This window comes from Myotis nattereri (genome assembly GCF_964212035.1).
Source record: "Myotis nattereri genome assembly, chromosome: 4".
Classification (NCBI taxonomy): Eukaryota; Metazoa; Chordata; class Mammalia; order Chiroptera; family Vespertilionidae; genus Myotis; species Myotis nattereri.
Window position 1 is genome coordinate 40249693 of NC_138079.1, and position 144179 is coordinate 40393871.

The 144179-nt window shown below is 41.0% G+C and overlaps 2 protein-coding genes and 2 pseudogenes across 6 annotated transcripts; 3 read left to right on the forward strand and 1 right to left on the reverse strand.

Moving 5' to 3' along the window:
* Positions 1-1110: 1110 nt before the first annotated feature.
* On the forward strand, positions 1111-45234 carry ANKDD1B (ankyrin repeat and death domain containing 1B; the record flags this gene model as incomplete). Its single annotated transcript, XM_081090249.1, is given in 18 exon segments — positions 1111-1198; positions 1280-1723; positions 1813-1965; positions 4599-4702; positions 7346-7444; positions 15759-15857; positions 15964-16017; positions 16021-16068; positions 23387-23485; positions 30864-30962; positions 32275-32317; positions 32320-32372; positions 35626-35724; positions 40488-40583; positions 41114-41260; positions 41264-41315; positions 43787-43918; positions 45167-45234. Coding segments are annotated over 18 exon segments (1977 nt in total).
* POC5 (POC5 centriolar protein) lies at positions 44793-82963 on the reverse strand. Of its 3 annotated transcripts, XM_081089757.1 has the most exons (13): positions 82848-82946; positions 81473-81585; positions 79362-79457; positions 77640-77781; positions 75663-75740; positions 71509-71714; positions 69680-69856; positions 67158-67262; positions 65375-65554; positions 64087-64240; positions 58361-58593; positions 53374-53550; positions 44793-48288 (listed from the first exon to the last, which is right to left on the reverse strand). In XM_081089757.1, the coding sequence occupies exons 3-13, from the start codon at positions 79443-79445 to the stop codon at positions 48145-48147; spliced, it is 1680 nt and encodes a 559-aa protein (XP_080945883.1). In that variant the 5' UTR covers positions 79446-79457; positions 81473-81585; positions 82848-82946; the 3' UTR covers positions 44793-48144. The 3 variants fall into 3 exon arrangements, with proteins under 3 accessions (XP_080945883.1, XP_080945882.1, XP_080945884.1); XM_081089756.1 differs by lacking the exon at positions 81473-81585 and having other exon boundaries at positions 82848-82963; XM_081089758.1 differs by lacking the exon at positions 81473-81585 and having other exon boundaries at positions 77727-77781; positions 82848-82930.
* Positions 72399-74380, forward strand: LOC308518052 (large ribosomal subunit protein uL22-like; annotated as a pseudogene). Its single transcript has 3 exons — positions 72399-72432; positions 72819-73042; positions 73995-74380. The product of its transcript is annotated as a large ribosomal subunit protein uL22-like (transcript).
* Positions 82964-142645: 59682 nt separating the features above from the next.
* On the forward strand, positions 142646-143614 carry LOC308518472 (serine/threonine-protein phosphatase PP1-gamma catalytic subunit-like; annotated as a pseudogene). The gene is made up of 2 exons: positions 142646-142698; positions 142831-143614. The product of its transcript is annotated as a serine/threonine-protein phosphatase PP1-gamma catalytic subunit-like (transcript).
* The last annotated feature ends 565 nt before the right edge of the window (positions 143615-144179 follow it).

The following is a 144179-nucleotide window of genomic DNA, read 5'->3' on the forward strand; positions in this document are numbered from 1 at the left end:
CACCCCTACTTCCTGCTATCACTGGCCAGGGCGGCAAAGGCGCCTGATTCTCTGATCATGGCTGGGGGGCAGGGCAAAGGCGGCCCCAGGGCCGCCTTTGCCCTTCCCCCCAGCTCTTAGCTCCCCCCTGGGTTTCTGATCACTGTCAGTGGCAGGGGGCTTCTTCCTGCTTTCCCTTTCGCCTCCCTGCATTGTGCCTACATATGCAAATTAGCCGCCATCTTGTTGGCAGTTAACTGCCAATCTTAGTTGGCAGTTAATTTGCATATAGCCCTGTTTAGCCAATGAAAAAGGTATCGCCGTACGCCAATTACCATTTTTCTCTTTTATTAGTGTAGATACCTGGATACACACACACACACACACACACACACAAACACAACCTCTGCCAAACTCATGTCTACTGAATTCTGCCTACCTTTGTGAGGCCTCTTGAAAACATCCACTACTTTCTATACCTTTTATCAACCCCTTTGCAGTTACCTAATCTCTGGCTTTCCAACTCATTTTTCAATTTTCTTCAGTTTCTCTCCCTTCTCTCTCTCTTTTTAAACATTTAATCACCTTTATTTATTTATTGTTTGTTGTTTTTTTTTGTTAATCCTCACCCAAGGATATTTTTTCCATTGACTTTTAGAATGGAACAGAGAGGGAAAGACAGAGAGAAACATCGATGTGAGAGAAAACACATGGATTGGCTGCCTTCTGCAGGAGCCCTAACCAGGGCCCGGCTGGGAGGAGCCTGCAACCAAGGTACATGCCTTTGACTAGAATCAAAAGGAAGAGCAGGCTGATGCTCTATCCACTGAGCAAACCGGCCAGGGCTCTCTCCCTTCTCTTAGGTCCTGCACCCGAGCATCTGTGTGCACACATACCAAACAGGTGGGGTAGTTCTGGGGTCAAATCTAGTTTTGTTATGAGGGCTTAATTTTTTTTTTCACTCCTAGACTATGCGACACTTCCAGTGTGCCTGCCGGAGTCGTCCCACAGGTGTGAGTGGTTTGGTTTGGTTGTAATCCATTAGGCACGCCATGGGATTCCGGGCAGAGGTCCTGGTTGCCCTTCAGTATTCCACTTTCCTTGCATAGTATTAGAACTTTAGCTAGGCACATGGTGGCCAAAGTAGATGACTGTGTCTCACCAATTCGTTATTGTACAAACTACCAAGGAAGTGATAATACCCAAGACGAGGAGCCCAGTAAGGTACAGCCGCATTGAAATGGGACACCAAGGCTTACACCCAACGAGAAGAACTTGAGAGTGTCCCTCTATTCCAAAGAAAGTCCTGGAAGCCCATGCAGAAATGGGTTAGTGCTGAAGTTCCGATCCAAATCGTGCGAAGAATTGCTGGAGAACGAGCGGGTTTCCTCCGAATGTTTTCTTCAGGGAAAACCGAACCATGTCACGTGCGCGCCACACCTGCGCGACCTCACACCTGTGCAGCCGGCGGGCTGCCCACAGAACCCGGACCCGGACCCGGACTCGGACTCGGGCGGACCTCACACCTGTGGAGCCGGCCGGCGCCCACAGAACCCGGACCTGGACCCGGACTCGGACTCGGGCGGACCTCACACCTGTGCAGCCGGCCGGCGCCCACAGAACCCGGACCCGGACCCGGACTCGGACTCGGGCGGACCTCACACCTGTGGAGCCGGCCGGCGCCCACAGAACCCGGACCTGGACCCGGACTCGGACTCGGGCGGACCTCACACCTGTGGAGCCGGCCGGCGCCCACAGAACCCGGACTCGGACCCAGACTCGGGCGGACCGGCCTGCCCTTCCCCCCGCGCCCTGAGGCCGGCGGACAAGCAGCCCGGGGGGCGCACCCCGCGTCGCGGGGCCGGGCGGGGCTGCTGCTCGCCGCGGCCGCCACCGTGAAGGCGGCTCGGGAAGCCGTGAGGGCCGCGTCCCGGAGCCCGAAGCGGGAGGAGCGTCCAGAGGAGGCGGCGGCGGGACGCGAGCTCCGTGAGTCCCGGGCCAGGTCTGCGAATGTGGCGGGGCTGGGGGGCATGCGGTGCGGTGCGGGCTGGGGAGCCCTCCCTCCCCCGCCACCCCCCCCCCTCCCGCGGACCCCAGCCTCAGCCCTGCGCTCCCTGCACGTGGGCTCAACCTCGGCATCCACCCAGCCCCGTTCGGTTCACGTTTCCCAGGCTGGGCCTTACTGTGAGTGGAAGGAACTGTTCTTCCCACATAAGGAAGAGGATTTTTGTAGAAATGATTAAGCCCTTTTACAAATAAGGGTTTTACGTGCTGTTACCTCAGAGCCTGACTCATGCGCTGATTTATTGTGTGACTAAGTAAGTTGGTTTTCCGTACTAAGTTTTTAAAGCAGGGAACGGATCAGCTGTGCCTGGGAATCCATTTGTATTATAAACTGAGACGCGTTGAAAGGAAGGTGAGGTTAAGAGACAGTTTGGGGGGGTTGCACTGGAGGGATTATAGCATCTGTGTATTTTGAGGTGAATGATTAAATGATTCAGACAAGACAGGAGAGAATGTCTGGGAAACTGATATGTGAAGTGATGGATGAGAAGGGGTGGGATTCAGAGCCCAAGTGAGATGTGAGAAGTAGAGTAGTTTTTGAGGATGAGCAGGTCAAGGGTAAGATGATTAGGGCAGGGAGCAGGGAACTGAGACTAGGTGCTTCACGGATGTTGGCTTACAGGGTGGTAACAAGAGGAGGGGGGGAAGGAGAGAGGGATCAGGTGATGGAAAGAATGAAGACATTCCCTGGTCTTTGATTGGACTTGGTGGCATTATAAAGAGTCTTTGGTAGATGCTAGGGAAGCTACTCAGCAATACACCTACAAAACCTCTCTTAGGGTCCTTTCTTTTTGGAGATGGTTTATTTCACATTTTTCCAATTCTGACTTTATCCTCCAGTGTTGGGATTGTCCCCTGTGAGCTCTCTCCTCCCCTACATACCAATCTATATATATAAAAGCCTAAGCAACGGCAGACCGTTTGACTCTTCGACCGGTAGCTATGATGTGCACTGACCACCAGGGGGCAGACGCTCAATGCACAGGCTTGGAAACATGGAACAGACTGATGAAGCTCAAAGGGGGAGGGGGAGGGCGGGAAGAGATTAACCAAAGATCTTATATGCATACTAGAGGCCTGGTGCACAAATTCATGCACTGGTGGGGTCCCTCGGCCTGGCCTGTGGGGATTGGGCCGAAACTGGCAGTCTGACATCCCCTGAGGAGTTCCAGATTGTGAGAGGGCGCAGGCCAGGCCGAGGGACCCCACCGGTGCACGGACTCTAGTTGGTTAATAAAATTATACAGGTTTCAGGTATACAATTTTACAATGTATCTGTATATTGTATTGTGTGTTTATAATCCCAAGTCAAGTCTCCTTCCATCACCATTTATCGCCCCTTTACTTTCTACCTCCTCCACTTCCCCTTTTCCTTTGGCAATCACCATGCTATTGCCTGTGTCCATGAGTTTTTCTTTGCTTAATCCCTTCACCCTTCTCACCCAGTCTCCATTCCCCTAACCTCTGATGGCTGTCAGTCTGTTCTCTGTATTCAGGAGTCTGTCTCCACTTTGTGAATTTATTTTGTTAATTAGATTCCACATATAAGATTCCACATATAAGTGAAATCATATGGTATTTGTCTTTCTCTGACTGGCTTATTTTACTTAGCATAACACTCTCCAGGTCCATCCATGCTGTCACAAAAGGCAAAATTTCTTTTTTTTTTAATGGCCCAGTAATATTCCATTGTGTAAATGTACCACAGCTTTTTTTTTTTTTTTTTTTTTTAAAAAAATATTTTTTATTGATTTTTTACAGAGAGGAAGGGAGAGAGAGAGAGAGAGAGAGAGAGAGAGAGAGAGAGAGAGTCAGAAACATCGATGAGAGAGAAACATCGATCAGCTGCCTCCTGCACATCTCCTACTGGGGATGTGCCTGCAACCCAGGTACATGCCCTTGACCGGAATCGAACCTGGGACCTTTCAATCCGCAGGCCGACGCTCTATCCACTGAGCCAAACCGGTTTCGGCCACAGCTTTTTTTCATCCAGTCATCTACTGATGGACACTTGGGCCACTTACATATCTTGGCTATTGTAAATAACGCTGCAGTGAACATAGGGTTGCATATCTTTTGAATTAGGGTTTTGGAATGTGCTACATTTTAAAGTTTTGTTTTGGCAGCCTGGCATCTGCACGGGGTTCTGCAGACAACAATTTTATCTCTGTACGGAGCATTTGGGCTTCCCCCTATCTAATCTTGTATAAGCATTTTACAAACAACGTCCCTTGGGAAGTCCTTGGCCACCGTCCAGCCTCCTAGAGCCAGATACTACATTGCTGACTTCAGGGTGGTCCTCGGGAACCGTTATTTGTTGGGACCAGGATATTTTTAAGCGTGCGAAAACACTTGTAGAGCGAGGAGAAAGCAGCATGTTAGCACTGCAGCTTTATAAAACACTGAAGCAAAGTTCCTTTGTTCAGAATGGCAGAATGAGAAAGGCTCAAGGCTGTTGTTCCAAGTTTTCAGAGTTAAAAGGTTTACCAAATGAGGTTTGCTTTTTCTTCATCCTCTTTGAATCCCCCCAGTCATGCTTGCTTGCTTGCTTTCAGTATTGCCAAATGAGAGAAGCCTCCAGAGTGCTGCTAAAAGAGATAATTTGGATCTTATGGAGAAGCTGTTTGAAAAGAAGGTTAACATTAATGCTGTGAACAACGTGAGTGGAATTCACTAACGTGACAGTGACTACTCTTAGGGTGGCTTGGGTTTACACAGGTCAACTGAAATATAATAAAAATAAAAATGATTGTGCTGGATAAAATAAGGGAGATCTCTGTTGTTGGTAATTCCAGAGTGTTTATGCTAAAGGTGAAATCAGCACTGGAATAGGCTCTGGGAGTTCCAATTTATCTTAAAGAGGGGAAGTGCACGTGGTCTTCATGCACATCTGTGCAAAGTCTGTGGGTGGGCAGTAAAGCCAACTGTCAAGGCTATGGGCCTGGGCTTGGTCCTCGATGGTAGCCTGTGGATGACTTTGGCCTCACACATTCTGGGAAGGCAGAACTTTTTTTGCTGCATCTCTGAGTTGTTTTCTCCCCAGTTATGTCCTGTGTGTTCGGTTCTTCCACATTTAAAATCTAAAGGCAGCGTGGGTTTTCATTCTACTGCTTTTGAAATATAGTACATGTTGGGCAATGGAGCCCTTTCTGAAACCTGGCTCTTAGTTGTTCTTCGAGTGGTTGGGTTTGGGGGAGAAGCCCACTGCCAGAATAGAAATTTCCTACTGCTTGGTTTTGTGGGGATTCCCTGAGAGCCCCTCAAAGTAGGGTTTGTTAAAGTGAACTGGTTGGGGACTGTGTCAATTGCTTAGGACAATTTGTGGAGTGGTGCAGGTTAGGGATGTAGGAGGTAAATTTAATGTTAAATGAAACAGAAGTTCCAAGGCATTCAGAGGGTTCTAGCAAATGTTCCCATGGCAATATGATTTTGTAAAATATAAAGAAGTGAGAAATTTTAACTACCATCGGTTAAGTTTTCTGATTCTGGCGTCAAATGGGGCTCCCTAAAGAGTGTAAACTTCAGGTTCCACAAAACCTGGATCTGCTCCAGGCAGTGAGGTCATAGAAACTGAAGTCTTGCATCATATGCAGGGGAAGGATGTTGAGCAGTTATTCATGTGTGTATGTGAGGAGATATGTGTTTATGTATATATTATGTACATGTGTGGGTGTCTGATGTGTTATGGGTGTATATATATTCATTGTCTATATACCTCTTAGAAGAGCAAAAGTTTGCAGCATAACAATTTTAGTAACAAAAAAAAAAAAAAAGAAAAAGGAAAGGAATTAAGGAAAAAAGGAGAGGAAAAAAAAAGCAAGGATCTTTGAAACTGTTGTTTAGGTTAATTGAATATGTAAAGCAGTAAGAATTTTTTACTGTAATCATTTTTCCAAGTAGCAGGAAATAGATTCTTCAATATAATTTTATAACCATTTCAGTTTTTTTACATATAACTTCCTGATATTTTAAACCATATTTTTATATTAAAGTATTTGGAGAAATACTCCTGGTGAATTGTATTATTCCTTATAATGACATCTCTATTAGGCCTGTTTATGGTAAATTGTTGACATGGTTACTTGTAATGTTCCTTAAAAATCTGAGATGATAGAGATGAAAAACTGTAGGTGGTTTTATTGAATTATCTTGGATGTTGTTTTGACTTGCATTTTTATTCACAAATAAAGTTAAGGGGCTGTATAAGCCCAAATTTGACATACTTCAGCATAGCTCTAGATTTCGGGTAATGTCAAGATAAGTAATGTTTTGTCTAACTTAGTTTATCACCAGTTTAGCTACCAAGGAAATCAGATGTTTAATTTAAACAGTTCTCATATTTTTGCAATAAATTTTTTTATATGAAACAAAGGATAGTAAATCAATGCCCAGGCACCTTCTTTGGAAGCAAAAACAGTGTCTAGAATATGGGAAATCTGAGACAAGTTTTATTTGCAAGCAAAGCATCCGTTGTTTGAAACACATTGAGCTGTCTCTGGACATCTCAGGCGCACCATGGTGGCTTTCCTTCGAAGCAAAAGATATTTATAGCTTTTTTGTTTTTATTCTCACCCGAGGATATTTTTCCCGTTGATTTTTATAGAGAGTGAGAAGGAGAGAGGGAGACAGAGAAAAACACCAATATGAGAGAGACACATCGATTGGTTGCCTCCGGAATGCCCCCCAGAGCCTCCAACAGAGATTCATGTCCTTGACCAGAATCGAACCCATAATCCTTTGGTCTATAGGCCAACACTCTATCCACTGAGCCAAGCCAGCTAGGACCACAGCTTGCTTTCTCTGTGCCTATTTCTTTCTCCTCTCTTCCCCATTCCCTCCCTTTCAGAAGAATTTGTTTGCTTCAGGAAATTTATAGTCCAAAAAATCACAGAAGAAAGAACACATATGTATATATTGAAAATCTAGGAAAATTTTTGTTATACATTATCAATATATTCTAGCCAGGAAACATTTACCATTTTTAATGATTGCATATGGGGAAAATACAACTTCTACTCTAATTTGAAATTCATTCTATTGTTACAAGCAATGATAAGTTATGCAATGAATTTCAGCATGGGGCATATCCTCCAGTGGACTGCCGAATTCTCTGGTATTTCTGATAATAGATGAAGGCAAGAGTATGCTAGATACAATTCTCACTACTTTCAAAGACAGAAACGAGTAGATAAATAATAAAAGTACAAGCCCCTGATAGAAAATTATGGTCATTCTAGAAACAGGAATCTTAAAAAGGCTAAATAAAAATCGGATTACTGAAAATACAGTTATGTTTCCTCAGATGAACCGCACAGCCCTGCATTTTGCAGTGGGGGCAAATCATTTATCTGCGGTGGATTTCTTGCTTAATCGCAAGGCCAGGGTGGATGTTGCTGATAAGGTAAGCTCATCTTCCTTTGGTAGAATGAATTGGAGCAGAATGAATGTGTGGGGAAATCTGGTCACTTCAGTTATCTTTTCTTCACATATGCACAAAATGTTTCCATTGGCAGTATTCATTTTGGAAAGGTCTCTTTGAGAATATATGTATTATGTGCTCTGTATTTGGCAACTAAATTGCTTATCCATTGCCTTTAGGACTTAGGCTTTTATTTATTTTCCCATATTCACATTATGGCTAGTAGCATGCATTTGTAAAAATAAAATGGTTGCTCAGAGTATAATTTGGGACATGGGCGATAGAAGCTAACTGGCCTCAGGGACATTAAATATTGACTTTGCCCTGTGAACTCTGATAAAGAAATAAGGGTTGTGCTTGCTTCGGCAGCACATATACTAAAATTGGAATGATACAGAGAAGATTAGCATGGCCCCTGCGCAAAGATGACACGCAAATTCGTGAAGCGTTCCATATAAAAAAAAAAGAAGGCTTAATAAACATATAGGATGTACTAGGTATCAGTCTTAGGATTTGAATATTTAGTTCCTCAAACTTGTAGGAAAAGTAATACTATAATAATCAATTTACAGATGTGGAGTCTGAGAAAGATTAAATAGCTTGCCCCCCAAAATTACATCTAAGAAGGAGTGGAGGCAGGATTTGGACCTTGCTTAACTGATTCCAGAGACCATACCATTACCCATAAATCAGCCAATGTGTCTGCTCAGATATGAAAACCATTGTGAGGATTTTCCAGCCACTTTTCCCAACTTTATCTAGTACTTTACTGTGGTACAAGGAGCCCATTTGGGCTGGAGAAATCCAACATCATGTTTATCATCTCCAGTTGCAAAAAGAGATGATAGCCTTGGTTTTTAGTTAATCCAGTGGACCATGGTTTTGAAGTTAAACTGTTCAGAAGATTCCCACAGAGCTAGTCTATTTTCTCTCTGAAATGACTCTTTGGAGGGTAAGGCTCAGCGTTGCTCTACCTTCATGTCTTACAGAACTTGGGTTTAGTATGTTCTTAGTAAGTCTTTGGAAGGTAAATGAACTAGGTCCGTTCAAACCAATTGATCATCTTGTTGGTTTTGTTGGCAATCATAGACGTGGTCTAGACAGATAATGATGAGAATTTCTCCTTGTTCACCAGTAGGGTACATCCCTCTCTATTTTATTGCTCTGGTTTTGTTGGGCAAGTGGATTGATCAGTAACAGAAGCAGAATGAAGAACGATACAGAGGGACACCAGAAGCACTCCAACATTGTGAGTGTAATAAGTTGTGTTATGGTAATGGTACTTAAGGAACATGTATTTTAGGTCTGGAAATTGTTGTTTATTTTTTAGTGTTAGTTAGCCTGCAAAAGATACTTTGGTCATAGACCTGATTACGAAGAATCTATTCTTCTTTTGACATTGAAATCCTGGTACAATAACTTTTTTATTTTATTTTAATTCTTTTTTAATTGATTTTTTAGAGAGGGGAAGAGAGACAGAGACAGAGAGAATGAGAGAGAGAGAGGAGAGAGAGAAAAACACGGATTTGTTGTTCCACTTATTTATGCATTCATTATAATTCATTCTTGTATGTTCCCTGACCGGGTATTAAACCCACAACCTGGGACAATGCTGAACCAACTGAGCTCCCTGGCCAGGGCCTTTACTTTAATTCTTTTTTTTTTTTTTATTAGATAAGGTATTACAAATGTGTCCTCATCCGCCCCATTAACCCCCAACTCCTGCCCCCCCCCCCCCCCCCGCGACCTGCACACTCATGCTCCCATCCCCCTGTTGTCCATGTCCATTGGTTTGGCTTATATACATGTATACAGGTCCTTCGGTTGATCTCTTTAATTCTTATATTAATAGACTATACAATTAAGTTTGGGTGTGTGTGTGCGTTTTTGGCATACAGTGCTATGAATTTTAACACATGTTCATAGATTCATGTAGCCACCACTCCAATCAAAATACTAAACGTTTGCATCATGCTGCTCTTTGTACTCAACCACCCCCAACCCTGGCAACCACTTATCTCTTCTCCATCTCTATAGTTTGCCTTTTTGAGAATGCCATGTAAATGATATTGTATAGTATATATAACCTTTGACACTGGCTTCTTTCACTCAGCAAAATGGCTCTGTTGTATGTATCAATAATTCCGCCCTTTTATTGCTGAATAGTATTCCACTGTATAGCTGTAACACCATTTGTTTATCCGTTCACCAGTTGAAGGACATTAGAGTTGTTTCCAGTTTTTTACCATTCCTTGATTTATTTATTTTATTTTACATTATTTTATTTTATTGTTGACAGTATTACAGATGTCTCCCATTTTCTCCCTTTTTGTCCCCCTCCACCCAACCCTTCCCCACCCCAGGTTTTCCCCATGCTATTGTCTGTGTCCATGGGTTATGCATATATGTTCTTTGGTTAATCTCTTCCTGACCCTTCCCCCACAACCTCCCACCCCACTGAAGTCTGTTATTCTGTGTTTCTGGGGGAAAGGGGAGGTTGTTTGTGTTAGAAAATATTTTATTAATTTTAGAGAGGGAGAGAGATAGAAATATCAATGATGAGAGAGAATCATTCCTGTCCCACACTGGGGATCAAGCCCACAACCTGAGCATGTGCCCTGACCGGGAATCAAACCATGACCTCCTGGTTCATAGGTCAGTGCTCTACCACTGAGCCACACTGACCGGATGTCCATTTTTTAATTGTTACAAATAAACCTTCTAAAAACATCAATGCATAGGCATTTATATAAGCACTAGAGGCCCAGTGCATGAAGTTTGTGCACTCAGGGGCAGGGGTGTTCCTCAGCCTGACCTGTGCCCTCTAATAGTCCAGGACCCCTTGGGGGATGTCTGGGAGCCCTCGCTCCTTACCGCCTGCCTGCTTGCTGCTCCTTACCACTTGGCTCGCTGCTCCTTAGCACTGCTGGAGGCAGGAGAGGCTCCCGCCACTGCCGCTGCACTAGCCAGCCGTGAGCCCGGTTTCTGGCTGAGCAGTGCTCAGCATTGAGCATCTGCCCCCTGGTGGTCAGTGCGCATCATAGCGACCAGTTATTCTGCTGTTTGGTTGATTTGCATATTAGCCTTTTATTATATAGGATAAGTTTTCATTTCTCAGGTGTAAATACCTAGGAGTGAGATTACTGGGTCATATAGTAAGTGATGTACAAGAAGCTTCCAGACAGTTTTCTAGAGTGGCTGTTCCATTTTCATTCCCACGAGCCATATAGCAGAGTTCCAATTGTTTCACATCTTCATCAGAACTTGGTATTGTCATTGCTTAATTTTTGCCATTCTAATAGGTTTGTATTGGCTTCTCATTGTGGTTTTAATTTGCATTTCTTTAATGGGAGGTTGTGTCTTTTCTTGTGTTATTTACCCTTCACATATCTTCTTTGGTGATATATCTATTCAAATCTTTTGAATATCTTTTTAGAAATTGGTTGTTTTCTTATTGTTGATTTTGAGAGTTATTTATGTATTATAGATACAAATATTTAGTCAGACAGGTGATTTGTAAATATTTTCTCATTTTCTGTAGCTTTTTCATGTTTTTTCAGACCAAAGTTTTAAATTTTGATAAGGTGCAGTTTACTTATATATTTTTATATAGTTTTAAAAATTGACTTTAGAGAGAGAGGGAGAGGGAGAGAGAGATAGAAACATCAGCTGCCTCCTGCATGCCCCCTACTTGGGTATCAAACCAGTGACCTCTTGGTGCATGGGGCGACACTCAACCAACTGAGCCACAGCAGCAGGGATACTTATCCTATATAATAAAAGCCTAATATGCAAATTAACCAAAGGGTGGAACGGCCAGTTGCTATGACGCGCACTGACCACCAAGGGGCAGATGCTCAATGCAGAACAGTGATGGCGAACCTTTTGAGCTCTGCGTGTCAGCATTTTGAAAAACCCTAAGTTAACTCTGGTGTCGTGTCACATATAGAAATTTTTTGATATTTGCAACCATATTAAAACAAAGACTTATATTTTTGATATTTATTTTATATATTTAAATGCCATTTAACAAAGAAAAATCAACCAAAAAAATGAGTTCGCGTGTCACCTCTGACACGCGTGTCATAGGTTCACCATCACTGATGCAGGAGCTGCCCCCAGCCTGCAGGCCCTAGGCTGGCCAAGGCGGGTGCCAGTGGGGGCACCCCTCCCAATTGCCCCGCCAGTCACCCTGCAGAGGGAGGTGACAGGTGGCAGTGGGGGGTGGGGCCAGTGAGTGGGCGGTGCCAGGCTGGCCAAGGTGGATGCCAGCAGGGGACCCTCCCCGTTTCCCCCCCGCCCCCCCATTGCCCAGCTGGTCGCCCTGTAGAGGGAGGCGAATGGTGGTGGCGGTGGGGCGGGGCCCTTGAGTGGGTGGTGCCAGGCTGGTGGGGGGGGCAGCGGGGGCCCTTGATCGCCCCACCAGTCGCCCCACAGATTGGCCCTGATCACTGGCCAGGCCTAAGGACCCTACCTGTGCACGAATTTCTGGATCTGTTTCACCTGTACAACATTCAGGGGCCAGTCTGAGACTTGGGCAGTTGTCTAGCTGTTCTCCAAGCTTTTGTCAAGCTGTTTAGGTTCAGGTCCATGTACAGGTCAGGGGTGAGGCCAGGAATACATACATAACTTTATGGGATTGCTTTCTTGAGCTTCACTTCTCCAAGACCATCTCCCCCTATTTTCCAGCTTCAGGGCCCCTCTCCCCTTTTTCCTGGTCCTCTGACTAGAGAGCTAAGGGTGTGGTCTCCCAGCTTCACTATGTATTCTCACAGTTGGGTCTGCCTCCAGGACTAAGAGAAGAAAAGAAGTAACATGAATTCCCCCTCCCAGTCCTGCCCCCTCTCTGACCACAATTTCTCTGGTCAGAGAGAAGGATTCCCATGGTCAGAGATTTAGGTGCTTGCCCAATCACTGCTGCTACCCCTCCTACCACAGGGTTACAGCTTTGGGAGTGAGGCTTGCCTAGAGCAGGGCCAGAAGAGAGAAAAGAAACAGGATTTCCTTTCCCTTTTCTGTCCTATAGGGTCCCCCTTCCGCTCCTTAGACCAGAGAGGGCTTCTCTTGGAGCTTTTTCTGTCCCCGCCCAGGGTGTAGTTCTGTGATTTGCACTTCCATGAGTCTAAGTGGGAAGGTATGAAAGTAAAAAAAAAAAAATCAAAAAAAAAATCAGCAAACCCTAATTGTTTATAGTTTGGGTTCTGGTTTTCTTCCCCAATCTACCTGTTACCATTTACTTTTCAGATTTCTCAAATAGCTTCTCCATGCATTCTGTCCAGAGATTCTAGTCACATTTGGTGAGAAAGACAGGGTCCTGGTTCCCCATCTTAACCAGGACCGAAAACCCACATCTTTAATCCTATACAATAAAAGCCTAATATGCTAAGTGTCTGGTCATCTGGTTGGTTATTCAACCAATCAAGGTGTAATATGCTAATGGTGTGCTAAGGCCACTCAACTGCTCGCTATGATGTGCACTGACCACCATGGGGCAGATGCTCCAACCAGTAGGTTAGCTTGCTGCGAGGGTCCGGCCGATCCCCGGCTGGCCAACCTCTCGCATCCCTCCCTGGATCTGATCATGCACCAGTGGGTCCCTCGGCCTGGCCTGCGCCCTCTCGCAATCTGGGCTGAGGGACTCCTCCCACTACCACCACCCAGTACATGAATTTCATGTACCGGGCCTCTAGTGTGCTATAAAAGCAAATAGAATTGTACAATAAATACCTATGTGTTCATTGCTTAGGTGGAATAGCATTTTTCTTTTAAACACAGTGTTTCTAATATATTAAATATACTACTGGTTTATGTCAGAGTATAAGTCAATTATTCACAAAATATTTTACCAACTTATTCTATTTGAGGCTTTTCCCATTTGGAAGCTTCTTGTAATTTGCTTTATGAGACTGAAGTGCTGTCAGGTAAAAGGTATAGTAATTTATGATGTGTCATTATACTCTGCTTTGACAGGTTCACTAAGTTAAATATTCCTATAACTAATGTAATTACAGTGGCATTAGTATATAACTAATAAGATGATTTTTATAATTCAAGCAATGCCAGGTTTGGTCAAACCTGGCAGCTTCTTTATTCAGTTGAGAATCCCTGACTTTGACTTGGCAAATCTGTTTTGTAAGTTCTAACACCTATTTGCAGAGTCAATAATTGAAGCTCTTCACCATCAGTATTTACTCGGTGCTTGTTGTGGGTAAGTCTCAATGCCAACTTCTGGGGATTCAACTAGATACAAGTTCTTGTTACTCAAAGTGTGGTCCTGGACCAGAAGCACTGGTATCACCTGGGAGCTTCTTAGAAATGCAGACTCCCAGGCCCACCCTTCACCTTTTGAGTTAGAATCTGTGACTTAGCAGGATCCCCAGGTGATTGTGTCTGGAAGGACTGGCATGAGATACAGTCCCTGCTTTGAGGGGCCTGTAACCTCCCAGGGGAGCAAGGACCAGGACTGTCACAGATGTGTACTGTTTGAGGCACTGCATGACAAGGATCAAATGCATAGCCCACATGCTGAGGACTCCAGGTTCAACGTGGGTAGCATTCCAGAGTCTTGGGAAGAGGCAGAATAGGTAAAAGGAAGCTCTTCTTCCAGATGTGAGCAAAGGATCCCGGGTGGAGGGCACATGATGTTCAGAGAATGATGGCCATCATCTGCTCTCAGAGCTTCTTTTTCTGGGAAACTTTTCAAGAGCAAATGTTCCCAGGGGACGTTGTTGACCTCCTCACCTATGACCAGACTGGTGATGAGGACAGGCTGTTAGTGGCGGTGGGCATTTCATACTGTACAGAGCATCGTGTACTGACAGTGATGGTAATCCATGACACATGCTCATAAACTGCCTCAGGCATATCAGTTTGATAGTACAAGACTTAGTTTTATGACGGTTCTCCTGGGGGGGGATTAACATCTGTGAGCGGTGATTCTTTGCCTCTGAGGAACAATGGTTCCACCCCGAATTTATGGCTTCTGAGACTCAAGTTGTTTGTAGCTTGAATTCTTGGCTTTTGGATTTTATGGTCAGTGTTTGAAATCTTTAAGTGTTGGTGGATTGGAAATTAGGAGTGACCTTTTAGGGAAATTTTGAGCTCCTATCAAAATGTGATTTATACTCTATCCCAAATATTTCTGACCTCTTTTTTTGACCATATGTGAAACTGGACTTAGTGCTATTGAATATAAAGCATTAATTGTAAATTAATGGGAGGAACTGTGTTTAGGGCACATTTCTTGGAGAACCTCAACTAATTATTGTACATGTTGTTGTTCTTTGAGGAAAAGAGTACAGAAATTGGTAAACATTTTCTTTATACTGGAATTATAAATATTTAAATAGACTATGTAGGCCTAACTGCATAATACACATCAGCAACAATGTAATATTTTTTATCCAAATGTTTTAAATTTATAGTTTGTTGAATACACAGATGTGGAACCTGCAGATATGAAGGACCAACGGTATATACATATACACATATGAGTTTTTCTGGTCATTGCTTGTTTTATAAAAATGGGATTATGTTATATTTTATCTGCATCTTATTTTTTACATTTTTACAGCTACCTCATGGAAAGCACTCCAAGTCAATTGTTGTAGCTCTAATTCACGATTTTTAATGGCTGCATGATGTGTTCCCTAATTTGTTCAACATTCCTATATTGATAGACATTTGCTTCGCTCCCAATTTTAAGGGTTAAAATTAATATCCTTGTTGATATAACATTAGGTCTTAAAACTTATTTTCATGGGATAGATTCCCAGGAGTGGGATTGCTGGTTGTATTTAAAATTTTAATAGAGATTGACAGATTGCTTAAACATAATGGCTTCATTTTCCGCTGATACCTTTCTTGGTACACTTTTCAATTGGTTTAATTGTCTTTTTCTTGTTGATTTGCAAGAGTACTTATATATTAGAGAAAGTAACTATTTATCTTTATTAAGAAACATTTAGCGAATCAAACCTTTGTTATGGACTTTGTTTATCAACAGTCTTTTATAACTTCTGGATTAAGATATTGTGCATTGCAGTCTAGATTTTCTCCTAAGGTATTTACTGTTTGTGTGCTTTTGTGTGTTTGTGATAAGATATAGGACTTAATTTTATTTTCTTCCAGATAGAGAGCCACTTGTGCCCTGCACCATTTATTTGTTTTCCCCATAGAAACGAAATATCATCTTTGCTGTATATGAAAGTCTCTCCCTGTTTCTTACTTTTCAACAGTTGACTGTTAACTTGGCTTTTGGTGACTTCACATGCGTTCTTTTCTTCTCTCGGGAAAGCATGGCTTGACAGTAATTCACCTTGCAGCCTGGTCTGGAGGCCTTGAGATCATGCTCATGCTGGTTAGAGCTGGAGCAGACCAGAGAGCCACGAATCGGGTCGGTATGTGGGTCACTCCTGGACATAAGCTCTCACCTCACAGTGCAGGAAGGGGAGGTCTTGAGATCACTATGTGATTACCTCCTCTAACCTGGCTGTTCTCAGGATGGAATGGCTGCCCTTCACTTCACAGCTCAGAGCAATAATGTGCACATTGTGTAGTACCTCACTCAAGATCTGCACCTGAAGGACCTGGACCAGCCTGATGAGGTACACTTGCTGTGGTAGGACAGGTCTCCCATACACCCCTATCAACTTCCCCTTTCTTTCTGCCCCTGCTGGAATGCCAGTGCAGCCAGCACAAACCTACAGCCAGCTCTTCCATCGCCCTGGCAGAACCATGGAGCAGAAGGGAAGTGCGGGTGTTGGCCATGGCCCTGGCTCTGGTAGTAAGGAAGCCACCAGATCCCTTCTTCCCTCTCTACTCCCTCATCCTGGCAGGGGTGTGGGCAGCATCCACAACTGTTTGGTATTCACAATGAGTAACCACACTTTACCCTATGATGCCTGGCCTTTTAGGAATGTACTTGACCCAAGGCTCTACAGTGCCGGAAGCCAATTCCAGCATGTCATAATTGCAAGAGTTTCATCAAAAGGTTGATGAACTTGGGGACTCAACAAGGGCTGAGTCACATGTGTTGTCACCTGTTGAGAATGGCTGAGGGCATTTCCCCAAACCTGAAAAGGGATGATTGCTTAGCTGCCAGACAGCTCAGGGCATCTTAATCTACATGTTATTGCCTCCTACTGGCCAAACACCTGAACAGCCGTAGGCAAATTCTTCCAATCTGACAATGGGTTCTGTACCTAACCCTACCCTTTGAAGTGTATATCTACACCTCACCTTAGGACAAATTGTGTTAATAAAAAGCAAAGGGTCCTGAGAAGAGGAGATCTTAGTTTCTTTAGCTAAGCTCCTCTGACTCCCAAATGCCTTTCAAAATTATGCTTCGTCTCTGGACTCTTTAAGTTACACACAGCCCTTCTCCAGATTGCTGGACCCTTCTAGATGCTGGAACAAGAACCCTGGCACTACAGTAATGAGCCATGGAATATAATGCAATTTTATCATATTTGTCCATGTTTCTTTTGTTTTCATAAGGAGATATAATAACAGCTTTTGAGTAGTTATTAGTGTGCTAGGTACAGAGGAAAGCTACTTACATTCATTATTTCAGTGAGAGACTAGAGCCTGGCACACATGGATGTTAAACAAATCATTGCTGAATGAATGAATTATCCTATTCATCTGCACAATAATTTTATAATGAAGAAAATAGTGTGCTCATTGTTAAAGGTAAGGAAGTTGAGGCTCAGAGAGGCTAAGTACTTGATCTGAAGTCCCAAAATGAGAAAGTGAAAGAGCCAGATTGTGTGTTCAGGTCTGGCTGACTCCACTTACCGTGCAGTACTGTGTCCCTTTTCAGATGACAGTGGCCATTGCCCACGTGCTAGGGATTGTCTTTTCTCTGCAGTATCTCTTAGGTGTTATTTTCATAGGATAGAATTCTCTGTGAGGTTGGCTTTTGCGGGGGGGGGGGGTGCATTTTTATTTTGAATGAAACCACCTTTTCACTGTACCTCCAGAACATTATTTTCCATAAAAGCCTCTAAAAGTTAGTCAGCAATATTTACTTCATTTTACTTCTTTTAAAAAAACTCTTACATTTTTTCCTGACCTCAGTCTAAAAACAACAATAACAAAAGCTATTTCTTCAAATAAAGTCTATAAATTTCTTTTACTTCCTCTGAGTATGACTAAGCAACTATACATTTATAGCTTGGAGGTAGAGAGGCTTGGGCTATGGTCTGGGCATATATTATCTATGTGGCTCTAAGCAAGTTCTCCAACTGCTGAAAGCCTCAGTATCTCCATTTGTACAATGGGAATAATAAAATCTACTTCATGGTAGCACCAAGGGAATGATTGGAGGGAGATTGACCTCTATATAATTTTTTTTTCAGCAACACCCCCATTTCTTGATGTAGACAACTGGCATTTTGTCAATTTTTTATGTAAAAATGGCTATGCTGATGAGCTTCATGGTGAGCCATTCCATCACCCCTTTCCAATCAGACATTACCCCTAAAACATTTTTATGTAGCAAATATTGGAGCAGCCACTATTGGAATGCTTAAGTGAGTTAATGACTAAAGCACTTAACAAAAAGCACTTGACACATGGTAAGTGTTCACTAAATGGTAGCTATATAACAATTATTATAGGATAAAGTCCACTATCTGATTTCCTCAAACCGATAATTACAGTCAGATAGCATCTAGTGTCAGGGAAAAGTTGGATCATTCTGGTTTGATGGATGCTGAGTAGGGGTGCAGCCTCTGAATGAATTCTATTCAGTTCAGTTAGCAGGTATTTGTTGAGGGCCTGTCATATATAAGACACACGACTGTCTTCCCTTTTTGTGGACTCTGGGTGCTTTCATGGGAGACAGCAATGTGTGGGGAGGACCAGGTGGGCTGAAAGGGCTCAAAGATCAAAGCACATTTGTGGAGACCCTCCCCTATTTCAAGAGCTTCTTCTGGCCAGCAACCTTTGTGAATGTGGAGCAGTCTTTTCTATCAAACTAGAGGCCCGGTGCACGACATTCGTGCATGGGGTTGGGGGGTTCCTCAGCCCGGCCTTTCACAGTCCAGGAGCCCTCGGGGGGATGTCTGACTGGCCTAAGCTGCAGTAGAACATCCTTAGTGCTGAGCTCTGCTCAGCTGGGTTTGTGGCTGAGCGGAGCTCCCGCTGTGGGAGCACACTGATCACCAGGGGGCAGCTCCTGCATTGAGCGTCTGCCCCCTGGTGGTCAGTGCGCGTCATAGTGACTTGTCATTCTGCTGTTCGGTCAATTTGCATATTATCCTTTTATTACATAGGTTGTGTTTCATTTCTTCAGCTGGTCTGAGTTTGTCCTGTTCCACCCTTCTTCCTCCTCCTCTGACTATCTGTTGGGTAAAAGGCTGAGGAGCCTCGGCAACGGGCTGTGCAAGCTACATGTCCAGCTGAGAGATCTTCAAAGAAAGATGGCTCTAGAGATATATGAGGAATGAACAAATAATGAGCACACTTGGTCATCTAGGGAGAGAAGAATCTCTGAGTCCACTTTTAGTACTGTAAGAAACTTGGATTGATCAATTCCAAAGACAAAGTCTACTCTTTTTCTAAGATCTGTAGGTGGGGTGAAGGATGCTGGCAAAAGCTAGTGGGAGCACAGGGTCTATGAATTTATCACTAGGTTTTCTGTCAGTGTTTGCTTGAAAGTATTGTGGAGCTCGTGAACACATTTGATAGAAAAGACTGCTCTACCTTCACGGTCAGCCCTCTGGCATAGTGTCTTATCAACAGAAAGTGATTAAGAGCCTGCTTATCTGCCCAGCCTTAGTCAAGTCCTTTCTTTAGCATGGAGGGAACTCCAGATGCTAGCAAGGAAAGCTCTACTGTGCAGAGGTCTTATTAATAAAATGGATTTGTCTGGGATTCCCGTGGAAATGGATGGTCAGGTTGGACTTTGGGTGCCCGTTAATGACTGTTTATTAACATTTTTGCTGAATTTGGTAACTTGTCAAATATGATGACCCTGACAGTAAACTTAAAAATGAAAAATAGAGATTAATCAAAGAACATATATGTATATATGCATAACCCATGGACACAGACAATGGCATGGGGAAGACCTGGGTAGGTTGGGGGTTGGGTGGAGGGGGGGAAAAAGGGAGAAAATTGGAGACATCTGTAATACTGTTAACCATAAAATAAAATTTAAAAAAAGAAAAATAATTTCTAATCAACAATTGCAACTCTTAAGACTTACATGCAAAAAATTTAAATGCACTAAATTAAAACGTGTTAGGTTAAATATACATTAAGTTAATACAGGAAAAAAGGAGCAGGCATTCTGGGCCCTCCTTATTTTTGTTAGTAGGGAAGGGAATCAGTAACCTGCGCTGGGAAGGCATTGTGATTTGTCTGGGCCCCGAAGTCTGGGGCTCTGACACCAGGCTCTACTTTTCTCCTGGTGGAAAAATCTCCCTGCTCCCTTGCCTTCAAAGTGAGAGGTAGTCCTATGAGATGTAGTTGATAGAGGCCTATCCAGTTAAAAAGGGTCAGGTGGCTAAAAATGAAATGACATAATCAGAAACTATATTTAAAAACATTTATTTAAAAATTCCTGTTGTTATTTTGCCTACATGTACTAGGATGGTAGAAAAGATTTATATTGCATTTTACCGTTTCTTTAGGCTACGTTTGGTTTTTTCTATTTACTAGATGGGATGCTGCTGCCCGATTCATGAACTGTTGAATAAAGCCATTTAGATCTTTAACTTAATATACATATACTTTATGATATTTCTGATGTTCATAAGGTACAGATTACTTTGTATAAATTGGCTTTCACTTGTTGTTGTTGGTCACATTTTTAAAGGGCATTCAAAGTTTAAAGGAACAACTGTTTTGTTGGCGAGGAAAGATGTTTCATTTGTGATAACCTCCCATTTCCTGCCAGGCTATTCTTTGTGGGTGGGTCCTCTTATCACTTTGTTTCAATATGCAGAAATGCAAGACTTATGGCAAAAGTAAAAGAATAAGGCCATTTGAAGTTGAACAGAGCCTCTGAGATACTCCTAGCAGTGTCTGTCCCCAATTTACTAAATATGTATTAGTTAGAATTCTTTCTGTTATGAGTTGGGGGAGAAGGGGGAGGGGAGCAGCTTAATCTAGATTAAGAAATAAGGTAATTTATTAACTCCTAAATTTGAGGGTATATCTGGCTAGCTTCAGGCATGGCTGGATCCATCTCCTGGCTTTCTCTGTGTTGGCATTATTGATAGGTATACTCTCCACAAGGTGGGAAAGACAGCTGCTAGCAACCTCCAGTTTATACTCTTATGGACATTCTTAAGTATTTTATTTATTCACTTATTTACTTTTATATATGTTTTTATTGGTTTGAGAGAGAGAGGAAGCGAGAGGGAGAGAGAGAGAAACATTGATGTGAGAGAGTAACACCAATCAGTTGCCTCTCATATGTACCCCGACCATGGATGGAACCCATAAACTGGGTGTGTGCCCTGATCGGGAATTGACCAGCAACCTTTTGGTGCCTGGGATGATAGTCAACCAACTGAGCCACACTGGCCAGGGCTGAACAATGCCTTCTTTCTTGATTCCATTTCATATAGACCAGCGGGTCGCGACCCCTTTGGCGGTTGAACGACCCTTTCACAGGAGTCGCCTAAGACCATCCTGCATATTAGATATTTACATTATGATTCATAACAGTAGCAACATTACAGTTATGAAGTAGCAACGAAAATAATTTTATGGTTGGGTCACAACATGAGGAACTATATTTAAAGGGCCAGAAGGTTGAGAACCACTGTTCTAGGAGCATTTAAGCCAGGCTTTTAGCCAAGGACCCTGGCCAACAGGGGAGCATCCATTTGTTTATGTGTGTGTGTGCACTCTTTTCTGACCATCTGGCGAGATGATCAGGATTAATGGATTTAACTTAATTAAAGACGATCCCAGGAACTTGGTTCTTTTGGATGAAAGTTAGGACGGATGTTTTAGAAACTCAAAATGAACATCAATCACCTCGGGGGGATTGTAGGTGTGCTGTGCCTTCAGGAATCACTATAGAGATGGAGTCCTGAGGTCACAGGGTTTAAGTTAAAGTCTTAGTCGTGCTTGCTCTGCTCTGTTTTAATGCTTGGCCACTGGAATGTGTGTACTTGGGTTTCATCCACCTTTTGGCTATTTTTGAGTCAGGGCCCATTGGGGAGAACTCGTAACATCCAGCAAACTGTAATTACAGGTTATGATAGGCTTCCTTGCACAAAGTAGAGTGTCTGTGATATTGCTAGCCTTTTGGACAAGGCCCATAACATCCATACCGTCGCCGGCTGCCTCTGTTTCTTGGGAGAAGCTGCTGCCAGAGCAGCTGGAGTGGCCTGTGTGAATATGCTCTAGACTAGAGCAATTGCCTCCAAACATGATTGGTAGCAAACCCATGTCGGGAAACACAGTTTGTGCGTGTGCCGGCCACATATATATTTTTAGTTAACACATTACAAAACATATGCCTGAAATAGACATTTTAAAAAATTGAGATAAGAATCAAGATAAACAGCAGTTCTCATATTTCCCCGACACTGAAATGATTCCCTTGTATACCTCTCGTGTGTTTTCTTGCCAGTTTTCTTTGAATTCCCATGCATGTATACATTGTAGTGGATGCCCCAAATTCATTTAGTTTATTATTTAGTTAGTTTATTTCAGTTTTCCTTTATTATATGCTATCATGAACCTCTTGGTGCGTAACCCTTAGTTTGAATTCCTCACTATTTCCTTTGGGTGTATTCTTAGAGGTAGGATTGTTGGATCAAAGATATGAACGTTTATTAGGCTCTTAATATGTTAAAGATGTGAATTCTTTCCTTCACATTTTGTGCAAATGTTTTTCCACTGGGGTTTGCCTTTTGGCATCTCTTTTCCTGGGAAAATGAGAAGGTAGGTTATGAGGAGAAATTGTGTTGTAACAGATGGCTGTCCCAGGCACTCAGGTGAGGCAGCAGGGACACAGTTTTTCCATCTGGTTGGAATGGGAACTTATTTCGATGCTCTTGCACCCCCATTACCATGATTGTTCATATCGAAAGAGCTACAAGTAGAACCTCTGAGCTGTCCTGATGCAGTTCTTAAGGATGTTTTTCTTAACATCCAACAGGGGAAATGGTTTTAGGAAAGAATCTGCACGTGGAGGGGAAACTGTCCAAGTAGTTGTTATATGAGACCAGTTTCTTTTCTCTCTCTGTTTTGGCCTAAACTAAACTCACTCTGTCCTGTTAGGTTTGTCATAAGTTTCAAGAAACTTAATTATTACGGAAATAGCATGTTACTCTTAAAAAAATGACATACAACATTTTAAGTCATTTTTAAAGGTTAAAGCTGCACTTGGTACACATGTGCTTCTATTTTTGTGTTTCACTGCATCATAAGTCCTTGTTTCTGTGATTATCTTTCTAAAAAGCTGTTACCGTCTGATGGGTAGGGTCTGTGTCATATTTGTCTTTTCCATCCCAGTGCCTAGCAGTGCCTAGCAGTGATAGATAGTAGGTGTCTATTAAATGTTTTCTGGATAAATTAACAAAGGTTAAGGTTATGAGTGATGGAGGGAAACAGTTTGAAAGGAGGCAGCATAACAGAGTAAAGAATGCAGGTTTGGGAGCCAAACAGCTGGACTGCATCGTAGTTTTGCCACTTTCCAACTGAGGCTCAGTTTCTTTATCTGTAAAATGAAGATAATATTAATTCTGATCTCATGGGGTTGTTGTGGAACTTAACTGTGCCAAAGCATAGTCTTGGCAAAATATGTTGGCACAGAGATGCTTAATAAATGCTATCCATTATCAAGAGTAATGCACAAATGCTATCCATTAGTAAGAGTAAAGCACACTGTTTCTCAAGCAGCTTCATTCCATGACAAGAGGTAATTAATTTTTACATTTTTCCTTTTGTTAGAATGGAGAAACACCCTTCTTCCTAGCTGTTGGAGGAGGTCATGAAGAATGCAGCAAAGTGCTGGTGGCAGCAGGAAGTGCTATCAACATTCCAAATAAAGTATGTGTTCCACTCACGCAGTGGGAGGGGCACTCAGGATGCTCTCTGGGTAAGCTGGTCCTGTGTTGGTCCCCTCCCTGGGCTTCTGTAGCGTTAATATTTATAATTGGGTTTGTCTGGGGTAAACAGTATGGATTTACCTCTGAATCCCCTAGTTAATGTCTCCTCAAGAGCAATGCCGTTCTCCCTAGTTATTTTTTCATTTTTTCATTTAAAAAAAGTTTTAGAGAGAGGAAGGGAAGGAGGGAGAGGGAAAAGGAGGGGGGAGAGAGAGAGAGAGAGAGAGAGAGAGAGAGAGAGAGAGAGAGTAACATCAGTGTAAAAGAGAAACATTGATTGGTTGTTTCCCTTATGTGCCCTGACTGGGGGTTGAACCCAAAACCCAGGCATGCACCCTGACTGGGAATTAAACCTGCCACCTTTTTGGTGTACGGGAGGACATTCCAACCAACTGAGCCACACAGGCCAGGGCTCTCCCTATTTATTTGGGGAAGGAATAATTGAAAATGGGGCAAAAGGAGCAGATAGTTGTTACTTCTCAAATACAGAGACACTCTTATTTTGCTTTATTTTCACCCTACCGACTAGTGCGTGCCTGGTTTTTGTCAACCCATAGTAGGGGTTGCCAAAAATAATTTTTTTTAATTGTGTGCAAGCCCAGGGGTCAGTCTGGAGCAGCCGTGGGCAAACTACGGCCCTCGGGCCGGATCCGGCCCGTTTGAAATGAATAAAACTAAAAAAAAAAACAGACCATACCCTTTTATGTAATGATGTTTACTTTGAATTTATATTAGTTCACACAAACACTCCATCCATGCTTTTGTTCCGGCCCTCCGGTCCAGTTTAAGAACCCACTGTGGCCCTCGAGTCAAAAAGTTTGCCCACCCCTGCCCTGGAGAAGGCAGGAAGGTGCCTTCCTGTGAAGACAAAACACTTTGGTGCTAAGAACCTTTGACGTCGATCTTCATTTTTTAGCTGAGAAAACTGGAATTTAGAAAAGCTAAGGAAGTCATGCAGGATCACATGACGAGCTAATGGCAGTGCGAAGGGTACAGCTCACGTGCTTGAGCTCCTGGCCACTGCTTGGCCTTGTCTGTCGATGATTTTACTTTCCTTCCCTATTTAAATTATAATGAAAATAACAAAAGCTTTTGAACAGTACCAAGAGGCATATGATGGAAAATGTCTTATTCCACCTCAACTTTGAAATCTCACCTCCTCAGAATTAACATTATTAATAGTTTACTTAATCTTACATGGAAAATGTGGTTAAACACACACACATAGCGACACCGACACCACATTTATGGTAGCCGTATATACTGCTCTGCACCCTGTTTTTGTTTAAATTGCCATAGATCTTGGAGATCTCTCCGTATCTGCACAACGGATAAACAGGTCCTCTTCAGAAGTGTTAGAGGATAAAGCCCCAAACGGGTACTACTCTGTACCCTTTTATTCTGCTGGCAGGCGTATACATTTATTTGACCCTCTTGAAAAGCAATTGGTCACTTTTCTTCCACCCAAGTTTCAGGAATTATTTATTTTTAAAACACCTGAGGATGTTTTTCATGGATTCTAGTGAGAGAGGGAGAGAGGGAAACATCGATGTGAGTGAGAAACACTGACTGGTTGCCTCATGCACACATCTTAATCAGGGATTGGACCTGCAACCTGGGTATGTGCCCTGACTGGGAATCAAACCCGAGACACTTTGGGGCACGGGACGACACCCCAACCACTGAGCAACACCGGCCAGGGCAGAGAAGTTATTTTAAGGGGATGATCTAAAAGGGGGAAATAAGCCTCATGCGTTAAAATAGATGTTACAGTTGGCTTTGTAATGTCTTTTACAAGCTCACTTCTCCCCGCCTGAAGCTGCAGGCCCCACGTCCACATTCTTAGGGCCTTGGCCTCATCTAGGCGGTCTGGAAACTGTCCTGAGTCCATTTTTTCAGCTTCTATGTTATCTTGAGTTTTCCCTCTGAGCTCACTAACGTACTTCCTGGATCTACAGCCTCAGCCCCCACTGGCATTCCGTACCTGCCTCTGCCCAATCTAGTGAGGACCGCAGGGATGCAGGCCGTGGATGCAAGAAGCCAGCGGCATGGATGCACATTACCCACGGGGCACGGCTAGACTCATTTTACTTTCACATCTGTGGGTGATTACTGTGTTTGCTCTTGGAAGTGCTTCCCCCGCTGACATTGATTAGTCTTGGTCTCCAGGAGATTGCTTTTGTGTCCCCACTCCCAACCAACGGGGGGTGGTGGTAAAGGGTTGAGTCATTGCTGAGGAGGTAATTGAAGTAGATTATGGATTTAGCTGATGGTCGACTTCCTCCATTAGTGCTGGATGGAGAGACTGCCCAGAGTTGGGCAATAGGCTCTCTTCAGGCCGTACTCACTGCCTGGGTCCAGTACAGACTTCTGTAGACCCTAAGAGCTCATATTTCTGGGGTTCCTCTCCTCACATCTTATTAAACAGATTTAAATTGCCCCACATTTCACATCAAATAATTTTTTTTTCTGAAACTTATTTTTAAAGGCTCTTTTATTTGCGCTTTCATAATTATTTGGATATGGTAAACTCCCCTAATTTATTATTGATTTCTTAAGACCTCTGTTCATACTTGGGAATTTCAGGAAGGTGAAAAAATGTAACCTACAAATTGCTTACAAATGTAATGAATATTTTATGAATATTTCATTTAACAATCAATGAAGTATGAATATGTCACTTAAATATTTATTTACTTCAATTTCGTGGTTTTCTTTTGGTATCTTGGAACTTTTTTTTTTTTAAAGATTTCAGATATTTCTTTGGCTCTGAAAGGTCTGGAGGCCTATGAACTGTGCCTGTGGCACCTCACGGTTACAATGCCGCAGATGCTCACAGCTCTTCCTCTATAGCAGTGGTCGGCAAACTCATTAGTCAACAGAGCCAAATATCAACAGTATAACGAACAGTATAACGATTGAAATTTCTTTTGAGAGCCAAATTTTTTAAACTTAAACTATAGGTAGGTACATTGTTATTAACTTAATTAGGGTACTCCTAAGGCTTAAGAAGAGCCACACTCATGGGGCCAAAGAGCCGCATGTGGCTCGAGAGCCACAGTTTGCCGACCACTGCTATAGGGTCCCTGGCTTTGGGTTCTTCACAAACTTGTTTCTGCTTCAGATCTCCCTGATCTCAGTCTAAATGTCACCCCATCCAAGAAGTCTTTCTTGACCCTTTACTGGAAAGTAGTCATCCAGTCCTATTTTACTTCTCATTGTAGCACTTATCCTTAGCTGATATTAGTCTTTTAATAACATCTAGAGTCGAATAAATTCATTCTTGACTGATCTACCAATCTATGAACCTATAGATCAATTTATTTAGCCCACTCCCACAGAGATCTAGTCAGTCTCCTCAAACCCCCCCAATATCTAACATAGTGCCCGACACAGAAAAAGTGTGCAATAATTTTTTATGAAGTGAATAAGATTATAATTATGATTACTATACACATTTACTAGCTCATTTATTGTCCCAGTATTGCTGTGTTTTGAGAGAAAGAGATAGGGTGGTGTGATAAGCAGAACAGTGGCCCCCCAGCCTAATCCTGGGAATCTGTGAGTACGTTATGGTACCTGGCAAAGGGAAATTTAGGTTGCAGAGGAAGTTAAGGTTGTTTGTCACCTGACCTTATAATGGGAGTATCCTGCATTATCTAGTCGATGCTGATGTAATCACAAGGGTCCTTTAAAGCGGACGAGGGAGGTGGGCAAAGAGGTCATGCCGGGGTCCAACCCCAGTGGGTCCAGGGGTCCCCAAAGGTGTGGACGGAGTCGGCGAAGAAGGAAAGACACGGAGACAGTGTTCAGTTGATCATCAGCCTAGCCAAGATCTCCAGCCAGGATCTCCAGCCAAGTTCTGGTCTGGATCTCCAGAGAGGTTCTGCTTAGGATCTCCAGCCAGGTTCTGTGTCCATGTTCTCTTGCTAGGTTCTCCAGGTTCTCCAGCCAGGTTCTGTCCAGGTTCTCAAGCCAGGTTCAGTCACCAGGTTCTAGTCAGGTTCTCTTGCCAATTTCTGTAGTCAGGTTCAGTCCAGGATCTTTTGCCATGTTCTCTCCAGTGAAGTTCTTCTGTCTCTAGGTTCTGTGTAGGTTCTGTCTTCTAAGTTCTGTCTTCTTAGTTCTGTGTCTTGCTGTCTTGTTACATCTGTATTTATACCAGTTGATTCAATCCTATCAATCTCTATTACAAAGGTTAGGGCGTTTCTTATCTCCATTCCAGGGAGTAAAGATTATGTAGCTTAAGCATGATTGTTCATAGTTAAAGTGATTAATTACCCGCCTGGCACTTAGTTAAGGGGTTTTATTCCCTCCCTAACTTCAGGGGAAAAATCCCTACCTGGGGAAACAACCTTTCTCAGAGAGGTGACCTTGGTTAAAACACATAGTGCCAAGAAGGTGAGCAAACATATCAAGAACAGTATGCCATATATGCCAGGTCCCTTGAAACAGCAAGGATGGGCCGGCTCCCGGCAAATTCCCCCTTTTTTATTTTTTAAAAGCAGGCATTAAAAGAAAAACCCCAAATGCTCTCTTGTATCCATTTTAAGAGTAGGATTGGCTCTTTCCGCTATTACCTGAGTCCTGATCTATCACCCCAGGGAGAGCTTGCCAATCCTGCACTTTCCTGGGGTGGAAAGGCTGCAATGGGGTTAAGGATAAGGCTCCTTGGGCCTACTCCTCCCATGCCTTTACATTTACCTTTCCTTCCTCAGAAAAGCATAGACATACTTCTTGTATAAAACGTTCTGTCTGACTGGGAGTAACCTTAATTCTTCTGCTAGCAAGCATATGTGTTAAAAGATCAATACAGAGTCTTATTTCTTTAGACTCAGTATGGCACATCTTCTCAATCTAAGAATCAATACAGAGTCTTCTTTCTTTGGACTCAGTATGGCACATCTTCTCAATCTAAGTTCTGAACTATCCACCTTCTTACCCTACTTATCCTCTGTAGGGGGGTCTGCAGTACCCTGGTGGAGTCCTATCTGTCCCGAGTGTGGGGTTCTCAATGGGGGGGGGGGGGGGAGCCTTACCTAGGGGAATCCTGTTCCAGGAGTTCCCAAAGGTGTGGACGGAGTCGGCGAAGACTATCCACCCTCTTCCTACGGTGGAGTCCTATCCATCCCGAGAGTGGGGCTTACCTAGGGGTCCCTGTTCGGGCACCAGATGCCGGGGTCCAACCCCAGCGGGTTCAGGGGTCCCCAAAGGTGTGGACGGAGTTGGCGAAGAAGGAATGACATGGAGACAGTGTTCAGTTGATCAGCAGCCTAGCCAAGATCTCCAGCCAGGATCTCCAGCCAAGTTCTGGTCTGGATCTCCAGAGAGGTTCTGCTGTTTATTGTCTTGTTACATCTGTATTTATCCCAGTTGATTCAATCCTATCAATCTCTATTACAAAGGTTAGGGCGTTTCTTATCTCCATTCCAGGGAGTAAAGATTATGTAGCTTAAGCATGATTGTTCATAGTTAAAGTGATTAATTACCCGCCTGGCACTTAGTTAAGGGGTTTTTTTTATTCCCTCCCTAACTTCAGGGGAAAAATCCCTACCTGGGGAAACAACCTTTCTCAGAGAGGTGACCTTGGTTAAAACACATATTGCCAAGAAGGTGAGCAAACATATCAAGAACAGTATGCCATATATGCCAGGTCCCTTGAAACAGCAAGGATGGGCCGGCTCCCGGCAAGGTCAGAGGGAGGCAATATGAGAAGGACTCCATGCACCCTCCCCAGCTTTGAAGATGGAGGAAGGGGGCTGTGAACCAAGGGATGTGAGTGGCTTCTATAAAACGGAAAAGGCCAAGGTATGGATTCTTCTGAAAGCCTCCAAAAAGGCCTTTATTTTAGCCCAGTAAGACCCATTTCAGACTTCTGACTTTCAGGCCAGTAAGATAATACATTTGTATTGTTTAAGCCACCAAGTTTATGGTGCTTTGTTAATAATAGCAATAAAAAACCAATGTAGGTGGTAATGTCATTTCTATAGAGGAGGACAAAGTGGCTCATATCTGAGAGGCCACTTATCCAAGGTTATAAAGGCATTTGATATCAACTCATGCTACACTAGTTGGTCAGAATGTGTATTTTTCCTGTTAGCATCTGTTCCACTTATCTATTGCGTCATAACAAACCAGCCCAAAGTACAGTGGCTTAAAACAATGCGTTATTGTCTTTTGTGGCTCTAAGGGTTGACCGGGCCCAGCTGGGAGATGCTTACTCTAGGTCTATTATGTGGTTGCAGTGAGATGTCAGTCAGGCCTTCAGTCATCTGAAGGCTTAACTGAGGTGGGTGTCCACAGTGGCTCACTCGCATGCCTGGCAGAGGACCAGCATGTGGTGTCTCCATATGCCTTGGTCTTCTCATGGCACGGCAACTGGCTTCCATGAGGTAGGAAGCAGAAGCTGCCAGGCCAGGTAGGGGCCGCACCTGGCACTGGCACGCTGTCACTTCTGCCATATTCGATTAGTCAAAGCAGTTACAGGGTCTACCCAGATTCAAGGGGGCGAAGAAATAAACTGCACTGCTTGATGGGGGAGTGGCAGGGTCACGCTGCAGAAGAGCATGTGGGACAGGAGATACTTGTGCAGCCATTTTAGGAAAACATACTCTCCTACAGCATCCTTGGGCCCAAAAACTTTGTAGCAACCCTACAATGAATTAAACAATAGCTATGTGCTGGCCTTGTATTATTGCAAGGCACCTGCTAGGCCTTGTGGAAGATGGCAGCATAGTCAAGAGTAGGACCTGACCTAAAGCAGTTTGACAGCTAGCGTGGGCACTGGGTGAAGACATTTAAGCACAGGGAGCTGTAAGAGGCAGCTGCTGGCAGTGGAGGGGAGGAAGTGCTAAAGGGGTTGGGAAAAAGCGCCATGAGGAATGCTGCAGCGTTCCCTCAGCATCGGTCACGCTAAGCTTTGGCAAAGGGGAGAGCTGCTAGCAAACAGGCAAGGAGGCAGGAGAGTGCTGAGGCGTTTCTTGGGACCAATACCACGTCAGCTATTTTGGCTCGAGGGGGCGGGGTGGGGTTGCAGGGTGAATAGAGAGAAGACTTGGCTCTAGTCTACTTTGCGCTTCCTGGAGAAGGGAAACAGATTTAACCTATATTTGCCTGAGGCATGTATTCCTCTGACTCTTTAGTGGAAAACATGTAGAAGCAACACAGAACCTCCCCAAATTATCAAAACACGTTGGATTTTCTTTATTAAATAGTCATACCACTTCATTGAATTAATTGACTGCCATGTGACGAATGCCAGAAAGCATGCTGGATTCTAATGGGAAGCCCTTCGTGCCCTTTCCACCTGTTTCTTGCAGCTCAATACCAGTGCCTTGCAGATAGCAACCCAGAATGGCCACACAGCCCTTGTCAGCCTTCTTCTCAGGGAGAACGCTGATCTGCACCAGAATGTGACGGTGAGTCTATTCCGATCACTCGGGCTCTGATGGTGGCGCTGGGAGGCTGGCCTCTGGGAGATGCTCCTCGCAGATACGCGGTGGGGACGGGTGCTCACAAAGAAGGGATTCTTTCTGGGAAGGCCGACTGACTTCTTTTGGAGACTGAGTCTTAATCTTGAGAAATAAAATCCGAGGAATGAAATTTAGAAAGTCATTGAAGTTCCTGGAGAAAATGAAATCTGTGTGGTTTAAACATTTATATTTGCTATGTGTCTAGAGATGCCATTCTTCTTGTATTAAATTCATCAGTCTGGGCAAATGATGAAGCTGCTGTCAATAGGAAGGAGAAAGATCATGTTCCCTCCTTCAGGAACAATCTTGTTTTTCTTTTGAAAGTCAATCCTTTAGGCTGATTTCGGTTTTCTGAAGTTTGAATTGGCTTTGGTAAAACTTACAAAGGTTCTCTGTGCTGGAATTAGATGGGAAACATTCCTCTATTTTTCACCCTGTTTTTCTTTCCTCCTGTGAGAATATTATTTCCTCGGATCTTGCTTAACCATTACTATTTATTAACTCCAGAGAAGCGATGTGCTTTCAACCATGGCTGGTAGTTTTGGGAGAAGGGCGTTGAGGAATTGGCCCTGAACTTGCCTGGCCCATCCAGAGATGCTTCCTTGTCCTCAGGAGGGGCTGGGCCCCAGCAAGGCCGGTGGTCCAGCAGGAAGGACACTGCCCACTCCCTGGGAGGGGGGATACTTGTTCCTCCTCTCTTTTTTTTCGTGCTCAGTGTGTCAAGAGGGAAGGTTCTTCCTGAGCAGATGGGGCCTGTGCAGAAAGCCTTCCCTTCATATTGCCCCCTCCAGCCCCATCTGTCTCCCATTTCCCTTGATCACCCTCTGCCCACTCCCACATATGCTCTCCAGCTGCTCTCTACTTTCCTCCAAAGCCCTTACCATAACATGTAATTGTATATTTATTTTGTGACTGAAAAACAAATAAACAAACACCAGTTAATATTTGCTTCCCCTACTAGATTGGAAGATTCCTGAGAATGGGCCATGCTCACCACTCAGTCCCTAGTGTCCTGAAAAGAGCCTGGGCTTCAGGGTATAGTTCTAGAATGAATGAAGGGGGAAGCTGGTCGCTGGTGAGCAGGTTTGCTGCCCAGCCTTGGGATGGAGATGACTGCTGAGCACGGACTAGGGGTCATCCCTGTGCTGGGCAAGTCGATACTCAGAGTATTAGGAAGTGTCTGCTGAAATGAGTCACTTTTTTATATGAAGGAGGAAGCCAGAATGTTTTTATTTGAAATTTTTGTTTCTTTCTGTAGCCTAAGGCGTCCGCCCTTCATTTAGCTGTTATCAACAACCACATCGCCTGGTCAACAGCTTATTAAGTGCACAGCATGACACTGACATCTTAAATCAGGTAAGTCAGGCAAGTCAGAACCTGGAGTGTCTCATATGTTCCAGCACAGTGTGTGTTTAGGGGTAGTTTTGATCAAGTTCAAGGCGCTCTAAAATGTCCTGAGAGGAATGTGCACATTCTTTTTATCCTTGTTTTCTTTGTAACTGTTATGCCCAGATTTCAAGATCCCCAACAGACCACGCGAGGGAGCCAGCCGTGTCCGATGCAAAAGCAAAGAGTCCTTTATTCGAACTAGTTCGGCTTCCCGACCACACTCACCGATGCAATGGTAAGCCCAGTGGCAGAGAGAGACCTAGCCTGATGGGAAGAGGAGTTTTATAGGGGGGTGGAGTAAGGGGTGGAGAGGTGACTGTAGGTCCTGTCAATTGGCCAGGCGCAAGTTGGTGTCTCGTTACACAGGATGTGATCATCTCCATGGCGTGCACTTCCCTTGATTATCATTGGTTAGTCCAGAGAAATCCTGGGTGTGGGTAGCAGAGGCTTGGGCTTCCGGGAAGAAGCCTTGCCGAGCACATGGCTCTGCCCAAAAATGGAGGACCTAGGGTAAGATGGAGGGCGTAGTCCTCGCCCTTTCATAACCTGCACACAAATACTTCGTCTTTTTCCAACACACAAACGGGGCTCTGCCAGTACGTTTATTTAATGGGCCTGGCGTTTCTGATAGATGATCAGTAGCTCAGAGGTAAGTTCCCAGAGGCTCTTTAAATGAAAAGCTCTGCCCCCAGTTGAGATGTTGTAATTGGGGGCGAGGGAATGGGGGGGCGCTTTGCCACAAGAAGGAAGTTTTGTTTCTATATTATAGACAGTATTTTAGCCCAGAGGCAAAATCTTGGAATAAGAATCGCCATGATTTCAATCCACGGGAGCGGCATCGAATACCCCATTAAAGGAATCCATCTCTGGCTGGAAGTGGACAGGTGGGGGTGGGAGAGTGAAGAGGGTGGGGATGGGCCTGCCCTCAGGCGGCTGCCCTCTCCCAGGAGCTGCTGGGAGGGAATGGGAAGGGAAGCTCTCCGGAGAGGAGCCCTCCCAGAACCCTGAGGCTGCCTCTTCCCAGAGAAGCCTGGGCTGTGCCCTGGGGTGGAGCCGGCCAGGTGGGCGGGCGTGCCAGCTAACCTGCTGCACATCTGTCCACAGGGGCACCCACTCAGATCTGTGTCGTCTTCTCGGAGCTCACCTGTGCCCTGAGCTGATGGAGACCATTGCCCTTCTGTGCCTCCTTACCCGGGGACCTTCCTCCTCCCCCATCTTCTATCCCAAAGTTTGGGGGAAGAAAAGCTCCTCTTGTTCTTAAATATACGTATGTGCTCAGCTATGTTAATGCCTTTCCTACTAGATCCACTCCAGAGAAGGAGGGTATGCTAGCTACCATCCAGTTATAAAACCAGACTTGATTGTTTTAATTTGTTGTTAGACCAGGAATGCATTTAGTATATGAAAATAAGAAAACATAAATAAGCTAAAAACTTATAATTTATTTGTAATCTCCCCAAAGAAGGAGAACTCTTGTTAGCATTTTGGCGCATCTCCTGCCTCCTAGACTTACAGCAGCACTGTCACATGAGATTTTACGAGGATTTGACGTTTTACACGTGTGTCTCCCTTCCACGTTGGGTAGGCCTGTGGTAGGTTTGTCAGTGTAAGTGCAATGTCTGGGGTGATGATCCCCCTGAGGGGCACACAGCCATCCAAGAGTCTTTAATAAGTGCACGTTGATATTAATTATGGGAATGCCCTACGCACATTGGCCTGTGTGCTGGTAGGAAGAGTACTGGGCTCGATTATTGCCCAGCTGTGTAACCTGGGGAAGTTGCTTCCTTTCTCTGGTTTAGGGGTGGGGCTACATCACAACCAACATTCTGTCCCAATATTTTAGAAACGTTTCACATCAGCAGTACTTTGGGTGGTAGATTAAGGTGGGTGGCTGCTCATAACTTCAGATATTCTTTGAGACACTCTCATCCTCTTAATAGGAAAAATGATTGTTCCAGAAAGAAATGAGAAGTCCTATAGTCTCTTATATGTTACAATGCAGGAAACTTACAAAATAGAAGAGGATGGAAAATAAAAGCAACTTCTGATCCCACTATCTAGATATTATCACTCTTAAGATCATGGATGTATTTTCTTATATAAATTTATATATATATTTGAGCTCAGCTAAATAAAATGTTGTTTCCTTGTTTGCTAAGGCTTTTAACGTTAAGTATTTTTTCCATTTTAAAAAATAATATTTGAAACTATTTTTTATTGTGGCAAAATATGCATAACATTTACCTTTTTAACCATTTGTAAATGTACAGCTCAGTGGCATTAAGTATATTCACATTGTTGTGCAACTATCACAACCATTCGTCTTTCCCAAACTGAAATGCTATTTCCATTAAATAGTAACTCCCCGACTCCTCCCCTCAGCCCCTGGCAACCACCATTCTGCTTCCTGTCCCTATGAACCTGACTGTTCTAGGCACCTCATATTGAAATCACTTTTTAAAAACTAACTTTAATAGTTGCTTACTATTCCAATATATGGGCATTCCATAGTTCATTTAATGCAGTGGTTCCCAATGTGGGGCACATGCCCCACAGGGAGGCAATTTGATTTTGAAGGGGGGCAATTGGAGAATGAGTTATTAACAGTGAATTTTGTGCATTTCTTATGGTTCTAGAGGCCTCATATACAGTGTGTAAAAATATATTGTGACATATTTATGCATTTCAGCTCTCTATTATATGTTCTGAAACTTTATTTGCTATTTTTTCATGTCACTTCATATTATTATTTTTTTAACAGTTTCTTAGTGATTTCTTCCTCAGTACTTCAACTGTCCTTTCATTCTTTTATTTTTTTCTTTTATGGATGCCATGTTCTTTGGAAGCTTGTTTAGACCAAGTTAATGGCCTTTTAGGCTTCCTCCACGTGAATAGGAGTTCACTTTTTGAATAATAAGAATTATATGTCACGGGGCGAGGGGGTGGGCATCAGGATTTTAGAGATGCTTAGGTGGGCATGGCCAGAGAAAGGTTGGGAACCATTGATCTAATGAGTGTTAAACATGCAACTTCCTATCCGTTTTTCACTGTCATAAACAGTACTGCCATGAATGTCCCCTGCGCGTACTTAAAAATATGTGATCTTATCTGTTTTTCCTGATGTTGATATAGAACACTATTTTCCCTTTGTCTTGTCACTATGCAAGTTTTTCCCCTTCTTAACAAGCTCGGCTCACAGTTTTGAAATTTCTCATGGCAGAGGCAGCAGACTGCTTTGCACGTAGCTGCCGACCTTGGGAATGTGGATGTGGTGGAAACCCTGCTGAAGGCAGGCTGTGACCTGAAGGCTGTGGATAAGGTAACTTCATGGACTTCACTCTGCAGCTGCATTGGTTGCTGAGAACGCCCTGTTGGCTGGAGGCCTTGAGCAGCAGCATAGCCTTTGTGAAACGGACACAAACTGGAGAAACCTTTGTCTTGATAATCAGTAAAGCATCCCAAGATAAATCAGTAAGAATTTTTACTCTGAACAATAAAATGTGTTTTTAAAATTCAAATTATTTATTAATTTTTTGAAAAGATTACAGATTCACATGGTGCAATATATATAATTAGTAAAGGTTTGACAGTAAAAATTTCCCGCCCACCCCTGTCCCTGTTTGTCTGGTTCCCATACTACCCTTGACATATGTATCCATTATCATACATTTCTCTGTTCTTTCTAGAGTTTCTTTCTGCATAAGTAAGCAAACATAAATATATTTTACTCTTCTTTTATTCCTCTGTCCTTTTTACACAGTGGTGATATACCTCTACATATTGTTCTGCATGTAGCGTTTTTGCTTTAACAATATAAAATGGTGATGGTCCCATATTAGTACGTGGAGAGTTCATCCTTTTTTACACAAGTGCATAATACAGTGTGGTATGGACATATGGTAATTTAGTCCTCAGCTGATGGCCATTTAAGTTGTTCCTAAGCTTTTACTGTTATAAACAGAGCTGCAATAAACATACTCATGCATGTCTAAACTTTTTATTTTAAAAAGTTTTTAAATGGTAAAATACACAAAACATAAAATTTACCATCTTGATCATTTTTAAGTGTGCAGTTGAGTATTGTTAAGTACCTTCTCACTGTTGTGCAACCAATCTCTAGAACCTTTTCATCTTGCGAAACTGAAACTCTATGAACAACTGTCCATTTCCTCCTCCTCCCTTCCTCCCTACCCAGGCCCTGGCAACCACCATTCTACTTTGTCTCTATGAATTTGACTGCTCTAGGCACTTCATATACGTGGAATCCTACAGTACTTGACTTTTGTAATTGGCTTATTCACTTAGCATAATGTCCCCAAGATTCATCCATGTTGTAGCATGTGTTAGAATTTCTTTTATTGTATACTAGAGGCCCAGTGCATGGATTTGTGCACTGGTGGGGGTCCCTCGGCCTGGCCTGCAGGAATCGTGGACCTCCACACTGCCACAGCCCAGCCTTACCCGCTAGCTCGTTGGGCTCCAGTCTGCTGTCCACGATGATCCCGCACAGCATGAAGTAGTGCACGAAGTGGCATGTGGCCAGGGAGGAGCCCAAGCCTGAGCCTGGGCTTGGTGCCAAGCCACTCCCGCTCATCCTATCCCCGCTGCGCCTGGGTACGCAGGGGGTGTTGGTGGGAGAAGCTCATGTCATAGCTGTGCTCGCCAGCCATCAGCCCGGGCATCTGATGCCCATCTGTCAGCTGAGCAGAGCTCCGGCTGTGGGAGTGCACTGACCACCAGGGGTCAGCTCCTACATTGAGCATCTTCCTCCTGGTGGTCAGTGCGTGTCATAGCGACCCGTCAGTTCCGCTGTTCGGTTGATTTGCATTTTAGTGTTTTATTTGAACATTTGGGTTGCTTCCACCTTTTGGCTATTATGGGGACTTGTTTGATGAAGGAATGCAGGCTCAGCCATTGGAGGGTAGCGGGATGACTGGCTATTAGGTTCCAGCTTTATTGAATGATGGAAAAGCTACAGACTGCTGGTGGCAGCCCTGTGAGTTGCTCACACACGCCATCTTCCTTCAATCCTCACATGTCTTCTGTGAAGGGGACAAAAAACCCTACTTTTTAAGACAAGATTTGAGAAATGTTAATGACAGCAGGGGCCCACACATAGTAAGAGCCTGTCTTCAAAGCCACGGCTCCTGGCTGCTCGATTGTCCGGTGCTTTCCCGTCTTGTCTTCACCCAGACGGTTCACCAGCTCGGCATATCCCTAATTCCCAGTGCAATCACCCTACTCTACTTCCGAATCACACATTTTACATTTTAGGATTGGAAGTAGTGATATGCTATTTTACTCTTCTCTGTATGTCACTTTTTTAAATTAACTCTTTTTTCTGATAATAAAAATAATACAGTTCCTCTGTCGACAATCTGGAAAACATAGAAAAGCATAAGGAAAACACAACCACCCATAATTCCATGTCCTAGGTGGCACCTCACGAGTTGTAGCTCATTAGCTTCTAATAACATTTAGGATTAGTATTAACAGCTAGTGTTAGTATTTTCCTATGCTTTCTTTTTGTACTTTATTCTACTCTTTCATTAATATATAACACCTCCAGGGCAGTCTTGGGGGGTGGAGAATCTACATAGCATTGCAGGGACTTCATGTTGGGTCCCTTGGTGATAGTGGACTGGCTATTTGAGTAAACACTGTTAATACTACGTCTTGACTTTGTTTTCAGAATAGCCCACAGTTTACTAGACCTCACAATTGATTTCCCCAGATTTTCCTTCTCCTCCTCTTTCTTTCCTCTCAGGGCCTAGAATATAGTTGGCACCAAACACATATTGAATTAATAAATAAAAGCTACCTTTTCTATCTGCTCCCACAATTTTTACCAAAGATAAGTGACTGTTTCCGACTCAAGTAAGACCTCGATGGGAAGAAAGGAGCCAAGGTTTGGTATACATTTGACTTTCCCAGAAGCCTGTTCTCTGGGCCTGAGATATCCCAAGGCTCCCCGGGGCCTTCCACCCTCAGTGGCATAAGTGTTTGGATTTCCACTCCAGCACTCACGCCGGGGGAAGGGTTTCTTTATAAAAAATAAGTATTTTTAATGACTTCAGAGAGGAAGGAAGAGGGATAGAGAGATAGAAACATCGTTGATGTGAGAGAATCATTGATAGGCTGCCTCCTGCATACCCCACACTGGGGATCGAGCCCTCAACCTGGGCATATGCCCTTTCCAGGAATTCAACCGTGAACTCCTGGTTCATAGGTCGACACTCAACCTGGCCATGCTGGCCAGGCCCAGGAAAGGTTTTCTACGAGCCTGAAAACTGGCTCTCAGAATGCTGCCTTCCCCAAATAGGCTAATTACGGTGATGCCAATGGCTTTACAAGACAGAATTTAGACAATGTATACTTAGAGGCTTGCTAAATGCCTGCAATGTGCAGTTCTTCCTAATTTCATTACTGTCTCTTTTGATTAGAAGGTGATTACTTTCAGCCCTAATTTTTAGGCTCACCTGGGTCTTAGTGCCTGCCCTAACAGCCAAATCATTTGGGTTGCTGGGAGTTGCAAGTAGTCAGATGTAAGAGAATTATTGGGATAAATTTCTGGATCCCTAAGCATAGAAACATAGGTTCCTGTGATTGGAACTTCTTCTTGGGTTATGTCTGACCATTCATTTTAATTTTTGTCAGGATTCTTGAGCAAATTTTTCATGGGTCATTGGCAAAACAAAGGGAACTGCCCCTTTTTGCTCAGGAAAATAAAATGTATAGATGTCTAGATTGTGTACTGCATAACATCTAGGAGAAAACATCTAGAGTACACTGCTGTGTGCCTGGCTTTGAGCCATATCCATCCTGACAAAAGGCATGCCTTCTGTAATTTATCTAAGGTACCATATCAGCTCCAGGCCACTCCTGCCCCAAATTATGTCTAGAATAGCCCTTATTTATCAGACTATTTGGTTAAGATTTCCAACCTCATCCTTGGTTAGAGGCAATATGATATAATAGAAAACAAATTCTAGTTAGGAGCCCAGCAAGCTGAATTCTGTGCTATGAATTAGTCATGTTGTCATGAGTGATATTACTTTTAATAAAATCTAGCCCTTTTCTGTCTTATTACCCTTCTTAACGCACGGCTTCTGCTTCCTGGGCTAAGGTGGCTGTTGAAGCTCCTACCGCCATGCCAGCATTCCACTCAGGAGGAGGAAAGGAAGGAGAGTGAAATCCCTCCTGTATTTAAAGATACTTCCCAGAAGTTGCATGTACCACTGGCCAGAACTCAGTACAAGGGAGACTAGGAATTGTTTGGAGTGGCCAAGTGCCCAGCCCAAACCAAGAGGTCTCTTCCTATAGAAGAAAGGAAGGAAAGGCTATGGAAGGGGGAGGGGGGGGCATGGCCGCCTACTAAAGCCTCTGCCACAGGTCGAGTCTGCCTTTGGAGGAGAAAAGGTACAATCATGTAATTTATTTGCTGAGCACATCCCAGGGCAGTGAGCCAGGGAGAACCCGGGGGGTATTGGAGAAATGTTTGGGTTCTCATTGGTAGAGCACGTGTGAAATATTACTTGTTGATCATGAGTCCCTAGCCCAAACTCTTTCCCTTGCCCAGATGACCAAGCACCAGACACGATCAATATCTAGCATTTCTTGGACAATTTACATGTGTCATGCATGACATGTCCTAAGGGCATTACATACATTATCTTATATACCTCTCACCACGACACCATGAAGTAGTTATTGAGATGGAGAGCAGCTAAGGACTGGCCCAAGTTCACCCTGCAAGGAAGCAGTAGGGTTAGGATTTGAACCCAGGCTCCCTTGTTGTAAAACTAGAGCTCCTACCTACCCAGTGGTTCTCAACCTTCCTAATGCCGCAACCCTTCCTCATGTTGTGGTGACCTCCAACCATAAAATTATTTTCGTTGCTACTTCATAACTGTAATTTTGCTACTGTTATGAATCGTAATGTAATTATATATGTGTTTTCCGATGGTCTTAGGCGACCCCTGTGAAAGGGTCGTTCGACCCCCAAAGAGGTCGCGATCCACAGGTTGAGAACCACCTAGTAACTAGGCCATCCCACCTGACACTTTTATTTTCAACTTTCAGCAAGGGAAGACTGCCTTGGTGGTGGCCTCCCAGAGCAGCCACAGTCTTGCTGTGGACATGCTCATAAAAGCAGAAAGATACTATGCCTGGAGAGAGGCAAGGAAGGACGATATATTAAAAATGCATTTTTTGTGGTGACATTTCCCTAGCCAAGGCGTCACCTCTGTTTTTGGGGGTGGGGAAATAGTGGGTTGTGACAGAAGCAAGGGACACAACATTGTAACATCCCTCACATTTCCTGTGTCAGGCAGACAGTACTCACATTCTGAGAACAGCGCGGTAGTAATGAATCTGACAGTCTGAAAAGAAAACCCCAGGATAGACCTAGGGGGCTCCCGCCTGCAGGAGGTGTTGCAGTGTCTGATGGGCCTGCTGAGAACAGCTCCCTAGTAAGGGAGTAGTTGCAATAGTGCTCTCTTGTGGACATTCTGATAACAGCACCCTATTAAGGGATTCGTTGTTTTTTTGTCTCCGTCTTGAATGACAAAAATGATCCAAGGATAGATAACATTGAAAAGGTCGTCCTGGTTACCCCCTTACCAGTTATATCTGAAAATATTTGCTCTGAAATAAGGCAATAAGCAGAAAATATCTAAAATCATTTGATACCATTACTTTCAATTTAGAAGCATGGTGAGAGCCCCAGGGACGCACCAACCAACTTTCCTCTGACATTCAAGCAAGATCACAGCCAGGAGACCAGGCAGATTGACAGTCTCCTCTGCCACCTGGCTTATCGTCAGCTGAAGGCCAGCGAGTGGCAGAGGCCGGCCTGAGCATGGAACTTCACAGATGACCAGATCAGAGCCATCGAGGAGCAGTGGTCAGGTGAGCATTCCCAGGTGATGTGGGCAGAGGCATTCAGTGTTGGGAACAGCAGTCCTTCCTGGTGGCAGATCTTCCAGGTAAGTGCCAGGGACACAGACTCGGGGCTCTCTCAGAGGATGCCAAGACTCCAGCTCTCAGAACTAGTGAGGTCACGTCAGCTGGAGTCCTTAGCTTTGCTTTTTAATGATTTGGCCCAAACCTAGGAAAGATAGAAAGCTTGTTTGGCATTAATCAACCAATTAACTTTATAAACAAAGAAGCCAACACTTTCCTTGGGAAAACTTTCTACTGATAGCAATTCCCATATGTGGGTATCATGAGATGTGAACAAGCCCCATGCTATCGTTGACTTGCACCGCTGATTGCTGGGGACTGTAGACACAGAAGCACATCCCCTGACCCTGTGCTACTTGTACAACAAGTGATGGTGCTTTTTATGGCTAATTCTGGGACACATTTTCATGTGAAGAAAAAGGGAAAATATTGAATATTGATTATAGTTTCTGAAAAGAATTCTTTGTTATTTCTCCTTTGTTGCTAATTAGACATATATGTTCTGTGAAGTCTTTAGGAAAGTTGTCTTCTGGAAAGCGCTCTTGGCCTAAAGAAATGGTTTGGAAATATAGTGTGCCCTCTGAGTACTTGCCATCAGAGTAGGGGGCGTTTCAGTGTTTCAGGCCAACAGTGCAGAGTGCCTACACAGGGCCTACCTCTGCCAGGTGAGGGTCCATTGGCTCAGTAAGCCATGGCACATGTTCGATGCAGTTTGAACCCTCGTTGGCATGATAACAGTAACATTTACAATCCACTTATACTGTGATTCCGGTAGTGGCACCAGGGAGTTGGTGGACTTTTGAACAGAGGCGTGGCAAGTTAATGATGGTATTTAAGGAAAATTAGTTGGGCAAGGGCAAGATCAGAGGGTTCACCTAGGAGTACGTTCTTTATGTGCACAGTTCACTCTCCCTGAAACACCGGTCCCTCCAACAGTCTGTCCCATGAACTTCCTCCCCGAGCTCAGGCCCAGCTCCTGGGCACACATTCCACTGAGCCAGAAGCCTGTCCTGTGTTTGACTGTGACCTCCTACTGCAATGGCAGTGGCTTCTCATCTCCACATCCCAGCACGTCCCCCACACTTCTCAGGGGTTAGGTATCCAGGGAGTACTTGCCGGGGTTCAAGTCCCAGCATCAAGAAGAGTTCATGAATCTGGAAAAGGCACTGCGCGTAGATGACATAGAAATCCAGAGACTAATAAAGAGTCCGGAGAAGAGATATAATTTTGAAAGGCATTGGGGGTCAGAGAACCTTCAGCTAAAGAAACCGAAGAGTCCCTCCTTGTCTAGGACCCTTGTTTTTTATTAACACAATTTGTCCTAAGGCAAGGTGGAGATAATACACTTCAAAGGGTAAGGTTTCAAAGGGTACAGGGTCCATTGTCAGAATGGGGACTAGCCTATGGCTGTTCAGGTGTTTGGCCAGTAGGAGGCAATAACATGTAGATTAAGATGCCCTTTAACTGTCTGGCAGCCACATTCAGTTTCCTATTCAGGTCTGGGGAAATGCCTTTAGCCATTCCCAACAGATGACTACATGTGTGACTCAACCACAACCCTGTTGAGTCCCAAAGTCTCATCAACCTTTTTTTTTTAAATATATTTTATTGATTTTTACAGAGAGGAAGGGAGAGAGATAGAGAGTTAGAAACATCGATGAGAGAGAAACATCGATCAGCTGCCTCCTGCACATCTCCTACTGGGAATATGCCCGCAACCCAGGTACATGCCCTTGACCGGAATCGAACCTGGGACCTTTCAGTCCACAGGCCGACGCTCTATCCACTGAGCCAAACCGGTTTCGGCTCTCATCAACCTTTTGATGAAACTCTTGAAATTATGACATGCTGGAATTGGTCTACGGCAAGTACTAGTATTTGCCCAGCACTCACTGGTCCAGAGAGGGGAGGGAATGCAGACTTCCACCAGAAACTGGAGTGGCAGGTTGCTACCTGCTGCTGCTCAGAGTGTGGGTAACGGGCAGCAGCAGCAGCAGCAGCAGCACCACCCGAGAGCTTCTTAGACATGCAGGTCGTCACCCCAAACTGACTGAGTCAGAACGTGCATTTTAACAAGATCCCCAGGTGGTATAGGCACTTTAAGTTTGAGTTTAAAAAGCTCCACATCTTATTAAGATTGTCCCTTCCCGCAGGGCAGGGATGCGGCTGTGAGTCTGCTCCTCTGGGCTGTGTCAAGCACAGCGGGTGCATGGCCAGTGCTGGCGTGAGTCCCCACGCTGGTTGCCCTAAAGCAGCACCAGTGGGGGCAGCTGGAAGGGCTCTCCTCCCCTGGGGCTTTGATCTAACCATCACCAGAAGAGCAGCCGCAGAGGAGTTACAGTTAGACTTGAGATCCCAGGCACAGAGACAGCAGCAGCAGGTGGTGTTTTGCCTCTGACCTTGTGTGTGTGGCACAGGACAGGACAGCTTCTGTGAACACGGCCACAGGGCTCTGCTCATCTGGCTGCATGGGGCCCTGATGATGCAGGCCGCGCCGGTCAGGCACCTGTACGAAGACCTGGTCCGCACAGGTTTCCAAGAATTCACTGGGGCTCAGTCAGCATAGGCAGCTTCTTTGGTGAGTGACTCAATGAGTACTTGTTCTGTTTTTTCAGTCCTCAGTGTTAAGTGGGCATTTGAAAAAAGTACAGGAGTATTTTTGTCTATGTGTGTGTGCTGGGGAGGGGGGAGAAGGGAGGAAGGAGGGCAGGGAGAATAGGGGAGGTGACAGGGGGACAGGAACGCTGAACTAGGTCATAAGGATAGTTCTCTACAACCAAGAATTGTCTCGCTCCAGATGCTACTTGGCCCCTGTTGGGATACGGCAAGTTAGTGCATTTGAAAATGTCATCTCCAGGTTGAAAGAAAGAGCAGGCAGCCTGTTGCTTTGCCAGCTGAGGTTAGTGCTAAAAATTACTCTGCCAAAGATTGTCTTGTCAGGGAAGATGCTTTGAAAACTTATCAATAAATTAGGTGGTGTTATAACTTACATGTAATCATAACCATTCATGCAAAATATAGCAACATCTGCCATTTTTTTTCATGATGCGGCTTTACCTGAAGCTGAGACCATACTTCCACAAATCAGACACCTGATCCAATATTGAGTTTCAAGTATAAGGAATAGTGCCTGGAAGATGCCTACTTTCCATGACATTGTCCTCATAGCACTGGGGAAGTGTATCCATAAGAACTCCCAGGGAGTGCCTAGAGGCATGTTCTGAAGGGATGCAGGGCATGGGCTCTGAACTTCATGTCTGCACGCCAATGCTAACAAGCTGTGTGGCCTTGAGACGTTCTGTAACCTCGCTGTGCCAGTGTTCTCATTTATTAACTAGGAAAAAAGGCATCTGTCGAAGGGCTGTTGTGGGATTTGTTATGCCCAGAATTCAAGATCCCCAAGAAACCACGCCAGGGAGCCAGTCCGATGCAAAAGCAGAAGGTCCTTTATTGAGTTAGCTAACCCGACCCGGGCCTCCAGTCGACGCAGCGACCGGAAACCGAGTGCTACTCATGAGAAAATCAGGGCTTTAATAGTGAGGGGAGGGGAGCTGACTGTAGGCCCTCCAATTGGCCAGGCGCCAAGTCGGGTCTTGTTCCCGGGCGTGGCCAGCAGGGGCCTGGACCTCCGGGAAGAAGGCACTCCTCTGCCTCTGCCCCAACATGGAGGATCCAGGGCAAGATAGAGGGCATAGCCCTCGCCCTTTCAGGATTAAGTGTGTAATAGTGCCTGGCACATAGTAAGTGCTTAATAAATGTTAGCCGTTAATAATAAATGTCATGCTATTTTTTTCCAGAAAAGATCCGTCAATTCAAAAGTGAAACTAACTCAAAGCCCAAGAAATGTAGTTTCATAAATGCCTAGAGAAATTGTATTTAAATGATTTTCCACTCAGCATCCAGTCCTTTGACGTTCAGCTCTTGAATGCCATGAAGTCCCTCTAGCAGGATTGATTTTCAGCTATGAGGATGGTGGAAACAGATCCCCAGCAGATGAAAAAGTGGTATTCTACTTCCCAATCACTGAACTGAAAAGTCAAAAAACACTTCTGGCTTTTGCTTAAGGCAAGTTGTATATGATTTTCCCATTTCTGTCATTTGATGTAACATATGTGATAGCATAATATAGGAGGATTTTGTACCTCATGTTTTAGAAAAATATGATGGTGGGAGCGGCATCATGGCATACAGGAAAACCGGGAATTTTAAGATACACATGGTTTTGAGTTGTGATTTTGCCATTTTTTAAATTATGAAACTTTGGGCATTCTAATATTCAAATTTCCAAATCTCCAGTTTCCTCCTTTATAAAAATGGGAGAAATACCTGCCATAGCAGTTTGGCGAGGAAGGGAGAATGCCTGTAGGCTCATGTCCATAGTATTGACCTCATTAACTGTTATTTCTCTTGTGAGTGAAACTGGCTTTGGAAATTATGATCACTGTTGGCTTTAAATAACACATATGTGTAGTATGTATGGAAAGGCCAGAAGTATGTATACCAATATTTTTTATCTCTTGGTGACTTAATTATAGGTGACTTTATTTTCTTTGTACTTCTTGGAACTTTCCAATTTTTTCCACAATGAACATGTATTATTTTTGTAATCTGAGAAAGTTATTAAACATGAAATCAAGTACCAATTTATGGCAGTTTATATGCACCTATTCATTATAATTTAAGTCTCTCCGTTCTCAAATTCTGATTCTAGGTCTATAAGGCCAGAAATAATATCATGAGCAATTTCAATCCAGTTATTCTATCATGAATTTATAGTTCTACATCTTTGGCCCAAATAATGTTATGTTTAGAACAGTTAGTATGTTCACACGATTCCTAAGTTTTAACAAAGGTGTTCAGTGGAAAGTCTTGTCTCCGTCTGTTCTTCAGTCTGGCCCGTTTCTACTGACTTTGCTACTCCTCTTCCTGCCCCCCACCCAAATCTGGGTAACCTCTTTCTAGAAAAATAAATATGAATACATACTCTTATTGTATAAAGTGTTTTAATTGTGGAATTTACGTTAACTTAGGCTAACACTAATTACTTGATGCTTTATACCATATAGTTTCCAGAACTTAAAAAAGATTTACAATATTCTTAATTACAGTATTCATAATATTGACTTCAGTTTGTCCACATGGTTATGGCTCCTAATTGTAATTGAGGTTCTTAAAAAAGCGGAGCCTGAAGCCAGTTTACGTGCCACTGCTTCTTTCAGGAATGCGAACTCAGGGGAGCAGGAGTGAAGGAAAAGGTGATATGGCGATGGAGGGAGAGCCTAGAACAGGATGAATTACCATATTAGCCACCACTTGGTATCAAGCACAACTTATTTGACCTCAAGGGTACTCTTTTCCAAGAGATGAGAGATGGGATGGCTATGCATAGCGGGGAGAAAGGAAAACTTGATCTGTTTACCACAATGGGTGTTAATTCAGGGCTGCATGAGTGGACTGCAAATGGAGCCTGCCTGTCCCTCATGACTGGACTGGGAGGGGAGGAAGCCCTCGGGGAGAGGAAGGGGGCAAGGAGATTGCCCTCTGTACAGGCAGCAGATGAGGTGCTGTTGGTTTGTGTTTGTTGTAACCCATGAGCTGTTTGCCACAGCAGTAGCTGGGCCAGAACCCAGAACAAGTTTGGCATAAGAAGGATCTAATACTCTAAGACATGGCCAGATACTTCTAATAATTCAGAAAAGCCCTGATTTGCCCCTTTAGAAAATAGGATATCTGATGTCCTGTTAACAATGTAAGGACATAAGAAAAACTGTTTCCTGCAACACAATTAGAGCATAGAACTAGGTCATGTTCAAAATGGAAGAGGCTTCAGATTATTAAATCTATCCACTCCTGTTAACAATACGGAAATTGAGGCCCTAGACAGATACTTCAGAATCTACTCATGTTTTATGCACCCATAAGTACTTTAACCCAGGCAGCCAGCAACGAATCATTAGAAGCCTGGTTCTGTACTGCTTGGCCAGTTTTGCCCAGATGGTTTCTTTCTACTGGCCAGCATTGAAAAGCCTCTACGCAGGCTTGGCAGATTTGCCGAGTTGCCCAGGGCTACACCACTCCAGGACACTGGATGTTTAGAGAGAACAACATGGATTCCAAAGAGGCAAGGAAGAATATCAGAAATAGGATCATTCTAATAGAAAATTTTCTTTTGATGTTTCTGTAACTGTGTTTTTGTGCTGGTAAATTTTTTTCCTTTTAACATCAAAAATTATTCATAGGTGTTGCCATTTCCCCGTTTTTAATTGCTGGACTACTAGAAAATGAAGATAAATACACTACAGTCACAAAGAACTGTGATATAAATATCACTACTCTTGGTCTTTATCTTTTTCACTTAAAAATAAAAATACCTTAGTTTCAATTAGTTTTAATAATTTTTAAAATAAACTTCTCTTAAAGTTTACTTAGTAACCTTGGAAATGATTCAGCTTTGTGGAATAATGTCGAGAAAACAGGATTTATATACTTTGATGATATAATCAGCCACAGGCTGAGCCTATTAAAAAATATAGTGCAGTTTTTTAATTTAAAAAAGTTTTACTTAATTGCTTAAATTAAAAAAATAACATTAAAATAATCCTACATATTATTTTACAAAGGATGGTGTGGCTTGAAAAAGTCTCTTATACTTCTGAAAAGGTGAACATGATGTATCCATGATGTTCTAAAAATACGGAAAAATTTGAAACTAAAGACTTCTAATCCTTGGTAAAACCAGAGCACTTAAAAAGATCTTAATATGAACGTATTCATGTCAGTCAACCACTTTGATGGAATGAACGCTTGTGAGAGACTGGGTGTGAGTCGATCTGGTTCCGAGAGATCTGGAAGCTGAGGTAGTACTTTCAGGATGAATAGTCCGGGGGTATTTTGCTGCAGCAGCTTGAGGAATGGTTTGCTGAAAAGATAAAAATCTTTTTTTAATAATCCTATAAAATTACACATATTAAATGTCATTTTATCATTTATAATTTAACCCAACATTTGTTAAGTGTCAAGCAATGAATTGAAGTAGTGGTTACAATAAGTTGTGATCCTTTTCCATAAGAAACCCACAGCCAATTAGACTGATGTGCTCAATACCCGTAATTTATGCGAGAGGAGCACAGAGAGAGCCATGGGAGCATTCATTTCTCAAGGAGGACTCAACTGGATGGAATCTTATGCTTACAGAGGCGAAGTGCAGAAAGGGACTTTGTGGTGTCTGGAAGAAGGGTCCTACCCCCGAAGCCCTCCACTGGGATATGTGGAGTCCAGTCCTGGGGAACATGAAAGGAATCCAGTCTGGTCCTTGCTTCAAACCAGCACAAAGCAGGCCTGTCATATTTCACCTGGGAACTGACTAAACCTTTTATGGTGACACACGAGGAGGACTTCTCAGAGGCCTGGTGCTCCCTTCACATGGACCACAACTTTCTAAAGAAAGAAATAAGTAGAGACTAGGGACACATGTTGAGGGGAGGACATGCACGCTGCCTCCGAGCTCAGAGGAACATCTTAGACATGAGCACTGATGCATTAAAGTCAGGACACAGGGGAGAAACTAAGATGGCGGCATAGATAAACACCGGGAAATCGCCGTCTCACACAACAACTGAAAAATACGGCAAAGGTCAGAGCAAACATCACCCCGAACAACAGGAAGGCTGGCTGAGTGTAATTTCTACAACTAGAAGAAAAGAAAAGCACGCTGAGAGCCAGAGGAGCTGCGGAGGTGAAGTGCAGAGGTATGGCGGCGGCTCGCGCGTGCGCGCGGAAAAGGGGTGGCACCTGAGGACGTGGCTGTCTTTTTGAATCACAAGCTCCCGACTGCTCTGAACTCCGGTTCCGGGAAGTCTCTGGGGACCCAGGACTCATACGGGGAGGAGCTGGTCTGTCAGGCGGCAGCGGGCGAACTTGAGGGCGGCTTTCCCTCAGAGGTGCTTGCAGCCGTTACCGGGACACTGAGACGCGCGACTCTGGGCGCGGAGAATCACCATAGCTGCTTTCTCCGCCCTTTGACTCCCTGAGACCCCGCCCCTCCCAGGCTGCGGCAGAGGCTTTTGCATGTGAATGTACCTAACTACAGCCCAGCCAGGCAGACCCGGAACTTCCAAGAGAAGGCTCAAGGCCCCGCAGCGGCTTGCATTGCTTCACAGCTGAGCCTCTTCGCGACTCCTGCTGTGTGGCCTCAGGCAGGGGCTGAATTAGCACCTCCTTAGATCCAGGAGCCACTGTACCCAGTGGTCAGAGGGGGACCATTCTCCCACTTCAGACACAGCTGATTCCCACAGCCAATTGGCCTGGAGGTCAATTCCTCCCAGTGATCCTACAACAACCAAGGCACCACGAGTGCACCAAGAGTGTCCACCCCAGGTAACTGGGGAGGCTGAGCCACTGGGCCCTACAGGACACCTGGCGCGCAGGGCCACTCTATCAACACAGGGAAGCAGCCAAAATGCGGAGACAAAGAAACAGGTCACAAATGGCAGAAACGGAGGAAAGCAAACGACTGGATATAGAGTTCAAGGCCACGTTTATAAGGTTTGTCAAGAATTTTATGGAAACCGCCGATAAATTTAATGAATCCCTGGAGTATAGTGAGACCATGGAGGACATGAAAAAGGACCAACTAGAAATTAAGCATACACTGACTGAAATAAAGAATAATTTACAGAGATCCAACAGCAGACAAGAGGATCCCAAGAATCAAGTCAAAGATTTGAAATACAAAGAAACAAAAAATACCCAACCGAAAAAGAAAAAAGAAAAGAGATTCAAAAAATACGAAGATAGTGTAAGGAACCTCTGGGACAACTTCAAGCGTACCAACATCAGAATTATAGGGGTACCAGAAGGAGAGAGAGGGCAAGATATTGAAAACCTTTTTGAAGAAATAATGACAGAAAACTTCCCCCACCTGGTGAAAGAAATGGACCTACAAGTCCAGGAAGCGCAGAGAACCCCAAACAAAAGGAATCCAAAGAGGACCACACCAAGACACATCATAATTAAAATGCCAAGAGCAAAAGATAAAGAGAGAATCTTAAAAGCAGCAAGAGAAAGACAGTCAGTTACCTACAAGGGAGTACCCATCCGACTGTCAGCTGATTTCTCAACAGAAACCATGTAGGCCAGAAGAGAGTGGCAAGAAATATTCAAAGAGATGAATAGCAAGAGCCTGCAACCAAGATTACTTTATCCAGCAAAGCTATCATTCAGAATGGAAGGTCAGATAAAGAGCTTCACGGATAAGAAAAAGCTAAAGTAGTTCATCACCACCAAACCAGCATTATATGAAATGCTGAAAGGTATTCTTTAAGAAGAGGAAGAAGAAAAAGGAACTCTTACCATTTGCCACAGCATGGATGGAACTGGAGAGCAGATAAATACCACAGGATCTCACTCATTTGTGGAATATAATGAACAACATAAACTGATGAACAAGGACTGATCCAGAGACGGAGAGGCATTGATTGGACTGTCGGGCCTTGGAGGGAAGGTAGGGGAGGGTGGGGGCAAGGGGGAAGGATCAACCAAAGGACTTATATGCAAGCATATAGGCCTAACCAATGGACACGGACAACGGGGGGGTGAGGGGATGAGCGGGGGGGGGGGGGGGGGGGGTAGAGGGTACACATATGTAATATCTTAATCAATAAAAAAAAAAAAAAAAAGTCAGGACACATCTGCCTTCATCTATACATGCAGATGTTCAAGTTCGTATTATGTACATAAGTTCACATTACATGTATACATCTGTGTAATATGTACACATGTAAGGCTTTCCTGTATTATACCCAATACAGCTTCTCAGTAGGCCACAGAGGGATGTGTTATGCAGATGAGTTCTCAGTTCATGTCACTGACTAGCACATGTAGGTTCTGATTAGGGTCTCCCACTTAGAAAAGCCATCTCTAAAATACTTGAAGTAAAATTATATATATTTGATCGAAACATTCACTATGCATTTCAAAAGCTCTATGATACACATATGCATGTCTTCATTTTAGATTCTGTTTTAAGAATAAGAGCTCCTCTTTAAGGAAATGGAAAAATAACCTCCTTAAATATTTTTATACTATATGTTTCTTTGTATAAAAATTAACTGGGTAATCATAACAAATGGGAGATTCTTGCCACTACTATGAAATTTTAGTTGCTAACCACCTAATCTGACCCTGTCGAAAGAGGTATTTTTCTTTGGGGGGTTTGGCAAGAGGAACTGTAGAAATAGATTCACATTACCCTGGGTATCATGATCTACAAAATCCAGTAGAGAATGAAGTAGCACCAGAAGCAAGCAATTAACCAGCAGATGGCGCTAAAGTGTCAGAGACCTGATTACTGGTTTATTAGTAATAACTTTCTGGTAATTCTGGATCTTGATTCTTGGGAAAAATGAAAAATTGTAGAGAGGCTCGCCATCATGTCTGTCACATATCCAAGTGAGGTAACAATGGGAGCAGTTGTGGCTTTCTAATTCATGGTCAATTATTGGAGAAGCACTGCATGTGCAAAGGGCAGCTTGTGAGATAAACTAAAAAACACGTTAAAAGTCTTTAGTTCCTTATTTTTCTGTAAAATATGAATTTCTATTGTTAAATCTAAAAACAAAGGCTATCTAAATTAAAAATAAACATGTGTAGTCTCTTTAAAGCCTTCAACTTTTTAAAAAAAATTATTTTGTGTTTTTTATTGCTGTTATTTTTCTCCATTGTTTTAGAGAGTGGAAGGGAAGGGGAGAGACAGAGAGAAACATCGATGTGAGAGAGACACATTGATTGGTTGCCTCCTGTACATGCCCCAACCAGGGCTGGCGATTGAACCTGCAACCAGGTACATGCCCTTGACCCGGAATCGAACCCAAGACCTTTCAGGCCTTGGGCCAATGCTCTAACCACTGAGCCCAGTGGCCAAGGTGAGAGAATTCTCTTTGAAAATCAATCCTGTTTCTCTTTGGGAATATCATCTTGTTACTTTTAAAAATTAAACTTTTTGAGGTAATTCTTGAGTACAAGAAATAACACAGAGGTATTCCTGTATCCTTTTAAAAAATAAATATATATTTTTATTGATTTCAGAGAGGGAGAGGAAGAGAGAGATTGAAACATCAATGATGAGAGAGAATCACCGATTGGCTGCCTCCTGCACGCCCCCAAGGGGGATTGAGCCTGCAACCCGGGCATGTGCCCTTGAATGGAATCAAACCTGGGACCCTTCAGTCCGCAGGCTAACGCTCTATCCATTGAGCCAAACCAGATAGGGCTCCTGTATCCTTTTCTAGCAATTTTTATTTGCTTTTGGTTTTACAGTTTACAAAGTGCCTTTCTACAACATTATCTCATTTAATCCTGAATTCTGACAATAAACCATAAGAGCTAAGTACTCTTTGACTCACATTTTACACAAGAGAAAAAGAAGGCTTAACTATTTTCCTTGTTTTATATATGATCACAAAGGCAATAAGTAGCATAATTGGGGCACTAACTTGTTTTGTTGGGGTTTTTTTTGCTTAAATTCCATGGAGGTACCAACTTTTTCCAAACCAGAAATATGATGACAATTGTATTGAAAAAGGGGAAGAATTTAAAATAAGGAGCAAAAATTTAAAAAATTATAAAAGTAGGGAAGTACTTCTTATAATAAAAACCTGCTACATGAATAGCTAGTTAATAAGCTAACAGTTTTTGCCTCTTTTTAAAATGAATGAGAAATCATTTCTATATTTTATCCTTCTCGCCACTGACACACTGTGTTGCTTTTTGTATTTGATCATTTTTACACTGTTGAGAAGAAATAATGTTTTTGAAAATAATTTCTTAAAAGAGGAAAGGCAGATTCAGACAGGTGTGTAATAAGCATAGAAAGACAAAATAGTAAAAGGCAGAATAAGAACCAGTCATCATGAATGTTGATCTTCTCAGCATGTCATTTAAGTGTTTATTGGTTTATAAATTTCAGGACATAGATTTTGACAAAAGGTTCAAAATGTGCACTCACCACTGTGACTGGATGATGTTTTTCCACAACAACTGAACTCATGGGAGGAGAAACTCCCATTATAGCTAAACTGCTACTAATTCTGTTTTTTGAAGCAAAATCAGATCTCCCCGTGATCCGGGCTGTAATTGTTCTTCCAGCTTTCTGTTGTGCAGATGTCACAACTCTGGGTACATACTAAAAAAGCAAAGAAATATTTAGTTGGTAGAAAATCCATTGCAAAATTATAGTACTTTTGGTTCTATAACTTATGAAGAAAATACATAGGCACTTAAAATAATTATATATTCAATCAACTTTAACATGAAAAAAAATAAAAACTTCAAACAATGAGACAAAAATCACAACATAAAACTGAGCACCTCAGAGCATCCCTTTAACTTTGGTATGCCAACTATTTTATAGGACTTCACCAACTTTTAAAAAAACTGTTTTTTAGAAATACTTATAAATTTATAGGAAGTTATAAAGACAATGTAGAGAGAGCCTGTGTATTCTGCACCCAGTTTCTAGAAATGATTACATTTTACATAATTATGACATCAAAACCAGGAGGCTGACATTGGTATAATGCCTGGGTATAGATCTATATCACTTTACTAGTGACCCGGTGCACGAATTCGTGCACATTGAAAGGAAATTAATCAGAACATTTTAGTATTGTTATTTGCCCTTTCTCTATAATAAAAGTGTCAGCCAAATTCACGATTGACAATCACAGATCAAAACACATGCGTGCAATTGGCACCAGCGAGAACTTTATATGTGTTGTGCATGCATGAGTCAACTTAGCCTTTTCTATATATAGATAAACTTACTTAATTAGACCTGCTTTCTGATTTAGCTAAACTTTTTCCAGCCCAGTGAAGCACCCCAGTTTCTCTTGTCAGCACACAGCAGTAAATATCAACATGAAGCAGATTATTACTGTAGATCATGCAGGGAGAACAAAGGGTAAAATATTTAACTGTAGCAGTGTTTGAATATATTCTGCACAGTGAGAAAACCTGAAGTCATTTTCAATGTAAACCAATTCTTACTTCTTTTCAGTCGGGTCAAGTTTCTAAACTTTCTAAATCTCTGTTTTCCTGCTAATGAAAAGAAAATAGGGTTCTACTGTGTCTCCTATCTACCTACTCCAGGACTTCTGTGAGGATCAAACGAGATGAGGCAAGGGAAAATGCTTAACAAACATTTGGTTAAACTGTAAAATGTTTGCACCTAGCTATAAAGCAAGTCAGGTTCCTGGGCTGAAGAAACTGCAAGGAGGCTAGTTGCTAGGGAGAGGAAGCTGGGCGTTGTTACATGATGTCATTACCTGGCTCCTACAGCGACCATTTCCGGGCTGGGCTGGGCTGGGCTGTGGGCCACATTTTGTGCCATGGGGTCTTGGCAGTGTTGGCTGTGATTTGGTGGGGTGTTGCTCTGGTGTGGTGGTGGGGCCTGTGTCCCACTTGGGGGAAGCCAAGTGTTGGTTTGTCGGTGCCAGGTCTGTGGTGCTGTTTATTTTTAAATGGCCAGTGCGCGTCGTGGTAGCTCCTGTGTTGAGTGTCTGCCCCCTGGTGGTCAGTGCGCATCATAGCTACCAGTCGGATGGTCAGATGAACACTTAGGCTTTTATATCTATAGATTACATGTGTAGATTTGGCAATGAAGACACAGAACTATTCCATCACCATAAAGTGTCCCTCATGCTACCCTTTAGTCATATCCATCTCCCTTCCTCCACTACTCCTAACCCCTGGCAACCATTCATTTGTTTTATGAACTCTTTTGATTCTTATGCATAATTAATATCATTATTATAAATACTTCTGTGTCCTGCCTTTTTTCTCATTGATTTGTTAATATACCTTTTTCCCATGAATAGAGAATTGCTACAATTTTGAGAGATTTTAATACCAACAAACTAGTTTATCTAATTATCTCAGTCCTTTTACTAGTATATATAGCAAATTTTTGTGGAAATGGACTCCTTTTCTTTTAAGAGTTATTTCTACAGAATATATTGTAAAAAAATGCAATGATCAGATCCTAAAGTAATGGTAGCTTTTATAGATTTTGTTGCTTACTGCTGGACAAAAGGCATGTAGAAAAAGTTATATTTATATCAGGGGTAATACATATGTGTATTCATTTCCCCCCACTGTCAACTAATTACATTAGCTGGGCAAAAACAAAAGGAATAATAAAAGAAAGAGAACGGACATATTCTACTTTTGTTACTGTCTCCTCAGGCAAGTTACTCTTTCTAAGCCTCAATTTCCTCATTTATAAAATGGAAAAGCAGCACCAACTGCCTAATGATACCCTTTCATTTTCATTCAGATGAAGAGAAAGTTAGAAGACACACTTTACTAAATAGCTTAAAAATCCAACTAAAATCCCTTAATTATTCCAAATGGAGTTAGAAAAAGTTAAGTGCCATCTATTGTCCAACCTCATGAACTGCAATATAGTTGTTTATATAACTTGCCTAATGTGTTTTTTGAAAAATGTTTCCCACCATGAAATTCTGACATTTTATTTAACACTAGAGGCCCAGTGCACGAAATTTATGCATGAGGGGGAGTGTGAGGAGGGTGTCCCTCAGCCTGGCCTGCACCCTCTTGCAATCCGGGACCCCTAGGGGGATGTCTGACTGCCGGTTTAGGCCCGATCCTGCGTGATCGGGCCTAAACCGGCAGTCAGACATCCCTCTCACAATTCAGGAACGCTGGCTCCTAACCGCTTGCCTGCCTGCCTGCCTGCCTGCCTGCCTGATTGCCCCTAACCACTCTGCCTGCCTCCATGATTGCCTCCAACCACTCTGCCTGCCTGCCTCATTGCCCCTAACCATTCGTCTGCTTGCCTGATTGCTTCTAACTGCTCGCCTGCCTGCCTAATCACCCCTAACTGCCTCTGCCTCGCCACCGCCGTTTCATCTGGAAGGACGTCCAGAATGATGTCCAGCTGTCCAGTCTAATTAGCATATTACACTTTTATTATTATAGAAGATATTGAGGACATGCACAGAAAGGAAAGAATTTTACAAATGAAGATATTATTTCACTAGAATGGTAATCCTCCTTTCTCCAGTTATTTGTTTTCCCAAATCTGTACAGTTTACTTTCTACACACACCTTCCTTTAGCTACTGGAAGTACTGAGGAAAACTGGAAAAAGTTTTGAATGTTCACAGGAAGCTTCTGTGATTAAAGTGGAAAGATCACCAGGCCTGGATCACAAGTCTTCTTTTCCTGTTCCTGACAATGATGGTTTCACATTAGGTAAGTTATCTAACTAATATACAGGGTTGGGCCTAAGTAGGTTTTCAGTGTGGAGTATGTGAAAAACAGTTTATTCTTGTATTATTATTTATTAATTATTGTATTATTTTCCATACGAACAACTGTAAATCCTACTTTTGTTATTATGGTTCTTTTTAAAACCAAGAAAGACACACTGAGGTGAATCTGACTATTATAATTATATAAAGAAGGACAAAACTTGTATTACACTTAGATTGCTTTACTTGTGATTCTCCTCTCACCCTAGCCCTAAAGGCTGTCCTTATGTGAATGAAATTGAATGTGTACCTGTTTCAGAAAAGTAGGATGTAGTTGGAGGGATGGAGAAGAGCTGTCTACGCAATACATATTGTGTTTTCAAGTTTCAGAGACTTAAAATTATCTCAGGCAATCCAATTGTTTTAAAAAATCAGTAACAAAAAGGCTGGTAAGTACACTTATTCATTCAGTTTTTCCTATGCATTTTCAGATTTATATATAAATGCAGATTATAAATGGTGTAGTCATATTTTAAGAAGGGAATTTTGAAAAATCTAGTTCTTTTGTGTATTATCTGAATATGCAACATGAATGAGAAACCAGAATAATCTGTATAGGATCACATTTCAAACTTCAAAGAAGTTTTTTAAAACTTCTTTGAATCAAGAGAAAATATGATAAATAGTACATCTCAAATTACTTTCCCCTAAAGTTAATAGTTCCTAAAAGGCAGAAGTTAAGTCAGCTGGAATACTGAAGATGACCAATTGTCTGGTTGACTCTGTGCAATGGCACCTTCTGATGGCCTGCGAGGGGGACTGTCAGACCTAAAACCTATTCTGCCATCATCTTTCCTCTCAGGTAAGTGGTTAGGGTGGGGAAGAGGAGGGAGACAAGCAAATCAAAACCACTGAGACCTTCACAGAACTACACATGCCTTTGTGCCAAGCTAGAGGAGGGAAGGGTAGAGTGTAAAAGAAAGAAAAAAGAAAAAAAGCCCTACAGAGGTGAGTCTGATAAATCTGACTTGTATCCCTATACCTTTCTCTCTTGAGAGACACTGAAGAGTACAGGTTTAACACCAGGAGGCAGAGGAGTCAGAACCATGATGTGCTCTGTTTGTAACTCTTCCACATTAATAGCATGATCAATTCCACTTCCGGCCAATTCTCACACAATTACTCCATCCCCAGACAATGCTCTCCCCCTCTAAGCACTTCTCTAATGGTGACTCTAGGAAAAACTGCTCCTATCTTCATTCTAATTATGAACTAAACATTAAGATCTAATCAAATCAAGATGGAGTTACTACAGAGTTGTAGTGTTAATGATAATGTCTATCCAGGAAAAGGGAAGGCTGTAGTTGAACAGAAAATATACAAAAGAGCCATTAACCTACTAAGTCCTTGAACATACCCACTTGTTCTCTTCAAAATTAAAAACAAAGAAAACCAAACCAACTCTAAAATCTATTTTTCCTGAACAGTTTTTGAAAAATGTAAAATGAAAAAGTTATTTTTGTTCAATTATCACTACTGTAGTAGAACTTTCTACAGAACTTACAAATTAATGTTTTACTTTGTGTATTAAATATTTTCTGTGACTTGGCCTAAAGGCTTTTTTATCCATGAGAAAGTATGTTCTGAGTTCAGAATATCCAACATACCCCCAAGTGGGGAACCCTTTCCTAACCCCAGCACCTGCGTGCCCTGCACTGACCGTTTCTTCTGACGCAGTGGGAGCCGTGGACCCTGCACCAAGAGGAGCAGACACACAGGAGGTGGAAGTAGTCCCCGCAGAGGTGATGGACGTGGCAGAGGGAAAGGCAGCAGTGCTGGCCACTCCCATGGCTGCTGCTGCTGAGGACGGTGCTGGGGCGGCTCCTGAGGGTATCGGAGCCGAAGGATCCAGATGAACAGGACCATACTCTTCCTTCTTACTATTTGTGAAGTCTAGCCGTAAAAATCACAAGTTAATTCCATTTACATTCTTCCAAGTTAAGATTACTTTTGTCTCCCAACAATTTTAATACATAATAGCTACAATTTGGTCTTAACAGAAATGTGTACAAATTTGTCATATATTCTATACATGTTTAGTTAATAGTTTGTCACTGTTAACTGATTAATGTCAGCATTAACTACTGAAGACTTCAAATCATTTCCTTCAACTTGTGAAAGCAAATGAATGACTTGCTCTTACTTAGAAGAAAAAAAATAAATTCTGTACTCAGGTGAGACCTCACAACCATTAAAATAATAAGGTCACACTGAGGATTTATGTCCTTTTGTGTTAATTTATGCAACTATCCTGATAAATGTCCTGATATTTAGATCTTTAGAATAATTTTTTAATATCAAAATACCCTCTCATTTCCTTCTGCTGCTCCTATCCTAACAAAAATAGTGTATTTTTATTGATTTTTCAGCAAACAATAATAAATCAATAAGTAAATCTTGACACTGTAAAAGAAATAAGCTCTTGCAGGTGGATTATTTGAGTCATGAATTAAGAGCATATTTGCACACTTAACTGATTTTAGTGAAACACATATAGTAACTTTCTCTTAAAACTGAACCTTAACCTTAGATCAAAGGAGTGAATAACCTCATATTCTAGAGAAACTAGGACTAAGGATCCTATTTTATTTTGTTAATCCTCACCCAAGGATATTTTTCCATTGAATTTTTAAATTTATTTTTATTTATTTTTTTAGGGAGAGTAGAAGAGAGAAGGAAAGACATAAACATCAATGTGAGAAAAACACACTGACCGGTTGCCTCCTGCATGAACCCCGACCAGGGCCCGGGCTGGGAGGCACCAATAACGAAGGTACACGCCTTGAAGTGGAATTGAACCTGGGACCTTTTGGTCCGCAGGCAACACTCTATCCACTGAGCCAAACCAGGTAGGGCAACTAAGGGTTCTGTTTTATATTTTCCATCCCAATATTAGAATTTGGTTAAAATTTCTACTTAAAACCATATTTTTGTGACACCAAAGAAAGGGTGAGGGTTTTCAGAATATCTGAATGGAGTATGTAACCCTATCTACACTAATAAAAGAGAAACATGGTAATTGGCGTACAACCGCTACCCTTTTCATTGGCTAATCAGCAAGATATGCAAATTAACTGTCAGCCAAGATGGCGGCCGGCAGCCAGGCAGCTTGAAACTAACATGAGGCTTGGTTGCCTCAGTGACAGAGGAAACCAACGTTCCCCCGACTGCAGCTGCAGGCCTCTGCAGTTTAAGAAACATTGTAACAAATACCGCCGGACTTCAGCCAGCAGATTCGCAACACTGTAGGCAAAGGCCAGAAACCTACTTTCAGGAGCGGAGGCCTAAGAGCTGGAGCCAAGCCTCAAGCTAAAGCTGGCCCAGAATAAAAAAAAAAAAGGAAAAAAGGAGCGTTTGGGAGTTCAGTCACCCCCAGCCAGAAAACAGCCCTCAGCCCCTCACCCAGACTTGCCAGGCACCCCAGTGGGGACCCCCACCCTGAAGGGTGTGTGACCAGCTGCAAACAGCCATCATCCCCTCACCCAGGCTGGCCAGGCACCCCAGTGGGGACCCCCACCCTGATCCAGGACACCCTTCAGGGCAAACGAGCTGGCCCCCACCTGTGCACCAGGCCTCTGCCCTATATAGTAAAAGGGTAATATGCCTCCCAGCACCGGGATCAGCGGAGCCGCGAGGCCTCCCGGCACCGGGATCAGCATGACAGGGGGCAGCGCCCAAACCTCCTGATCGGCCCTGCGGCTCTGTGTGTGACAGGGGGCGGGGCCACAACCCCCCCCCCCCGCCCCCCCGGGCCCTGCTCTGTATGTGACGGGGTAGGGCCATAACCTCCCCATCGGCCCTGCCCTGAGTGTGAGAGTGGCGGCGCCCCAACCCCCTGATTGGCCCTGCTCTGTGGGTGATAGAGGGCGGCGCCCCAACCCACTGATCCGCCCTGCTCTGTGTGTGACGGGACGGTGCCCCAACTCCCCTATCGGACCTACTCTGTGAGTGACAGGGGGGAGCTCCTCAATCCCCTGATGGGCCCTGCTCTGTGCATGACAGGGTATGGAGCCCCAACCCCCCAGATGGGCCCTGCTCTGTGCGTGACAGGGGGTCGCGCCGCAACCTCCCCATCGACCTTGCCTTGAGTGTGACAGGGGGTGGTGCCCCAACCCCCCAATCGGCCCTGCTCTGAGCCCGACCAGGGGTTGCACCTAGGGATTGGGCCTGCCCTCTGCCACCAGGGAGCAGGCCTAAGCCAGCAGGTCGTTATCTCCCGAGGGGTCCCAGACTGCTAGAGGGCACAGGCCGGGCTGAGGGACCCCCCCTTCCCCCGAATGCACAAATTTTTGTGCACCAGGCCTCTAGTGTTTAAATAGTTTTCTGTGTTGTCCTCTTTCCATCTAGAAATACGGGCTTTTGTGTAAGTCCTTTTCTTATACTAAATTTATATAAAAAATATAAACTTTGATTAACAAAGTTTAATGAGGACTATAATGCACGTGTCCTTTGAAATCATTTGATGAAAGGGGCTAATTCAATATAAAATACTGCTTTTGCTTTGAAATCAACACATACACATACTGAGTTTTAACATGCTTTTGATAGAAAGTGATTCTGACTATCTGTTTTTAGGTGGGTGCCAGAATTCATATCAGATGTGGGACCAGTACACAGGTCAGGTCTGGCCCTGAAAGAGAGACAGATGACCCAGTTTCCCTTACCTGGGTGGAGTATGCAGTTTGTAAGTTTTAATAATTATTCTTGCTTTAACTGGGATAAATTTTTTCAATTGTTAAGTATTTTTCTACTCTTCCTAAAATTGCTTTGAAAATTGGCAGGTATAATTTTAAAGGCCATTTTTACTGTCACACTTTGCCTTCTCTTTTTAAAATATATTTTTATTGATTTCAGAGAGGAAGGAAGAGGGGGATAGAAACATCAACAATGAAAGAAAATTATTGACTGGCTGCCTCCTGCATGCCCCTCACTGGGGATCCAGCCCACAACCCGGGCATGTACCCCGCCCGACCGGGAATTGAACCGTGACCTCCTGATTCATGGGTCGATGCTCAACCACTAAGCCACTCTGGCCAGGCACACTTTGCCTTCTTCATAGAAACTTCTAACTTACAAATATAAGATTTAGGATATTGCACAACATGAGATACATTGCAGATGATAGCAAAAAATCAGGACAAATAAAAAAAAATCAAATACTAGTTTTTTTCTAACAAGACAGATACATTAGGAACATTGCATTGTTAAAAACTACATTTAAAAAAGCAATTGTTTTAAGGGAGGAAAGGGGACCAGTTGTAATTTTTTTCTTGTGAGAACTAACAGCTGTTATTAAAATGCCACAAAACCTAAATATCACAGAGCAATCCCAGCATTAGATCACAGTGAACTTTGCCTTTGGTAGCTCCCCCAGCCCTACTGCTTACTGTGTGTCTTATTATTCCTGGTATCTTTATCCCTCATTATGATAAACATAGCACAAGGCCACTCAAGACCATTGGGTTCCCAGAACTTGGCATTAGCTGCAGAAGACAGTGGATGTAAAAGCAACAGGAGCAAAACAAATCATGTTGGGTAATTATCAGAATACATTTTCTTCAAATCCTGTTATGGATGTTTGCCTGTAGGAGACATAGCTGTATTTGAATTTAAAATTTAAGATGATCAATTTATAGAGGTGGCAAAATACTCTGTCCTAAGTCAATTCATGTGCATAAGTATGTTATGAAAAACAGATTTCTTGTAATTAAATGCAAGAAGTTCTAATAATAATTTGTCACCTTACTTGTGGAACCTAATATCTCTTCTGAGTAGATAATTAAATTCTTCAATTTAATACATAAAACTTGCTAATAATTGTAACTAAAAGCAGACTAGTCTATTATTGGGGGTGGTGAGTTTGTTTTCAGCATTGATACTTAATTAAAAAACTATTTAGCCTTGATAATCTATAATTCTATGTTTCTAACCTACATATGGGCTATACACCCCAACTGTTTCAGAGAGAAAACAATTTGCTTTAATTCACTGTCACCCACAACATGCACAGTTTATATAATAAAAGTTTGTTGATGTTTTAAAATGAAGCACAGAGAAGTTATTCACTGGAATGAAATCATGTTAATGACGTTACAAAATGAAACTGCCTCATGGGTAAGTTAACCATGAGTCTTGGATAGGATTTACTATCAGGGAATACTGCAAAATGTTCGTGTTTCACATGAAACATGGGAGGCTGACTTGAATGAATTAAGACTACAGTAATGTCCAGCTGGTGTGGCTTAGTGGTTGAGCGTCAACCTACGAACCAGGAGATCATGGTTCGATTCCAGGTCAGAGTATATGCCCGGGTTGCAGGCTTGATCCCCAGTGTGGGGGGTGCAGAAGAAAGAAAATCAATGATTTTTTTCTCATCAATGATGTTTCTATCTTTCTCTCCCTCTCCCTTCCTCTCTGAAATCAATAAAAATATATATTTTTAAAAAGCCACTGTAAAATAAAAAATACTTTAGCATGTAAGATGATAGTCATGCTATAATTACTACAATCTTTTTAAAAAGTGTATTTCAAAAGAATCTCTCTATTAAGCTAAATAAGGTAAAGAAGGTTTATATATTATCCTGTTTGTTCAGAGAAGAAAACCAAAGCCCAATAAGGAAACTAGGCCTCAATGCAAATTGGTGGCAAAGGACTCTTGTCATGTGCTCATCTAAGCCATGTTCATGAAACTGACACAACAACTCAGATCCGAGCCAATACATGGATTTTTCTTGAAATAATTTTCTAATTTTTTATTTCTATAGACAGATCTATATTTATAACTTTTGGAAATGAGTTTTAATTGCGGTTTCTCTTAAACTGGAAAACAAGCAATTTTTAAAAATGGAAAACCATGACTAGATAAGAAATATTTAATCAACAAAATAGTCCAAGGAAACTGGCTACTTAGGGAAAGACAAAAATAGAAATTTTGCACTTAAAGGCATTATACATTCAAAGCATTGTTGTAACTCTGAGCGTATATACTGAGTATATACCCTGAGTAGTGAATTTTCATGATGGATTTAAAACTGGATATGACACTATGAAGTTAAAAATACAGTGCCTGACCCCAGCTGGTTTGCTCAGTGGATAGAGTGTTGGCCTGCAGGCTGAAGGATCCCGGGTTCAATTCCGGTCAAGGGCACATGCCTGGGTTGCGGGCTCCATCCCCAGTAGGGGGCATGCAGGAGGCAGCCAATCAATGATTCTCCCTCTCCCTTCTTCTCTGAAATTAATTAAAAAAATACATATATATTAAAAAGAAAATACAATACCTGGATAAGACATACCTATTGCAAAAAATTAGTACTAAAGACCACACTAATCACTGAAATCTCAAATTCTTTTTGAAAGTAGGCAGAGACTCTAAAGTAAAACACTAACCTGCATCATTTCTGTTTTGAAACATTGTCATGGCTTCAAGATTTAATGCACACACCCCCCGCATGAAAGCTTTCTTCATGGAATCTTCAAAGTGCTCTTTTTCATGTTGCATTCTTTGGATCTCAGCTTTTGCATTTTCCAAAGCTCCAGATAACTAAAATAAGGCGAATTTTTTTAAAAAATGGTTGTAATACAAGGAAGGATATTATTTATTGTTAAAAAGTAGACTTACACTGTGAAGTATTTTTAGGTGAAATACAGGTACTAAAAACACTTTGCCACATGCCTCTTCTGCTATGTGTCTCACTTTATTTTAAACGGTGCATCTTACTTTTAGTGTCTTTCAACAAACCATTTCCATTTCTAACCATAAAGTCAAGGTTCAAACAAAGGGAATTGTATACCGTTTTAATTATACAAAAAGATATACCATTTCTTACCATAAATCTTTTATGTAGAATATTAAACAAAATACATTAGGAGCCACAAATAGCCCTCTCTCCTTTAGTAAAAATAACTAAGTGCCTGTAATATTAACAGCATTTTAAAAAACTAAATGATACTATAGAATTTAAAGTGCAAAGTGATATTAGTTGCAACACATTTTCCCATAGACGAAATATATAGGGACTCCATTTTTTGCATGTCATTTTCAATTGCAGAAAATTGTTTGTATTATGATACTGATTTTTAACATTAAGAACTTTGTACTATAATAATGAAATATTTTTTCCTTTTAGTATTTTATTTCAAGAGGCCTACTGCATTCTACAATACAGTTTTTATTTCATTTTGAGTCTCAAATGTTTTCCCATGGAAATGTTAATTTTATTATTAGAAGTCAATGGGAAAATAATTCCAATTTGTATCTAACTGCTTTAAATCAACCTTATATGAATAAAGTTTATTTAAATTAACAAGAGGATAAACATTTTTGGTTTTGGTCTCTATTCTTGGCTAAATAAAAGCCAAAAGAAGTATAAGAAAGCATGCTTTGAGAGACATAAGGATCTATGAGTGATTTACATTTTCAAGACACACAAGAGTTCCAACGTAAGTTTGGAGGCCAGAGTTATAACTTTTAAAGAATAAATAAGTCTGTAAATCTGACTCATTAGTGTTGTTCTTCCCCAAATAGTCACATAGTCTCATTTGAAGATACACTGCATTAAATGGAATTAGAAATGGGTCACTCTGCCTAACTATAATGTAACAGTGAGTGATGCTACCCATCTTGTTTATTTCTATTAAAGGAAAGTAAAAATAAATTAAAAAACAGAAGTTTTACCACAGCAACTTTGTTTTCATAATCATTGGAAATTTGGACACAAACTTCTTCAGCTCTTGCTTGACAAGCTCGCTCCACCAAGTCCTTCCACTTCTTTTGCACCGTAGAATGCCAGCCTATCCACACTTTCTTCAGTAAATTTCTCTGGAAGTACTGGTCAGCTAGTTTCCCTTCATAAGCCTAAATGAAAGTATTATAACCTTAAAACACAGTGCACTGGTAAATACACTGGCAGTAATAAAAAGAAACCTAACACAGTGGTGAGCAGTGTACACACATTATTACTTAATCCTGTGTAGTTATTCTTATCTGCATAGAGGAGAACAGGCTTATAGAGGTTAGGTAACCTGCCCAAGCAGACAGGGAAAGCCATCCTTGCCTCATTCCAGAGCCTAAGCTCTTTCTTATCCATTACACATCATTGTTTTATGTAACTAATCAAGTTAGGGGAAAAACAACAACAAAAAACAAATGAAAGAAAATGAGTAACTTGCCACTTGCCATCTTAGTTCTGAATTTGCATGACCCTTTAGCTGAAACCAGGACTAGGACAACAGAGTGGTTGGAAGGCAAAAAGGTAACTGTGGCTTGAGATGGCATTATTCTCCCTTCAGCTTGGTGGACACCACCATAAGCAAGATTAATTTAATTTACAGACTTTCATCATATATAGTGCCAAACTGATTCAAACAGGAACATATGCTATTCTTTTTATCAATGAATCTAAATTCTTTTGAAGAAGTAGTTCCAATCTAATTTCAATCTTCTTAAATTTGAAAAGCTATTCAAAAAGTGATGGCAGCCTCAACTATTTCAGCTAACATAAAAAAATATATATTCTCATTATGTCACTTGATAAATAACTTTCAAAATATGGTCTAAATACTCATATTTTAAATAGCTCTTTTCAGTCTGATTAATGTAGATTGATCTTTTGGGATATATTTTAAAAAATGAAAGCATTAGGATGAATCCTATTCCATGATAGTGGAACATTAAATATTGATGTTATTAATACTAAATATTGTTTTAAAAATATTAACATTTAATATTCATTTATTGGAACTAATGCACAGAGATCACTCGATGGCTCACATGAGCATTACCTTAAAACTATATATATATATATATATATACCCACCTCCTATACTCTTGAGTCTTTATACTCTGTCTTCTTGTAGGATATATACATATTCATACTTTTCCACTTCTGAGACAATAACTTAATTATTCTCTCTCAGTTTGCCTGTACTCTGATATATTGATTCAGCTCTTATTTAATTAAAATGAACAGTGTTCAAATTTAAATTATGTACAAACTAAGGATAATTTTTAAAAAGCTATATAGACATGGCTTTAATTCTCACTCTAAGGTAAGTCTACACAACGAACATTTATACAATTTTATAATGTATAACTATAGTGTTGCCTCTTTTTGAGGAGAATGTATTCAGCCATTTTACAAGGAGAAACAATATGGGAACCATATGATATGTTAAAGACTGTAAATTCTTTTTCCATATAACCATATCTGAGTCAAATTTGTTAAAGGGGTTCCATTACCAAGGCATTTGTAATTTAGGTACAATCCCTACTAACCTATTATGACAAAGGAAATGATATATCAATAGATCTATAAAATATGAGGTATTTTCCCCCAAACTATACCAAAATCAAATTCCTTGAAATGAGAGCAACTTTAAATTCATTTTGACTTGATCCTAAACAATTCTGAATCCAGAAGTCTAGTGTGTGTCAGTCGTCTTTTCGTTTTTATACTTACATCCTGTCTGGATTTGACATGGCCAATCCGCCAGTGGAAGAATGTTCTCATCAGCTCCATCCTTTCCTTTTGCTTGCCTATGGCGTGAGACAAGCTGGAAATCACCTGTGAACAGCAACTAGGCCAGTTACTGTGATGTTACAGTATCAGCTGCTAGTACAGTGACTTTTCTCATATATCAAAAAGTGCTGGAGAATATCAATGGATCACTACTATATTCATCCAGTTAACTTATTATCTTTAAAAAGACCAAAAACACTTCTCCACATGAATACACTACATGAAGGGGAACAAAAGAGGAAAGAAATCTCTTATGTGTATCTTGGTAATCACCAAAAGAAATTTATGTACATGAAAATAAAGGATGGGACACAAGTAGGTTTAGTTATTCCTATGGAAAATAATACAATAATTAAAAATTAATACAAGAATAAACTCTGTGTTTCACCTAAACCTACTTGTGCCCTACCCTGTATGGTCAGACATTTAATTCAAGAAAAACAAGCATTCTTTGAAAGTTTTCCTACATATACAAAAAGTCTTTATTGACTAGAATTGAGGGCAGAGGCCTTTCTAGGTCCTAAATACCTTTAGTACCTTGGATTATAAGTTTCTCAATAACTGTTTTATTTAAAAAATATTTTTATTGATTTCAGATTGAAAGAGAGAGAGAGGAACATCAATGATGAGAGAGAATCATTCATCAGCTGACTCCTGCACGCCTCCTGCAGGGGATGGAGCCAACAACCGCCAGTATGGAACCGTGACCTTCTGGTTCATATGTCAACACTCAACACCCGAGTCATGCTAAACCACGCTGGCTGGCCACGCTCAATAACTGTTTAATAATTTTTTTCTGAATTCAACAAACTCATAAAAGAAAATAGTCATACTATGATATACTTCTTCAATGTTGTTATTCTTGTTATTTTATTTATTATTATATTTTAAAATGTTTTTATTAATTTCAGAGAGAGGAAGGGAGAAGGAGAGAGGGATAGAAACATCATTGATGAGAGAGAATCATTGACTGGTTGCCTCCTGCACAACCCCTACTAGGGATCAATTTAGCAACCCGGGCATGTGCCCTTATCAGGAATTGAACCATAACCTCCTCATGGGTCCATGCTCAAACACTGAGTCACAATGACTGGGCTTGTTCTTGTTCTTTAAAAAAAATTTATGGAGACTTTTAAATCCTAAGACAATACTCTCTCTTATCAAGTACTGAGTAGCTGAAATGTCTATCTAAAAATGGCCACAAAAAGAAATTTTGTAAATTGGGCACATTTACTGAGAGATATTTATTCTGGTTTCTTTAAATAATTTTTTAAAGTGGAAAAGGACACACATTCTAAGATATTATTAATATTCTCTTTCTAAAGTTGTATGGTGGTGGCTATCCACTTTCTTTGTTTTAAAAAACTGGACATATACGTACAACTCTTTTTTTATGTGTGATACTTTAAAATTAAAAGCCTTAAGATGGAGTTTTGAGGATAATAGAGAAAATGACTGATATTAATATCTATTAAAAAAAGTAAACTATGAAAAATGTTCAATTTTATATCATACCTTGCAATACCAAAAGAAAAGCATATATTTTAAAAAAACACTGGACTCCTTATCCAGTTAATTAAAACAGTGAGTGCTACATCTACAGAGCAGCAGTTGAGGTGTTTGCTGTGAGTCCTTTCTCTCTGAAAGCCACCATCCCCCTGGGGGCAGCCACTGATTTGTTGCCCACCTGCTTTGTTCAAGATGTTATCTGGAGGCACAAAATTACCACACACCTGAACCTTACTTTCAAGTTCTTAACAGGCTAACAGAAAGTGAAATAAAAGGTGCTGTTTATCAATAAAAAAACAGACTTCTTCAGTGAATAAAGACTTATCACAGATATAATATGAGAAACTTAAAATAACCCCTAAAAGATGTTTTAAAATGTGGATAATGCTGGTTCCCTAAAGTTCTCTTATGGGCAGTTAGGAAGGAAAAATTAGTATGTACATTTAGCATGTACTCTTAAAACTCCAAGCACACTGAAGTTGATCTCAAAGATAAAATGGCATGACCATGGCATGTTTAATAGGAAGATAAATTGTATATCTATGCACCTATTTTTCTACCAGTTTCTGAAGTGATTTTCCCTTTGTATCTTGCATGACCTAAAAAAAAAAAAAACACTTCCCAGCCACTTAGGGAGGAAGGAAAAAAAAGGAGAGGGAGGGAGAAGGAAAGAAAGAGAGGGAGACACACAGGAAGAGAAAGGGAAAGTGAGGGTGAGGGAGAGAGAGATGTGAGAGAGATACATCTATTGGTTGCCATCTGCACTTACCCCAACCGGGGATGGAACCCAAAACCTGGGTATGTACCCTGACTGGGAATCAAATCGATGACCTTCTGGTGCACCAGACTACGCTCTAACCAACTTAGCCACATCAACCAGGGCACTTCCTGACACTTATTATCTAGCAAGACATTTACGGAATCTCAGTTAAAAGAAATATAAAAGAGAACACCTCATCTTTTCTCCCAATGGAAATTTCATAGGCTTTCTGCAGCTCCTTCAAGCTGTTGATCTGGTTGCACAGTTGTTTTAAATGTGCTGCATGTTTTTCTTTCTCTTTTTTCATTTCCATACGGTGCCAGTCAATAAAATTTAGTCTCCATTTAGTTAGTTCAGATATGACGTTTGTCTGAAAAAGAAATATTCTGATAACTAAGCAGTTTGTTCCTTAATAGTGCTTCTTGAAATTACACCGAAATTAAGAAACACTTTTAAAAAATCAGAACAAGCAATCAACATGAAAGCTATTTTTAAAAAAATCACTAATGAAAGCATTTACAAGTTCAACAGTTACAGCTCCTCTTGGTTCACATTCACCATACTAAAGATATGGATTTTTTTAAATTTTAACTTACTTTGTATTAAATCTTGTCATTTAAAAAAATTTCAGGTCTTATTCATTAATTCACTAAATATACAGTTTCTTTGTTTATTCAGGAACTTAAATGTCCATATTAAGATGGGTTAGGAGAAAGGAAATGTAGGGCCATGCGCTAGGGTGAGCCATAGGACTGGATGCTATTTAGATAGAGGTGGACAGTGGGAACCATGGGAGTTGATGCTTTCTTCCCCCAAATAATTTATCACAATGGCTACATTAACAGATTGCTAAGTCTGATCGCTTTTCACTCTACTGATTGGTATAAATAAAAAGACCAAATAATCATGTTATCAAAAATCAGATAATATGGTTAACTGAACACAGAACAATTTAAATGGTTGGTGGTACACCACTCCACTCCAGTTGACTTACACCATGAAAAGAGACTTACACCAATGAAAGAAGTATGAAACCTGTTCCATGAGGAAAATGGTAGAAACTATACGAAAAGATTACATCTGGGATTTATAGTTCAAATAACAGAGAAATATAAATGCCCTAGAACTCTCATGACCACAATTTCTCTATGCATGTGAATATTCAGCTTCGTTTTCTCAAACTACCTTTCAGAAAATTGGTATTTTCTCAACTATATTTTAAATAGCAAAAAGAAACCCTGCCACTTCTTTTTTGGTAATATTTTTTTAAAGCGAGTCTTTAAAAAAAATGTTTTTATTGATTTTTAGAGACAGAGGAAAAGAGAGAGACAGAGAGAAACATCGATGAGAGAGGAACATCACTGATTGGCTTATTCCTGCATATACCCCTACTGGAGATTGAGCCCACAACCCAGGCATGTGCACCAACCAGGAATCAAACTGGCAACCTCTTGGTTCCTGGGTTGACGCTTAACTGCTGAGCCAAACCGGCCAGGCTCTCTGCCATTTCTGTAATACTTTGTTTTACTTAAAGGCCACAACATTACTAAAAATAAAAATCTGTCTTTATAGAGATATCAGTTATACATTGTGGTTGCTATAAGAATGGCTATAAAATGAATACATAATGCTAAAATTGGATTTTGTATTTCATATAAAGGAGACATTTTCATTAGTCATAGCTACAATATAATAAAGGTTCACTGAGTGTCTCAGTCACATACAGGGTTAGTCTTTCAGAACATCTGAGAAATTCACTAGACCATCCCATCAACTATTTAAAACCTTGCTATTTAAAGTATGTTTTCTGAACCAGCAGCATCACCTGGGATATTGTTAGAAATGCATAATCTCAGGTCCTCAAAAACAACTGGGGGATTCATATGGACATCAAAGACTGAGAAGCACAGATGTTAGACATTGGACTGATCAAAAACTAAAGATTAAAAAGAACCTTTTATTTTAAAGAAAAGAAAAACTGGAATTAAGAGCAAAACTATTACACTAATCCAACAACAATACCTTAAGACCTGAACTCCAAAGATCCAGTACACTTTCCACCTTTTGAAGGTTTTCTTCAGAAACAACGGAATTGCCCACAATTATTTCATGGATACCTGCATGACTAGAATTAGACCCTGGTGTGGAAGAGTCGCCTAAAATATTTGAACTGAAAAAATCCATGACCGGGTGAAAAGGCTTCCTTGGTGATGACACTGGTGATAACCCTAGAATGAAAAAAAGTTTAGTGTTTAAGGCAAACTGAAAACAACCGAAAATGGTGAGGACTTATATTGGAAGGCTAGAAGATGTCAGTTACTATGGAGGCTGAGAAAAATGCAGAGAAATGACTTTTCAGTGTAATTAATCTGGATAATTTAAATTTCAGTATTGTCGCTGATTTAGGACTAATTAGCATGAGATGCCTCCTATACTCAAATAAAGATGCTTCATATATCCATCTCCAGCCTGAGCTGAAACTATTATCATCTGTGTTATCATATGAGCATTTTCTAAGTGCTTTGTATGTTCCTATAATAAAAATGTTATAAGGATTAGCTCTCATAATACATGCTACCCTAAGAAATACATAATATTATCTCCATTTTACTGATTCCAAAACTGAGGTTCAGAAAGGGTTAAGGAATTGACCAAGGTCAGAGTGGTTGTATATATGTTATTATTACTTTATGTAGAACACTGGGATAAGTTTTAATACTATTAAATGTCAGCACTATACGTAGAGACTAGTAATTTAATTTGTCAGATACTCAACTATAAGATACCCTGTTTGCCCTCAACATAGAGGTGAGAAATATATATACTTTATATAATATAATATAATATATATATACTTTATATAATATATATACACACTCCCATCTCCTCTTGCCCATATACAGGGTGTAGAGATGGGAGTGAGAGCCAGAGCCAGAAAGAGAACTGGTATCTATCTTTAAAAAAGCACAGAATATTTTATCACACATGTATGTTGGAATTAGAGACTAGTGATCATCATTTCTTGCATATCACACTTTTGTTTTGAGGGTCCTATAACTAAGACTGAAGGGCTTTTCTCTCTTCCTTACTGAATGACTCAAAACAAAGATAAAGATAAATCTACTATAGAACTTGTTACTTAAAAGTAAATGAAGAATATTTGCAAAAGGAGGAAATCATTCTCTAATATGTATGTTTTGCATAAAAATATATAAACAAATGGTTTAAGCTAGTCACACTATGTAGCACTACCTATATATTCTGAAGATGGTTTAGGAACTCAAATAATAAGGCACATGAATAGTATTTTTTTACTAGATTTTACTAACTAGATCTGCACTCATGGACTCTGCTTTTTTTTTTTTTTTTTTTAAATAATACACTCACCTTTAAAAAAAATGGAATCTTGGTTCGCTATTCACTTGACCAAGAAAACCCCACAAAATCATGCAAATTAAGAGGTTCAGATCTTTAAGTGCACTTTAAGAACACTTGTGAAACTGCCAAGGCTATCATGGGGATGGGAATACAAAAAGCCACCATGTATTTGAAGGATGTCATTTTATAGAAGCTACTAGAGGCTTGGGGGTGGGGGGTCCCTCAGCCCGGCCTGTGCCCTCTCGCAGTCTGGGACCCCTCGGGGGATGTCCACCTGCTGGTTGAGGCCCGCTCCCCAGGGGATCGGGCCTAAGCTGGCAGTCAGACATCCCTCTGGAAGACCGGGAGCCCTCGGGGGGTGTCCACTTGCCAGCGGTGAGCAGGCCTAAGCTGCAGTCGGACATCCTTAGCGCTGCTGAGGAGGCAGGAGAGGCTCCCGCCACCACCGCTGTGCTGGCAGCCATCAGCCTGGCTTGTGGCTGAGCAGTGTGTGGGAGCGCACTGACCACCAGGGGGCAGCTCCTGCATTGAGTGTCTGCCCCCTGGTGGTCAGTGTGTGCTATAGTGACCAGTCATTCCCAGTCGTTCTGCTGTTAGGGTCAATTTGCATATTACCCTTTTATTATATAGGAATAGAGGCCTGGTGCACGGGTGGGGGCCGGCTGGTTTGCAATGAAGGGTGTCCTGGATCAGGGTGGGGGTCCCCACTGGGATGCCTGGCCAGCCTGGGTGAGGGGCTGAGGGCCATTTTCAGGCTGGCCACACCCCCTTCAGGTTGGAGGTCCCCACTGGGGTGCCTGGCCAGCCTGGGTGAGGGGCTGAAGGCCGTTTTCAGGCTAGCCACGCCCCCCGGCAACCCAAGCTTCCAGCCTCTCTTTTTTTTCTTTGATTTATTTATCTTCTATAATTGAAACTTTGTAGCCTTGAGCAGAGCCCAGGACCGGCCAGGGCAGGTGGGAAGCTTGGCTTCCTCTATCGCCAAGGGCAACCCAAGCCTCCTGCTCACTCCAGCCCCGTGGCCGCTGCCATCTTAGTTGGGTTAATTTACATACTCGCTCCTGATTGCCTTGTGGGCGTGATTTGAGCATATTGGAGCGATGGTTAATTTGCATGTTTCTCTTTTATTATAGAAGCTATATGCACTATTCTGTCGTTACAATGGTGGAGTTGGTAGGTGTGTCCAGTCCAAACAGTTGTGCTGGACACAGAGTCAGTGGCCCAAAAAGAGTGCTAAATTTTTGCTGCACATACTTAAAAATGTAGAGAGTAATGCTGAGCTTAAGGGTTTAGATGTAGAGTCTCTGGTCACTGAGCACATCCAGGTGAATAAAACTCTTAAGATGAGGTACAGAACTTACAAAGCTCATGGGCAGATGAACCTATACATGAGCTCTCCCTGCCACATTGAGATGATCCTTACTGAAAAAGAACAGACTGTTCCAAACCAGAAGAGGAGGTTGCACAGAAGAAAAAGATACCCCAGAAGAAACTTAAGAAACAAAAACTTATGGCCTGAGAGTAAATTCAGGATGAAATAAATACTGATAGAAGTAAAAGAAGGAAAAAAAAAAGAACTTGGAAGATCCCCTATAAATTACATTGCCCAAGCCTTCTATTTATAAGTGAGAAAACCAAAGGATAGAGGCATTTCTTATATGGTGGCTTAAATGGTCCTTACATTAAATAACATTGAATCACCTAGTATGAAAAGTATTCTATTTTTACTATATTATTTATTCTATGTCAAAGAAAAAGTTTCAATCTGGTGCTAGTATGCTTTTAAAACCTCTGTAACACTTGCTAATCAGGCTGAACACACCACTACCAATAGTATTCAACCAAACTTTAATAACTTTGTTTGAGTTGCATTTATTTTTACCATTGCTTTCTATTTGTAACAAGATTATATTAGTTTTATGCTATAAACAATAATAACATATGTAATATATATTTTTTTAAATAAAAAGCTAAAAATTAATATATATGAAAACACTTAAATGATAGAACAGGTGGAATAAAGATAGGAAGAAAATCATAAAGTCAGTATATAAATGCCTGAAAATTGGGAAATGATGCATTATGAAAAAATTGAAATCGGCCAAACTATCTGAAATCCTTTTGAATCTTTAAAAATATTTGTCCTCTTGCCCTAGCCGGTTTTGCCCAGTGGATAAAGCGTCAGCGTGGGGATTGAAGGGTCCTCGGTAGATTCTGGTCAAGGGCACATGCCTGAGTTGTGGGCTCAGTCCCCAGTAGAGGGCGTGCAGAAGGCAGCTGATCAATGATTCTGTCTCATCATTGATGTATTTTTCTCTCTCCCTCTCCCTTCCTTCTCTGAAAACAATAAAAGTAAGGACTTATATGCAAGTATATAGGCCTAACCAATGGACACAGACAACAGGGGGGTGAGGGCATCAGTGGGGGGGTAGGGGGTAACGTGGGGATAAAGACACATATGTAATAACTTAATCAATAAAAAAATTAAAAAAATAATAAAAAGAGAGCCATAACACAAAAATAAAAAATTAATAATAAAAAATAATAATATATTAAAAAGAAAATTGCCCTCTAACCTAGGAGATTTAAGAAAGGATGTCACATAGTATAATAAATAAACCTGTTTGTCTTAATTGTACTATTTTGATTATAAAATTATTTTAAATAGTATTAGTAAGTTAGCAACAACAGCATTTTAAATTCCTGCCAATAATATGCTAAAATATTCCTCTTACTACATAAATATTCATCAAACCACAAAATGTTGTATATTAATAAAAACAAGCTAAAGAAAGTAATACCTTCTGTCTTTGAATGACTTGAAATATTTAAATCACATCCTTTTCTAACTTCCGTCCTTGTTTCTCTTTCTCTTCTTACTGTAAAGAAAAACACCCCAAAGCACTCTTAAATAAAATATCTATTCACATACACTTAATTTAAGAAGGTTGAGGTATATAAATAAAATTTTAGAACAAAGAAAATATAACATGGTGGGTTAGAGGAACATTAAAAAAAAGAACAAGAATAAAGAAAAGATTCTGAAACTAGAAAAAGTCTTATATTAATAAACTCAATTCCACCCACCAAATATGGATGAAAGAAAAGTCAGTCTACTGTGGCATTCAATTCACACTGAGAATCAGTGGATGAATGACATTAGAACTTAGAAAAGGCTATGCTGTATAATAACATTGGATATTTCCAGGGGCCGCTGCTTTTCACTAGCTGCAAACTAAAAAGACATCCGTTTCCCCCAAAACAGGGACTTCCTTATTTCCACCTCAGGAACCTTTAGTCAATACATGGCGAAAAGTGGGAAAAACCTCACAAGAATGACTTTGCCAACTCTGACACACCTCACTTACACTAAACAATGGCAACACCAAGAATAAAGGGAATGCGATGACAAATTTACATAGTCCATTCTAACCAAGTCCATGTGTAAATCAAGATAATCTAAATTCTCTGCATGTTGTATGCTTAGGTCTCAAGTCCTTTTTGATAAAGGCAGAGCATAAACAAATACTACCCTACATACGAAAAAGAACAGGGGTCTTAAATCTCAAGTGATAACCGTGAAAGGTTGCAGAGTTGGGGCATGGAAAGAACTCCTGTGTTGTGTCACTGGGAACAATAGTACAGTAATACTGTAGCCAAAGAAAAGCAAACAAGCTTTTGGTGACCACCTTAAGGGCAGAGGTTTAGAGGGCTAATACACTAATTGCCTAAATTCATTTGTAAGGGAGTATATGCAACACTTTGGGTTTGCTCAGTAGGAACTCCATGTTGAGGTGCCAGTATAATCAAAACATGGTCAATATCACTGATATAAAAATGAATTCAAGGGTCGTATCTCTTAAAGATCAATAAATTTGGACAGAAAGTATTCAGTGCTAAAATGGTTCAGTGGTAGAATAAGTATATGTATTTTACAATTGTGGTCTACTTGTTGATCCAATGCAACAGGTCAAAGATTGAGAAGCAATGGAAAGGCCATGTCTACAGAGGGAGAAGGACAATAGACACTAGGGCTGTGACTTATCAGAAAACAAGGAGCCTGCTGACTGTGAGTAGGCTGTGTCATGTGCCTTTAAGTAGGGATCCTTAGAGTTTATTGTTGATAACTGCCCATTATCAGAGCTGTTTTACAAGGGCTTTCTGTACCCTTGTTTAGAATGAGCTGTTTGGGATTCTGTACTTTACTAAATAAGGGACAAATAGGTAAAAGGAGCTTCATCCTTCTTTTTCAACCTTTTACTCATCTATCATCATACATCCTGATTTGTATTAGCTCTAGCTCTCAATTCTGTCACTGACATAGGCCAAGGATGGATTCACGTTTGTGGTGATAATTCAAACAGTCCTCTATGCCTATATAAATACTGCTGACAAAGTCCCAGCATATGGTTCATAAACTTAAGGGATTCTGAGGGCTACCAATGACCATCTTTAATTTGGGGGATTGGGCATTTATTTTTAAGATAATCCTGACAAATAACATTAGAACAAATACAGAGATGTTACATATTTTACTAAGAGACATGCAATAGCTACAGTGTTGCTTTAAATTTATTACTTTTCAGAAAAGTAAGTCAAAGGAAGCTCAAAGATCCAGCTGTCATATAAGAGCCAAGAATAACATTAAAACGTAAAGAGTTTCCCCAGATAATAGTGATATTCACCATTGACTGGAGAAGCATTTTCACAATCGTAAGTCAATTGCATTTATAAGTTCAAATAACATCTTAAGAGATGTTTTGAAAAATATACATAACCTTGATTATGAAGAGTATCATCAATTATAGTATGAAATCTAACATCTGGCGCCACTTCTCCCTTAGAATGAGATGGCTGTGAAGTACCTGGTTCAATATTTGGAGTCACTATAGTATAACGAAGCAATTCTTCATACTCTTCCTATGAGAAACCAATAATAAATAATGTTTTATAACACTGTCGCAATGGACACTCAGGCAAAAGAATAACAAAAGCTGTATATATTTACTATGTATAAAAGTGTATAGCTATTTTATATTATTATATTTTGAAATATTTTCAACAATAGGACATGGGTAGCTTTCAAGTGTAGTCAAGACTCAATTTCCAGCCCCTCTCCCCTCCCGGGAAGTTTGGGGGTAGGACTGAAATTGCCAATCCTCTAATTACATGATTGGTTCCTCTGGCAACCAGCCCTCATCTTTAGGTGTGGGTGCAAAAGTCATCTCATAACGAAGGACACCTTTATCATTCCCATCGCTTTAGAAATTACAATGTTTTAGGAGCTCTGTGCCAGAAACCAGGATGAATACCAAATATATATTTATTATAAATCATATCACAAGTATAAATGAGTTAATTAGGTCCCTCTAGAAACACGTCTGGATAAGACAGAGATGAAGAGTACAGGAAAGCACTGAAACCTAAAAAGATGGCATCAAGTAGGAGAGATACCATCCAAAGGGAAGGCAAGGATAAAACATCTGTCACAATTCCCGAATGCTTCTTTACTAGTAAATAATCAGATACTTTAACAGCAGCTTCCCAAAGTCTAAATTTGTAATTTCAATTAAAGGAACACATTTGCTCATAAAATATTTTCTTGAAGCTTTTCTCATATTATACTTACTCAACATAATGTAACAAACATAATGTCCAGCTTTTTTCTTCTTAAGTGATATAATTATAAAACTCAAGATATACCACGTTAGTATTCTCTCGATTAAAACCTACTCTAGAAATATGAATCCATATTTTTGATAAAACATTTAGAAATGAAAGAAATTCAGAAATTTCATATAAAACCCATACCTTCTGCAGTCAATTTATCTGTCACTGTCCAAGCAGCAGAATGTGATGAATGTTGTGGCAACAGGGACTAGAACCTAGAGTAGAACACTAAGGAATCTAGGCCTCAGAACTTTGGATGGTTTGATGTTGTATTAATTGGCATTACAGTGAAAGCAGCATTCATAAAGAGATAGCTACAATGAGAAAATTCCAAGAAAAAAATGTTTGAGATTTACAGCTTCTCTCACTGTGTTGTTTGAAGCCTTTGTACAAAGAGTAAAGAGCTCATGATTATTTTCAGAAAGATTAAAATAATGTAAGGCATTTCCCAAAGTCTGTAAAATAATTCCTAAAGTTTGGTATAATCTGATATACATTATACATTATATACACACTAGAGGCCCAATGCATGAAAATTTGTGCAAGAGTAGGCCTTCCTTCCCCTGGCTGCTGGCATCGGCTTCCCTCTGGCAACCGGGACCCCAGCTTCCCTCCTCCGGCCACCGGCAGGCACCCGGGGCCGGGCGGCTTCCCTCTGGTCCGGGCTTCGTCCGGAAGGACGTCTGGTCTAATTAGCATATTTCCCTTTTATTATTATTGATTATAATTATAAATGTAAATGGCATGAATGAAAAATGTATTCCTAGTTTTCCCTCACAGTATTTGTTGAAAATAAGTAAGTCATAACAAATTTAGACATGTCTTCCTACCTGAAGATCTGAAGAGCTTGAACTGTTTTGGTTGCAGTCATTCTGCATAACTGGAAATGAGTATTTCTCCTCATCTGATGACATTCTGTAAAAATACTATAAAACAGTAAACGTTAACTTTAGTTTTTCCCCCTCAATATTTAAACTAAAATAGAATTCCTTTTATAGAGATGGAACACCATCCAAAACAATAATTGTGATATTTTAAAATCATTCCACATATTTGAGCAACCATAGACAAAATCACTGGACAGGAAAAAATAGTTAAAGACTCAATTCCCAAAATTAGTGAGTTTATAAAGTAGCAAAGGAGATGAAACAAATACATGAAAGGTTAAAGAAAAATGGAGGCTCCTCAGAAACATCCGCACAGTAGAGGGTTGAGAATAATGGATTGTGATCTCTGTTCTTAACAATGTGTGATGACCTAGATGTTGTGCACTTTCTTTGAAGATGCTGAGCCAAGGAGAATGAACAATTTGAGCAAATTCCCTGCTTGGGAAACTTACCTTTTAGAAGTATTATTTTAAGAAAAGTAAGCCTATACAAAACAACAGATTCTAATGCGCACATAGAAAAATTGTTGAAAGTCTTAAAAATAAATAAATAAAAGTACCTTTAGTAACTAGTAAGTAAATTATTTAAAAGACAAGTAGTGAATATTCAAACTATCTGAATACTAGTAACATGTAAGACATTGGTGAGGAAGTAAGATGAGTCCTCAAGGACTTACAATCTATAGGGAGGGGCCAGATAGGTATATAAGTGACTGATGAAAAAAGTGCTGATAGACCCTATATAAAGGAGGTGCAAATAAAGGAGGCAGGAGTAGCCATTTTTCATGGGGTGAGATCCTGAGGGTGTGAAGAAGTAAGAATGGAGCCAGAGAAAATTTTAATAGAGAAAATGACCCCAGTGTTGCGATCTGAAAGACAGATAAAAGTTATCAGGGTATACTAGGCAGTAGAGTTGCATAAGTAAAGACACAGAGGCATGGACAGGTATGCTAGGAACGTAAGTATAGTAGTTAAGGCTATAAGCAAAGGGTGTAAAGCAAGGCTTGGCTGAGAGCAGCCAGATCACGGAAGATCATGATTATGTCATGTTAAAAAGTTTGGTCTTTATTTTAGAGAAGTTATTAAAATGCTTTAAACAAGTGATGACCAGATCATGCTTGTCTTTTAGAATGATCACTCTGGCAACTTTCAAGATGAATTAGAGAGTTGGGTCCTGAAGAAAGAGAGATCAATGGAGAGCCGAATGCAGCAGTCCAAGAAGTAAGTGTTCCCTCTGGCAGTAATCCAGGAGATAAATGAGGACCCGAATCTAGGAGTCAGCAGTGGGAAGTAGATGGAGGGTATGACTATGAGACAGTTGTGTTATGGCAATGAAATGAGAGACCATGGTTAATAATTGGTTCAGGGATTAAAGGGAGGAATTGTTAATGGCTTTCAGGAGTCTGACTTGAGTAACTAGATAGATGATAGTGCCACTCACCAAGGCAAGAAATGTAGGAAGATGAGCAGGTTGAGAGGAAGAACACTAGGTTCAACATCAGATGTTTTGGGTGTGCAGTACCTGTGAGGCACTGAGATGAAGCTGCAGGTATGTAGCATATGGCCACCCTGTACGCTGTGCTCCAGCCCAGGACTGCCACTTACAGTGGTTGCAACGTGAATGGTGCTTCCTGGAGTTAAACAATGTGGGAGCCCTGCTTTGGAGCTTTAGGTTGAAGGTATAGTTTGAGGAATCATCAGCATAATAGGAAATGCTGAAGAACGAGAGGATAAGATCACCGATGAAAAGGAGCGATAGAAAAATTTCTTACTCCGAAGTCCATATACCCAAATTGTATGCACTATTTTTAGTATAAATGCACATGCGTGTATTTTTCTAGGAAGAGGATCCTTAGCTTCCAGTATGTGTTCAGAGGAAACTACAACCCTAATAAAGTGCAGGGCCACTACCATAGTGAGACAAAGGTTAAAACCACGACCACTAACATTTAAAGCGAGGCGAGAAAAGCCAACAAAGAAGACTACAAAGACCAATAAAACTATCAGAAAGAACAGCATCACAAAAGCTTAGAGAAGGAAGTCAGAGTCACATACCAAAGAAAGATGAGAACTGGACAGAATCCCTTGAATCTGGCAGTCAGGAAGTTGCTATGACATTTCCCTGAACAATTTCAGTGGAAAGTAGAACAGGTCTCAATCACAGTGGGCTGAAAAGTAAGTGAGATGAGGAAATTGAAGCAGAAAGGTCGGATCCAGGGAAACCACAATATTAGAAGAAACATGGATTGGGGCTAGATTGTGGAAAGGACAGCTCAACTTTATTCAGTGGCTGTTCCTGAATATACACATGACAAGTGAACTAAATCTCTGCCTGCCTGTCTTTCGCTAAGCCACTTAGGAAGGATAAAATAAGCACATACATCTCAGCAAGGAATGGCTGCTCCACAGGACGTCAAACCCACCCCTGTGGTAACGTGGTCCATCTCTGTTTCCATCCACTTCTTCCTTTAGGATGTGCTTGCTGGTCAGTGAAGTATAGGAGTGGGGGTGGGGTGGGGCTGATTATTTAAAAAAACAAAGGAACTGCACAGTATGGTCGGACTTACAGGAGTCTTTGAATAGAGACACTGCAGACACTTAACAACTACTGTACTTTTGGAAAATACGGGCTCAATCTTCCACCTGCCCTGCTGTGATGCCAACAAGGTATGGCCGTTTATGGGAAACTCTGCAACGGTAGCATTACTTCTCCTAGGTTCAGAAACAAAGGAGGAAAATGGAGCTTGCTTTCACGGGTGGCGGATGTACATCGGCTCACTAAATTTTCAGTGTTTTCTAACCCAAAACGTCAGAAACCAGGGATAAAAGGTTCCGAGGGCTTCTTTATGGCCAGGTAAACCAAAGTACGTCTTGGTAATCACCTGGCTGATGGGGAAAGAGGGCTCCTTCTGGGAACTCAGAAGTAAGCCCTAAGAGGCAGAGGAGGGGTGACAGGTGCAAGCCGGCGGCAGGGTGCGCCCCGCGCGGACCCGGTTACCTGCAGGCAAGGTCAGGGTGCGCGGGCCGCTCCCTCCCCGAGGGCTCGCAGCAGACGGGAAAGCAGTTGCGAGTCGGCAAAGGGCTAGTCCTTTCCGATCACTTTCCTACCCACCCGTTTAATCACATTCTTACTTAAAAACAAGGAAGCGTTTGACATGGTTATTTCCCTCCCTTAACGTTTTAAACGGCCAGAGCCTATGGGACAGTAACCGCTATATTTGAGGCATCCCTCCTTCTGCCCTCTCTTCGCCACGACTCGAAGAGGAAAACCTCGCGACCTGGCCGCCCCGCCGAACAGCAGAAAGGCCGGGTCTAGGGGGCGGTGCTCCCAGCCCGGAGCTCGGGGGCGGAAATCTGGGCCAAAGCACTTTAAAGCCCACTTCGCTGCCTCCGCCAGGGGCTCGGGGTCGCCCAGGGCGCCGCTACCCACCGTCGCAGCTCTCCAGGAACCCCGACTCCTCCGTCCGCGTCCGCCCGCCGCGCCCCTGCTAAAGCCACAGCCAGTACCGGGGCTCCCTTAGCAGCAGCCTGACAGTTTCAAACTGCAGCGAGGAATTAAGGACGGCCCTGGGCATTGGCCCCGACCTTCAGCAACCTGACGTGTGATTGGTCAGCCCGCCGGGGGCGGGGTCTTAGACCGCGGCGGGGAGAAACCGGAGTTAAGTTACTAGGGAAAGCCCCGCCCTCTGGTCCTGAGGGGGCGGGGTCTTAAGGAGCCCTGCGGAGCGTCTGGGAGCGCATGCTCAGTTCCGTTCTGCGACTGCCGACTGCAAGCCGCTTCTGAAACCGGATTTGGGCTGCTGAGCAGGGCCGAAGTCAGCCACGGCGGAACGCTGTTGTCTTTCGTTAATACCCAATCTATGCGTGTGGTCCTCATGCATAAAAGTCATCTGCGTCTACAGGTGCCCTGCAACAGGATCACTTGGAGGTGCTTTTTAAAAAAATACAGATTCCTGAACCCTCTCTCTCTGAATTCCTTGGGTGTTGAGCAGGGCCAGGGAATCTGAATATTTAACTGTGTTCTGGACACTGTACTCAACTCATTTAATTCTCAGATTATCTCCGTGATAGAGATGCTGTTTCCATCCTCATTTTACAGATATGAAAACAAGCCCAAAGAGGTGACTTGCCCATGATCACATGGCTAATAAGAGCAGAACTGGTATTCAAATTAAGGTAGACTGGGTTCCAGAATCCATGTTCCTATCAGTAAGTCTGTTGGGAACAGTGTGACTGTTACGGATTAAATAGTGTCCTCAAAAAAAAAGACGTTCAAGTCCTAACTCTAGTACCTGTGAATGTGACCGTTCTTGGAAGTGGGGTCATTACAAATGCAATCAAGTTAAATTAGATCATGCTGGATTGAGGTGAACCTAAATTCAATAACTAATGTCCTTGTAGATGGAAATTTAGACACAGAGAGAGATACAGGAGAGAAGATGGAGGCAGAGATTGAGTGATGCATCTGTAAACTAAGAAACATAGATGATTGCCAGCAACCACTAGCAGCTAGAAGAGGCAAGGAAAGATCTGCCAGCGCTTTCAGAGGGAGCACGGCCCTGCCGAAATATTAATTTTGGCTTCTGGCCTCCAGAACTGAGAATGCATTTCTGTTGTTTAAGCCACCCAGTTTGTGGAAATTTGTTATGGCATCCCTAGAAAACAAATACAGTGGCCCAGACGTTGAGATAAGAAAGTGCTTATTGTATCTGGGGAATGCATCAAAGCCAGAAAGTAGTCTTAGTAAGGGCAGAGTGGCACAGGATGAGGCTACAGATGGAGGTGGGGACCTGACTGTTAAGGATTTGAGATTTCATTTAAAGCTCAATTATATGTTTTCAGATGTTCCAGAAAGAGATGAAAACAACTTAAATTGAAGGGATGACCAGGGTATATTTCACTTCCATACATATCACACTGCCTGATTAGGCAGCTACTCACCCGGCTTCATTTTTATTTTTTACTATAGAAGGGAATACATTTTTAGTGATGGATAGATGATATAGTGTCTATTTATGTATCCATCCATCCATCCATCCATCCATAAAAAGAACATGGTAGATTATTTTTGGCAAGTGGCTCACAATGCATGTCTCCAAACAAATCCTTTGTAGCTGGACTACAGTGTATTTAAAATCCTTCCAAAAGGATAGATTCATTGAATATGTTTTTTAAATGTTTATTTATTGATTTTAGAGAAAGCGAGAGACATCAATTTCTTGTTCCACTTATTCATGCATTCATTGCTTGATTCTTATATGTACCCTGACTGAGGATGGAACCTGCAACCTTGGTCTATTGGGACGATGCTCTAACCAGCTGAGCTACCCGGCCAGAGCTCATTGAACACATTTAATTGAGTCAGAGGATGTCCTCTCCAGAGGAAGAAAGACTGTCAATAAGCAAAGACACAGGTTGTTGGCAGGAGTCATGGCTGCAGTGGTCTGCAGGTGAGGCAGTGTAGCAGTGCTGTGCAGGGGTGGGTATTTGTAGAGGAGTAAGAGCTTGTACAGAATATTTTGATTTCCTGGATTCCACAGTTGCATTTTGCTACACAGCACTTCCTGGCTCTTTTATTGCAGAAAGGGAGTTTATTTCTTAGCTCTCATCATCCGCCTTCTGTTCTTCCTAATCATAAAGACTCATTCTTGAACCTCTCTGTTACCATCCTCTAGCCATATGAAAAAAGCTTCTTATCCTTAAAATTTTCTTTTCCTGATCAAACAATCTGGGACTAGCTGTGAGGCGGGATTAATTAGTTTTACAGAGAACAATGTTACAGAGTCCCACTGATGTTTGAGTGCTATACAGATGCTGTATTCGTGGGTCTTTAGGGCTTCTGATGGTGGGTTTGCAGATCAGCGTAATTCAGCTCAGAGAGAAAGGAAAGATCTTACATTTTAGAGTGCTTAACCCAAAATGTACATGAGTACTCGTTATGTACTAAGCAATGTGCTAGGCCATTTCACATATATTTTGCTACTAGTCATTACAAAATTCTGCATAATTAAATGATGGGACCAGAAATACATTCACAGTAAAAATTTAATTTGATAATATGCAAAATTATGATGTGATATTAACCATTATTATATATTACAATACTCTATTGCATATTTATCTCTAAAGTTTAAGATTTAATTTTTATAATGACTTTTGCTCTTTAGAATTTTTATTAAGAAAAAAGCAAATAAATAAACCCAGATTAATTAAATGCCATGTATATTCTACAAACTTTCAGAAGAAAAATGAGACTTTGAAACCGTCAAGTGTCATATTTATCTATTGATATATAACATACATAATCCAAATACTACATAAAGCAATCTCTATCATATAACTTAAAAAATATATAGATTTTGTTAATATGAAAAAAGTTAAAAGTTTTTTTTAAATTTATGGGTTTTTAGAATTTTATATTTAAAAAGCATTTTATGTTGGGATTTATTCAATTTATATGAATCATTATTTTCCCAAAATGAGTGGGTATGTATTTGAAGACCATTGTATTGAAAACACACGTCATTGATTTATATCTACATATGACCCTGAACACTTACAAAATTTACAAAATACCCCAGAATTCTAAGAAAAACGTATGCCAAGTGCATACTCACCTATAAAATCAAAATTTAAATTCAAGATTGCAAAATAACATGATAGTCCTGTCTAAACTCTAATTCAAATAACTGAAACAACAGTTGAAGATATTGACATCTACAGTATAAAAGCATCAATTTTACCATGAGAATGAGGGAATGAAATTGATTTCTGGATTTCTATGAATCAACACCCAAGCATCTTTAGAAAAAAACATACAACTTTAAAAGTGAACAGCTATCACCTCGCTGGTATGGCTCAGAGGTTGAATGTCAACCTGGGAACCAAGAGGAGGTCAAGGTTAGATTCCTGATTGAGGCACATGCCTGGGTTTAGGGCTCCAGCCCCAGTGGGGGGCATGTAGGAGGCTGCCAATCAATGATTCTCTCATCTTTGATGTTTCTATCTCTCACTCCCTCTCCCTTCCTCTCTGAAATCAATGAAAACATATTTTAAAAAAGTGAACAGCTATTAATTAATTTATGGTCAGTGACGATATAATTGTATTAACATAATATAAATATATTACCTAAATTATTTAAAATTATAAGTAATACTATCTTACTAAAATGATGAAAAATCTATATGGGAGGGATTTTTCTTTTTTTGGAAGCAAAAGGGATTTGAAGAAAACAATGGATATACTGGTATCAAACACTACCATTTAGAAATTAATTTTTAGGAAAAGCAAAGTTTAATTGTCAGTTTTGCAGTTTAAATATTTTCACCCTTCTAATAGATTCTAATCACAGTTGACTGAAAACTGTAACTTTTCTCTTGTACACTTTGCTGATGATAAAATAAGATAAAAATGAAACAAGACTTAAAAAAACTCTAGAGGTTTTAATTTACTATTTTAGTATTTTTGGTATGAATCTTTTCTCATCCTCTTCAGTTAACCTGTCTCTGACCATAAAATCCCAAATCTCCTTCAAGGCTTATCCTAAATACCACTCCTCTAAGAAGTCTGTGGGGGGTTTTTTTGTTTTTGTTTTTTTAATATATATTTTTATTGATTTCAGAGAGGAAGGGAGAGAGAGAGAGAAACATCAATGATGAGAGGGAATCATTGATCAGCTACCTCCTGCACACCCCACACTGGGGATTGAGACCGCAACCTGGGCATGTGCCCTTGACCGGGAATCAAACTGTGACCTCCTGGTTCATACATCAACACTCAACCACTGAGACACACTGGCCTGGCAAAGAAGTCTGGTTTTGTTTTGTTTTGTTTTGATAGTACTTCTTATGATCTCTTTCTCACTCATGTGCTTTGTATGTTTAACTCATTTTGTATTCTGCTGTAATTACTAGATCCTTTGGGGCAGGGATTGTGCCTTCCTCATTTTTTCGGTCACCTATAGGACCAAGCACAGACCTCACCTGCAGTAGGTCTTTAATAAACATTTGCTGAGTTAAAAATGCTGAATATTTATGGTTTCTCCATCCTCTATAAAATAATTTGTGTTTGCTGTTGATGCAACCTCTTTCCTTATGTCAGTAGGCCTGCAAATTCCACCAGAACAGAGTGAGCCTGCAGCATGACTCAGCAAAGTAGGGTCTGAGTGTGGTCCCTGCTCTCCTAGTTTCCGGAGAATGGAAGTAAGTTTGTTCCAGCCACACCAGGTGGCAGTGTGACCCACACTTGCATGGCCACCAAGGCAGGTGTATGTGGAAAAACAAGGCAGTGATTCTACAAGGACATTTGAAAATAATTTAACATAAAAGGGCAAAGTGAACTCAATTTTCTGTATTCTGTTCAGAGATTCCAAGACTCCTGTGATTTATATAATTGCTGCTGACAGGGAAAAATGAGAAAAAAAAAAAGTTCTATTATTTGCACTGTCAACAGGTACACAGAGAGAAATAAATATGTATCCTGGCAGGCCAGCGTAAATCTAGCATTTATATAAAGAAGTAAGTTAATGATCATATTGAAAGTTAATGTTATGGTATTATTTTATAAATATGAGAATAGCTTTAAAAGGTACAATTATTCTTCAGAGTTCAAACTATCCTACCTATAAAAAATTAAGAGATTGGAAGAAACTAAGATGGCGGCATAGATAAACACCGGGAAATAGTCGCCTCACACAACAATTGAAAAATATCCCAAAGGACGGAGCAAACATCGTCCAGAACAACAGGAAGGCTGGCTGAGTGTAATTTCTACAACTAGAAGAAAAGAAAAGCACGCTGAGAGCCAGAGGAGCTGCTGAGGTGAAGTGCAGAGGTACGGCGGCTCGCGTGCGCGCGGAAAGGGGGTGGCACCTGAGGACGCGGCTGTCTTTTTGAATCACAAGCTCCCGACTGCTCTGAACTCCGGTTCCGGGAAGTCTCTGGGGACCCAGGACTCATACGGGGAGAAGCTGGTCTGTCAGGCGGCAGCGGGCGACCTTGAGGGCGGCTTTCCCTCAGAGGTGCTTGCAGCCGTTACCGGGACACTGAGACACGCGACTCCGGGCGCGGAGAATCACCATAGCTGCTTTCTCCGCCCTTTGACTCCCTGAGACCCCGCCCCACCCAGGCTACAGCAGAGGCTTTTGCATGTGAATATACCTAACTACAGCCCAGCCAGGCAGACCGGAACTTCCAAGAGAAGGCCCAAGGCCCCGCAGCGGCTTGCATTGCTTCACAGCTGAGCCTCTTCGTGGCTCCGGCTGTGTGGCCTCAGGCAGGGGCTGAATTAGCACCTCCTTAGATCCAGGAGCCACTGTACCCAATGGTCAGAGGGGGACCATTCTCCCACTTCAGACACAGCTGCTTCCCACAGCCAATTGGCCTGGAGGTCAATTCCTCCCAGTGATCCTACAACAACCAAGGCACCAAGAGTGCACCAAGAGTGTCCACCCCAGGTAACTGGGGAGGCTGAGCCACTGGGCCCTACAGGACACCTGGAGCGCAGGGCCACTCTATCAACACAGGGAAGCAGCCAAAATGCGGAGACAAAGAAACAGGTCACAAATGGCAGAAACGGAGGAAAGCAAACGACTGGATATAGAGTTCAAGGCCACGTTTATAAGGTTTTTCAAGAATTTTATGGAAACCGCCGATAAATTTAATGAATCCCTCAAGGAGTATAGTGAGACCATGGAGGACATGAAAAAGGACCAACTAGAAATTAAGCATACACTGACTGAAATAAAGAATAATTTACAGAGATCCAACAGCAGACAAGAGGATCCCAAGAATCAAGTCAAAGATTTGAAATACAAAGAAACAAAAAATACCCAACCGAAAAAGAAAAAAGAAAAGAGATTCAAAAAATACGAAGATAGTGTAAGGAACCTCTGGGACAACTTCAAGCGTACCAACATCAGAATTATAGGGGTACCAGAAGGAGAGAGAGGGCAAGATATTGAAAACCTTTTTGAAGAAATAATGACAGAAAACTTCCCCCACCTGGTGAAAGAAATGGACCTACAAGTCCAGGAAGCGCAGAGAACCTCAAACAAAAGGAATCCAAAGAGGACCACACCAAGACACATCATAATTAAAATGCCAAGAGCAAAAGATAAAGAGAGAATCTTAAAAGCAGCAAGAGAAAGACAGTCAGTTACCTACAAGGGAGTACCCATTCGACTGTCAGCTGATTTCTCAACAGAAACCATGCAGGCCAGAAGAGAGTCGCAAGAAATATTCAAAGGGATGAATAGCAAGAACCTGCAACCAAGATTACTTTATCCAGCAAAGCTATCATTCAGAATGGAAGGTCAGATAAAGAGCTTCACGGATAAGAAAAAGCTAAAGGAGTTCATCACCACCAAACCAGCATTATATGAAATGCTGAAAGGTATTCTTTAAGAAGAGGAAGAAGAAAAAGGAACTCTTACCATTTGCCACAGCATGGATGGAACTGGAGAGCGGATAAATACCACAGGATCTCACTCATTTGTGGAATATAATGAATAACATAAACTGATGAACAAGGACTGATCCAGAGACGGAGAGGCATTGATTGGACTGTTGGGCCTTGGAGGGAAGGTAGGGGAGGGTGGGGGCAAGGGGGAAAGATCAACCAAAGGACTTATATGCAAGCATATAGGCCTAACCAATGGACACGGACAACGGGGTGTGAGGGGATGAGCGGGGGGGTGGGGGGGGGTAGAGGGTACACATATGTAATATCTTAATCAATAAAAAATATATAAAAAAATTAAGAGATTAATCTGATTATCAAGACAGTATTTTTGGAGTTATAAAATGATTGGATTTTGGTGCAGGAGAATTATTTGTGCAAAACGTTTTCCATGCTTTTAAATACCATTATTGTCTTAAAGTTGGGATTATAGCTGAAGTCCCTCTGAATTTGGGATATGGTGAAATAAGAGACAATTGCATTATTCTGGTATCGGTACCGTATTCCTCTATGAAGGAGGACACTCTGCAGTACCTGGTAAGTATCATCACTTCCATGTTTCCATTGGTTTTCTGACGATTTGCTGAAACCCTAAGATAGAGGAAGTACTCACTAACAGAGAAATCTCTGCTTGTGGACATGTGTCATTGCGGATATATCTGATTGCCCAGCACACTTTGAACACTCATGTTTGGAAAATGTCTTGTCTTATGAGTTCCACTTCCCCAGACTGAAACTGAAAACTGGCTTTCCCAGGTTCCCTTGCAGCACAGGCACAGGTGTATGCCCTGGATTTTACCAATTAGATGCACTTGCACATGGCTTTAGTTCAGAAGTAAGCAATGGGAGAAGGAAGGCATGGAGAATTTGTCAGCTGGAAAGGATGATAACATTATAGTATTGGGCTTTTTGGGGGCATCAATGCTAGAGTTTTTGGCATCTGCTCCTGAGCTTCACTAGAATGGGCTGGGCAGCATCTGTGCAAGTCCTGGTGGAGGTGCCAGCCAGTGTCAGCAGGGGTGTTGAAGCTGCAGTGGGGCCTGTGGAGTAACTGAACACTTCCTGATTCTCAAGCCCTCTCAGAGCTTCTGTGAGTTACGATTAGCTTTTAAATATATTTTTCCATCTAAGCCAATCAACATAGATTTTATTGTTTGCCACTTAAAACCTTGATAGAAACAAGGAATAAGAAGACCTACTCATTTTTTCTAGACATAAATTTTGGGATAACTTGTAAAAATTCTACCCGGTTATAAATCTAGGGAAATTTCCATATGAAAGTAAGAAAGGAAAAAGAAAGAATATAATAGTTATAATCTGAAACTGATTAAAGATCCAGTAACTGAGATAAAGCAACTACAAGTGAGTAAAAATAAAGCCATTTTAATATTTAAATCTATAACTAGCATGTTTTCTACAAATGAGGAAGAAATCAATTTAATGTTCAAAACTAGGGCTTTTAATGGTCATACTAGGAAATACTTAAACTTGATATCAAAGAGGAATTTAACAAAGTATCAGTCTTTTAAAAAGTAGAACAGAAGACTGTTGCTTTTGTTTGACTAGAATCTTATTTCACTTGTAATTACAGAATTCCTCTTTATTTTGGAAAGCCCTTGGCCTGGGGACTACCCATAAGAAGATAAGAAATAATTGCTGAGAAGGGTGGGGCAGAGGGTTAGCTAAGGCAATGTAGCACCATAAGCCACTTAGTGGTCATGAATTTAAAGTGAGTCCAGTCATCCTAGTTGTGTAGTTCTCTCCAACTATATTCAGCTGATTAGATGCAAGTGTGAAGTAGACAGTGATTTAATCTGGGATACTATTTAGCCAATTGAAATGCAGGGCAAGAATGATGAGGTATGCAAGGGAGTGATTCTAAAGATAGACCATGGAATCTAAGTGGGATAAGGAAGACATGAGGCAAGTGAAGAAGAATGAAAAGTTGGAAGGCCCACTGGGGTCAAAGAATTGTAGTATTGTTAATATACAGAGTAGGTGAGAGAGGAAAAGGTGGAATAATTGAAATTGAGATTTAGAAAAAAATTTATAAAAAAGATTGTTTATTCATCACTTTTCAGTAATACCCTTTCTTTAAATCAACTTTTTAATGTATAATTTGTAATAATGAAGTTCATATATTTTAAGTATATTGGTTGATGACTTGACAAATTTATCTACCTATGTAATTGCAATAGAAATCAAGATATAGAAGACTGCCATCTTTTCAGCGCTCACTTGTGCCACATGGCAGTCAACCCCCTTGCAATGGACTGAGTGTGTGTCCTCCTCCGCACCCCTACCCCCATCCCAAATTCATATGTTGAAATCCTAACCTTCAGTGTGATAGTACTAGAAGGTGGGGCCTTTGGGAAGTAATTAGGTCATGAGGGTGGAGCCCTCATAAATGGCATTAGTGCACTTATAAAAAGAGACCAGAGAGGTAGTTAGCCTCCCTCCACCCTGTGAGACACAGAGAGAAGATAGCTGTCTATGAGCCAGGAATCAGACGTTCACCAGACACTAATTCTGCCAGCTCCTTGATTTCAGACTTCCCAGCCTCCAGAACTATGAGAAATAAATGTTTGCAGTTTAACTCACCCAGTCTATGATATTTTTGTTGTAGCAGCCCCAACGGACGAAGCACTCCCAAACCCTTACCTCAATGAAACACTGGTCTGATTTTTAAAAAAATCACTATAGATGACTTTTAACTTATTCTAGAATTTCATATAAGTGAAGTCATACAGTATGTACTCTCTAACCCTGGCCACTTTTACCCAGTGTAATGTTTTTGAAATCCATCATGTTATTGTGTTTATCAGTAATTTGTTCCTTTTTATTACTAAGTGCCAATTCATTGTCTAATTATACAACAATTTATTTATTCCCCTGTGGATAGATGTTTGGGCTATTTCCAGTTTGGGTTGTTATTGACATTCATATATAAGTCTTTTTATGGGCACACTTTTTCATTCTGGGGTAAATACCAAAAAACTACAATTGCTGTTATGTATTACCTGTTTTTACATATTGTTGGATTTGATTTGCTAATGTTTTACTTAGGATTTTCCTGTCTATATTCATAGGGCTAAGGGAAGTCACCTTAACTATCAGTCAAAGAGCCTAGTCCTTTTGGCTCTTTACCAGTGTTGGAGCTATCATATCAACAGTCCCTTGATCCTAAACAATGGCAAATGGAACCAGAATGCATATAAACCAGGTGGAATCACCCATCACCACAGGAAGAAAGGTACAAGCAATGAATATGGGCTCATGGCAATAAGGACAAAGCAGATATTCAGGGGCCACAACACTCCCTCCTCACAACCAAATAAACTTGCCCTGTACTCTTCCAGTTTCTGTTTTGGGAGTTCTAGTATATATATATTTTAGGCAACCAATTCTTCAGTAGCCCGTGCTTCTTGAATTGACATTCCTCTGCTCAATTACTGGTCATTTGAGTTGGCCTCAGTTTACCTCTTTATTTAGGTTGATAATTTATTCTCAAAATGCAAGTCTACAAATCACAGGGCTGACAGTAGGGGCTATTCTGATAAAAACACAGACAGAGACTCTCCAAAGGGACGCCAAATTTTGGGGAGGCCAATGGTCTAATTAAAAATGTAATGAGGCAGACCGTTTTCAGTTGTAGCAGTGTAACCACTAAACCACTGTACCTGAAGGTGGGTCCAAAGTGAAGCAGCCCCCATGGAATTGCAGCGTTTGACACCTGGATCCAATGCCCTCTTTCTTAAGTGTGACGTGACTCTGGAGGGTAATTGCTTTAAAGACTGTCAAATTTCCCCAGAATAAAAATTACGTATTCCATAGGAAATAATTCAACTTACAAGGTGAGATTTATAACTAATCTACTGGAACTTCTCTTTCCTGTATACTTTTTAAATACCCGCTTGAACCTCTGGCATGTACTAAGGCTATCAGTACATTTTAAAGAAAACAATCAATATTCCAAAATGTCTCATCACAAAATGAAGTATTATGTAAATGTAACTGAAGTAAAAAACAAAGAACACATTGTTCTCTTCACTAGTTTCAGTTCTTCCCTGACAATGAATTTTCATGAACTGCTTGGATTCAGGTAAATTGATATTTTAAAGTCTGTGATTGTGAAGAAGTACAAATTATGAAGAAGTAGGCTATTGATTGTATATTTATAGTTATACTGAATATCTATGAACAATTGTGAGTAAAATACCTTCTGTTTTTAAATTGCTCATTTAGTATAGTATTTGCCAAACAACACTTACATGCATACTTATTATACAGCATGGGGCAAAAATAGGTTTATAGTTGTGAGTACATAAAACAGTTTATTCTTGTCTTATTACTTATTGTATTATTTTCCATATGAACAACTGTAAACCTACCTTTGCCCCACCCTGTATGTGAAACACAAGTGTTTTATGACTTGGCTTTAAAATATTCAATTAAAAAATGGAGGGTAAAGTGTCTTAGAGCACAATATAAATAGCTTATATGACTGTGAGGGAAAGGACCTATTAGAGTAAGTTTTCTGAACACCTAAGAGCTGCCTTTTTTCTCTTAATCAATGAAATAATAGTTTTTCAAAATGAATTGCTTGAATTCCTGCCATCTTAAGCAGAACATATAGAATGTAATCTATGTGTTCTGTAGGTGACAATTGCACATGTCAGTTCACCAAGAGGTGCTGCCCTTGAGGTTTACTGAAGTGCACAGACACAAAGGAGGAGATCAGAAAATAAAGCAACATAACAATTTGGGGCCATATATAAATGATGGGCCCACATATTGAATGCCTCCTCTCTCCCCTGCGCCTCCTCTTACCACACCCTTTTGCTTCTAGTCTATTTATCTAAAGCTAGAGGCCGGCGCATGAAATTTGTGCACGGGTACAGTCCCTAGGCCTGGCCTGCGATCAGGGCCATCTTCCCCCGATCAGGGCCATCTTCCCCTGGCTTCCAGCAGCCAGCCTGCCCCTGCTGCCACCCGCTCCAGGTTCCCCGTTTGCCATAAGGTGATCAGGGCCTGCGGGCTGGGGGCAGCTCCTGCATTGAGCATCTGCCCCCTGGTGGTCAGTGCATGCCATGGTGACCAGTTGTTCCGCTGTTCAGTCGATTTGCATATTACCCTTTTATTCTATAGGATCAGGAAGACTGAGGGTTGATATAAAGAAGCAGATAATCTTGGTTATTTCCTCATGAATTTAATAATCTTTTACATTTTGCTTTCATGTGGGTGTCAACTGATTTAGTCATAGGCCTTTTTCTCTCATTTTTGTACCATAAGTCTTCTGTTTATTAAAGTTAGTAAAAGAGTGACTTCTGGAGACATAGCACATTATTAGACTAAGGTCTGTGAACTTCACAAACTTTCAGCTTTCAGTTATAAGATGTTCTGGGGTTTTAATGCGCTGCCTGGTGATTACCAGTAATGTATCATATCCTTGAAGTTTGTAAAGGGAGTGATGTTAAGGGTTCTCACCACACACACACACACACACACACACACACACACACTAACTATGTGAGGTGATGGATGCGGTAACTAACTTGATTGTGGTTGATTATTTTACAATGTATACGTATATTAAATCACACTGTATACCTTAAATACATACAATCCTTAATTGTTAATTATATCTTTATAAATGTGGGGGGGGGGGGGCGGTAAGATCTGTGTACTTCAACGTTAGGAAAAGCATGAATGGCCCATGCTTGTCTTGGAACCAGAACCTGAGACAAGGATTCAAAGAGCTCAGCAGTTCCTCCAATAGAGAGTCATTTTGTTCAGAGTTGTTTCAGTAGAACGTTGGTGAGATGCGTAGGAATGTAAGCCTGTCGCTAGCACTTGGCCTGCGGCAAAACTGATTTCCTGTGACCTTGTTACCCGAGGACTAACTGTGGTTTATTTGGAAGGTGAAGGACTTACCAGCAGGGAAGTGGGGGCTCGAGAGAAGGAATGGAAGGCAGTGGAGAGTGTGTGTTATTAAGCTTCAGTCCCCGGAACACCGCCCTGCGGTCACTAGATCAGTGGTTCTCAACCTTGGCTGCACATTAGAATCACCTGGGAATCTTTTTAAAATCCTGATTTCTGGGCCTCACCCTAGGAAATTCTGTTTCTTTGTTACTAGTGTTGTGGCCCCACCCCATAACAAAGAAACAGAATTTTCAGGCCCGGATATCAGAATTTCTGGAGGATGAGGCCCGGATATCAGGATTTTGAAAAGATTCCAGGTGATTCTAATGTGCAGCCAAGGTTGAGAACCACTGCACTAGAGGACGCCCCCCCCCCCCCCCCCCCCCCCCCCCCCGTAGGTCAGAACAGCGAAGGAGCTTAGTACTTCCGCACTTTCCGCTGGCGCGTATGGTGGGTGGGGGTGCGTGCGTGGGTGGGAGCATGGGCGGGCAGCATGGAGTGCATGGATGCGCGTGCGCGGTGTGTGTGTGTGTGTGTGTGTGTGTGTGTGTGTGTGTGTGTGGTCAGTGTGCATGCGTGGGGCGTCGTGCGTGGGCGTGCGCGTGCGCGGGGGCGTGCGCGGAGGGCAGTGTACAAGGCTGGTGGAGAAAAACCTGCAGGTAAGGAAATGCGGTCCTGGTATGGTGGGAGAGAAACAGGCGTATAAAAACGTTTAAGAGTTTATTTGAGTAAAAAGCGATGGGAAGCGGGCAGGCAAACTGAAGGTGGTGAGGAGCATTGGAGCGGCCGGAGGAGCGCAGGGAGAGGTGCTTCCAGAGAAGCTGGAACCTAAGGAAGCGATGTGGGCTGTAGCTGAAAACCTCGTTGGCTGTTTGTGATCGCCTTTAGGTTTTGACTGCGTGGCCTGGAGGCATTTGCAGACTCACACGGGCTGGCACGCATTCGAGCCACCTGGGCCTAAAGGTTTTATTAGCTCAACAGGCTGCTTACCCGGAAGTGGCCCTGCCCAGGGCATCGGATGGGGCAGCCATCGTGTCCAGTGGAGCTGGAGACCTGGACACGGGAATGGCCCCTCCTCTCAGCCCTGGGTTTGTGGACTTGCATTTTTGAGGACAAATTGTCAGCCTAAAATCAGTGGTGGCGAACCTTTTGAGCTCGGCGTGTCAGCATTTTGAAAAACCCTAACTTTGGTGCCGTGTCACATATAGAAATTTTTTGATATTTGCAACCATAGTAAAACAAAGATTTATATTTTTGATATTTATTTTATATATTTAAATGCCATTTAACAAAGAAAAACCAACAAAAAAAAATGAGTTCGCGTGTCACCTCTGACACCTGTGTCATAGGTTCGCCATCACTGGCCTAAATAAAGAGGTAAACTGAGGCAAACTCAAATGACCAGAAATTGAGTTTATTCAGGAGTAGCAGAGGGATTTCAGTTCAGGAAACACAGCTGCAGGGGAGTCCGTTGAAGGTCTGCGTGGCTGCATTTATGGGCAAGGAGTGCAAAGAGGGGGTAGTCCAGCCGGAGTCCAAGCAGGAAGTTCATTGGCTTGAGGACGAGGAGAGATTCTTGGCGATAGTATTGTTTGGGAGATAAGTTTCTGGCCCTCTGTAAATCAGTATTTATGGGAAATCAGCCTCTGAGTTCTTAAGTTTCATTTTCCTGAGGACATACGCATGAGATTCTGCTTCATATCCTCTGGTTCCATTTTAGATTAAAATCCTTTCACAAAGTCAAAGAGACACTTATGTGTTTCCTTTTATTATACTAGTATCTGGAAACTGGTCTACACAAGCATGCCAAACTCGCAGCTGGGGCCAGATGCCTCGTTTAAACTTCAATCACTATTAAGTAGGTTCAACGTGTAGCCTTTTCTGGTTTATTTCCTAAATAAAACAATGAATGGTCTAACTCTACTTTCTTGTCTCTACTTGTATAATAATTTAGCTGCTGCCAATGTTAATTTCCTCTCACTCTCTATATGGGGTGGGATGAAGGAGAAGCGTTTGCTTTTCTAGAGTCACTTTACTCCTTCAAATCACAGTTCTTAAAATTACAGAGTAATGATTCTGAAAATTATTAAAAGTAAAGCACTGCCTATTTTTAAAAACTATACTGTCTATAAGATGCTCAGCTATGGGTGGGAACAGAGAGTACAAATTATCAGGGATTCTGTCTGGGAAGCTCTTTTGGTTGGCCAGCATCTTTTTCTTGTGGATCCTTTTCTCTCCAACTTCATCTGACTTGGGTTATGTCTGTAATGGGGTCTCACACAAATACATACCGTTTCCAGGGTTGGTATGTGTGATGATTAATTTTATGTGTCAATTTGACTAGGCCACTGGGTGCCCAGATTAAACATGATTTCTGAGTGTGTCTATGAGGGTGTTCCTGGGTGCAATTAGCATTTGAATCCTAGACTCAGTGAAGTAGATGGCTCTCTCCAGTGTGAACGGGCATCGTCCAATCCATGATTGAGGGCCCGAATGGAACAAAAAGTAGAGGAAGGGAAGATCTGTTCCTTTCTTGCCTGCCTCCTTGAGCCAGGCTGTCCTCAGGCTGTCTTCTGCTCTTGGACTGGGATCCATACTATCAGTTCCCCTGGTGCTCAGGGTGTGGATTCAAACTAGAATTACAACTATTGGCTTTTCTAGTCTCCAGTTTGCAGATTGTGAGACTTCCCAGCCTCCATAATCATGTGTGCTAATTCCTCATAATAAATCTCCAGCTCTGCAGAGTGGCTCCGTGGTTGGATGTTGACCTATGAACCAAGAGGTCACCAGTTTGATTCCCAGTCAGGGCAACATGCCTGGGCTTCTGTCTCCATCCACAGCAGGGGATGTGTAGGAGGCAGTGGATCAATGATTCTCTCTCATCATTAATGTTTCTGTCTCTCCCTTTCTCTTCCCCTCTCTCTAAAATCAGTAAAAACATTTAAAAATAAATCTCTCTCTATATGATATTTATAGCCATATAATATATGAAGGTAGATATAATATACACTGAGTGGCCAGATTATTATGATCACCTGATGTTTGTAGGCAAATTAGTTATAATTTCGTGCTGAAGTTGCTAGAGGGCCAGATCATTATAAATGTCTGAATAGCACAACATACCTAAGTATCGTTGCTGATCAAGTTCATCCTATCATGTTGATGGCATATCCCAATGGAGATGGCTTCTTCCAACAAGACAATGCGCCATGCCACGGTGCTCGTATTGTGCAGGAGTGGTTTCAAGAACATCAGGGAGACTTTACCTTGCTTAGGTGGCCCCCACAATCACCAGATCTCAATCCAATTGGGCATTTGAGGGACGAGGTTAAAAGAGCCATCAGGCAGCTGGTTCCACAACCATCAAATCTCACAGAACTGGACAGTGCTGTTCATCAGGCATGGTGTCAAATTCCTCACATCACCTTTCAACATCTCGTGGAGTCAATGCCAAGAATGGCCGCAGTATTGAAGGCAAAAGGTGGCCCAACGAAGTACTTATGGGGTGGTCATAATAATCTGGCCGGTCATAATAATCTGGCCACTTAGTGTATATGGCCATGTATATGTGCCCATATATATATATGTATACATATACATACATATAGTATATATTATTTATCCAATGGTAAAAAATATTTCTCCAGAGAATCCTATTTATAGCACGTGACCAGGGCTGGACCAATCTTAATACACTATTTGGTTGGGTTCACAAACTATGGATATTGATAAACTGAAGTTCTCTTTCTTCCTTTTTGCTAATTTGGGATAATATAAAAGTGGGCATGGTTGTGGTCACTGTCTTGATTCCCTTAGGTGGAGAGAGATGGCATATAGAATGCAGCCAAGTAGAGGCAAGTAGTGGAGACAAAAAGTCCTGGAGGTTTTAGTCTCTGGATCTGGCTATGCTTGAGCTCAATAGTAGGGCCTTCTGAGCAAAATTTTCTGAACAAAATATTTTTTGGTTTAGTTTTAAGTTAGGTTTTAGCACCTGCAATAGAAAGAGTTCTGACTAAAACACACTCAGAACTGTCAAGAAACTCAAGATGAAAATGAGAAAATGTTTGTATCAGAAAATTTTTTTGAGAAACTTAGCTTGATGATTAAAAAAAATCTCCTGAAGCACAATAAAAACTGATTTAATATCAATTAGCAAGAGGTTTTATGAAACCAGAATATATGTGAACTTATGACAGTTTTTAATAACTCTTGTATTATCACACCCTAAAGAGAAAAGGGTGGCTAACATTTATGTTTCCTTGCAGAAGAGAAAATTACTCCGGGATATTTTTGTCTTCTGGCCTCCAATTCTAAATTAGTTTGTGAAAGTTGGCAAGTGAGTAAATACATATATATTCTTTTATTAGTTTAATTCCTATGTGCAACTTTATTTCCAGGGCTGGGGGTTAGGGTATGAGGGTAATCACAAACATGAAAAGCAGTTGTTGATGTGCAATATTTACAGTATGCAGTAAATCAGATGGTACTTGTGATTCCTTTGAGAATTGGTTGGAAAACCATGAGATATCCGCTGATATCTGGCCTTGGAGACCTGAAAGACCTATTTTGGGATGGTGAGTCTTGCAGCAAATCCCTGCTCTCTCTTAATCACCAGGAGCTCCCACTCCCCTCAAGCAATGATCTCAGCTATTGATGCCCTACCTTCAAAGCAACCCGTCATTGTACAACAAAAACAAATGATTTATAGAGAGGCAGTGGGCCAAGGGCCTCTCAGTGCGGAAGTGCAGACCGTGTGTGTGACACCACATAACTGATCAATGGAAGCAGCTGATAGTGCAGTCTATAAAGAAAAACACGAGGGTCACAGATGATTGGGACAAATCATCTGTTTTCCAACATTTTGTTTTCAGGCCCCTTTATACTCTAAAAAATTACAAGAAGGATGCAAAGAATTTTGTTTATGTGGGTTATATCTATTTATATTTACCATATTAGAAACATCTATAAGTATTGGGAAGCTTACAGGCTCATGGAGGAAGATATGACTTTCCAATATTCTAATTTATATGGAAAGATTAGAGTTTTTAATTGGCATCAAATACTGTGTTATTTTCCTTAAAGTAACTAGAATGTGAAGTGAAAATGTCCACCAGTACCCAAATCTGAATAACCATGCTTTGCCAGTTTTTTTTTTCAAGACAACATTGTGTTCCATGAAAAAAGTGTCCAGTTCAGCTTACAATTTACATATACAGTTGTTTCCCTTGAGCCAAACATTGTGCTTTGTTATACAGAGGAAATGCTTTAAGAGCATTATGAAATGCTTTCCATTTCATAACAGAGAATGTTAAAAAGAAGTATATTCAAGGGTTGATAACTAACAATTTTTAGAGCTTTATCAAGGGCATTCTTAAGTGAAACTGGCTTTATTTATTTATTTATACTGGAATGTGTGACAGTGAAGAATACATTGACTACTAGAATAGTTTGGTGCCACTGTCTTGATTGGTCCTAAGATGCCAATGGTTTTATCCACATTGCTTTGCTCTATCAGTGTGAATGTTTATATAGTGAAGGAGACAAAAATCGTCTTAGTATTATTATGAAAACAGTTTTGAACTTGTGGGTCCTTGGAAAAGATTTGGGGACCCCCAAGGGTTGGCAGACCATATCTTGAGAAGCATTGGTTTAAAAATGCTACCATTTTATTATTCAGAAACAGACTCAGTGAGTACCTATTATTACCCAATTGTGGCTGTACAAGTCAGCTATGAGGCAAGGGTGGGAGGGAATGGACAGGGAGGAGCAGCAAAGATTGGGGTGTTCTTTCTAATTTCTTCTCTCACAGAGTGCATGGGCTGTGTCAGTGGACAACACAAGATCTCTGCCTTCCTGGAGGTTATTTTCTACCAGTGGTGGTGACAGACAATAAGACAATAGGTATAATAAATAGGCAAATTCGGAGATGCATTAGGAGATAATAAGTGCTATGGAAAATTAAAAACTAGAGCAAGGTAAGGGCGATTGGGAATGCTGGTAGGTGATAAGTAGCAGCTTGAAATGTTAGAGTGCTCAGGATAGCCCTCATTGCAAAATTGATATTTGAGCAACGTCTTGAAGGAGGTGAGGGGATTAGCCATGTGGTTGTCTGGTGGAGGAGCATTTCGGTCAAGGGAACAAACCGTATAAAGACTGTAAAGTGTGAGTATGCCTGGCATGGTAAAAAGCACCATCCTTATATGTAGCATGCCTCTCCTTTGATGTAAATCTTGTATATATATCTCAGAAAAATTCTGGTTTTTTCATATTAATCACACTCTTTTCAGTTAGATTTATTCATAGGTAATTTATGGTTTATATTACTGTTTTTCATAGACTTGTTTTTTTCCCATTACATCTTCTTGGTTATTGATGCTACATAGGCAAAACTTTGAAAGTGTATATTTATCTTGTATATGATTACTTTCCTAAAATTAAAAAAAATCTGAGCTTTTCAATTGATTCTCATATGAGCTACAAATAATTATGATTTGTGTTCTCGTTTCCAGTAGTTAAAGTGCTTATTTTTACTTTCAGTTTCTTTCCTTTTTAATTAAACTCAACAGAAGAATGTTGGTAGTTTATTTAATCCTTATTTTTAGTGAGAATGCCTTTAATGTCTTACTGTAAGTTATTTGGTTGGCTGTTGGTTTGGAGTAGATATTTCTTACATTGAGAAAGAATCCTTCTCTTCCTAATGCACCAGATACTACTTTCAGGCCACAAACTCAGGTGCGCAAGAAAAGTAACAGGTAAATTTGTGTTTTGAGTCTTTATTTTGTAAGATGGCAAGACCTAATCTCAGTTAGTTAGGGCTTCTCCTTCCCTTTTCCAAGCGGCTTACATTGTGATGAGGTGGGAGGAGAGTAGGCATCTGATCCTGGACCTCTTTCTCTTGTCTATTCCTTCATTTCTCTCTTACCCAATTGTGGCTGAACAAGTCAGCTATGAGGTAAGGGTGGGACGGAATGGACAGGGAGGAGCAGCAAAAGATTGGGGTGTTCTTTCTAATTTTTTCTCTCACAGATTTCATTGGAATGCAGTAAAAAGCAAGGAGTGTTCAGAGAAGTTTTTCTTACCCTGATCCCTGGTCTTCCCTTGGCAGCTTATGGTCCTGTCACAGGTTCCTCAACTCACTAGCTGTGGGGTGAAGTCACAAGTGGGGTGTGGAGTGGTGGGAATGAGAAGGTATTTGAGGATCCTGGCAAGCAGTGGAGCATAGAAATAAAGGGAGAAGGGAAGATGAAAGGAAGGAAAATTCCAGGAATGAGTAGCAAGAGAATAGGTCTGGGTCAGCATGGCCTGGCTGCTCTTACACATAAGCAAATTTGCTGGCTATTCCTAGTGAAGGACTTCCCATATTTCAATTAAAAATAATGAAAAAGGAAGTAGGCATTACCCAAAGAACTTCCCCTTTTTAATATTTTGAAATACAAATACATACATGTTTTGTATTTTGTATTTGAGTCTTCTTTTTTCTTTACCCCCCCCCCTCCCTCCCTCCCTCCCTAAAGATTTGTAAAGCTACCATACAAAAGCTAGAAACTTGGGACAATAAAAAAAGTAAATGCGTTTTGACGTGTACCTCTGGTTTTGAATCAAAAGTAGCTTGAGAGAACAGATAAGTGATTTATTTTGCCAGAGTGTGTTTACACAACAGAATGTTTTTCTTTCCTTTGGAAGAAAATTTGCTCTACATTCTGCCTGTTCTTTGGAGAATGCAGCAGGCAGGACTACTAACTCTTGGGTAACAGTAATCAACAGTGCAGCCTTCTTTCTCCAGATCACAGGTTGCCATTTATTTCTTAAGTTGCAGTTTTGTGCTGCTATTTTTTCCCCTCCATCTGATTCATTCTGAGTCATGGGGAGCACACTCTCATTATGAGGGGGTACACTGCAGAGAGGCTCATCTTGAATGTTTTGCATCATTAAATGCTTGCTCGAGTCTATCAGCAATAGTTTGGAGAGTCAGAAAACAGGAAAAAAAGAGAGTGTGTGAGGGTTCTGCTTGGGAGGACTTGGATTAGGAGGAATGAAATTAATGAAGAGAGTTTTCTTATTTATTTATTTTTCTTTATTTTTATTGTTGATACTATTACAGATGTCCCCATTTCCCCCACCCCCACCTCCTTTGCCAGCTTCCACCAGCCCCTGCCCCCCTCTCCCCTCTGGCCATCACCACACTGTTGTCTGTGTCTATGAGTTAAGCATATATGTTCTTTGGCTAATCCCTTCACCTCCTTTCATCCAGTCCTCTTCTCCCTCCTTGCCTCTGAGAGCTGTCAGTCTGTTCCATGTATTCATGCCTCTGTTTCTATTTTGTTTGTCAGCTTATTTTGTTCATTAGATTCCCCATGTAAGTAAGATCATATGTATTTGTCTTTCTCTGACTGGCTTATTTCACTTAGCATAATAATTTCCAGGTCCATTCATGCTGTTGCAAAAGGTAAGATTCCTTTATGTACAGCTGCGTAGTATTTCATGGTATAAATGTACCATAGCTTTTTTTATCCATTCATCTATTAATGGGCACTCGGGCTGTTTTCATATCTTGGCTATTATAAATAACTAGAGGCCCAGTGCATGAAATTCATGCACTCGGGGAGGTGGGGTCCCTCAGCCCGGCCTGCACCCTTTTGCAGTCTGGGAGCCCTCAGGGGATGTCTTACTGCCGGCTAGCCAGCAGTTAGACATCCTTAGTGCTGCCGCGGAGGCAGGAGAGGCTCCCGCCACTGCCCCTGTGCTCGCCAGCCCTGAACCTGGCTTCTGGCTGAGCAGAGCTCCCCCTGTGGGAGCACACTGACCACTCCTGCATTGAGCATCTGCCCCTGGTGGTCAGTGTGCGTCATAGTGACTGGTCGGTCCACTGTTCTGTCAATTTGCATATTAGCCTTTTATTATATAGGATGCTTCAATGAACATAGAGGTGCATATATTCTTTTGAATTGGTGTTTTGGGATTCTTAGGATGTATTACCAGAAGTGGGATCTCTGGGTCAAAAGGCAGTTACATTTTTAATTTTTTGAGGAAACTCCGTATTGTTTTCCACTGTGACTGTACCAATCTGCATTCCCACCAGCAGTGTACTAGGGTTCTCTTTCCCCACATCCTCACCAGCACTTATTGTTTGTTGAGTTATTGATGGTAGCCATTCTGACAGGTATGAGGTGATATCTCATTGTGGTTTTAGTTTGCATCTCTAATGAAGAGAGTTTTCTGTTGTTTTCCTAAAGTAATGGACTACTGTCATGATGGCATTCTCTCCTGATGAAAGGTTCTATTTGCGTATGCCAGGCTCCTAGGGAGTGGTTAGGGTTGGGGTCCCCTTAGTGACAGAACAGCATTACCAATGTCAAATGTCTTTGGTCATTAGTCTTCCCAAATACATTTGCTTGTAATCCCTCAATGGGGAATTGAAGGTTATCATCTCAGTCACAATGAAGGGACATGCTTTTTCAGGAAGTGGGAGCCTCTGTTCCTTAGGAGCCCACTGAAACTGAGCATAGCTTGAAAACCTGAACAAAAGGAGCCCTGTGGTCAATGAAAATTACTCCCAAGGAGATAAGACAAGGGTAATATATACTTTGAGGATATTGAGAACTAGAATAGAATGGAATTGTGGTACATTTCTCTCCTCCTTTCTGTGCATAGTACATATAGAAGATGGAGACAATGAATCAAAAACTCACTCTTTGTCCTCTCATCTAAAAACCTTAAAATCCAATTGATTTACTGTAAGTGTAATAATTCAATTTCCAAGAGAAGAGCCATAGCACCAGTAAATGATAGAAAAGTGTAATTGGTTGCATTAGTGGCAAGCAGTTGGAACAAAATGTGTCACAGTTTAGAAACCATTCTGTGTGTGATTATGTGTGTGCTTTGTAAGAAGAAATACACAAAATGGAAGGACATAGGGAATAACATTGTCTCATTGGCATGAATCATTTAACTTGAGAGTCCTTCTATAGTTCTAAGCTATAAAAAAGCATATTTTCCCAAAACTGTTAACTTGCAGTAAAATCCATTTTCAGTACTTTTTAATTCAGATCACATAGCCTTCTTGTAGGCTATAAGGAAGTTCAAGCTGTTCTAAAACAGTCATCACGATCCATTACACTTTGTTCCCTGTAGCTTTTGCTCCTGGGTACATTTGATACTGTAATTGTATAAGAAATTTAAATATATGCTAATTTTACATATGGAAGGATTATAGTTTTGCTTGTTCAAAGCATTCTTGAATATACCATCCAGAATTTAGCATGAATAATTCAGGGCAAAGGTAACATTTTAAAAGGTGATATATCAAATTAATTTCCCTTTTTATGTTAAAAGAAGTACCATAAGAGAAAAATACTTGTTGAGATTGTGGTTTGGTTTACATGTGGGAAACAAAAAAATTCAAGCTAATAATTTAAGCCCCAAAGATTTACTGCAAATATCTATATCACTGAAGCAAAATCATTTTTCCTAAGTATGCATTATTTAGATATTGTATTTATTCCATTTCTAATAAATGATAAAAGGCATCATATATAATATTTTAGTTAATTTTTGAACTATAATTATTCTCTGTTTTGGATGTTGCAGATTATATTTTCAGATCTACTTTGAAAGGGTTAGGAAACAATGTAGAGAAAATACATACTTTCATACTAGTTTATCCCTCAAACTAGGGAAAACTCAGCGTGTTCTTTCAGGAGCTAGCTCCTGCTCCGTCTGATCATTAGTCATTCAATCTTCTTTGAGATCTTTCACTTTCCTTCTCTATGCAATCAGTTACAAACTCCTACAAAGTCTTCTCTTGTAAAAGTGCTCTCTTCCATCGAATCTCAGAATTTTGTTTCTTTGGAGGAGGCTCATATAGTCCAGTTTTTTCCAAAACCTTTTAAGTAGCAGAAAGTTTTCTCCATATACCTAGAAGTCCTACTTCTATGACGATGACAACAGCAACAGCAACACAACTACTACTAAATCTGATTTGGTTCAAGCAAGGGTAGAAGGGGAGGTCACAGGCCTCTAACTTGTCCATTCTTGCTGGCTTGCTTCGCCTTCCAAGCTGCTTTATTTAACCTCAAGGGATCCTTGGAGTGGGAAAAAAGGTCCAGAGATTAAGTGTCTTGTCCAAGATCATTAAACCAGTTAGTAAAAAGCTGAGACTGGAAGTCAAGTCTAAGTTTATTGCCCTTTAGGCTCCATTGCCCACCTGAGACTTGGCTTATTGCAATATGTTCTTAGTACTCTCCAGTCTCTCCTCTTACACTTTCCCATTTGTAGAACATAAGATATTGTGTATCTCTCCTGTGTACAATAAGCTCCTGTGGCTCTCTGTTGCTTTTAAAATCAAGCCCTAGTCTTTCTGGATTCACTTCAGGCTCTTTATAATCTGAGCTTTTTCTTACATTTTCTCTAATTCAGTGTCACTGTGCCAGTCTGGTGGTTTCTTCACTGATCTGGGAGTCACATCCAAGTCTTTTCTTTTTTTTTTTTAAATTAAATCTTTATTGATCAGATTATTACATTTGTTCGTCTTTTTTCCCCCCATAACTCCACTCCACCCAGTTCCCACCCCACCCTCCGCCCTCACTCCCCACCCATTGTCCTCATCCATAGGTGTACGATTTTTGTCCAATCTCTTCCCGCATCCCTCACACCCCTTTCCCCCCCAAGAATAGTCAGTCCATTCCCTTTCTATGTCCCTGATTCTATTATAATCACCAGTTCATTCTGTTCATCAGATTATTTATTCACTTGATTTTTAGATTCACTTGTTGATAGATGTGTATTTGTTGTTCATAATTTGTATCTTTACCTTTTTCTTCTTCTTCCTCTTCTTTTTTTTTAAATATATTTTATTGATTTTTTACAGAGAGGAAGGGAGAGAGATAGAGAGCCAGAAACATCGATGAGAGAGAAACATGGATCAGCTGCCTCCTGCACATCTCCCACTGGGGATGTGCCCGCAACCCAGGCACATGCCCCCGACTGGAACCGAACCTGGGACCCTTCAGTCCACAGGCCGACGCTCTATCCACTGAGCCAAACCGGCCTCGGCATTCTTCCTCTTCTTAAAGGATACTTTTCAGCATTTCATATAATACTGGTTTGGTGGTGATGAACTCCTTTAGCTTTTTCTTATCTGTGAAGCTCTTTTCTGACCTTCAATTCTGAATGATAGCTTTTCTGGATAAAGTAATCTTGGTTGTAGGTTCTTGGTATTCATCACGTTGAATATTTCTTGCCACTCCCTTCTGGCCTGCAAAGTTTCTGTTGAGAAATCAGCTGACAGTTGTATGGGTACTCCCTTGTAGGTAACTGAGTTTCTTTCTCTTGCTGCTTTTAAGATTTTCTCTTTGTCTTTTGCTCTTGGCATTTTAATGATGATGTGTCTTGGTGTGGTCCTCTTTGGATTCCTTTTGTTTGGGGTTCTCTGTGCTTCCTGGACTTGTAAGTCTATTTCTTTCACCAGGTGGGGGAAGTTTTCTGTCATTATTTCTTCAAATAGGTTTTCAATGTCTTGTTCTCTCTCTTCTTCTGGCACCCCTATAATTCGGATGTTGGTACGCTTGAAGCTGTCCCAGAGGCTCCTTACACTATTTTCGTATTCTTTTTTCATTTTGCTTTTCTGGTTGGGTGTTTTTTGCTTCTTCGTATTTCAAATCTTTGACTTGATTCTTGCGATCCTCTGGTCTGCTGTTAGGAGTCTGTATAATATTCTTTATTTCAGTCAGTGTATGCTTAATTTCTAGTTGGTCCTTTATCACAACATCGAGGGTCTCACTAGATTTCTTGAGGGTCTCATTGAGTTTATCAGCGGTTTCTAGAAAATTCTTGAAAAACCTTAAAAGTGTGGTTTTGAACTCTATATCCAGTAGCTTGCTTTCCTCCATTTCTCTCATTTGTGTCTGTTTCTTTGTCTCGGCATTTTTTATGCTTCGCTGTGTCGATAGAGTGGCTTTCTGTGTTAAGTGTCCTATAGGGCCCAGTGGTTCAGCCTCCCCAATTACCTGAGGTAGACATTCTTGGTGCACCCCCTTGTGGGCTTTGTGCACAGTCTTGTTGTAGTTAAGCCTTGATTGTTGTAGGTAACAATGGGAGGATTTGACCTCCAGGCCAATTGGCTATGAGAATCAGCTGTGTCTGCAGTGGGAGAACTTCTGTGCTGAAGACACCCTTCTGGGGCAAGACTTGCTTCAGTGGGGCTTTGGTGCTCACTGAGTCTGCCCCCTGAGTGTGTCCCTTATGGATCTGAGTTGTAATTGGATGGTCCCACTCTGACCACTGGGTACACTGGCTCTTGGATCTAAGGAGGTGCTAATCTAGTCTCTGCCTGAAGCTACCCAGCAGAAGCCAGCTGTAAAGCAATGCACGTTGCCCTGGGGCCTCGGGGCAGCTGCAGTTTGTTAAGTAATTTTCAGATTACAAAGGGCCAAGCCTTTCATATGCAAAAGCCTCCATGCATGGCCTGGGTGGGGCGGGGTCCCAGGGGATCAACAGGGCGGGCGGAGCGAGCAGTATGGCTGCTCTCAGTCCTGCCCTCAGAGGCCCGGGCAATCGCTGTGAGTGCCTCCGAGAGAAAGCTGCCCTCGAGTTTCGACTGATGCCAGACAGTCCCGTTTCTCCTGGATGAGTCTGGGTCCCCAGAGACTTGCCTGGAACTGGAGCTCAGAGCCTGAGACTCCCTCCCGATTGAAAAAGACAATCATGTCCTCAGCCTCCAGCCCTCTCTGCATGCACCTCCACACCTTTGTATTTTACTTCTGTACCACACCTCCTCTGAGTCTCGGTATGCTTTTCTCTTTCCTTCTAGTTGTATTTCCACTCAGCCAGCCTTCCTGTGGTTCTGGGTGATGTCTGTTCCATCTTTTAGTTGTATTTTTGAAGTGGTTGTGCGAGGCAGCAATCTCCGGTGTTTACCTATGTCACCATCTTGGTTTTCCCAAGTCTTTTCTTATATTCTTCCATTTACCTAGGATAATGGTCTTCCATTTAACCTATGTTTCAAGGCTCAGATCAAGGTCCTTGAAACCTGTTCTAACTACATCAGTTCACAGTTAAACCTTTTTGTCTTTTGAAGGACTATATTGGCTTTTAAATGTCACATGGGTAAGAATATGTATTGTCTTGTCAGTAAAAATATAAATTCTGCTAAGACATGGACTGTGGCTTCTTTTGTACACAATGCTGACACTGTATCATGTGAAAATCAGTTGGATTTTTTGAGTGAATTAATTTGGAATGGGGTGATGAAAACTCTTCCTGCTCTTGACACTTCACAAGGATCCACTGCAGCAGTGTTCATGCAGCTTGATGGGGTTACTCCAGTTGACTCTTATCCATTTTCCTTCCCCACCATAAAATATTGGATCTAAGACTTTATACTTGATTGTATTTTGTAATTATGCCATCAGCCTAATCAGTAAGTGATTCTAATAGAATATAAACAGATGTTAATCATAACACCTTTCGTACAGCTCATAAGCTTTCTCATGTTTCACGCGCCATCTGTTAAGGACCGCTCACGAGTTTTCTCGTTTTTCATGTGCCATCTGTTAGGACCTTAGATGTCAACACAGTCTTGTCCACATTGAATGAAGCGATCTCACTGGTGGAAACAGCGCAGGTCAATCTACGAAAAACTATATAATTGCACGAACCCATAAAGTATTGTCGTTACATTGTATTTTGGTCATTCGAATAGTCTTCGTCTTCAAGTTCCTGGCGCTTTTAGAAATGCCCTCTCTCAGGAAAAGGAAGGAAACCAACAAAACTGATACAATTCCTTTTGTGTTGTTCCATTCTAAGGAAAACGATAAAATGGACAAAAACAGTAGTGCTGTACCTTATAAACTGCGGACTTTTCAATTCATTTAGCGTGTACAACGTCCTCAATCCACAAGCAAAAATGAAGTATAAACAGTTTCTGCTATCGGTGGTGAGAGACTGGATAACGGATGACAATAATGAAGGCTCTCCGGAACCAGAGACAAATCTGTCCATCCCTTCCCCTGGGGGTTCAAGGAGAGCACCTCGTAAAGATGCACCCAAAAGGTTTTTAGGTGATATGAAGCAGCATGAACCTATGTGTATTACAGCGAGTGGAAAGAAAAAATTTCCTACGAGAGTCTGCAGTTTGTGCCGCCCATGGAAAAAGGAGCGAATCTAGATACTTATGTAGATTTTGTTTGGTCCCTCTTCATAGAGGAAAATGTTTTACGCACTACCATATGTTAAAAAAGTACTAGGAACTTTAATTGTTTAATTGTTTAATTGTTTTTGTAAATAAATATGTTATAATTATTGAAAAACAACACCTAAAGTGCATTATGATGATTTAAATAACGTGCAGTTTGCCCAAAAATGTGCGGTCCCTGGCGTATGTCTTAGAGATTTCATAGAAATGTGATAATAATTATAAAAATATGTTATTGCAAATTCCTATTTCTATAAGTTTTCAATAAATGTCCTTAAACTTGCATAGAGCAATAAGTAGAATTCCCTTTTAAACATTAATAGGAATCATGCCAAAAGCCATATTTGCTCCTAGAGCAGAGGCTGTCCACAGCTCTCCCATATCCAGATGTTAAACTCAAACAGAACTCCATGCTTTGTCTACATATGTATCTACAATTAGAATTCAGAAGGCAGGGTTAGTTGAAATGAAAAATGGAGTCAGAATTCTGATTGGTTATTGAACTATATTGCAGACTAGAGACCCGTTGCACAAAGAGATTCGTGCAATAGGCCTTCCCTTCCCCTGGCTGCCAGCACCGGTTTTCGCTCTGGAAGGAGCCTTCAGTCTTTGCAGCTCCAGATGGAGCCTTCAGTCTTCACAGCTCTGGACGGAGCCTTCAGTCTTTGCAGCTCTGGAAGGAGCCTTCAGTCTTTGCAGCTCCAGATGGAGCCTTCAGTCTTCACAGCTCTGGACGGAGCCTTCAGTCTTTGCTCTGCCACTTCGCCCCTACGTATGCAAATTAACCGCCATCTTTGTTGGGTTAATTTGCATACTCTCCTGATTGGCTGATGAGCACAGGAGGGACGGTTAATTTACATGTTTGTCTATTATTAGGTAAGATTATAGTTCATGTGACAATGAAGAATAACTTTGCTAATTAGGTTATAGAATGAGTATTTTCAATATACCTGTGTTAGTACCTTTTTATGTTTTATCATTTTTAAATATATTTTTTTATTGATTTTTAGAGGAAGAGGAAAGGAGAAGGATAGAGAAATAGAAACATCAATGATGAGAAAGAATTATTGATTGGCTGCCTCCTGCATGCCCCTGCATAGAGATAGAGCTCTCGACCTGGGCATGTGCTCTGATGGGGAATTGAACCCTGACCTCCTGGTTTCTGGGTTGATGGCCCTGAGTCATGCCAGCTGGGGTGTTAGTACCTTTTTAAAAAAGCATGCAAGCTGAAGATTTAGCTCAATTTATTAAAAGTATGTTAACAATATTGAATATAATTAACAATGTCTTAGTTTTCTCAACTTATGAACATATTATGGTAAAGGAAATGACTCTAAATGAAAAAGTAAGAGGTATAATTAAGAATGATTTGATTAGTCTTAGAAAAGTCTTTTGATATAGTTCCCCAAAATTGAAAAATTGATATTTTTAATGATGAGTAACAAATCTCTTCACAATTCAGGGTGATTTCCATTTCAGTGCTTTCAATAAAATTGAGGAGGAGCTAATTGAGTTATCAGCTGATGGGCCACAAAAATAATATTTGACCATGTGGCACTGGGTGGGTTTGGCATGTAAAGTAGAAATAGTTCAAAGAATTGAATGACATAGTTTCATAACAAGATTTGCTCCAATTTCATCTATTTATATATTAATAGAGATTCTCAGGGCTCACAAAAATAACACATTAGCATTGATGCTGAACCCAGTCTTATTATAGCAATAAGTAATATTCATCAAAAACATGAAAAAAATTTATAATCCTCATCCATTTTATTGACAGAAGAATTTCCATTTTTTCCTTTTATGTTTAAAATTTACATATATAGGTTGTCCCAAAAAATGTATGCACACTTTGCCAACTGATAACTCAATTTTAACTCCATTTCAGGTTTAACTGATTTGGAATAATAGGTGAAGCCAGACTAAGCTTTGAACAAAGAAAAGTATCACTAGATTTTTTTTAATAGGGATACATAATAGATAAAGTTTATGATACAAAACTGGCAATAGTCAACCAATTGAGGGTGCACAAATACTGAACATAATCATTCTCGATGTTTGCGATTCCATTGCTTTGCGTTACCAGCAGTGCCTGGACACGAATGGTCATCAGTTTAAAAACAGGCATTGACTCCCATTTTCCATCGCACCAAAAAAATTAATATACCTAGGAATAAACTTAACTAAGGAGGTAAAAGACCTCTACGCAGTAAACTTCAGAATGTTGAAAAAAGAGATAGAGGAAGATATAAACAGATGGAAGAACCTACCGTGTTCATGGATTGGTAGAATCAACATCATTAAAATGTCCATACTACCCAAAGCAATCTATAGATTCAATGCACTCCCCATTAAAATACCAATGGCATATTTGACAGACTTAGAACGAACTCTCCAAAAATTCATCTGGAATAAAAAAAGACCTCGAATAGCTGCAGCTATCCTGAGAAAGAAGAACAAAGTAGGTGGGATCTCAATACCAGATATCAAGCTGTATTACAAAGCCACTGTTCGCAAAATACCCTGGTACTGGCACCAGAACAGACATATAGATCAATGGAATAGAATAGAGAACCCAGAAATCGACCCGAACCACTATGCTCAATTAATATTTGATAAAGGAGGCAAGAACATACAATGGAGTCAAGACAGTCTCTTCAATAAATGATGTTGGGAAAATTGGACAGATACATGCAAAAAAAATGAAAATAGACCACCAACTTATACCATACACAAAAATAAACTCAAAATGGATAAAGGACTTAAATTTAAGGTGGGAAACCATGAAAATACTACAGGAATCCAAAGGTAACAAAATCTCAGACATATGCTGAAGCAATTTCTTCACCGATACAGCTCCTAGGGCATTGGAAACTCAAGAGAAAATAAACAAATGGAACTACATCAAAATAAAAAGCTTCTGCACAGCAAAAGAAACCATCAACAAAACAACAAGAAAGCCCATTGCATGGGAGAACATATTTGCCAATGTTATCACCAATAAGGGTTTAATCTCCAATATTTATAGGGAACTCATACAACTTAACAAAAGGAAGATAAACAATCCAATCAAAAAATGGGCAAAGGACCTAAATAGACATTTTTCAAAAGAGGACATTCAGAAAGCCAAGAGACATATGAAAACATGCTCAAAGTCACTAATCATCCGAGAGATGCAAATCAAAACAACAATGAGATACCATCTCACACCTGTCAGACTGGCTATCATCAACAAATCAACAAACAACAAGTGCTGGAGAGGATGTGGAGAAAAGGGAACACTTGTGCACTGCTGGTGGGAATGCAGACTGGTGCAGCCACTATGGAAGACAGTATGGAGTTTCCTCAAAAAGTTAAAAATGGAATTCCCATTTGACCCAGTGATCCCACTTCTAGGAATATATCCTAAGAAACCAGAAACACCAATCAGAAAGGATATATGCACCCCTATGTTCATAGCAGCACAATTTACCATAGCTAAGATTTGGAAACAGCCTAAATGTCTATCAACAGATGAATGGATTAGAAAACTGTGGTACATCTACACAATGCAATACTACGCTGCTGTAAAAAAGAAGGAACTCTTACCATTTGCGACGGCATGGATGGAACTGGAGAGCATTATGCTAAGTGAAATAAGCCAGTCAATGAAGGAAAAATACCACATGATCTCACTCATTTATGGAAAATAAAGACCACTATAAACTGATGAACAAAAATAGATACAGAGGCAGAGCAGCATCGAACAGACTGCCAACTACAGCGGGAAGGCTGGGGCGGGTTGGGGGGGGCAGGTAAGAGATCAACCTAAGGACTTGTATTGCATGCATATAAGCATAACCAATGGACACAAGATACTGGGGGGTAGAGGAGGCTGGGGGAAGGTCAAGGGGAATAAAAAAGACAAATGTACTACCCTTTGTAATACTTTAAGCAATAAAACAAAATAAATAAATAAATAAATAAATAAAAAAAACAGACGTTGACATCCTGTTGTGTGTCAATGTGGTTCAGTGGTTAAACATCGACCAATGTGGTTCAGGGGTTAAACATCGACCAATGTGGTTCATTGGTTAAACATTGCCCCATGAGCCAGGAGGTCAGGGTTTGATTCCTAGTGCCTGGTTTGCAGTCCCATGGCCTGGGTTGTGGCTTAATACCCAGTAGTGATGTGTAGGAGGCAGCCAGTCAATGATTCTCTCTCATCATTTATGTTTTTCTCTCTCCCTCTCCTTTCCTCTCTCTGAAATAAAAAAGAATGTTAATAAAAAGAAAACATGCACTGACAAAAAATTATTCATTTCTGTAGGTTCTTTTAAATTTTTAAAATGAACTGTATGTTAATAAACATTGACTTTATAATAATTCAAAGTATATATAAATTTTTTGGGAAACTATATTTATATTTTTCTTTTGATAAACTAGTATTAATAATAACTCAATCCAGAATAATTTGAAAATTATTCTAGAAGGATACATAAGCAAAATCTTAGAAACTCCTCTGACCAAGAAGCACTGAGTGACACCACCTCTGTCTGCCTCTCCAGCCTCATCTGTATATAATCTAAGCCTCATCTGATGCTTCCCTCTCATTTGCTCTCTGCTTTTAAAATACTCTGGTCCTTTTCCAGTTCTCTGAGTGCTTTTTTTAAAAAAATATATTTTTATTGATTTTTTACAGAGAGGAAAGGAGAGGGATAGAGAGTTAGAAACATCGATGAGAGAGAAACATCGACCAGCTGCCTCCTGCACACCTCCTACTGGGGATGTGCCCACAACCAAGGTACATGCCCTTGACCGGAATTGAACCTGGGACCCTTCAGTCCGCAGGCCGATGCTCTATCCACCGAGCCAAACCGGTTTTTTGGCTCTGAGTGCTTTTAGATGCTTCCCAACTAGGGGTTTTTTCCCCTTCCCTATACATGGAGTGGCACCAATATGCCCGCAGTACTAACTCAACCACCCTTAACCAGATGATGTCCACTTGTCCTTCTAAATGAGGCTTCAGCAATAGGGCTTAGGGAAGCCTTCTCTAAGCCACTTACCAAAGATAGGTTCCCTAGCATCTCCATGGCCTTATAATACCGTAATACTTTGATCTTTTCCTATGTACTAGTATCTCGTACCACAATTATTTTTTTAAAAATTGGTTTTTTTTACAGTGAAACCCATTAGGGCAGGGACTAACTGACTCTGTCTTGCCCACTGCTATATTCCCAAGAGAGTCCAGCACAGAAATGGTGTTAAAGAAAAAAATTATCCATGACCCTTATTACAGACTAGAGCAGTAATGGCGAACCTTTTGAGCTCGGCGTGTCAGCATTTTGAAAAACCCTAACTTAACTCTGGTGCCGTGTCACATATAGAAATTTTTTGATATTTGCAACCATAGTAAAAGAAAGATTTATATTTTTGATATTTATTTTATATATTTAAATGCCATTTAACAAAGAAAAATCAACCAAAAAAATGAGTTCGCGTGTCACCTCTGACACGCGTGTCATAGGTTCGCCATCACTGGACTAGAGGCCTGGTGCACAAAATTTGTGCACTTGGGGGTGGTCCCTTAGCCCAGCCTGCGCCCTCTGGCAGTCTGGGAACCCTCGGGGGATGCCCAACTGATGGCATAGGCTTGCTCCCAGTTGAACATCCTTAGCGATGCTGTGGAGGCTCCCACCACCACTTCTGCACTTGCCAGCCATGAGCCTGGCTTCTGGCTGAGCGATGCTCCCGCTGTGGGAGCACACTGACAACCAGGGGGCAGCTCCTGTGTTGAGCATCTGCCCCCTGGTGGTCAGTGTGTGTCATAGCAGCCACTTGTTCCACTGTTCAGTTGATTTGTCTATTAGCCTTTTATTATATAGGACTAGAGGCCCGGTGCACAACAATTTGTGCACTCGGGGATGGGGGGGGGGGGTCCCTCAGGCTGGCCTGTGCCCTCTCTCAGTCTGGGACCCCTTGGGGGATGTCCGGCTTGTTTGTTCCCGCCTCCCTTAGCTGCCCAGCCGGCTTCTTTGTTCCCGCTTCCCTCAGCCGCCCGGCCGGCTTGTTTGTTCCTGCCTCCCTCAGCTGCCCGGCCGGGTTGTTTTGATACTACCTCCGCCGCCCAGCTTGTTTTCAGCCGCCTGGCTTGCTACGCTCCCAGCCGATATATGCAAATTAATCGCCATCTTGGCTGGCAGTTAATTTGCATATCTCGCTGATTAGCCAATGGGAGGGGTAGCGAAGTTATGGTTAATTACCATGTTTCTCTATTATTAGATAGGAAGGTAAGGCAGACTTTATTAAGTACTATTGTGATAGGCATAGGGACCACTTTGATAGAATTTTGCAGTGGGGGAAGGAGATTGAATTCAATATAATATAGGCAAGCAAGACTTTATAACCAAGGCACAGGGTTGGGTCAGTGGATGAAAAATTACTGAGGGGAAATATCAGGGGTAGAGGTGGGATTCTGGCTAACCCTATTGTCAGAGCCAGCAGCAAGAGCTCTGCACAGCTCTGCTTGTTTGACTGGCTCTGAGTGGCTGTGAGTCCATGTATTCTACTTTTATACTATTTAGACAAAGAAAGCTTCGTGCCAGCAGTGACATCAATCATATTTGCTGCAGAAGGGCACAGTGTACCTTGTGTCCTTGCACCCGCTCATGGTATCTTGGCCTGATTAGGATTCCTAGGCTCAGAGTCCTTGGACATTCCATTTAGGCACATGCCCAGAACAGCCTTTGGTCATTCTGGTATATTGATAACAGACCTTTGTGCTCCCACCAGCCTTGATTATCCGGGGACCTGGCATGGTTCCCATACCTATCTAACAGGATTCATACTGAAGACAGGCCAGGGTGATCAGATATCACCCCAATGGATGATGGAGAATGAGGAAGGTGATCAGATATCAAGGATGAGCAGATATTGAGGGTGGGAGGTTCATGCTTAAACAGCAGGGTTCTTGTTAAAACTTGATTTTACAGGAAAATGCACAGAAGGTTTAGGAGCCTTACTAAAGAGTGGTCAAGCAAAGAATCTTCGTCAGTAGGTTCATAGATGTGATTCAATATTTGTTGAATGGATGAATGAATGATACAACTTTTAAAAAATATAGTTTATTCTTAATAACAGTGTGTGGCCATAGATAATGGTAGAGTATTATTATTTAAGGAGGAAGAACTTCTATACTAATGAAACATCTCAAGAAAACCTTACAAATAGCTACATTAATCAAATAAAATTATGTACAAAAAAAAAAAAAAGACTTTGAGGGAGTTAATGCCAGTATTCAAATGTTGACTATTTCATGTAAATTCTCTGTATCATTTGGTTTCTGGGAGAATCAGTCACCAAGATAGGCTCAGACATGTAGGGGATTTATTGAGGAAAATGCCTGTGAAAGGTAAAAGGAAGAGCTGCACACGGTGATGCAAATCTGATGCCTGTGGAGGAGAGGGGGAAGGAAGACAGATTTGGCAGGAAGAGCTCGAGACTGCAGTGCAATTCTGAGAACATGTCAGCCAGATCAATGGGGAATTCTCCAGCCCAAGTCTCCGCTTGGAGAAGTTTTCCACTCTTCAGGATGGACTGCACCAGTACCCCCACCATGCATGGTCAAGACTTAGGGCAGCCTAGGCCGTGGTCGGCAAACTGCGGCTCACGAGCCACATGCGGCTCTTTGGCCCCTTGAGTGTGGCTCTTCCTAAGTCTTACAGTGATGGCGAACCTTTTGAGCTCACCGTGTCAGCATTTTGAAAAACCCTAACTTAACTCTGGTGCCGTGTCACATATAGAAATTTTTTGATACTTACAACCATAGTAAAACAAAGATTTATATTTTTGACATTTAGTTTATATATTTAAATGCCATTTAACAAAGAAAAATCAACCAAAAAAATGAGTTCGCGTGTCATAGGTTCGCCATCACTGCCTTAGGAGTACCCTAATTAAGTTAATAACAATGTACCTACCTATATAGTTTAAGTTTAAAAAATTTGGCTCTCAAGAGAAATTTCAATCGTTGTACTGTTGATATTTGGCTCTGTTGACTAATGAGTTTGCCGACCACTGGTTGGGAAGCATGGCCTCATTGCAGACATGGTGATGGATCCAGAGGGCTGCATCTGGGGTTGTCAGTCCATTCTGTTTCTGCCAACAGGAGACCTAAGCAGTGCATTCTCATGGCTACCACACCCGAAAATCTAGAGAAGCACCGTCTGTGCTATCATATCTGTTTTATCTATCAGGTCACTCTACACTGGGCTGAGGGCAGCCGATTGTCTAATTTTCAGTTTGTAATTCATGGAGGCTATTTTTCTTTGACAGAGGCTGAACTTATTCAATCAATACCACCAAGCTTCCTGGTCTACCTGCTATTTGCCAGCTCATTGCATATTCTAGATAACATGGATTTCTTTTCTTTGTGGCCCTCAGTCCATCTACTGCTTGGAACCGACAAGCTCATCCTTGGTTATTCCAGTGTTGGGTTAGGGAATAGAAAAAACAAATAAGGAATAAAGGCAGGCCTTTAGCAAACAGTCCTTCATTATGGTAAAAGCTCTCTGGGCTAAGCACTTACACATTTTATAACAAGTAATAGGAATTCATAGGACAGAAATGTGGTAACAATTAACTATAAGAGCATCTCTAATTCCAATAGCTGATACTGTTACCTGGTAGTGAGTTTCTTTTTGGAGAAATGCAGAGACCCAGGGGATAATATCTTGGAACTCATAAAAGCCTGACAAGACCAGCTCCTGTCTTCTCCTTGGGGCTTCATAAAATTCAGTGTTTCTTTCTGATTAAGTGAAATACATAGTAATATAAACCACAAAAATTCCTGCTTAATGGTGAGAGACTAGAAACTTTCCCAGTAAATTTAAAATACGATAAAGATGCATCCTAGAACTGCTAACGTATTACTTCAAGATTATATCCTTATATATTTTGAAAACCCCAAAGCACCAACTGAAAAAAAGTATTAAAAATAGAGGATTGTGGTTGAGGCCTGAGGGGGGGCTTCATTGTCCTCAGGAACTGCACCATCAGTTCCATTTGTCTCTAGAGAAGTTTTGCTAATGGTCCTGCTGCTATCTGTTGTCAAGTCTCCCTTGGAGGAACAATTTCCAGTATGGTCACCATGGTGATGCCACATGGGTCACTTTGTACTTATATGACCTCGACATCAGAGACCGTGATTTTAGGCCCAGCTCTGTAGTCTTTTTGGGGATATGTAATTATGAATCAATTACATAGAGCATTAATACTAATCATGTAGAGGTAAAATAGCATTGGGAGGTTAAAATAATCTTTCAAATTTGCTCACTCCTATGTGGTGATGGGTAGTTTTTATGTGAGCAATTATAGATTTGAATAGGAGGCATATTTGTTCTGATTGTTGCATTGCTACTCAGTTAAAAAATAAAAACAAAAGACATTTTGCTTCTGAAATTTAGCTAATAAAATAACTCTTGTTGTAGATTTAGTTCAGAAAATGCTTTGGGGTTTCAGTTCATTAGTTTTAGAAAATACAACAGCCCATCCCCTTTTTCAGGGATATATCTAAGACAGAACATATCTTTATATGCTACATTTTCACCAGTTGGAGGAGGGATCAAAATCAAGTGTTTTAAAGAAAGATTTGGCTGATATACAGGTGTTACTATATTGGATGCCTGCACTTAACTCTGTAGTTTGGTATTTATTCCAAATATTTCTGATCCTTGTGTCTGGAATGTTCTTATAAGACACCCCCTGCCCCCATCATCAGAACTATCACCAGCCCCTCCAATCTCTCCCTCCTTCCCCTCCCATGCTCCACAAATATACCCGTTTTCTCTCTAATTCTCTTGGGTGGTTAACTTCCAGATCTTTTGGTTCTTAGCTGAAATGTTATTCCCTCACCAAAGCCTGTTTCATTGAATCACCAATATCCAGCACAGTTTATAAATTGTGGTAAATATTTAATTAATTAATTTCATTCCTATTTTTGCTAATGAGTAATGTTTTCGTTAACATCAAAGTGCACGTCTCCATCCACATTTCAGGCTATTTCCTGAAGGTATATACCTATAAGTAACTAACTGTGTTCAAAAGGTACAAACATTTTTAAGACTTTATCTATATATATTGCAAAATTGCTTTCCAGCAATTGTTTCAATTTCTACTAACACCATTAGTATGGTCTTTCTGTGTCCCAACAAGGAAACTTTTAAATTTTAGGGCACTGTTTTCAGGCTTCCTAAATTCTGCAACTTTATTTTAAATTGATTGAAAATGTATTTTCATTGCCTTTTTATTTTCCTCTGTTGCTGGCTTATTAAAAAAATCTCATTTCAGTGGGCAGGCTTGTTGCTGTCACACAATTATTTATTATCTTAGAGTTTTCTTATTCAGTATCACATGATCTCTATTCCAAAAGGCAATATATTTTTTGCCAAAACCACAAATGATTTCTCTAAAGGTTTTTTAATGCCTCAAATTGAGCTGTCATCTAGTTCACTGATCCAAAAAGATGATAATACATTTTATATAAATAATTTAGGAGGATTTCTCCTGTCAAAGCAAAACGTGCCTTTAAAAATAAACCAATATTAACAGTAATAATTCAGAAAAGATACCATAACAAATCCATGAATGGTATTTTATATTTATTTTATAATTTATGAGTTAGGACCATACTATATATTGCAAATAATAGGCTACATTTTAATATCAGGTTCTTAATTCACAATATTATGTAGTAATTGAGGGGACTGAATAAGATAATAAATGTTCCTTTACAGAAAATATGGCAAAAATCAATCACCAAACAGGCAAATTAAGGATTTTAGCATCTGAACGACATAAATTGGAGTTTGTATATGCTGACGTTTTATGTTAACTCAGAATACAGGATAGCCTATGCCAGCAGTTGACAAATGTTTTTCTGTAAAGGGCAAATAGTAATTATTTTAGGCTTTGGGGGGCCATTGGGTCTCTGTTGCAAATACTCAACTCTGCATTAGCGGCCACAGGCAGTGAGTAAACAATGGGGGTAGCAGTGAGCCAATAGAACTGTTTACTAAAGCACAACAGTAGGAGGGAATGTGCTGACCCTCGGCTGATAGTTAGATAGGACAGTGTTGCTCCAGAATGCCACTGGGAGTCCAAAACATGATTGTTAGGAAGAATAGGAATAGTTACCAAAGCATGTTACAAAAAGCATGAAGAAACCACACATGACACCTTAAAAAACCCAGACCTATAGATAGATAAAGTCTGAAATAATGTCATAAAAGTTTTCAAAGCTGGTAGAAAGAGATGAGAAGAGACTGAGTAAGATGTAACAGAGCAGCCTCGTGCCCCTCAAGGCAAGGGGGAAAATGCTGAGATGTTGCTGATGGTGGGTGGGGATTAGAGATGTTTAATGAAGCCCGGACTTCAGACTTTCTTAATGTCAGAAGCCCCAGGAAAAAGGACCTGTTTCCTTTGTTATCTAGGGAAGAAAGGGGCTACTGAGGTGGACTTAGCTTGGTGTGCAATGAGAGTATTTTACTTTGTCTCACCCTGCAGTTCCCACAATGGTGATTGTGTGGCCAGCAAGGAAAGTAGGTTACTCAAATGTACCTAAATTATGATGGCTCAAGATCCATTTACTTTATTTATCCTCCCCAAAGTATACTCAGATATGTAGGAGAGGCCCTGAGGTACTGCCTCAGATGTGGTAAGCCCCACTTCCTCACCCTCTTGCTGTCCATTCTCTGTCACACCTTCACAGTGGAGTCTCTCTGGCTGACAGCCCTCATGCTTTGCAAAGCACAGCTGTTCCTCCACTGGTGAGCCCCACGGCTTCAGGAGAAAGATAGGTTTTTTCCTTATAGAGATGGCATTCAGCTTTCACTAAACTATAGGGGCTTAAATGGATATAACTCTATTTTTGCCACAAAACAAGTTCAGAGGTATATAATCTATACTTTTGTGTCACCATTTTTAGTCTGTGGTTTTTATCCTCATGGTTGCAAAAAAGGCTGCTTGTATGTCCAGATCATGTCCACAGTCCAGGCAGGGACAGGCAGATAGGAAAGAGTTGGCACCAGCAGATTTCTACTTATATATTTATGGCCAGAACTCTGTCAAGTGGCCATATTTAGTTGCCATGAGTCTGGGAAATTTATCTGTTATATATGTATATCTCCTCTAAAAATAGTGATTAGGTTATCCCAGTGGTCGGCAAACTGCGGCTTAGCAAACCGCGGCTCACGATCCACATGCGGCTCTTTGGCCCCTTGAGTGTGGCTCTTCCACAAAATACCGACTTCTGTGCATGGGCCACGAAGTTTCAGTTGAACTGTACGTGCACGCCCCCACGTGGTATTTTGTGGAAGAGCCACACTCAAGGGGCCAAAGAGCCGCATGTGGCTCTCAAGCTGCAGTTTGCCGACCACGGGGTTAGCCCATCTGTACTGAATTCTCAGCTTCTTGTCTCTTCCATTTGTAGGCCAGGCTCTTTCCCTAAGTCCCCCAAAATATCGTAGAGATTGGGTTTAACTTCTAAAAAATAGCTATTTTTTTGAAATAGTTTAAAATTCATAAGTTGCAAAATGATAATATAATTCCTGCATACCTTTTATCTAGTTCCCCAAATGATAATGTCTTACATAATCATGTTTCACTGTCACAACCAGAAAACTGATGTAGGGCCCAGCTGGTGTGGCTCAGTTGCTTGAGCATCATCCCATGCACCAAGAGGTCACTGGTTCTATTTTTTAAAAAATATGTTTTTATTTATTTCAGAGAGAGGGAGGGACAGGGAGAGAGGGATAGAAACATCAATGATGAGAGAGAATCATTGATCTGCCACCTCTTGCACGCCCCCTACTGGGATTGAGCCCACTACCCTGGCATGTGCCTTGACCACGAATCGAACCGTGACCTCCTGGTTCATGCTTCTGTCTCTTTTCCTCTCACTCCCTTCCTCTCTCTCTAAAATCATTAAAAACATATTTAAAAAGAAAACAAGAAAACTGATATTGTCACAATACCATTATCTCAGGTATAGACCATATTGAACCATATGGTAACATTGATTGATATGTAATAATGCTGAGTATAATAAAGCATAACAAAAAAGACTACATATGCTCTGGTTGCATTTATATAACATTTTAGAAAAATGCAAACTAATGTATAGTGACAGCAGAATAGTGGTTGCCTGGTGTTGGGTGGACATAGGGTGGATTCAGGAGGGAGGTTACAAAAGAGCACATAGAAACTTTTCAGGTTGATGAATATGTTCACTATCTTGATTGTGGCCATGGTTCTGGGCTGCGTATATATGTCAAAACCTCTCAAATTGTACATTTTAAATGCATGTAGTTCGTTTTATATAACTTATACCTCAATAAATCTTTTTGAAATAGCAGCACAGAAGTAAAACTAAATTCATGTATAATCACCAAAGTTATGATAAAGATCAATGTTTTAATTTTGTAAGTGATCACTCTTTCCCAGGAGTACATGTTTTCAAGCATTTACTATCACATTAACCATGTGAGGTAGTATTATGCTTATCAGCCTTTCCCAGAGGAGGAGACCGAGGCATGTGCAGAGGGTAGGAAATACAAACAAGGTTGTATAAGTAGCAAGTGGCAGAGCCCAGTGAATTGGCTACAGAGATTGTACTTGTAGGAGTAACCATTCACAGGTGGACGCTGGAAGAGACCATGAGAGTGTGTGACAAGGCAGAGATCCAGGGTGAGACATGTGGATATCTTAAGCAAGCCACTACTTAGGATCCTTTCCAAGCCAATATTAACTAAATATTTACTAAGCATTTATTTTGTGGAGAAAACTGATTTTCTATTAATCACAAAATCACACTTTTTACATGTTCAGAACAAACACTGACATCAGAAAAATTCTAACTTGTTTGAAGTTATCTTTCACTTCTCAGTTTTTCGAGCTGATTTTCTAATGATAGTGGTAACAGGATTAGAGGAGAGGGTCTTGCTCATATTTAAAAGTTTGTTTAAGTTTGTTCCCACTTGTCTGTGCATCTTTTCCTTTCTTAAACAAATATATATCTTTATTGATTTCAGAGAGGAAGGGAGAGGGAGAGAGAGAGAGAAACATCAATGATGAGAGAGAAAATCATTGATCAGCTGCTTTCTGCCTGATTGGGGATTGAGCCCGCAACCTGGGCATATGTCCTGACCGGGAATCAAACTGTGACCTTTTGGTTCCTAGGTCAGTGCTCAACCACTGAGCCACCATGGCTGGGAGCATCTTGTCCTTTCTTCTGTTTTCTTGGGAAAACAAAAAATCAAACAAGTTCTTGGGAAGTACATTACAGAATTTAAAATTTATTTCTTCTTCTCAATAAGTATACTATACGTTTAGCTCCGTTATTTTGTCAGCTTCCAGGCTTCTTTCTGTTAGGTGACTAGTCTCAGTGTTGGTGCGTAGATTGTTGGGCAGTGTAACTTTTGTGTGTCACAAAAATGCTCAAAACTCATGGGTTGGCTCTAGCAAGTAGTAGTTTTTCCCTCACTAAAGGTTACTTTGTACTCAGAACTTACCAATTGCATTTTACCAATTATGTAAGGGATTGATTTTGAAAACCTCAGTTAATGGCATTATATTTATGATTTACTTCAGAACTCTTTAAATGCTCATTAGAGCTGTCTGCTGCTTGGTAGCCCATTCGTTAATCCAGTTCTGGGAATACCCAAATCCTAACAATCTGATCAGAATTACACTGAAAGAAGTAGGATGGAATAAGACAGTAATTCAGAGGATCTGTCTGTACTGAAATTGAAATCTCTCTGTGAAGAGCTAGAAAGTGGCATCCAGAAGAATAATTTGTGTAGTGTTTGTACGGCAGTGCTGAAGACCTGGAAGGTAGTGCACTTTACATTTCTGGTACCTATACTTTCCTCCATCACAGGGATAATGGGTTAATATGGGGTGAGGGGAGAATGTATTGATTTCTTCAGTTCAAATGAATAGCTTAATTTTCAAGCTCATTAAGACTTTCTGTTGAGAGTCTTCTTTAGCTCAATAAAGAAGGAAACCTATCCAATAGCACTATGGCTAGTTGATTTGTTGTCTAATAATGAAAGTGGGATTTACTTATTTGTGGGTGAGAGTCACATTAACCAATAGTGAGGACAACACCCACTAGCTTTCTTACCATCCAAAGTATGCTTAACAACAAAATAATCATGTTAGGATTATCTATGTTCTTTCTTCTCCAGAGATTTTATAAGCTAAATTATTGATCAATTTGTACTCAATTTAAGATCTAAAATAACAATGTAGACTAGGGAAAGGAAGATCAATTTGTACTCAATTTAAGATCTAAAATAGCAGTGTAAACTAGGGAAAGGAAGATACTGATTTATGACTTGGACAAAGTGGTCAAAATGTTGATATGCCATCAATATATATAACAAATGAATTACTAAAATCCTGACTAGGAATATGGATGTGTTTAACTGAATTTGGAATGCTGAGATGTCTTTGATGACAACTAGAAGATAATAATGAAGAAGAGAGACAGGTCTCTTGTTTACTGTTGATTCTAATGAAATGATTCTTGATTAAGCACTTCACCTTTTTTATATCTTGGTCTTTTTATCAAAAAACAAAAACAAAAATCAAGAAAAACAAAAACAAATTTAAGCCAGGCCAGCATTGCTCAGTGGTTGAGAGTTGGCCTATGAACCAGGAGGTCACACAGGGTTTGATTCCCAGTCAGGGCACATGCCCCAGTTACGGACTCGATCCCCAGTAGGGGATGTGCAGGAGGCAACCAACCTCTGGAATGATAAGCTATAAGAGAATAAATGGGTGTTGCTTTGAGCTACCAATTTGTGGTGATTAATGGCACAGCAGTCACAGGGAGTGAATCCACTGGTCATTTCCTGACCAGTGGTGGGCTCTTGTCAGCAGCTCCCTCAGGTCTTCCACTGTGATAGAAGCACCCAAAACAGAAACAAACCTTTCTCTTGTTAATAAGGATTGATTTTCATGATGTAACAGTTTCACTGAAAGACTTCCAACCACCTGGGAAGGAATGAAACAGATAAAGGAGACTGAAAAATCCACCCTGCCACAATGTGAGTGGGATACCTAGCATCCCATGCCTTTCTTCTATGCATTAATGTTGGTCCTGGCCCAATTTCTGTGAACCAGATAAGGGACATGTACCATGACAGTCTAATCTGCTCTGTTTAACAGGCTGGCAACATGGAGAAGTTATCGTTCTGGGGCAATCTTCTCTAGCAGAACCTCTTAGGGCAAGCTTGCTGTCAAAATTTTGTTATGCATCTCTATCATGCAAGACATAAATTGATCACAACATCCTTCCCCACTAAGCTGGCAGTTGGGGTCTCTGAATGCCTCTCAATGCAGATCTCCCAAAGGCTACTGCCAGATGAGGGGTGTTGCTCAAGAGGTTTTCCATCCCAGTACTAAGGGTGTGTTCGGGCTGAGAGCACTCATGACAACTCCGGGAAGACAGTATTTGTCCCACCAGATGGTGGACCAAAATGACCTGATTGAATTTATAAATATTTCTTCCCCTTTAAAAAATATTCTTTCAGAATCTCTCATATGAGTCATCCCTGGAAAAGTCTTCTCAATTATGAGAAACTTCAAACTGTGAGAACTCATTAAGTGTGAGTGTTAATTGTTCTGAACTAATCAGAGAAAGAGGTATTATAGAAATAGAAATAAAAAAGGTTTTTAGCTGTTTTTTTTTTTAAGTTGCAAGCAAGTTCTGTAATATTTATTCTCCCCGTTGGTTGTTTTCTGTATGTTGGATATCAAATATTAATGTGTATCCCTTTCTCTTCAGCAACTTGACTCTGAACTTTGGGTCACATCAAATTCCAGTTTGGTTTTTACCTAAGGTACCAGTGTCCTGTCTGTGCCTCTGGAATGTCTTGAGCTCAGTCAGCATTGCATCTCTCATCTAGTGTCACCATCCCCATTGGTATGCAAGGTAATGGAACATTCATTACCTCTGCTAGGCCCCCAGGCGACCAATGAAAAAACTTTTTGTATCTCTGGTTGCCCTTAGCCATATTCTCTTTTTATCTTCACAAAGAGATTTGAAGTTAGCAAAGGTAGGTTTGGTTCATTAGTAGGGAAGACCAAATTTATGAGCCAGGCTTTAGCACATAGGCACATAGGAGGGGATAATTTTAAGTCTTGGTGAATTCAAGGGTAGCAGAGCTGGCTTAATTGAATTTCTTATGTATCTCTAAATTTTCATGCATTTCTTTTGTTTTTATGTAGCTTATGTAGCTTAAAGTACCTTTTGTAATGAGCTCTGAGATGGGAATTTGAAATGAGAGCATGCTTTATAAATTTGGAATTGAGTCACTGCAAGTGGTTAATGCTCAGAAGTCACCAAATGTGCTCATTTTGTTGGACAACTTTTCCCAGTGCCCACCACTTGCATTCAGAAAGCTGCTGTTCCAGAAAGCTGCTTAGAGTAATTCTGAAAACCGTAGTAATCAAATAATTAAAGCTCCCTTTAGAAAGGAAACTGACATCACAGTTTTAAAAAGAAAAATTTCTTGACAGGGTGACTGCTAGTAGTGAGGCCCCTGTTATTGTTCTTAAAGACTCACATTTTAAGTTAAAAGGAAGAACCAACATACTTAATTTTGGCGGAAACACACAAAAGAGAATGGCCATAGGTAAGTTCACTAGAAATATCTTTGGACTTTTTAAAGGAAACATGATCTGTTCTATGTATTCATATAAACAAAAAATATCTGTATATTCTATAAATTGCTCAGTGGACCAGCTGACTTTTCTCAGCAAGGAACTTTGACATTTAATAACACAATTCCTCTCTGTATGTATGGTTTGGTTGAACCTCAGTACTATTAGGTATCATTTTATTTCCTGCTCCAGGTTGTCGTCATTCCAAGGCATGGATCTTTTACTTTGGGATTCTTTTGTGGGCCTTTGCCTGTGTGCAAATCAACACAGCTCTGAAAATCCCATCCTTCCATAGTTCATTATTAAATCTCTATTTGAATAACTTCCAGTCATTTTTGCTTTACTAATAAGGGACTTATTTCAATGATTGCCTTCTGCCATTAAACTTTCTTCAAATCTCACTTTGGTTCTATTCTATTCATATAGCCTAGGCTGCACTGGGGGACTTTCATCAGATGAAAATCTTTTCTGCTCTCTTTGCTCATCGTGGCTCCTCCTCCTCCACCATTACTAGCTATGTGAAGGATGAGCAATACTTAAGACAAGATTGAATCATTCAGGTGGGTCATCACTTTGGGGAGTGGGAGGACCACTCTGTCCATGGGGAATAAGTGCTCCTTCAAATGAGGACTGAGGGATGTATTGCTGCAGCACACATACAGCCATGGACCTGGGGCTTTGGAGTGAATAACAGCAGTCACAGTAGTGGTTGTGATGGTGATGCTGCCTGTCTTAGGTCAGATTTACCTAGAAGGAGATTTGTGTGCAGAAAGTTTATGAGGAAGAGCTCTCAGGAATGACACTTACAAGGAAATGAGGGAGACAGGGTTGGGCAGAGGGAGACGTTGGATTAAGATCCTACTACAGCAGAAGGTTCTGCCAATTGTACCTCAAGCTCAGGAGCCAGATGACCCTTCAGAATTGTCCTGAATTGAGGCAAGGGGGCTGGGTATTGATAACCATTATATACTGGTTGAATCCAACTACACTATGAGAAGAGTATTATTGTTGTTATTCTCATTTTACATTTGGGAAATCAGGGCCCAGTGAGATTAAGAAACTTGCCTAGTGGCACATGGTTAGTAGGCAGCAAAGGCAGATTTTGAATCCAGAGCTGGGGTAAAGGGTTCATAATTGTAACATTCTTCTCTGCTTGTCTTGCATTTAGTCTTCTGAAGACAATTACTTAGTCTTTATAATTCCTGAAATTACTTAATGTAAAATGGTGATGTTAATGTATATCCCCTCCATTCTTGGTGAAATGTTGGTACGCATGCTATTAAATATAGACTTATTTGCTCAGTTCATCCAGTGGTCTTTACAACTAGAAGCTGGCCAGTGTATGCTTTTATGACCAAAAGTTGTTAGCTGTGCCCGGGAGGAAAATAATTATACTTTTCTTTTCCCTCAAACATAAGTGCTGTCTCCACAGAGTTATAGAAATTCATGGTTCTCCTTCAGAAGGCATAAACCATGGAAACTGAATGTCTACCTAATACTCATAACAGAGTGGTTCTGTAGCAACAAGATTCACTTAACAGGCTTGCTTGTTCTTGAAGTTAAAAAAACACACCTGTTATTGGAACTCTTATTTATGATTGGTAGGAATGCAATATGGTGCAGCCATTTTGGAAAGCAGTTTATTACAAAGCTAAACAAATTTTTACCATGTGATCCAGATGTCATTCTTAGGCATTTACTCAAATGAGTTGAAAACTTATATCCATATGAAAACCTGCACACACATGTTTATAACAGCTTTATTCATAATCTCCAAAAGCTGTGTACAACTAAGATGTCCTCCAGTAGGTGAATGGATAAAGCAACTATGGAACATTTATATAATGGGATATCATTCAGCGATGAAAGGAAGTGAGCTATTAAGCTATAATAAGACACAGAGGAAACTTAAATACATATTGTCAAGTAAAAAAGCTACATACTGTATGATTCCAACTGTGTGATCTTTTAGAAAGAAACAACTAGTATAATAATGTTTTTTAAAAAATAAAATCTTTTTTGTGGAAAGTATTACATAGGTCCTCCTTTTCCCCCCATTAACCTCTTCCAGCCCGCTCCCATCCTCCCTCCTCCCCTAGGTCCTCACCACCCCATTGTCTTCATCCACGGCTTATGCATATATGCATACAAGTTCTCTGGTTGTTAATGGTTTTTTTAAAGAAAAAGAGATAATAAAAAGGTCAGTGGTTGCATACATTTTAGGATGATTTTAGGATGGTGAAACTATTCTGTGTGTTACTGTAATAGTGGATATATGACATTATGCATTTGTCAAAACCCATAGAACTTTATAACACAAAGAGTACACCTTAATGTATGAGATTTTAAAAAATTATGTAGAAGGTCAAGGGATCTATGCATGAAATGCAAACTGTGATGAGAGAATCTAAATGTTTACAAATGTTTTAAACAATCTCACTCAAGAGGATAGGCATAAGTGACTTTGGTAGTGAGAGGCATCTGTAAGACCAAAGTCAAAAGGAACTGTATATAAACACTGTACTCTAGTTGATAAAGTGTCTCATGGGGGTATAGATTAATATTCTGATACTATTACACGTGTATCCTGGAAAGTATCTCCCATGCAGAAGAAGTCCAAATAATTTATGTAGACATTTTGTTGTAAAGGAGGGTGAATATAACATCCCACTCCTTAAAGTCAGTGGGCTACACTGATTTCCAGAGTACAGTATGGAAAGTAGTGGGGAAAACAGTAATTTTACAGGGGAGAAACCTGACAAATACTACTTCAGTCAGGTGATCTAGGTCAACATCAATGCTCATAAATCATGTCCCTTGATATGATGTGATGAGAATGGCATTTTATCTCTGTAATATTCCTCCCCAAAAGTTTATTCATGAGAAAAACATCAGACTAATAAAGGGGTGTCCTACAACATATCTGATCAGTACTTGTCAAAAGTGTTTTGTGTTGGTCAGCCCATTCTTTAGTGATTTATAAGTTTAGTCTAGTTTGAAGTAATCAAAATAGGACCCTACAAAAAGACTCCTGTGTTCCTCCTGCTAGTCTCTGTAGCCCAGACAGAAAGGGCTCAGTTGCACCAACTTTGTTTAAGATGAATACTTGGCTTCCACAGGTGTGCTTCCCATTAGTATCATCAGATTTACATTTCACAATTAGAATCAAAGGTGGTGAGGGTATTGATAAGTATATTGGTGTCTCAAAACTCCCATTATAGAGATACTAGAGGCTCGGTGCACGGGATTTGTGCACTGGTGGGGGGGCGTGGCCTGTGGGGATCGGCCAGCTGTGGGAGCGCAGCTCATCCAGGTCAGCCTAGTGGCTGTGGACCTGCCCTCTGAGTGGCTGCTTCCTGGTCTGGCATCTTCCATGGAGCCAGAATACTCGCCTCTCCAGGGGACCCAGTCAGGGCCTGGCCCAGGGACAATAGCACTGAGAGGCAGCAGAGTAGGTTTCAGTCCCACAATGGCCACGAACTTGCCTCCCAGCCTCCAGAGGTCAGCTCTGAGAGCCTGGTGGCAGAGGCTCTGCGTGGCCTGCAGGCGTCTGGAGGAGGTGGCAGGGAGTGAGGAGGAGGAGGAACCTGGGGCGAGGAGGCAAGGATCACAGTCCAGGTTCCTGCCTGTCGGCCCGGGATTCACAGCAGGAGCAGCCACTCATCCTGGCCAGCTGAGTGATGCTCCCACTGTGGTAGCACACTGACCACCAGGGGGCAGATCCTGCATTGAGTGTCTGTCCCCTGGAGGTCAGTGCGCATCATAGCGACTGGTCGAACAGTCGTTCTGGCCGTTCCGTCGTTCAGTCGCTGGGCTTTTATTATATAAGATTGTCTACTTTGAAATCACAGAGCACCATGGTATGTTTACATGCAAAGCACTATATATACTCATAAGGTTACCAGGTTAGAGAGGAGAATTGTGAGTAACACAACAAATTCTTACAGTAACAGCTGTCACCAAATGATGCACTGAATCTACTCTAAAAACCTCAGCCTTTTTTATTCTTTTCTATATATCTTGTCTACAGCATCTCTTGACCAAGACAATGCTATTGTTCATAAACTGAAAAATATGATGACAGTATTGTCAGTAGTTCCCAGCCATAGTTCCTTGATCTGGAATTCAGGGCACTTGATGGGCAGAAAGAGTATATTCTGGAATTGTTGAATGTAGGGTACAGAGATCTATTTGGTGAAAGAAAAATAGGACACTGAGGATGTGTAAAATGGCAGAGAACAACAAATCCTCATTGGCAGATGTGAAAATAGTGAGTGGCAGCTCATCCAAATGATTTCTTAAATGATAACCCATGATAAAGTTGTGAATGTTCAGTTTACCTGGAAGCTTTCCGGTACCATTGTTTACCATTTTACCAAATTAGACATTTATAAGGGCTCAACAAAAAATCATGGCTAGTTATATTTCCATGACATGTGCAGTGGGCAAATTAAACTTAACATCTACCTCCCATAGTTAAGGGGGGAAATCAAGTAATTAGAGACAGATTGTCGGCATAACAAAATTGTCGGTTAATGTACAGTGCTTTGTCATGTAACCCAGCACAAGAAGGATCAAATGTGTTTTTTTTTCCATAATAAGGCTATGATATAAAAAAATAACATGTTATTTTATGTGAAATAGCATCAAAGTTATGCTATGAATTTATCATGTGGGTTTGAGGGTGAAAATTTTATGGTGACAAAATGTATTTAATGTTTTAGAGCCTTTAAGAGGGAATGTTCTAGATAGAACCCAGAGTAGTTGTCCTTCCACTACTCACTTTATCCTCCCCCATCCCAGAACCAACAGAACCCACCCTCCCCTCAGAGGAGCAGTCAAAATGGAGACAATAGAAACTCTGGCATTGAACATTTGGAGTCGTGGAATCTGCAGCATTCGGAGGGAAATGATGGTGGCTGAGACTTGGCAATTTCTATGGGGCATTGTGGTAATCCCAAGGGGGACTCTGGGTAATGACTGTGGAACAGAAATAGCAGAGGAAAGGGTTGAAGAAAGAGGGGAGTGGGTGGAGGAGGGAGCAGGGGAAGAATTAGGAAAGAAGCAAACATTGACACTCTCCAACTCCTGCTCTGTCCCAACTCAAGCCCATCAATGAGGTCTTTTCCCTTGTATGGGAGGAAGGAGGTAGAAGTGGGGTCCCTAGTTCCCACCACATCCCTGTTGTTAGTATGTGAACACTGTAACATCCCTATGTGGGTTATTAGACAACAAGGGTCATCTCCTCCTGCAGTGACCGCCCAGGAAGGGAACAAGGAAGTTCATTGTCCCTGACCTGCCTTCTCTAGAAGGTAATTCAAGGCATTCTCAGAAACATTTTATGGGACACCATATGTTGAAAAAGCCGTTCAATAAGATCATGCGTGGTTCAACTAGCAGTGTAGCAGGCAAGGCTGGCAAATCCAGATCCAGGATAAGTGTCAGTTATGGTGATTTTAAGTTGCTACCCCTTTTATGACCAGGTCAGTCATGAGCTCTTTGGGGCACCTAGCATCACTTTCATCTTCTTGTACTTCCAACCAAGATTTAAATTTTCAGGAAAGAGAGGGTGCCTGATTTACCTAGATTGGATTATATGCCTAACCACTGGTCATGGGGATTATGATAGACAGAAACAAAAAGTGTGGTTAACACACAGAAGGGTAAGGATGCTGGATAGGCAAAAAGATCAAATGTGAACCACATTCTACCACTCAGAGGCTCACTTCCCTCCCCCTACATCACACACAGATTTTCATGAATCCAGATTTTTTTAATGCCTCATCTAATGTAAGAAAGTTTATGTGCAACCAAGAGCACATTAGTTATGGTATCCAGCACAAGTTCAGACTACCAGGGTAAAGTACATTCCTCTTCTAGTTCCATTGCGATTTTGCCTTGCCATTCTGAAACCTGAAACTTGATCCTTTTTTCTTACTTAACACTGAGTGTAGGTGAGTCATCTACATTGATACACATGACTCTACATCTTTCCTTTCTACTACTATATGACTATGATTTACCCATTTTTTTTCTGTTGAATTTTTCCATTTTGGACAATTACAAATAACACAGTGGTAAACATTTGTGTGTGTGTGTCTCTTTGTTCACATGTGTAAGTGTAAGAGTTCTTCTAGGGCAGGAATAGCTGAGTCAGGGTATGTGCATTTCTAACTTTTTCTATTGTTAAATTGCTTCTACTTTATATTCCCACCAACTGTGCATTAGAATCTTATTTCTTGACCTTTTCTACAATATTTGTTACTATTGGATGTGAATGTTTTTGCTTATCTGATGGATATGATATGATATCACATTACAGTTCTTATTTTCCTCTCTGATGTCAACCTTTGGTAGCAGGTATTATTATTAATCTCATTTTATATCTGGGGAATCAAAGACTTAGAAAATAATTTGTTCCCAGCTTCACATTAGTAGGGGACAGGAAGTCAGGAATGACCCTGGAGTGTCTAACTCTGAGTTTCAACATTTTAGCTTCCACTTCACTGTTAAGCCAGGATGTGTTGTTATAACGTGGAAACAGCACAGGGAATCATATTTTTCTCTTTATTCTGTACTCTTCCAGTAGTCTACTCTCTTTCTGAACTTCATTCTGGCCATCTGTTTTGTTTTTTTTTAAATCATTTCCATCTTTCCTTTTATCTTCTGTTCATCCCTTTCTTCTTTCCTCCTTCAATCATTCTGTCCCTCACTCCCTCCTTCCTTACCACCCTACATTTTAACAATTGATTTTAGCTGGGTTATTTTGGTATTCATAGAATTGGAAAAAAATGAAGTAAATAGGCATAATAAAATCTTGAGATATTAACTGGATGTTCTTTATACTGTATGTGAAAAAATCACAAACCCACATATGTCAAGGTTGAAAGGGAAACATATGAAGCTGAATGCATTCGTGTTTGTGTGTAATTTGGAAATGACTGTTAGCAAAAAATTCTTCCTGGAGCAGTTGCTTCTGATACACATCACTTGTCTCTGATAATTAGAATCAAATTTAAGCTTCCTTGGGAACTGAAATTATGCAGTGAATTTATAATTAACAATACAATATTAAATGGAGAGTTGCCCCACCATTCATTCCTGCGTTAATTTTTCTGTTAAATTTCTTTGGCAAATTCTGTTCTTAGCTGAAAGGGAATGACCACATAAGCAGGTAATGTGAGAAGTATGATTGAAAAACAAAATACCTGCTCAGGATGTTTTAAGCTTTGCAGTTGGAAGAGCAGTGAAGCAAATTGGACTTAGTCACCAAAGCACCAAGTTCAGCAAATTTCTAGGCCTCAGGGTTTTCTAGAAAAAAAGATACAATAAGTTGAATCAGTATTTTTATACAGAATGTTAAAGTTTTGACTTGGTCATGTTACTTTTTTTTTCTTACCCAAATAGGAAGTCTCTCTTCTGCACCCTTAGGACAGTTTGCCTCCCATGAAGCTTTTTTGGTTTATAGTTGCCACCATCAGAGTTAAAGATCCTTGACAACAGGGCTCACAACTTGTTCATTTTTGAGCCCTTACAGAAATTAGCACCTTGTCTGACAAAATACATGATTATTGGGTTAAGTCAAACTGAATTCAATTAAGGTAACAAATATCCTGCTCTCTAATTCTGATCATGTCTGTGAAGAACTGGTCCTGGGCACATGCTGAACTGTTATGATTACAGCAAATTTCTGATCTCCATAGCCCCAAACTCAGCAATATAATGCTTTTAATAGGAAAACCAAAGTCTCCTAGGTGAGATATTGGTAGTGAGCTGTGGTATAGGTTAGCAGATATCCAATAACAGCAATTCCATTTCCTGAGGTGCCCTTGAATAAGTGACAATGATGCCTTATCCTTGGGTGGGTAGATTTAATCTTATATAATGTTTTTTCCCCTTAAATTAGGACTTACCAGAGTTTTGGGTTGGGGGCAGATTGAAAAGAATGTTCTAAAGTTAGCTTGGAAGAAAAACATGCAGAAATTCACCAAAATTTCTCAAAACTTGTCGGACAAGGTATTAAAACATATTACAAACTATTGTTATTTATACACCATGACACTGGGGTAGGAATGGATCAATTTGTTTATTTGTTCATGTATTGCTATTTGGATTGTTTCCAGTTTTTGTCTGTAATGAATGGAGCTTCTGTGTACATTATTGTAAATGCCTAGGAGTGGAATTGCTGAATCTTATGGTAAGAATAGGTTTAACCTTGTAAGAGATTGTTATACTCTTTTCCAAAGTGATTGATTGATTTTGCATTTCCACTAGCAATGAATAGAATTTTAGTTGCTCCACATTCTCTCCAATATTTAGTATTGTCAATATTTAAAATTTTAACTATTCTAGTGGGAGTACAGTAGATCTCAATGTAGTTTGAATTTGCATTTCCCATATGACCAATAATGTTGAGCATTATTTCATGTGCTTACTATGCATTTGTCAATTTTTACTTGAGTTATTTGTCTTCTTCTTGTAATTAAGTTGAAGAGATCTTATATAGTATTTTGGATACAAATTCTTTGTCAGGTATATGTTGTCTTAGGTTCTCCAGAAAAACACAGAGCCAATAGGATATCTGTAAGAGGAGATTTATTATAGTAATTGCTTACATGGTTAGTGATTACAGAAGCCAAGAAGTTCCAGGATCTGCCATATGCAAGCTGGAGAACCAGGAAAACTGGTAGTATAAATCCAAATCTGAAGACTTGAGAATTGGGGAACTGATGTTATGATTATTATTACTGTTATTATCATTTTGAGAGAGAGAGGAAGAGAAATATTGATTTTTGAAATTTTTGATTTGAGAGAGAGAGGGAGAGAGAGAGAGAGAGAGAGAGAGAGAGATAGAGAGAAACATCAATGTATCAATGTGAGGGAAAAACATTGATCGGTTACCTCATACGTGCCCCTACCAGGGATCAAACCTGGCAGCTTGAAGAATGATGCCTACAGAGATCAGATACCTCCATTATTAGACAGAAGACAGTAGATGGAGGATGAAATAAAGAGCTGAGAATAAACACCATAATACCACCACAGAGTTTGTCCTCTGTTTCTGAAAAGCATGTTTATGCTACTTTACTATTCTTTCAAACTTAGACTTTATCTATTGACACCTACCATTGAAAATTTGGTTCTCTTGAACTATTTCTATCCTCCTCCATGCTAAGCTTCCGTTATTTTGCAAATGGTTTTATATCACACTTTTTGTCTAAATAATGAATGCTGTATTATTATGAATATGTTTGTACATGTTGTGCACAGCTGAGCTATGTAGTGCATTATAATTACATTTCCATTAATCATTTTTTAAAATATGGTTGAATGCACAGAGCATGAAATTTATCATCTTAACTACTTCTAAAGTACAGTTCAGTAGTGCTAAGTACATTTATGTTGTTGTATGATCAATCTCCGGAACTTTATCATACCTTGAAATTCCCCATTTTCTCCTCCCCCAGACCCTGACAACCACCACCCTACTTTCTGTTTCTATGAGTTTGACTACTCTAGACACATCATGTAAGTGCAATTATGTATACAATATTTGTCTCAGCATAATGTCCTCAAGGTTCATCCATGTTGTAGCATATATGAGAATTTCCTTTCTTTTTAGGGCTGAATAATGTTTCATTGCATGTATATATACTATATTTTGTTTATTCATTTATCCATCAATGTTTATTTGGGTTGCTTCTATCTTTTGGCTATTGTGAATAATGCCGTTATGAACATAGGTGTATAAATATCTCTTTGAGACCCTGCTTTCAGTTCCTTTGGATTCATATCCAGAAGTGGAATTTTGCTTACACGGTATTTCTATTTTTAGGTTTTTTTCAGGAACCATCATATTATTTTCTATAGTGGCTGCATTCTTTTACATTTTCACCAGCAGTGTACAAGGGTTCCAATTTCTTTACATCCTAGTCAACACATTACTTTCTGTTGTTGTGATTTTTTTTTATAGCAGCCATCCTAATTGTTGTGAGGCGGTATCTCATTGTGGTTTTCATTTGCATTCTCCTGATGGTTAGTGATGTTGAGCATCTTTTTATGTATCTGTTGGCATTTTGTATATTTTCTTTGGAGAACTATCTATTCAAGTCCTTAACCCATTTTTAATTAGGTTATTTGTGTGTGTGTTTTGTTGTTGAATTGTAGAAGTTCTTTATTTAGTCTGGATATTAATTCTTTTGTTTGTTTTTCGTTAATCCTCACCGAAGATATTTTTCCCATTGGATTTCTTTTTCTTTCTTTTTTATTTTTTTAGAGAGAGTAGAAGGGAGGGGGACAGACAGAGAGAGAGAAACATTGATATGAAAGAGATACACTGATTGGTTACCTGCTGCATGGCCTTGACCAGGCCAGAGATCAAGCCTGCAACCAAAGTATGTGCCCTTGACCGAATCAAATCCGGACCCTGCAGTCCGCTTTATGCACTGAGCCAAACCAGCTAGGGCTGGATATTAATTCTTTTTTTTTTTTAATATATTTTATTGATTTTTTACAGAGAGGAAGGGAGAGGGATAGAGAGTTAGAAACATCGATGAGAAAGAAACATCGATCAGCTGCCTCCTGCATGCCTCCCACTGGGGATGTGCTAGCAACCAAGGTACATGCCCTTGACCGGAATTGAACCCGGGACCCCCCAGTCTGCAGGCCGACGCTCTAGCCACTGAGCCAAACCGGTTAGGGCTGGATATTAATTCTTTATCAGATATATGATTTGCAAATGATCTTTCCCATTCTGTATGTTGCCTTTTCATTTTGTTGATAGTGCCCTTTGATGTGATTTTTTAAATTTTGATATAATCTCACTGTTTTTGCTTTTATTGCCTATGCTTTTGCTATCACATCAAAAAAGTCCTTGCCAAGTTCAATGTCATGAAACCTTCCCCCCCCCCCCCTATATTTTCTTCTAAGAGTTTTGTAGTTTTAGGTTTTACATTTAGGTCTTTAATCTATTTTGAACTAATTTTTAAATGTGGTGTAAAGGTCCAAATTTGTTCTTTTGCATGTAGAATCCAGTTTTCCCAGCACCATTTCTTGAAAAGATTATCTTGGTACCCTGATCAAAAGTCACTTGCCCATATATGTGAGGGTTTACTTCTGGGCTCTCTATTTTGTTATATTGATCTGTCTTTATGCCAGTATCACACCACTTCGCTTACTGTGGCTTTGTAATAAGCTTTGAGTTCTGGAAGTATGAAACTTTCAACTTTATTCTTCTTTTTCTAGATTGTTTTGGCTATTCAGAATTCTTGAGATCTCATATAGATTTTAGGATAGACTTTTTTATTTTTTTTTGCAAAAATAAATTATTGGGATTGCATCAAAACTGTAGATTGTTTTGGGTAGTAGTGACATTTTAGCAAACTTATTTTTTTAATAAGCTACCTCATCCCTGCACTCAGTGGTAAGTGGTCTTAGCCAAGTCAGAGACTCTCAGTTTTCTGATCTTCTGATCCCTGATCTTCTGCTCTTCTTCATGCCTGTCTGAATGAGCGGGGAGAATGCTTTTGGCACATAAAAACTTTCAACCAATCTTCTTACTCCCAGCGCAAACTAAACTGTTGGACTCAGTGATATCTGGTTTATTCAATTCTTGAGAAGTCCCAAGGTTCTGTAACTTATCAAGTTTTTGACACATAATTAGCGTACGTCTTGTTGCACTTTGCATTAAGATTCAGGCTTCATCTTCCTCTGGCCTATTAAGATACTTCTCATTTATTGTTTTCCACTTTCCAGATTTTGTTGACATCTCTCATATGCTATAATTAGTTCATTTGGTTTTTATATTCTTGGGAATTTATAGATATTCATTCATTTTCTTCTCATTTTAGTGGGATTTCAGGAGGCAGCAATCTACACTAATAAAAGACAAACATGCAAATTGACCATACCTTCACTATGCCTTAAGCCACGCCCACCAGCCAATCAGAGCGACTATATGCAAATTAACTCAACCAAGATGGCAGCTGGCAGCCATGGAGCTGGAGCAAGCAGGAGGCTTGGTTCCCCCAAAGATGGAGGAAGCCAAGCTTCCCAGGCCTGCTGTGGGCTCCACTCAAAGCAACAAAGTTTCAATTATAGAAGCTAAATAAACCCCAGATACCTGCTTTCAGCCAGCCGTGGCCACGGAGCTGGAGCGAGTAGGAGGCTTCCCTCCTGCCTGCCGCGAGTGTTTTGAGCTCCACTCAAAGTAACAGAGTTTCAATTATAGAAGGTAAATAAATCCCAGAATAAAAAAAAAAATAAGTAGAGGCTGGGAGCTTCTGTCACTGGGGAGCTTGACCAGCCTGAAAATGGCCCTCAGCCCCTCACCCAGATTGGCCAGACACCCCAATGGGGACCCCCCCACCTTAAAGGGGGTGTGGCCAGCCTGAAAACAGCCATCAGTCCCTCACCCAGGCTGGCCAGGCACCCCAGTAGAGACCCCCACCCTAAAGGGGGTGTGACCAACTGAAAACAGCCATCAGCTCCTCACCCAGGCTGGCCAGGCACCCCAGTGGGACCCCCACCCTGAACAGGGTTTGACCAGCTTGCAAACAGCCATCAGCCCCTCACCCAGGCTGGCCAGGGACCCCCACCCTGAAGGGGGTGTGACCAGCCTACAAACACCCATCAGCCCCTCATCCAGGCTGGCCAGGCACCCCAGTGGGACCTCCACCCTGATCCAGGACACCCTTCAGGGCAAACCAGCCAGCCCCCACCCATGCACCAGGCCTCTATCCTATATAATAAAAGGGTAATATGCAAACTGACTCTAACAGCAGAATGACTGGTAATGACTGGTCACTATGACACACACTGACCACTAGGGGGCAGATGCTCAATGAAGATGCTGACCCCTGGTGGTCAGTGTGCTCCCATAGGGGGAGCTCTGCTCAGCCACAAGCCAGGCTGATGGCTGCCAGTACAGTGGTGGTGGTGGGAGCCTCTCCCGCCTCCTCAGCAGCACTAAGGATGTCCGACTGCAGCTTAGGTTTGCTCCCCGCTGGTAAGTGGAGGGCTCCTGGGCTGCCAGAGGGATGTCTGACTGCCAGCTTTGGCCCGATCCCCCAGGGAGTGGGCCTAAGCCAGCAGGTGGACACCCTCCAAGGGGTCCCAGACTGCAAGAGGGCATAGGCCAGGCTGAGGGACCCCACCGAGTGCACAAATTTTTGTGCACCGGGCCTCTAGTTGAATATAATAATTATATTCAATCCACCAAGTTTTCTCACAAATTTATGTATTGCATTTTAAATTAAGAAAAAAACCCTGAAATAAAAAAAGTAGTTAATAGAGTTATAATTAGGCAAATTAGTTTGCTGGCTAATTCAACTTAAAAATAAAATGTTTAAAAAAAATAAAAAATAAATAAAGGTTTTGCTATTAATAGGAAAAATGGAAATCATTAAAGTTGTTAATATTTCAATTTTTCTCTTTATTTGACTAATTTTTTTGTTATTGGATATAAAGAGGAAACACATGATGTAAGAGATTATAATAATAACAAAACACTTATAATACTAAGAGAAAATGCAGAATACAAATTTGTGGATACTGCTTGTCATAAGTATGTAAATAGAGAATTTCAGATGGTCATTTATTTTTACTCTGTTCTCAAATAAAAATTGTTACCCTTTGTGAAGTCAAACTGTCCCATGATAAATATCAAAGCACTCTGATTACAATGAAGAGGAAGTAAATATTTATAACAATTTTTATTTGAGAGCAGAGTAAAAATAAATGACCATCTGAAATTCTCTATTTACATACTTATGACAAGCAGTGGAGAGAGAGGAGGAAGCAGGGAGTGGTGCAGTTGGGAGTGACCCGCCGCTTCGGTTGTTGCCACTGTTGCGCCACTACCGCCGGCCGCCTCTATGCTGGTGGAGTGGGAAAGGAGGCGTGAGCCTTGGGCGAGAGCCCCTGCGGGAGGGTCGATGGTGGGAAGGCGATGGCGGATATAGATAAACTCAAGTCGACAGTATCATCCAACGGCTGCTGGAGGTAAGAGGATCCAAGCCTGGTAAGAATGTCCAGCTACAGGAGAATGAAATCAGAGGACTGTGCTTAAAATCTTGAGAGATCTTTCTCAGCCAGCCTATCCTACTAGAACTTGAAGCACCACTCAAAATATGTGGTGATATCCATGGGCAATACTATGATTTGCTTCGACACTTTGAGTACAGTGGTTTCCCACCAGAAAACAACTACCTGTTTCTTGGGGACTGTGTGGACAGGGGGAAGCAGTCACTGGAGACTATCTGCCTCTTACTGGCATAAAAATCAAATATCCCAAGAATTTTTTTCTTCTCAGAGGAAACCACAAATGTGCCAGCATCAATAGAATTTAAGGATTTTATGATGAGTGTAAAAGAAGATATAACAAACTATGGAAAACTTTCACCGACTGCTTTAACTATTTGCCGATAGCAGCCATCATGGATGAGGAAATATTTTGCTGTCATGGAGGTTTATCACCAGATTTTCAATCTATGGAGCAGATTCGGCCAATTATGCGACCAACTGATGTACCAGATCAAGGTCTTGTTTGTGATCCTTTGTGGTCTGACCCCGATAAAGATGTCTTAGGCTGGAGTGAAAATGACAGAGGAGTGTCCTTCAACATTTGGCTCAGAAGTGGTTGCAAAATTTCTCCATAAGCATGATTTGGATCTTATATGTAGAGCCCATCAGGTGGTTGAAGATGAATACGAATTTTTTTGCAAAGAGGCAGTTGGTCACTCTGTTTTCTGCACCCAATTTTTGTGGAGAGTTTGACAAGGCAGGTGCCGTGATGAGTGTGGACGAAACACTAATGTGCTCTTTTCAGATTTTAAAGCCTGCAGAGAAAAAGAAGCCGAGGGCCACGAGACCCGTAACACCTCCAAGGGGTGTGATCACAAAGCAAGCAAAGAAATAGATATCATTTTGACACTGCCTAGTAAGTGGGACTTGTAAGATATAGTATATAAGCTTCATTTTTAAAACTGTAATGTGTATTGGTCAGCTTGCTCAAATAGTGTGTTTGTGGGGCCCTCTTTTCCATTTTTTCAGCTAATGAATGGCATTTGCTGGTTATAACAGCAAATGAAAGACTTCACTCCCAAGAAAAAATATTTTGTTTTTAAATTCTCTCTTCCTTTTGCAAACAAGTTTAATGATGGTGTTAAAGCTGTGCACCCCCAGACAGTTTATCCTGTCTGAGGGGGTAACTGTACAGTTGACTTTCTTTTTTCAGTTCAGTAAAACCCATGAATAATGTAAATCTCGTTTTCTTTAGGTTGTAAAGAGAGCCTTAGGGTGCTCAGTCTGTACATGTTATTGTCATAAAATGCATACTTTTGATACAAATCACTGTGAACATTTTTTTTTTTAGGAATTTGTTTCAAAGGGATTTCTTATTTCTCTCATTGTGTTGTCATGTACAAACTAGTTTTTATAGCTATCAACATTAGGAGTAACTTTCAACCCTGCCAGCATCACTG

Coding starts and splice junctions, on each gene's coding strand:
- POC5 (XM_081089756.1), bottom strand. CDS start 79,445: ATGTCATCAGATGAGGAGAAATACTCATTTCCAGTTATGCAGAATGAC. Junction 71,715..75,662: donor AAGTCATTCAAAGACAGAAG/GTATTACTTTCT, acceptor TTTTCATTCTAG/GGTTATCACCAGTGTCATCA. Junction 58,594..64,086: donor TCAAAACAGAAATGATGCAG/GTTAGTGTTTTA, acceptor TTTTACGGCTAG/ACTTCACAAATAGTAAGAAG.